Genomic DNA, 133,526 nt, shown 5'->3' with positions numbered 1-133,526 from the left:
TATGAGGTCTTATCCAGCATGTACACCAATAGGCAGTCGATCAAAGGTTTGCCTACTTGATTGAGTCCAAGATCTCACAAATACATCTGTGCTAGATTTATGCCTGTAACATCTAGAAAGACTTTGAAGACAGTTTTGGCCATGCAGGCTCATCTGCTTCCTCAATGGTAGCAGGTGGATGCAAACCATGCAGAACCCGCCACGAGTTAGCTATTTTCTCCCGCTAGCCAGCCATATTTGGAAAATAGAGCTAACTTAGCAGCTTGAGACCAAAACCAAGCTTGCCAAGGAGAAGTGCCCAACTAAAGGCAAACCTCTCAACAGTCAAAAACCAATAAACACTCATATGTAAATTTAGTAGCCTAAGAGCTCAAACCGCAAAACAATAAAGCACCGCCTTACGATTCATTGTGGCTCAAACTTCCGACTATAACTAGACTAAAAATATGGGTTAGGTGAGTGTTGTTTAATTTGACATGCATAACACTTTAAGTTATGCTGGTATGATGTGTCAATATTAGGTCACACTTACTATCATCGACTGAGTCTCGGACCATTACAATGAAACTTGGTTGATTGTTAACTTTAAGTAATAAGTATAACACAATGTTTCATATTATTGAAGAGAGAAAACATACTGAAGTGGAGATGGTCTTTTTGCCATCGGTAGCCCGAACAAGGCATCTAAATTCAATGGATTCACCAGCGGTTGCCATTTTATCTCTCTTCAACTTAGACTTCATAGATGCTACAAGACAGAAAATACGTGCACGCCCAATATCAACATCAATAACTATAACAGTCAACGATAAATAGCCAAGAAAATAAAGTGATGAAGTGATTACATCTTTTAAAGGTGACCCAAACTGAGCCTTTCTCCGTGCTGCGCTCATACATGCTCGTGAGCTCATTGAGAAACGGGTCGGGTTGTAGAAGAACCTGATAAATTACAAAAAAAAGTTTTACGCCCAAATCATGATCCCCAAAAGAATATCTATCGCCATCAAATCATACATAATAGAAAGTTCCAATATTTTATTCATGCATCATCCACATTGCAATTATCCTTATTAAGAAGAATTTAAATTCAACTTAGGAGAAATTTAAACAAGATATTAGGTACATTAAACATTAAAACAAAGGATAATAAAAATCCAATACCCATGACAAACACCACTTTTTGTCCCAATTTATAGAAATCAAAGCCCTAAAAATGGATAATTTTATAATCTCCATCTATAGTCAAGAAAAACTAACATTAATCAAATAAAAAGGGTACCCAGATGAAATTTGGGTTTCTACATGTGTAAATTGAGTCACAATCATCCACCATTATCATCAAAACTACCCAGGAAGGGTTTTAGTATTAGCCATTCGTGAGAGATGAATCAATAACCAAAAACTTCAAAATAAATTCTGAAATCAAACAAAAAATTAGGTCTAAGATGTATAGAAATTGAATTACATTAAAACCCACTTGTGGGTTGATATTAAGATCTCGATTGTAGCCTGAAAAACGAAAATATACACAGAATTCCTCTGATCTAAAGAGAGAGAGAGATGGGATACCATGAGTGCTTTGGGTGCTAGGGCTTGAGGAAGAGATCTTTACCAAGTTTGACTGATGATATGCGATTCCCTTAACGTCGAACAAGGCTTTCCTCTCTCTCTCCTCTTCGTATATTTATGGGCAAAATTTGCCAATTACCCCCTAACTTATGACAAGTTGATTGTTAGACTCCTCGAGTTCAAATCGGGCTCGCCCATTGCCGAGCTGGCCTATGGTCATTACCAGGCCCAGGATGTGCGTTATCGGTTATGCCTAGCCTCGGCCCTCATGAAGCCGATTTGCCGTGGAGGCGCCTACGCCCATGAAAGCCGCTACAAGTAATTACGTAGGAGTGAGCAGTGGTCGGCAAAACTGACCAGATCGAGTTCCCATTTGAACCAGACCGATTAGTTTTTGGGCAGAAGTGAAGTTGTTCGGCTTGGCTTTGGTTCAAAAATTGATTCATCGAAACGTTTGGTATGGTTTTGATTTGGGATTTTCAGAGACGCTCAAGCCGACATATATATATACTAGGGTATAACCCGTGCCTTTTGGCACGGACATTTTTCAGTAAATATATTTCATATTTGAAAAAAAAATTAATCTAAAAAATAAAAACACTGTATAGCGGAAACAGTAAGTCAGTAATTATATATTAACCAATATAAACATAGCAACCCCTTCCCAAAAAGTACCAACTAAAACAATCAAATTTGTTTTAAGGTAGAAATTAATCTTCTTCTGTAATAATTTGTTGATATATTTACCCGCAATCCATTTCTATATGGGTTTTGATAGTAACCAAGTTATTTCTCATAACTCCATTATTGGCGTAAGAAAGAGTAGTTATGCAAGAAGAGTAGAACAAATTAATTGTCAACACTAACTTCGATAGAAACCCGATCAATCATCCGTAGAGAAACCCATCTTAAAATTTTCAAGTCAAATTTATGGACATTACAAAAAAAATTAATAAATAGGTTATCATTAGAAGACTTGTACTTAAAATCGTCAACAATCCTGAAAAAAATTATATAAAAACATTAGAAGGCCGCTTTGTACCATAACTCTGCATAGATATACAATGAAGAAAACAAAGAAAAATTTTAACAAACAACCTAAAATAATAAATAGTAAGAACTGTATAATAGTGAACACCAGAAGGAGCCAAATAAAATTTGTAATAAGCACAAGTTAAACACAAGCAAAGAAGGAATAACATGAAAATAAAATAAAAATTACCCAAAACATCGACTATTTGTATGAAACTCGCTAAAAATATGGCCAGCGCTTTGGGGAAAGCTAAATAGTTTCCGGGGTGAGGTGAGGTGAGGTGGAGAGAGAGTGAGGTGAGGTGGAGATAGAGTGAGGTGAGGTGAGGTGGAGAGAGAGTGAGGTGAGGTGGAGTGTTTTTTTTTATTTCCCCTTAAAATTTATTTTTCCGGACAATCTCTAAAATTCTACATATTCCCTTTAAAATTTCACACCCCGGAAACTATTTAGCTTTCCCCAAAGCGCTGGCCAATATAAAATGACATAAATTGTTAAAATAGTCTATTTAATTTGATTGGTTTAGGAGCTCCATACATCCTTTGATAATTTATATTCACATTATGCCGTTAGTTCAATAAATTCTAATGGAGGAAGAAGAAGGGCTTGTTACATATTTAGCAGACGAACTTATTGTATATTTTTTTAATTTGTTTGATGTCGGTGACATTTTAACAAAGACTATGGCCCTGTTTGATAGCCATTTTTCTAGAGAAAATGGAAACACTTTCTCTTAAATAGTACTTTTTTCCATGTTTGATAGGTAATTTGGAGAAAAGGAAAAATCTAGTCACGTGACTATTTTTTCCCCATTTTCTCCAAAAAGAGAGAAAACAATGACCCACCTTTTATTGAGTAAAAATTTTCTCCAAAAAAAAACGGGTCAAAATATCATAACAAATAGTTTTTTTGTAATGGTGATGTTGCTTGCCTTCCTCTCTCCCATCATTCATGAAGGCATAGTAAAAATTCTGAAATATTCTAATTAACCATCATCTCCATTCAATCCTTTCTCTCTCTCTCTCTCTCTCTCTATATATATATATATATATATATATATCTAAATCCTTTCTCTCTCTCTCTACCACTCTCTTATCTTCCATCTACTGCCTCTTTACTACATCAAAATCCCTATCCACAATACTTTCTCTCTCTCTACCACTCTCTTATCTTCCATCTACTGCCGCTTTACTACATCAAAATCCCTATCCACAGTCCGTTCTCTCTCCCTCTAAAATTTCATATTACAAGTTGACCTTTTCATACCATGTGGTAGTTCTCTTTCTTTCCTATACTGGAGCAAGTAATTTAGTAGTTATTAATAGTTCAATATAGGTTGTTATTCTCTTATGCTATTCTCTTATCAACTTCCTTCATCTCTCTCTCTCTCAACTATTCTTTTTTAAATTCAACCATTTCCCTATGAGCCAGTAGTAAATGTTCCACAGGTATTTGATAGAAGCCTGTCTCTTAGTGAAGCTTTACTCGAGCATGATATGTGGCTAGATGACAAGGGGATTAAGCATACAAATTTTGCTTTAGTGCCTTGGTCTAATTGGGATTGGAGGGTAGTGCTATAATCTGAATACTATGATATTTCTTAAAACAAAACTATTGCATGAAGTGATTTTATTGCACACTATATATATATATATATATATATATATATATATATATATATATATATATATATATATATATATATATATATATATTCAGTTTTATGATACTTTCTCTTTTTGTTATGGATAAAAAATCATGGATAATATAATTTTTTGGGCATTGAACATAATAACAACAAATGGTGCGGTAAGTTATGAAGATAAACATTTTTCTCACATGCTAACAAACAGTGGAAACTAGAGATACAGAAAAATAAGGAAAAAAATTCTTAGCGAACCAAACAAAGGAAAAATACATAAAATATTCTAGAGTAAATGTTTCTCAGGGTAAAAATTTCTCGGAGTAAAAATTTCTCTATTTTTTTTCTTTTCCCCAGCTTGCTATCAAACACAACCTATGTGGCCAATACATAACAAAGACTATTAAAACCCTAAACCAAGAGCAAGGGTCCAAAACTAATATTAGCTAAGATAGATTATCTTATAAACTAAATTTATATGGAAGTCAAATACAGAGGAATATCTTCCTTGAAACTTTTTTTTTTTTTTTTTGGAAGTCGACTACGATCTACGTATTTCGTTACATTTGGCACTTGATACATCATGGGGAGAGAAAACGTGGTATGATATTACAAGGAGAAATAGTGAAATAACAAACTAACCCTATTTGAATTGGTAAAGATCATACGAGGAAAGAAATCGATTGGGTACGGAAAGAAATTTAACTTAATTTTGACCGTGAACCGAAGATTAATTTTCCTACTATTTTAACTTAAAAAAAGACTATATTTTAAATTTTTGAGAAGGGCTTCTAGGGTATACCCCGTGCCACGAACAGTTGTATCAATTAAATTTGACGACTTTCAATATTTATTATTGCTATATAGTGGATACCATAATTTTTTGGTATTCTACTTATTATTTATTTTCTTTTATTTTATTTTTTCTTAAATTAGTTATTTTATGAGAGAGATTTCAATTTCTTTTTTTAACCCTTGCAATATCTTTTGTTTCTTTTTTTCTCAAATTAGATATTTTATTTCTAAGAAAGATTTTTTAAATAGGTAACTTTATTTCTACGAAGGACTATATTTTAAATTTTGAGAGGGACTCCTAGACAATATACATAATTAAATAAGGATGTTTGTCCCAGTCATCGTTTTCCCTTTTATTTTATATAATAGATATATATATATATATATATATATGGAGAAAGAGAGAGAGAGAGAGAGAGTTAGTACTCAATTTATTACCAAATTTGAAAGTATATTAACATTTCTTTCAAAGTCCAATTGCATATGATTTTTCTCATTACTGAGAAGTCGATATGCTTTCAACAAAAAAAAAAAAAAAGAGAAGTCGATATGCAAATCATTAAGTGTTAAATATCAAAACTCAATATCATAAAACATAAGAATAAATCTAGCTAAATATATGAACAAGAAAAGTTAAATCAAAAAGTCTGAAAGTTAAAATAAAATATAACATCTTTCTTTTTTAGATTTTCTCATATTTAGTATGGTTGATTGAGTTTTGTTGGACTGACTAGATACTTGACCCGAAATTATTGGAACATAGCTTGAGTGATGATGTAGCATGTGGGAGAGTAAACACTGGGCACATGACATCATTACTAGAGCCATTCGAGGACTTTTCTTTTGTTGCAACTTGCAACCATTCTTGGACTTAAACATCCCATCATGTGCAATGTTGTTACCTCTTTATTATGGAGAAAATATTGAATTAGTGGGAATTTGGAGAACACCTTATTTGACTTAGTGTTTCACACATGGGAACTCAGCCTTTACTAAAACACTAAGTCACATGTAAGAAAAGTAAAGATCATTTACGCAGGAATCCTCTTTCTCATACCCGTCTTCTTTGATCATTTACCGAGGAATCCTGAACACAAGGAATCCTCTTTCTCATTACCCCTCCTCTTTGATGTTGTTATCAACTTTTGTTAACATAGTTCAAATCTTTCAAAATTTGCACTACGTGTAGAATTGAATGAATTCGTGTTAGGAGTTCATTATCGAATTAGTTTTCTCCAACATTTCAAATTTTAAATTATAGAGTAAATGATATAATAACATATTTGAAAATAGCTTTTCTGTTTGAAAGAAAATATATTCTTATTTAGCATTGAACTATTTTTAAAACAATAAGGTTATTATAATATTATATTAATCTCACTTTTTTCATTTAGGAGCATAATATTGGTATGACAAACCAAAATAATGTGCTGGACCAACCATTTTAACCGACATTGGAGGATGTAACTTGTAAAGAACTTCTGCAGCGGCTGGGTTACTTTGAATCAAAACCAAACCCTTGATAAAGCCCAATCCCTAACTTATTTAGGCCCAACACAACCCAAAGGTTAAGTGATGGTGTGTTTGGATAAATAACCCATGAATCCACGTAATTCCTTCGAATTCACAAGTCCAAATGGTCTTTTTGATTTCTTTGGTAATTAATAATAATTTCAAAATTTATTATCCTTGGATTTTTTTTAAAACATTTATTTGTGATCAATGTCTTTCAAAAAAAAATATTTTTCGAAACTGTTTTCTAAACATTTGTTTTCAACCGATTTTTTCTAAAGCAGTTCTTTTCTAAAACTATTCTTAAATGTTTTTACCGAAAACTATTCTTTTTTTTTCGTTTTGCCCAAAAACCATTTTTTCAAATCGTCTTCGTCAAAACTTTTTTTTTTTTTCTAAACATCCATTTCGGAAATCAGTTTTTTGAAACGCATTTTTTTCAAACACTGTTTTCCGAAGATTTTTACGACAAAAACGGGGTTTTTAAACCAATTTTTTGGAGAAACACGGTATTCGAAAAAATTGGTTAAAGATAAGGTTTTTTGAAAAATACAGGTGCTTGAAAAAATAAAGACTTTTGAAAAAAAAAAAAGAAACTTTTGTAAACAGATAAATAGAAAGATCTAGTATTTTTATCAACTTCCCACTACCCAATGTTTTTTGTCTGTTGTTTCCAAAGAGCTTCTTTGAACCTCTCCAATTAGGCAAGCTTCCCTAATAAGTAGTTCTCAGTGTCCAAGTTCATCACCCAAGGTGACCGGTTTTGGGTTTTAAGAAGTTTATCTTCGGTCTCTTTTATTTGAGTAAATAATGGCATTAATCTATATTCATTCCGCAACACTAACTTCTTTGAACTGAAGAAGACGTCCGTCGACAAAAGATGCAATGCGAGTAATTTATCTGATAGGACAATTGATGAATATAGAGTGATGCGATCAAATTAGAAGATACTATATATGTCGGTATCTTCTTAGTCTCACCTGATGGCACTAGTGGGTCCAGGAAAGGGTAATTCTAGGCGCACCTTAGTTTGGGGAAGGTGCCCAGAACAGTAATCGAGAACGTCTGTAGAGCCACCAAGCACAGAAGAATTGGTCGACAAGAAGGAAGACTTTGAAAATCTGTGGAAACGGTGGCTAAGACTTGTTTGTCCATATTTAAAAAGGAAAGACTCATTTCAATCACTATCACTATATCATAGATATACGCCGTGGTTTATATGAAGTTCTTTTTCACCCGTTCACCCTGAAACTAGTCATTTTGTGGTTGTTGGTGGTTTATTTTATTTTTTTCGAGAAATCGACTACGATCTACGTTAGTCGTTACAAGGCATAGATACATCATGAAGGTGTAATGAGCACGATAATTGCCTAATTTAAACCACAATGAAGGAGGCTTAAAGTCCGACAACATGAAAGAGGCTTAAAGCCCGATAACATGAAAGAGACTTAAAGCCCGACAACATGAAAGAGGCCTAAAGTCCGACAAATTTATTATATTATTTACTTTATATATTTCCTAAATTACGTAGGATAAATCTTGATGACAAACTGCTTCCACCGGGACTCAATCCCACGACCTCATGGGTTTAAGAGGGTGTCCAACCGCTGCACCAAAGGGTGGTGGATGGTGGTTAATATTTTAATTCGCCTACGCCTCCACTGCTTACAAATGACACGTGCCCAGATCGTTTTAAAATAAAAAATACCTAAATCATTTCCAACTCATGAGAGAATTTGTAAGTTTTTTCCTCGAAAATCTCTTATAAACCTTTACCTTTCATTGTTTTCCATCTCATCTCATTTTTCAAATTTTTTAGAACCTATTTTCTAAAGTTTGATGGCCACAGAGGTATCCTTTTTTTTGAATTGTCAACGTACTTTAAACCCTTGACTTCTCGGGTAGAAAACTAAACCTCTTACCATTCCGATCAAGAGTTGTTGGCATGGCTATAGAGGTACTTTTTTCATTAAAGTTTTCAAATCAAATTCTCTTCTCACAACCTCTCTCTTTTTGAGGAGATGTATTTAGATATTGAAATAAAAAGTTATTCATGGAGAAAAGTAAATTAAGATATTATGTAAGAGTATTTTTTTCGAATAATTAAACTTTTGAAACTCGCCCTTAAAATAAACACGCAGTCGTATTCAAGGGAAAAAAAAATGAGCCTGGTAATATTTTTTTTCATATAAATACATCCAAAGCAAAATGATGGAGATACCACTTATATTGTGAGGGGAGAAGCCGAGAAGGTGTTTACAATTACTAAAGCTTATTTTATAAAAAACTTATGATCAACCTTTATTTTGTAAAGTTCTTAGGAATGTAGGTCCAGAAAACTAGATGAGTGCAATAGATTGTTAGCTCCCACATCCAAGGGCGGAGTCAGGATTTGAAATTACACAGGACTAGCCTAAATTTTTTATAACTAAAATTTTTCTTACGGTAAATATATAGTCGCCGAAAGTAACATGTGAATGCAATTTTTGATGTCAAAGTACAATTTTACAGCATTATTGACACAAACCATATATGAAAAGTAAGAGCATACCTATTAAGAATGCGAAGTTCGTTCTTTACAATTATATCCGTTATTTTGTCCAAAAGACTACCTATACAATACGATAGTTGGGAACCCATTACAACTAACATGTAGTGAGAGTATCTCAGCTGGCATCAACGTTATGCTCATTAAGGGTTTCCTGCAACTATCTCTTGTATGGGTAATAACAAAATCATGTTCTGATCAAATAAGCCACAGAGACATCATATTGAGGTGAAAGTAGTTGATGTTACTAACTGTATATGCCTCAACATAGATCCACTTTTTCTATACCATTTTGAGCAACTATACCGTGATTACGGAAACAGTAGTTTTATGTTTAACAACTTTTTGGTTTCTAACTAAGTTAACAAGCCCTAGATCCACTTACTAACAATCTAAACATGAAACACAATTATTTATAAACAAAAGAATCCTAGACACTTCTGTAGTATCGAATCTAGGTTCGGATAATTACTCCAGAGCATGAAAGATTGAATAATTGGGTGGTCTCAGTTCCTATATTACTGGTTATTTGAATTCCAAGAGAGGAGTCCTTGTAGCTACTGATGTTTATTGTGAGCAAAATGAACAAATTGACAAGTATAAGAACAAACAAACAAGTATAAGAACAAATTGTACACAATTATTAGGGCAAAATGAACAAATTGTACACAGGGCAAAATGAAAATTATAGACATAATAATGTTAGAAGAAAGATTACTTACTTTAGTTACCTAGACAGTAGATAACCAAGCATAAATCCCTTGATTACTAGTTTTTGTTTATTAAGAACCCTAGATTTTACTTTGAAGTTTGAATCTTCCATTTATATATGCATTAGAGAGAGATGATGATGGTAGGGAAGATGAGAAGGAGAAACTGATTAAGAGCTCTGATCAATTCATGGTCTGATCTCTCTCCCTCTCTCGCGGATTCCTCTCGGTTGAAGACTTGAAGTCCAAAACGCTCTTTTACTAAATTAACCCTACCAAGTGTAATATTGACAGAAGTATCCCTTGCTGCAACCAGGGATAGTCTGCCCTTGCCCACATCACAAGGCTACCTATGAGTGCAATATCATTTTCACACAATCACCTTTTTAATCAAACTTTCTTTCTCTGTCGGAATTTCCTTCTCATTATCTCTCCTCGACCTTTATCAATATAGTTCAAATCTACCAAAACTTGCAGCACTTGTAGAAGTGAGTGAACTCATGTTAGGAGTTCATTATCGAATTAGTTTTCTCCAACATCTCAAATTTTAAATTAAAGATAGAACAAAAAAAAGATATAATGATGTAGCCACATATTTGAGAATATGTTCTTATTTAGCATCAAACTATTTTTAAAACAATACGATTATTATAATATAATATTGTTTCAGTCTCACAACATTCACTTTTTTCATGTAGGAGCATAGGATAAGTATGAAAAACCAAAATAATGTGTTGGACCAACCATTTTAACCGACATCAGCAGAGGGTGTAACTTGTAAGGGAACTTCTACAGCGGGCTGGGTTACTTGCAATCAAGACCACACCGTAGATAAAGCCCAATTCTTAGCTTATGTAGGCCCAACACAACACAAATGTCAATTAATGGTGTGTTTAGACTTTAGATAAATAACTCGTGAATGGATTTTAGTAAATCTTACGAACGTAAATATATACGAGTGATTAGTAATCATATCCATTTTAAATTAAACAAGAAAAAAAAGCTATATTTGGAGATTAGAGCTCAGGTTACAAATTACATTGTCAATTCGTGAACTACAAGTTTGAAGGGTAGAAAGACGCATGTGCTCATGAAGAACTTGAAATTGGGAGCAGATGTACAGAATCCAAGAGAACTAATGTGTGCACTCCAAGTATTAAGAAGAGCAAACAATACAATGTAGCAAAATAAAGCCCTTTGAAGGGGACGTGAAGCTTAACTGCTAAACTATGTGTTACTTGATGGCATGGAGAAATGATAAAGTTACTTAGAATTTCTTACTTAGAGGATGACATGTTTCCTCATCTGGATAAAAAAACGGTCCTCGTAGTAGTTAAACTTTGAAAAAACTTTCTTTTTTAGTGAAAAATGAGTCATTATGTTATCCTCTAAGTAATTGTACCATCACCCATGTTAATAACATGCGATATATTCTTTTTTTTTGCAGCCATGAGGGGAAATTCAATCAAGTGAACTTTTGGGTTAAAAAACAAACATGTCTCCTAAATCATTCTTAATTGACTAATTCTTTATACTGTAAGATTTTTACTTATGTCCAAAAGATTTCACCTGACAATTACTGTTTCGACAATGCACACATGATATCACTGCCGTCGAAATTTGTTGTGTTTACCGGCCGACAATATGTTTATTCAGAACCATGCAAAATAGATGGTTTCGAATACTTGAAACAAATTTGCACTTCTAAAAGAACTTTGGGTTAAGCGGTGAGGGTTGGAGACCACTCTCATGTTGGCTGGTGAACGGAGCAAATGTTGACAGGGTGAAACAGCGAGTATAGGATAGTCGATAACTCTGGTGTTCCACTTTTGTTATTCGACAAAAAAAAAAAAAAAAAAAAACTTTGAAAAGAGAAGTATTAACAATTAGGTAACATAATTCTAATCATCTTTCTCTTCCTCCTTTCCATGTTATTAGAATTGTAACTGACAGGTTGTGAAACTTCCTTGTGTAGTTTGATATTTAAGGGTAACATAACCCCATTTTTCCTCAAGTCTGGTTTTGAGTGTTAAATACACATATAACCCCATCTTAGGTTTTGTACTGAAACAAGTCAATATTGCATAAGGTAACAATGAAAAGAAAAATAGAATGAAAAGAAAACCAAAATCTTAATATAATAGAGTTCTCTATTTTTTACATTTGAATTTCAAGAAATATAAACTCTTTTGGAGCAATTTTCAATTGTTTTTTTCTCCCTATTAGTATTCTCAAAACTAATCTTCATCCGAAAGACCGAAACCATTCAGAAATTTCGCTTCTTAAAGTTTTTTCCATAGATAAAACGCTCTTCTGATGATTCGATCTGCAGACGATCCTTCGGCATAAGCACTGATGGCGTTCAGGAGACTCGTAAATTTCTCACCTTCATCCTATAATTTTAAGAGCATAAATGATCATTTTGTGCTGATCTAGAGAATCGAAAATTTAGAATTTTACAGAGGAAGGTGTACGAACCTCTGGTTTCCTTAAAACAAGATCGGTTGTCGTAAATGGAACCATGTAGAAGGGAAGATCCGATCGCAAAGTCACCTGCGGATTTTGCAGTATATATATTGTGAGGACATTGTGAAAAGAGAAAATAATTATTATGGAAGATAAATGAGATGAGAACAAGTTTACCAAGTTCTTGCTTAAGATAGCTTGATCGGCATTTGATATCAAGGTCTGAAAAATAGTAAACGTGAGAAAGAGAATGTATATTATAATTGTTAACGATGTTGCAAAATGAAAAATTTAATCGTTAGTCTGTTACCTTTCTTATGCGCTCCTCCTCTACTTGATCGACACACTCCAGCAAGTTCTCCAAAGTACCTACCAATTTATGTAAATGATTCAATAATGTAATGATGATCGTTACGGAAGCACCACCATCTTTCTCGTATATCTATATATATATATACCAAATTACTTATCGAGATTTCGAATCAGAAGACGAAAGCATACCAAATCTAGTGATCAACTTTAGAGCATGTACATCCCCAATACCGTCGACTCCTGCATATTCGATACCATTTAGCTGGTCTTTATGATCATCAATATTTGATCCATTAGTTTATTACCTAAATTTAAGCCCAGAAAGGAACTGAACCTGGAATGTTATCACTTTTGTCACCGGTGAGTGAGGCCATGTCGATAAACTGGGAAGGCTTCAGAGCTCCATATCTTTTTGCAAAGTCCTCCAGTCCAAATGACACCATCCTAGGTAGCAGCAATCATATCTCATAAGCCCCAACTCCGAAGGCGAAAACAAATTTCTTTAAATAGTCAAATACTATGTTTGCTTGGACGAACAGAAACTCCTTCGTCAGAGTCTTGCCCAATCTCAAGGAAATTTAGGTCCAAAAGTCAATTGAATAGCTTGGACTAATTTGAAATAAAATATGCAAGGATGTATGATCAAAAACTGAATTGAAATATAAGAAATCGTAATAATTTACTTCGCTCGTGTTTGAATGATCTCTTTTGAACAATGAAGAGATTAGACCCAATAACAATATACTAAGTTATCAAGACACTAACTCTGATCCACGTGAAGCAATTCGAAGAAGCCGTAATGATGGTGATATAATCTGAAAGAAATCTTTGTCAGGGGAGACAACTCGTACCTGTGATGAACAATGTCAGCATCAGTACATTACATATATATTACCTATATATGTATATATATATATATATATATATATATATATATATATATATATATATATATATATATGCAACCTACATGTGGCCCATTTATTGCATACAATCTCCCAAAAAGCATAGTGCTCCATTAAACTAAATTTCCCTTGAGCTTCTTACCGTATCTAGGTTTAGTTAAAAATTACCAAAATTTCGAAGAGAATCACAAAACCAATGCATTTATATGCACTTAAAATGCCCAAAGTTTCTCCGAGAATCAAGATGACAAAATCATCGAAGAAAACTACCTTAAAACCAGCAGAAACACTATTTACAGCCAAAGTTCCGATTACATCATCAGCTTCAACACCTGGCACCTGGTTTTAAGTTCACTTGTCAGTTTCAAGAACAGTTTGTTTTAAATGGTTATTATAGCTCAACTATAAGTCTATAAGACCAAGGAATGAAATTTCGGTTTCGGTGGAAATTTCGGTCGGTCCAAAAGTGGAAACGTTTCGTAGAAATGTTTCGGTCAGTGTGGAAATCTTACAAATCTACAGAAATGATAGAAATATGATGCAATTATGTATAACAAGATTATTAAACCATAATGAAGCATAAAAATGATGTTTAACATTATCTATTAGTTTGAGGGAGTATTAACAATTACACAGTTACTTCCGGGGATAAATTGAATAATTTTTTGGCTATAACACCCAAAAGATAACATTCTTACTAATAATAATTAACAAACTATGTTAGTTTGAGAAGGTATCATTAATTACACAGTTATATTAGAGGTGTTACTAAGATAAAACCAATTTAGGCAGTTAAGTCAAGTCGTAAATCATTCAAATAGATTTAAAAACCATGGAAAACATAACATAAAAATCAAAAAAGATCTAAGAGAAATGAAGATGAAAAGGACGAAGAAATGGATATTTTTCTAGTATTAGTTTCTCTGATTTTTTTGCTAGACTTCTACTATGTCGGTCGAAATTTCCATCATGTCGGTGAAATTTTCGATATTTCCCACAACTTCGGTGGAAATTTCGATCATGTCGGTGGAAACTATGCAGGAAATAGTTGTAAGTGTTATTTCGTGCACCTAATCTCATTGTAGGAAACGTTTCGCGAAATTTCGGTGAAATTTCGAGAAGTTTCATTCCTTGTATAAGACTATAAGTTCCAATTACCTCAATTACTTGGATAGCCATAGCCTTGATTGAAGCTTTCAAATACTGAAGTCCCTGAACTACCGTATCAGGTGTAGGATCACGGTGACCCTTGTAAGCTGGATACAAGGTGTGACGAAAGTTCAAGCCTTCAAAAAGTGCAAACAGAACAGTTAGCCACAAAATCAAGTTATCCTCCTTAAATAGATTGTTCAGTCTTTCAAAAAGAAAAAATACACTATGTCCAAAAGTCATATAACAAAAAAGTAGGTTTGAGACGAAAGCAAGAGGAACCTTTTTCTATTTCTTGAAGAAAGAAAAAGAAAGAAATCATCGGATACACTCATTTTAAGGATTATTCCGATCCATTCGTGCTCTGTTCGGATATAGCTAACACAAATCTGCAAATTATTTTTGTTCTTTCTTTTCCCAGCAATCGGAATAACATTTAATATGTCTATACCCGACTACCCAACCACACTGACAATTCCAAAAACCTCTGGTACTACCTTAGAGTTATCCAAACGCCAATAGGAAAAAAAATACAACAAATCAAAATCGTACCTTTTGCTTTATAATTTTCTGTGTACGGAACAGAACTACGACCAAAAGGAACTCCTGAAAAGAAAAGTTTTTCTGCTCAAATTTTACTTGAAATACATCTCCAGACACCGAAAACCCAAATCTCTCCAAATAATTCTCTCCGACTCCAAAGAATTGACCCGCCCACACTAATCACAGACTCACAGTTCACTCCATATGATTATCTAGATCACCTAGATATAAGATCAAATGGGCGAAAAAAAATCATAAAGCGCATGTCCTTGAGTCCTTCTACAAGAATATACTCTCAAATAGTCAAATTACTTCTTAGAGAAGTATAATATGTTTGATGAACTCAATGAGTAAAGGCTACTAAAGCGAAAGACAAATGCACGCAAAAACGCAAAATGACAGAAGCGAAATTAGAAGAGCCAAGACTAAAACTAGTCGACCAGTGCAAAACACCTAAAGCCCATGTATTGAGAGCATCTGAGAATGTAATAATTTCTATAACGTACAATAAATCTCTGACAACTCTGGGAGTGGGGAAAAGATTTCATATCGAAAGCGAACGTGTAATCACGATCCTAAACCCTGGGAAGATTAATTAGTTTAAAAGCCACTACTGCACTGAATTTCTCCTAATTACGTTTCTTTCCTTCTTTTTCTTTTCCCCTTATTTGAGGGTTAATTTCTTTTAACAGGGGCAGTTGAAACAAATTCCATGATCTAATGAAACCATAAAAACTACATCCTCAATTTCGAACAGAAATCCGAAGTGTTGAAAATTTAAAAATCCTACTCAAGGCATGTACCAAAGCTCGAGCATGTCTTTTTCCAAGCTCAGCCAAATTGGATTTCATTGAGCAAGAATGACCAAATAGAAATTACAGTTCAAAATTTGAACATAGAAGAATCAATTAGACAGGAGACCCACAATTGTAGCAAAGTAGGTGACATCCTCGGTTATGATCCTATTAGGTGGAAAACTCTAATCATGAACACTAAGGAAAAGGAGAAAAAAGTAAATAAAATAATAAAACAGAAAGGAGATAACCGGACAAATATTGTTACCGACATAGATATCTCACCATCATGGTCGAACACCACCTGCATCGAGAAAATGGTTATCAGACACCAACTTAGAACTACTGAGTGAATGTTATTAAGGCAAGATTAGCATACAAACACCAATAAAATTGAAGGTCAAGAGATTTAAGTAAGGGCAAAACTTCTTTTAGGATGACAACAGCTACCAAGTATCAACTACCAAGTACATCTCATACTAAGTTATGGTGAACATAAATTGGTTGAAGAAGAAATTTAAAGTACATTACATTAGGTTATGATGATCTTAAACTGGCCGGCATACATTTTTTAAACTTAAAAACTGGTTGAAATACTTCAAGTCTAAAATAGAATAATAGGGTTTAAATTTCAAGTATTATCTCTTTCTCTTGTTCAGAGCAATAGTATATTATAACCTATCTAAGCCAGAGTATAATTAACTTATCGCTCACGGCAATATAATTGACTAACCAAAAGACATGATGAAACTTGCTTCAAGTCTCACCATGAAGCAAATTCATTAAAACCAAACATGAGAAGGAACTAATTCAAGTAAAACAAATTCATTTTAAGGTAAAAAAGGCAAATGACATTTCGATAATAAGAAAATAAAGAAATGGTAATACTTGATAAATGCACCAGATTAATTTGCAATTGAGATAAGAGGAAAGGCTTACCGCAACATGAGAAGGAACTAATTCAAGTACATCAATAATCTGGAAAAATATAATGGATGTCAGTAGTGGCAAAAATAGTAATGTTCACAACTTAATTGAAGCAATGACTTCAGCGAATATATTTACATGAACTCATCTAATTTGAAAGTTGAGCTAACTAGATATTGGTCTCTCTGGAACTCGGGGAAGGAAACTTCGAAATTATCGTCCAGACAATGACATTGTCCAAAAGCATGAACTAAAGCCTCAGTTTACGATTCAAGCTATAGGAGTAGCGGATTACTTACAAGGGATAAAGCTGTGAATATTGTCAAGACCCAGTCCCCATTCCCATCAGCATTTGCATAATGCCCATGGTGCAACTTGGCTAATCATGGTCACAGAACACAAAATCCAATTGTAACTTGTAAGTATTGAAAAAAATTAGGGAAAAAATGAAAGAAAAATACAGAAGCAAACTAGATACACTAACTTCAAATCCTGCTTCTACACAAAAAAAGGTAAACGGCACTATTCACTAGAAATATTATATATCCACTATTGGAAGTGTAGTAGTATTATGAGATAACCACAAAGATATCCTGTTGCATACTGATAAGCCTTAACTCAAACCTTGTTCGCTACAGATGTACCAATTACCTTGTAATTGTTTATCAAGTAGGTCCAAATATCTATATATGATGAGAACTTTCATGAGACTCTTAGTTAAGAGTTATAGTGAACCCAAAACCACAAATCAAATGTTCCATCAAAATACCATTTAAAACGTTCTAAGGAAGGTACTATTATACATTAAATGCAGTAACAAAAGATACCTAGCATCTTGTAGTAAGCTCTATACATGATCGATGTACCATCAATGAGCATAACTCGCCCATTAGAAGTATCAAGATTGACGTCTCTTTCACTAGACTTGGCTAAATCAGTAGTCGTTACTTGGAGTAATGTTTGTTCGACTGTTGAAGACGCGTTGAGATCACCATGAGTAGTCGTTGCATGAGTAACTCCTGATAAATCTGATTCCAACCCAATAGATAAGGCGGAGTAAGGCTGAAAATAAGCATAGAGAAAACATTATCTCATGAATCAGAGAACGTCGTCCTAGTGTCCAACAGTCCATAAAACAGTAACAAGACATCAAATATAAGAAATGGATAAAAAGGGAAGGTGCGTAAGCCGAAAATACCTTTCTAGACACTGTGAATGTACATGGAAGGAACCAACTCTTCTGCTTATTACACAAGCTGTATTCAACCCTATGAGGTATGGACAAGCTCCTACCCAAGTGATAACAACTCCTCCACAAAGAGTGAATGTGATAATTCGGTAACCGAAAGCATGCCATATTCATATCATTTTGCTTTATCACCGAGCTCTTTTCGTGTCGATAATCATAGTATAAACCTACAAATTATGCTAAACAATTTAACAAAATAATGGGTATCAAGCTTAAAAATAGATTGAGATAAAAACCGAGATTTATATGAATAATATCCAAATAGGAACTAAGAACACAAAATTTATAGAAATTTATTGATACCCACAAGATTAAATGGCTGATAATATGATATGAAGAGAAGTTGAACTTATTCAAACTATGACTGAACTATTTACTACAACACTCTGAGTTCTGTCTCAAAATCCTTTCTTGTTTCAAAGAAATTGCAACAAATAGAAATAGGGTTTTATCATTACCTGAAATTGATAGAGATTACAAGTTTTTCCGTTTGAATGAACGGAAAAATTACCGCCGGCGAAAACAATGGAAGCAGAATCCCCTTCTCTATCCGCTTGTTTCTTTTTTTTTTTTTTTTTTTTTGTTGAAATATCCGCTTGTTTCTTGTTAGATAAGAAGCTCCCTCTTAGAAACATTTCACAATATGTATTTCTGCCGCCACTTTATTTTCTTACACCTTGCTTACACAGTGATGGTGTAACTTCAAGTGGTCTAAGATTGGGGCGGGATAAGGCCCATTGGCCCAAGCCCACCCCCGCAGGCACCCGTGAGGCCGTGACAGAATGAGGTAGATGGCACCCGGTTACGGGTCGAGCCTGTCTGGCCTACTGAAATTAGTGGGTTGGGCACGGGTATGAGGTCCTTGTCGAGGCTCATGGCTATGGTTGCATGTCTATCTGTCCACCCTAATACATCATATCTGCCTCGCGATATATACCACTTGTTATAACTTGGGAAAGATCTTATAATCTAAACGGGTGAGTGACATCGTGACGACATCCACTCGATCTAGGCCAGCCAGAGTGAAGAGGTATGGCGCGGCGCCTCTTACCCCTTCTGACTTTCTAACCTATAACTATCCACATTATTAGCTATAAACATTCGCAACAACCTCCATCGAGGTCTGATCCACGCCTCAATTAGTATGTCTAAAGTAGACATTGAGACAGTTGCAACAACAAGCTTCTCGGCCCCGTTAGCAAATGCCATTTGCCAATCGTAAGCCTAGCCGAACCTATTGATGTTCATAGAATGTGACAGACACTCTCTAAGTTGTGCTTACAGCATCATGTAGAACGAGTCCCTCCTCATTGCCTATAATGGCTCAAAGCCTGCAATGGTGGCATCAAACGCCCGGAGCCTCCACACTTTTATTTTGTCTGAAGATCGAAAATCATCTAACTCAAACTTTTTAACTTAGAAATCTCTTTAATGAATGCTACTCGCATACATTGTTGGGGCCAAAATGACATTATAGTTTAATATTGGGGGCAAATTTTATTCCTAAAAGCCACAAAAGCCTTTGAGCCCCACAAAACATTATCTGAAGGCAGGGGAGATACCTAATGAAAGTACGTTGATGAGCATTGATGTGGCGTGAAAATGCCACATTTAGGTCACTTAACTTTGATGAGTTAGTTCTTTTCGAGTTTTATTTCTAATTATTTATGTGTTTTCATTGCTAGGTAGTTTATTTGGGGTTTGGCGCGTAATTCGGAATAAAGAGAGCGAATTATCACATTTTCATCTTATGCGGCAAAATGGAAGAAAAGAGGACCAGGGGTATTTTGGTCTTTTTGGTCAATATCAGAAGTCAAACAACAAGTGAGGTCAATGACGAGTCCGACGGTGAAAACGGAAGTCGATTCGGAGTTCGGACGGAAAAGTTGTGAATGAAAGAAGCCGAGGTTCGGTCTTGAAACGAGGATTCTATGAAAACACTCCCTTGCTTTAGAAAGAAGCCCAACCCAAGAGCCCAAAGAGGAAGAGAACAATAGAGATTCTATGGGCACCCTTTTTGGTCCAAGTCAAGAGTCTTTAATGATGGACAAAGTCAAGGGTTTGAAGTAGTCTAAAGACTTAGTCAACTTGACTAAGTCTAGGGTTTTTATTCAAGTTGGACACTATTCATCATCTTCTTGACCAAGGAACACTACACAAGTCTTGAGAGAGAGAAAAGCTAGGGTTTTAAAGTTCTTGGTGTTCTTGGAAGTTTGAATCTTGGTTGAAGAGAGGGAAAGAGAGAGAAGGAGTCGGCCAAGCTAGGCCGGCCATCACCAAGGCCGGCCAAAGCTTGGCCGACCAAGTCGCCGGTATGAGAAGCCGTCGGGCAGCAGCTAAGGACGTGAGGGCAGCAGCTCCGGCAGCAGCTCGATCTCTCCTAGGCACGGTATTCTTCACGAATCTAGCACGGGACGAGCATGGCAGGAGCACGGGCAGCATCATTTTGGCCGGAACTTTCACTTCCATGGCCGGATCTTACCTCCTTCTTTGCCGAGATTTTCTAGTTTTTCCCGCCATCATTTAGGCCGGAAAACTTAGGGCTTTTGCTTCCAACATCTTTGTCTTGCTTTCCTTAGTGTTTGATTTGGTTTTGGTGGTAAAATCTTAGAGAGAGAAAGCTTGGTGAAGCTTTAATGGTGGATGTTGTCTAAAGGAAGAAGATGATATTGTTGCTAAAGGGACCCTGGTTTTTTACTAAGGGAACACCTAATTTACACTGTTAAGGGGAAATAAGAGCTTTGCTAAGGGGAGATCGGCTGCACCTATATACCAACATTTTCCGACGATCCTAGCCTCGAGCCATATTGAAAAAGGGGGATTTCTCATCATCTTCTTTTCATTTATTACTTATTCACCATGTTAGCTAAATCAAGTGTGTCGATTATGAGATGAAATGCGATGAATTTGAGATTGTGTTTGTGATAATTTAATGTGTTTGATAATAAATTGATGTTCTCTTATTTCGATTACTTGTTTCAATCGTTTTTCATGTGTCTTATCAAGTACTTCGCATAGTTAATCAATTAGGCAATGTGATCGATGATTCGGCTTTACTCGTTTAGGAAGTTTATTTGACTAAGTATTATCTCCGGACATACGTAGTGCTTATGAACATCCACCTTAGGAATCGAGACTAGGTTTGTATCAATCCATTCGATTAGACCGTACATAGTTGTAGGTTCACCACATCGGATTCCCGGACCTCGACACTTCTCTCACTTGTTGTTCCCGACTCTTGTTCCTCCGAATTCTTCTCTCAAATCTCTCTCGCCCTCTTATATTGATATCTTAGTTTGTTTTACTTACCTTATTTTCTTATTGCTTATTCGATTATAAACCCCCTCGTTTACCTTGTTTCTTTCTAATTCTTGTCTAAGTAAGTCTTTAATCTCTAAATCGACGGATAAAATCCTTCGATATCTAAACTACCTTCCTATCCTTGGATCGACTCCGGCTTTGCCGGTTACTACTTGATACCTCCGCTTGGGTGTGTAACCTTTTCGGGTGCATCAAGTTTTTGGCGCCGCTGCCGGGGATAGGTCTAGTAGTTTGGAGATCGTTTGTCGTTTTTGTTCATTAGTTTAGTGTTACTTATTTACTTAGACGTTTTCTTTGTTCATTTTTCCTAGTTTATTTTTATTCTTTTTGTTTTCTCGAAGGTACTCATCCAAGGAGCTTTAAAGGACGAAAGCAAACAAGATTGGGGATAAAAATAAAGAGACAAGAATAGGGAAGAGGATCAAATTGTGGTAACAAACGCCACCTCTAGTATCGTTCCCTAACCTTTGCCTATTTGAGCGGCTTAAGTGCATTTGCATCTTGTCTATTATTGATAGTACTAGTTGAATTGAACACTTGTGATTGCTTGCATTTTGCTTTAATTGTGCTTCAATGGATGTTTATGGGAATGATAGTTGGAATGATGGGTATGAGGTTCATCGACCACTCAAAAGTCTTAGAGACTACCTTGAACCTAATATGGCTAGCATACCTTCATGCATCATATTCATGAAAGTACGTTGATGAGCATCATCACCAAATCTCTCTCCACAAATGTCTCCCTATCTTTCTCAATCATAACATTTATGTCCCCAATCCACTTCTCTGTCCTTTGAATAGACAATTCAATTAAAGAATAAATCTTGATTACTGGCATCACCCCGAGATCCCTAGATCTCATGCGAGTAGTCGGAGATAACGGACCCCTGGCCTTTTCGCAGGGATTGTGATTCATCACATCTAGATCTTCAGCCTTGATCTCTTCTTTCTTCTTCCTTTCCTCTCTCTTCTTATTTTCTTTTCTTTGTTCCTACTCTTTGCTACCCTCCCACTAATCTCTACTCTTATTCGTTTTTCTTTTCCTTCATCTTTCTTTTATAATCAAATTTTAATTTTAACTCACCTTTAGTTTTTCTTTGCTTTGTATGCTTCTTCTGTTTTAAATCTTCTGCAGGTGGATTGCCGGTCATCGTTGCTGGTTAATGGTGTGATAGAGAAGAAGGGGGTTTCAATTAGGATCATCAATACGTCATTTCTTTTGCTTGCGGACACACGTGGCATTCATACTCCAATATGGAAATCTCTACATGCAAAAGTCGATTTTTGGGAATACACCACAACCTCATCCCAAGAAGGAAAGGAAACTTCACAATTTCCATTACAGTGCAAGGAATACCAGGGGTCTTCAAAAGTGGATTCATGGGAAACAGGGAAGGAATTCAGATATTCCTCAGCCGTCAACGCACCATTATCTATGTCGAACACGTCGCGCATAATGTTTGGGCTGCATGCACTATAATCATCAATGTGAGCTCAACTTCAAACCCACACGCTAACCTGGATATGGATAACCCAGCTTCATCATCATCTCATCCTCCCTCCTCAACCACATTTCCACCCCAAAACTCTGAAACTTCCATCCAAAATCAAAACATCACACCTTTGGTAGAAACACAGCTTGTTCATCAAATGGAAAAACAACTGAATATTCCCAACAGAGAAGAACCCGAAGTCTTTCTTCCTAAAAAGCTCACCCAAATAGAGAATACACTAAATATAGAAAGAAAGCTTATAGGCAGAATTTGCAGTCATCACTTCATTCCTCTCTACAAAGTGCAAAATCAATTAAAAAGGAAATGGGAAGTTTCTTTCCCTTTCAAGGTGGAACCCATTCCAAACAGGTTAAATTGTTTTATTTTTACCTTTCAAGTTGAAAAAGATAAAATCAGAGTCTTACAAAACAAACCTTACATCATCCTGGACTTCTTCTTGGTTCTCCATAGCATGCATGAGGATACTAACCCTGCTACAGCTCCTCTTAACTGTGACATCTTCTCGGTAGTTTTATCTCATATCCCCCCTTGCCTACAATTCGAGTCAGACCTTAGAGTCATAGCCAGTCCTTTAGGACATGTCCTTCGTTTTAACCCTCCACAATGGACGACTCTTACAGATAACAAAATAAAGGTGGATATCGTTTGGGACGTCTCTAAAGCTTGTCCCACTGGTACAACTGTTCGGCTTGAAGGTGATTCAGTGAGAATCCCTTACAGATTCTACCCATTTCCCAAATCTACATGCTTGTATTGTAGAATTATTGATCATTCTCCCCATCCTTGTCAGCTTCTTGATGAAATCCCAGAAAATGCACAGACAGTGACTGTAGGCACTCCACTCCCAGTTACCTTAGCTTCACTCCTAGCAAGTATAACCCCACCCCAAAAGTCTCAAACTGTTACTAACCTTCCCAAGACTAGACCCGGTAAAATTATCTCTGAAGGCACCACAGTCATAACCCCAAAACCACTCCCAGTTACCAACCCGAAGCATCTTCCAGATACTAACCAGAAAATATCCCCAGCAGTCACTCGTTCTTCAAAAAATCCCACCAAAAATCCACCCTCCAAAATCTCCCCATCATGGACGAAACAGTTTCTTAAACAGAGTTCAAATCCAAACCAGGTAAAGGCCAACACCGGAATCCACATCCAAGAACCTGTAGATGATCATAAACCCCACAACCCACCCATGCAAAATATCAAGGACAAAGGGAAAGCAAAAGTCATAAATGATACCACTCAAAATGGTTCAAGGGAAAAGAGGAAACAAGCAGTAGATGAATCAACTGTGAGAGCTACATATTTTGAAGACTCAGACTCCTTTTTGGAAGGTTTAGATTCCTTTTGGAAAAAATTCAGACAGGATAAGAACTTTGATGCTATTAACCACATCAGGGTTAATGATTATGGTCTTCACCCCTTTTCTGCAGATGAGAGAACAAATATAGACATTACTCTATCAGAAAAGGATCCTCTTCCGGATATCCCAAGCAGATTTCCAGATGATATTGATTTCGATCATGTTTTCGATTTTACCAAAAATACACTTGATCAACAAAAGGAACAGAGGAAAATCAAAAAATACAAAGTTCATCTATCCCATCAGCCTCAGCAACAAATTATTCAATCAGGAATTCATGTTTCCTCCTCAGACTCTGCTGTTACTAACATTGAAGGGAACCAAGTGAAGCAGATCCAAGATTTGAAACTACCCTCTTCGTCCACATCACATCCAGCAGCAGATGACATATCTGGCAATCCACCAGCCTCAAATCATCAGGTAATTCAAAATTTGATCACTCTTTCTCTTAACTTATCTTGTTTGTTTATTTTTAGTTCTCTCTTTAAACTGTACTATTTTCTCAATATGAATACTGCTTATCCTCTCTCAGCCCTTAGTTGGAACTGTCAAGGACTAGGACCAAAAATCACTAGGCATCATCTCAGACAATTAGTTCAGAAGCATAAACCTGATTTACTCTTTCTTTCTGAAACTAAGCAAAGTAATAGTTTTGTGACCTCTATTCTAAATCAAAATGGTTACAACAATGTCATACTTCAATCCCCTGTAGGACTAAGTGGAGGCCTAGTTTTAGCCTTTACTGACTCTTTACAAATTCACATTGTTCATCAAAATCAATCCTGGATTCACATAACTGTTAAAACTATGTTTTCTCCTAATATGCTATCCATGATTTTTGTTTATGGAGATCCTAATAGCAATAGTAAAAGAGCCTTCTGGCAAGATTTTAAAAATGTCTGTGGTAAAAATTTAGATTTTAATCTCCCATATTTAATCATAGGAGATCTTAATCTGGTCTTTCATCCTCATGAGAAACAAGGAGGAAATCAACTTTCTATATCCCAAATCCACCAATTGACCTCTCATTTGTTGGACTTGAACTTTATGGAAGTCCCTTATCTAGGCTCTAAATTCACCTGGACAAACAATAAGAACCCTCCTGGTCTAGTTCAGCAACTTCTAGATAGGGCCTTAGCATCTCCCTCTTGGTTTGATTATTTCCCTGAATCCTTAGTTACAAACCTTCCAAGATTGGGCTCTGATCATAACCCCATCTTGCTGACTACTATTGCTTCTCAGGAAAAGAAAACCAAGTGTTTCAGATACAATCCAGACTGGAATAAGGACCTTGAATGCACTTCCATCATTCAGGACTTATGGAACAAACTTTTTGATATATCTCCTGCTCTGTTGGTCCATGATAAACTTATGCTTCTTCAGCCCCTACTTAGTAAATGGAACACCTATCACTACAATAATCTGGTACATCAAATAGCAAGCTCAACCAACAAACTGGAACAATGTCAGAATAGAGATCAAGCTATTATTTTTCAAAAAGAACTAAATACTCTACTAGCTGAGCAAGAATCTCACTGGAAAAGAAAATCTAGAGATAACATCATCACCCTAGGAGATAGAAACACCAAATATTTTCATGCTCTGGCTTCATCCAGGAGAAGAAATAATCAAATAAAAGGTCTCAAAGATACTAATGGAAATTGGTTGATAGAAAACTCAGATATGCAAGATTGCTTAGCAGAACACTTCACTCAACTCATGTCCACTACAAATCCACCCACAGATGTCAGCATTACCTCTCTATTTCAACCTATAATAAACACCCAATCAAATGATAACCTAATTGCAGTTCCCACAACTGAAGAAATATCTCTAGTAGTTCATCACCTTAAGGCAGATAAATCCCCTGGTCCTGATGGATTCTCTGCATCCTTTTTTCATCAACACTGGGATACCATAAAAGAGGATGTTATATCCATGGTACAGGACATTTTTCAAAGTAAAAGGATCCCTCCAGCCATCAACCACAACCACATTGCTCTCATTCCTAAAACAAAAACACCCCAATCCCCTTATGATTTTAGGCCCATCAGTCTCTGCAACACAACATACAAGATTGTCTCAAAATTACTGGCAAATAGGCTAAAGATTCATTTAGATCCAATCATTAGCCCACATCAAAGTGCCTTTGTCCCTGGCAGACAAGGTACAGACAATATTATTATAGCTTCAGAAATTGTCCACTCTATGAAAACCATGAAGGGTAACCAGAAATACATGGGTCTGAAACTTGACATGTCCAAGGCATTTGATAGAATTGAATGGAGTTTCCTCTTAGATATCTTGTCAAACTTGGGATTTTCAGACTCCTTCTGCTCCTTAATACATCAATGTATCTCCACAAATACTTCTTCTGTTCTGCTAAATGGAACTCCAGGTCCAAATTTCAAACCTTCTAGAGGACTTAGACAGGGAGACCCTCTTTCCCCTTATCTCTTCATTATCTGCATGGAAGCACTCAGTAGAATGTTAAATTCTAGTCAATCTCAACATCATATACAAGGCTTCAAAGCTTCAAACTCTTCTCCCATCATTACACACCTCTTCTTTGCAGATGATTGTCTCCTGTTTCTCAAAATGGACATTCCTTCTGTCCATAATCTTTTAAAACTCCTAAACCAATTTGGGTCTGCATCAGGTCAGATGATAAATTTTCAAAAAAGTGGAATCTTCTTTAGTGCAAATGCCCATCACAAGCATTGCAAACTTGTTGCTAGGACTCTAAGAGTAAGAAAAATAAACAAAAATGATCCTTACTTAGGGACTAATATCTTCATAGGCAGAAACAAATCCAAAGCTTTCCTTCCTATCATTGACAAACTACAACAGAAGCTTAGTAAATGGAAGAGCAATCTTCTCTCTCAGGCAGGTAAAGGTGAACTAATCAAATCATCCCTTGCTGCTGTCCCCAGATACCAGATGGCCATTTTTGACATCCCTCAAAATGTTAAGAAGGTCATGACATCTCTTCAGAGAGACTTCTGGTGGGGAAAATCTCCTATGCAGAACAAGATATATTTTAAAAACTGGAATGCAATTTGCAAACCAAAATCCTTGGGAGGATTAGGTTTTAGAAATATTACACTGGATAATATAGCTCTGAGAAGCAAACTTAATTGGACTGCCAGAACCAACCCTCAATCCCCCTGGGTCAATTTCATGAATACCAAATATCCTTCTCATAGAAATTCCAGCAATCAATCCTGGATTAAGAGAACCATTCAAAAAAATCAACCTCTGATTGATGAGCACATTATCTGGGACATTGGAGATGGAACAAATGTCAATATCTGGTCTGATCACTGGATACCAGGAATTACTTCACTAAACATTCCTTCAAACTGTTCTAACTATAATCAGGTCTCTCAGCTAATTAATGGCAATGGGGATTGGGATCAAAACTCTTTAGATGCCCTCTTCCCAGATCACATCCAACAGAGAATTTTATCTCTTCCTCTCAGAGCTTCTGAAGATACTCAAAAGTGGGAACTATCTGTTTCAGGCAAGTTTAGTGTTTCCTCCTATTACAAACATCTCATACATAATCAAAGGAACAGCCAGCCCTCATCTTCTTCAGACTGTTGGAAACCAATTTGGAGAACTAGAGCTCATCCCAGAGTTAAACTTTTTATCTGGAAATTAGCCCAGGACATCCTTCCTGTCAATCTCAAACTATCTAAAATGATGAACATCTCACCAATCTGCCCTCTTTGTGGTATAGCTGAAGAAACTACAATACACTTCTTTCAAGATTGTACTGTCACTAAATGCTTTCTACATCAAGTGCTACCCCTTTCACCACCATGCAGTAACCACCAAAATTTTATCTCATGGTTCAACTATCTTCTCTCTCTTCCCACAGGCACAAACACTTCAAGTACTCTCACACCTTTAGAAACTATTTCCACTGCTCTCTGGCACTTATGGAAGAGAAGATGTGACATCATTTTCAAAGGACATGTAGTGAACTTACCTTCTCTTGTCCAAGAAACTCAAATCTTCATTCATATTCAACAAATTAATCTCAATGATTACCCTCTAACTCTTAACATTCCTCCCTGCTGGCAATCTCCCCCTCCAGGAACAATTAAAATCAATTATGATGCTGCCTATAACTCTAAGACTCACGCATCTGCCCTGGCTTTTGTGGTTCACGATTCTGCAGGTACCCAAATCGCAGGAGAATCAAAAATCTCCTGCAGCAGATCAGTAGATGAGAGTGAGAGTGGAGCTGATTTGATGGGGATCTTTTGGGCAAGAAATCATGGAGTTCGAAAGCTAATTCTGGAAGGCGATTCTCTTAGTCTCAACAATTACTTGACAGGAAACAAGGATCACCTTCATTGGACAGCCACTTATCTTGCTAAAGACATTAAATCTCAAGCTTTACATTTTGAATCTTTAACTTTTGTTCATGTATATAGAAAGTTAAATAGCAAAGCCCATGATGCTGCTATTAACTGTAGGAACTCGGGCATTTCTGTGAAAACTTGCCTTCCTAACTGTCTTTCTCTCCATCATAGCACTTTTGTAACTAACTCTTAATCAATGCTATTTTGTTTCCAAAAAAAAAAAAAAAAAATATCCAAACTTTTTATTGGTCCAATTTTGTTTAATTTGGCCCGCGTTGTTTATTCAAACAATGCCTACAAACTATATGTACAAACAAAGTTTAAATTGTTGGATTAGAAATTCAAGTTTGACTTGATAGAGAACTATGATTTGATAACACTTTCCTTAATAAAACTACCTACTCCTTTCATCTTTTCATGATTCATTTGTCTATTATTTTTTATATTTTGAGTTGTGATAAATACGGCTAACAATGGAACAACATTAGGTCTTCACTTTTGTGTGAAAATCGGCAATTTTAAAAGTGAAAGATGATTATTACTATAATAAATAGATTCAGAAACAATAACAAAATTTTATTAATATAAAATTGATATATCACGAAAAAATACCATTAATAACATTTATTACACCGATTATTATGACTTTTCCACAAAAAAAAAACAAGAATTAATGTGAATATAGTACCATCTGACCACAACTGTAATTATCAACAATCATATACAGGCATATATATGCTCCCAATCCACTTGTTTGTCGTTTGAAGGGAAATTCAACATAGAAAAAATTATATTAATATCAACTCTGCTAGTTTATGTTATCTATTCAAATCATACATAAGAAAATCATAGATATAGTTGGATTAAAGATTCAACTTTGACTTGATAGACAACCATTGTTTTAATGATTTTTTTCACTAGAACTACCTACTCTATTCACATTTTCTTGATTCTTTAAGATCATCTGTCCCTTAGTACTTTGTATTTTCAAGACTGTGAGGAACGTCTAGAATTGTAAAACTACATTTCTATTTTTTTCCAAAACAATATTCAACATAAAGAAACCATTACAACAGGAAAAATCACCATTAATGACATTCATAACGCCAATTACTGTGAGTTTTTCAGTAACAAACAAAGCAATACCATTTCTGAGAAACTAATAAAGCATAACTTGAGCCTTTCGAGCGCAAACAATATCGCCCATCACGAAGAAATGCACTAGGTTGTGAAGTAATATTATGCAGTTGTTTATTTAAGAATAATCTCACGTGGAAAAATATAATTTGGTAACAATAATATAATGTGTAAGTTTTCTCGACTCATTGCTGGTAGATTTTGAATTTGATGACGACAAACTTAACATGATATTTGAGTTAATTAGCTCCGCGAAGAAAAAATGTGATCTACTAATATAGTGTATAAACCATCTTTACTCATTATCAATTGCTTTTGAGTTACATTCCCCTAAATTTAACCGTTTTTACTCTTATATAGCCCAAATATATTAAAATTTTATATGCCTTTGCTCTAACTCTAATTTGATTTATATTATGAACACATCCCACTTTCAGCACACCGTGCAATTTGTGACTGGATTATTTCGACGGCATGAATGCCGCCAAGGAAAGCATTGTTTTTGCACAATTCTTGCGTTCTGTCGAAAATAGTATGCAGTAGCGATATCTTCTCTCCTGCACCGTAGAGATAACATTGATGACGCAACAGGGGGAATCTCACATCCCATGATAGATGCATCATGCATGGAACAATAGTGACCTCTCCTGTATATGCACACACGCGCATACCCTAAGTTCTCCACTTTTTTTTTTTTTGATGAGGGCCTAAGTTCTCCACTTGATAAAAGAATAAGAAAAACAACTAATGAGAAACATTTTTAATATGATTACATGGGTAAGTGGGCAACCATTTCGTTTCTTTTTAATTATATTCCATAGCCACAACTCTTGAGGTTGAACCAACAATATATGATTTAAACCTAATGGTCCTTTTTGTAGGAGCCAAGTAAACTCAAGCACTTAACGGAATCTACCTTTCAACAAAAAAAAAAGTAAACTCGAGCACGGCGTTCCTAATCAAGAATTAGTTGTTTAACCTAAGTATTTGTTTAATAATGCTAAATTGCTATCTTTCTCAGCCACCTTAATGAATATCTCTACCTTTTATAATTCCCCCCACATCTTTTGGTGCTGGTGGAGGTTGGGTGGATTAAGTAATTTGTTAGCTTTCTATTCAAAAAGTTAAGTTGATAGTTGACACTACCCACTCCACACAAAAACAAAACACAAAATCTAAACAAATACAACAAAAATGATCTCAAGTTCAAACCCCTCGTTTTTTGCCTAAGGGGGGTAGTGTAGGGGTGGGAAAAAGATCCGGAAGACCGCTATCCGACCCGTTCGACCGAGATAAAAAGTGTCCATGGACACCCGATGGTCATAACGGTCAGTGTCCGACCGCCCCGAAAGATTTGACGGACGGTCACGGTCGAAATTCTATGTCGAAGGACCGACCGCTAACCGACCGGTACGAGTGGCCGAATAGGTTGACCGACTAAACTGTCCTCATTTTTAGAAGTTGATCGTTGAATGTTATAGACATATGAATATATGATGATCGTTGGCTATAGTCATATAGTCCTCTGGAAGACCAAACATTAGCGCATGGCTTAATTATATCTTGTCAAATGATGATCAACTGTGTTTTTTCTTTTTTATATTTACTTTTGATTTCTTGGCTAAACATCTTCATTTGTAAGTAATTTTGTTTGTGGTAATAAAAATAAAGTTCTGAATTAAGTAAATTTATTGGAAAGTCCGGACCGAGACCGTCCAGTGTCCGACTGGACCGGTAAAATAAACGGTCTTGGACGGTCAATGGACAAAGAATTCTTGAGAGTGACCGTCCGAGTCCGCCCGAGTAAATAGGTGGTCACCAACAGTTTATGTCCGAGTCGACCGGTTCGATGAAGTTAGAGTCCGGTACCGACCGGTCCGGACCGATTCCCACCCCTAAGGTAGTGGAGCGGGACTTTCACAGACTTTTATAGACAAAATGTCCCGTAGACATTTCAAGACATTTCGGATGAGTTATTATAGACAACATGTGTTTATAGACATTTTCAAGACATTGAGAGTTTGTAGACAAAATGTCTTTATAGACATTTTAAGACATTTGATCCATAGACAAAATGTCCTGGGGACATTTTAAGATCTTGAGTCCATTGACAAAATGTGTAATGCATATTATATTTGTGCTAATCAAAAATATATTTTTCGACTTTTGTAGACATCTGTGAATATTTGTGGACATTGATGGACATTTGGTAGACATTTATTATTTTAATATTATTATTATTATTTAATCACATGAAATAATATATTAATACTAACATTTCAAAAATATATTTTTCGACTTTCGTAAACATCTGTGAATATTTGTGGACATTGATGGACATTTATTATTTTAATATTATTATTATTGTTTAATCACATTTGGTAGACATTTATTATTTTAATATTATTATTGTTTTTTGATCACATGATGGACTTCAAATGTCTCTTGTTTTTTGAAAGACATTTTGGCTTCCAAATTTGTCCCAAATCCTTCACAAATTCATCAAACTATGAAGTCCACCAAAGTCTGGGACATATTTTGTCTACAATCGAATGCCTCGGACTTTCATAGACTCTCAAATGTCTGGATTTGAATGCCTCAGACTTTCGTGGACTCTCAAATGTCTGGATTTGAATGCCTCAGACTTTCGTGGACTCTCAAATGTCTGGATTTGAATGCCTCAGACTTTCGCGGACTCTCAAGAGTCCGCGAAAGTCTTGCTCCACTACCCCCCCCCCCTAAGAAGTTATCAACTTTTCCAAATTTCTTTTTCTTTTTATAATGAGTAGATTTTTTTGTGATGAAACACATTTCTTCATAGCGCCACATGTTTACCAACCATATAACCCCTTCCACTCGCTAGTTTGATATGGAATGGTCGCAAAAATCTACGTAAATTAAAACAACTTTTTACGGACTTTTAAATCGGGGCATATGACTAACAAATTCATATTTGTAGGTTCATATTTCTACCCTATGATTATAGGTGCTATTTTCGACTTTATTATACATCATAACATCTCTATTATTATAATACAATGTCTCCTTAAAATAGGGATTTTTCAGTCAGGGGTCCAAAAAGGAGGGGGTTAAATGGAAAAAAATCCTAAGTTGCCTAAAAATGAGGTGCAGGTCCTAATGTCAGGGAAAATATTTGTTTACCTTTTTTTTTTTTTTTCTTCCTTTATTGCCCCTCGACTTGACCCAGCCCTTCTCTCTCCCACGTTTTTTGAGGGATCATTAAATACCCGTCCCTATCTCACAGGATATCACATCCTTCCTCCCTCCTTTCGCGCCAACAGCTTCTCCCTTCTTTCCTTTTCTTTCTCTCTCTAAATTATCAAGCCATTAATCCTGAGTTTCCCCCCCATTTTGCCAAATTTTTGGGCGAAATTTTTGGGATCCCGCTCTTTCTCTATTGATCAGTTTCAAAATCTTTGAAAAGTTTTCAAATTTCATCTTCCAACCTATTTATACCACCCACTGTCTTAATATCTTCCAACCAGAATCTGCTCTTATCTTCCAACCTTTTCAGGTAATTCCTCTTAAATGAGCAAATCCTATTTGTCTTCAATGATAGACTTTAAGGAAGCTGAATATTCCATTTGTTCTTTTAAGGAAGATGATAATGCCTTTTAAGGAAGAGGATAATGCCTTTTGTAAATGAAACTTTGACATTCCAAAATGACAGACAAAGTGAAAGGAATATTTTTCTATTCTGTACATTATATTTTCATACCTTAAAAGGCATTATCATCTTCATTTTTCATACCTTCTTCATTCTTCAAACCTTCTTCATTTTTCTTTTCCCTCCAGTATACAATGGATATTGAAGGAATGCTTTCTGGGGACATTGTTGCACGACGTCCTCTCTGGTGAAACAAACTTCAACTTAGTTGTAACAGTATACAATGGATATTAAATTTTGTTTTTTCTTTTCTTTAAATTATCGTTTCATACCTTCTTTATTTTCTCTCTCTATCCAGGTTGGATCGTGATTTTTTCGGCTATGCTTCATCTACTTCTGCTGCAACATCATCAGAATTGATGAACCACAATCAAGCATCTAATTAGTAAGTTTGGAACTAACTTGAACTTTACTGTTTCGTTATTGTTTTACTTAAAATAATAAATTGGTGAGTACACATTTTAATTTACTGAAATCCAAACTCTGCTCAGTACATATTTTTATTTACCAGAAACAAAACTGTTTCCTTACCTAATAATAATTTACCCGTGCCATTTATATGAACCAGTAACAAATGTCTAATAAGTATGTGTGGAAGTCATTACATATTGTTGATTGTTGTGTACTTATAACCAGCTCTTACTTTACGGTAAATCCAATAGTTTTATGGTTCAGTATACATGAATACTTCAAATTTTAGTTAGTACATATTTATGTTTACCGTGAACAAGAATATGTTCAGTAAATATTTATGTTTACCGAAAACAAAGCTGTTTCCTTACCTAAATTAAATTCAGATGTCAATGATATGTTTGTTTTGTGCAGTCTCCCACTGGATTTTTCAAGAAATTCCTCTCTCTTGGTTGAGGATGCATGTACTGCCATTGTCAGGGCTGAACCTCTAAGGTCTGCTAGCTGGCCTGAGGTGTTTACACATTTGGGGCAGGAATTCCCTGGAGGCGCCAACGCCTTTCGAAATGCACTTGGACGATATTCAATAAAGCACGGGTACAATTTTAATTATTTGAAGAATGATCTTGATCGTATTACTTGCGTATGCAAATCCCCAAAATGTTCTTGGACCATTCACGCTGTGGCTCCTCTGAAGTCAAGGTCAATGTTTGTTCTAAAAGCTTACAACCCTGTGCACACATGCCAAGATTTTATAATGTCAGATAATAAGCCAAGATTATCAACCGAAAGTGTTAGCTTATTAATAGTCGATGACATTAGGGAGAATCCGACCAAAAGTACTAAAGACATTGTCAGATCTTTCAAGAAAGACTATGGAATTCAACTCAGCTACTACTATTCATATAAGGCTCGAAACAGGAGTATTTCTTTGGCCTATGGGGAGGAAGCTGATTCTTATGCCAAACTCAATTGGTATGTTGATGCCCTATCACGTTCTAACCCTAATAGTTTAATTGATCTTGAAGTTGATAAAGATTCCCACCGTTTTGTTCGAATATTTATTGCTCTTGGAGCATGCATCCAAGGTTTCAAGCACTGTCGCCCATTGATATTTGTTGATGGTACTTTTGCGAAAACGAAATACAATGGGTGCATTCTTGCAGCTGTAGCGAAGAATGGCAATGATGGTAAGTATTTTACCAATATTTTCCGTCCGGTACACAATTTTATTTACTGGCTTTTTTTTTATTTCCTGTTCTAACTACTGCCATATGTACTTTGCAGGTTTTTTTGTTATCGCCTATGCTGTCGTTGACGTAGAAAATGATCTAAACTGGACCTGGTTTTTTTGTAACTTGGCGAAAATGGTTGATAATAGTGAGTCTTTGACTTTTATGTCGGACAGGCACAATGGTATTATAAATGCAGTTTCGAACATTTTCCCAACCGCGCACCATTCATTCTGCGTTTGGCATCTAAGAAACAATTTGAATGTACGTGTAAAGAATGGTGCGAAGAAGTCGGACTATTTCCAATCCCTCATGTTTAAGGCGGCTAGAGCCCTTACTATATCGGATTTTCAGAAGTACACTTCTGAACTTGTAGTCATGGGTGGCAATGCTGTGGATGCATTTCTTCACTCTGTAAATCCGGAACATTGGGCTGATGTTTTCTTCCCAGGAAAAAGATACGGTTTAATATGTTCTTCGCTCTCGGAATCCTTCAATTCGTGGATAAGGGATGAGAGAGTTCTTCCAATAACCGTAATGTTAGATATGTTGAGGATCAAAATTATGAACATGATGAATGCCAGAAGAACTGAGTCGGCAACTTGGGACTCTTTCTTGTGCCCTAAGGTCAACGAAAAAATGCAGTCTAGATTCAACGTTGCCTGTAGCTGGAAGGTAATACAATCAGGTAAATTTGTGTATGAAGTAATGTCCATGCCGAGTCACTCTGTGGACCTTGGGGCTCTTACATGCACATGTCGTAAGTGGCAAGTCCAAGGTATCCCTTGTGAGCATGCCATATTGTGTATTAAAGTGCATGGAGGTGATTCATCATCCTTTTTTGATCCCGCTGTTACAACGGATGCATACTGTAAGACTTATAGTCATTCCATAAATCCTGTCCCATCTTTCGATCAACCAACAACGTTTGAGGAAGCCAGCAAGATACTTCCTCCTTTAACCAAGAAACGTCCGGGCAGACCACGTTCTGTAAGAATTGAAAGTTCTGGGAACTTTAGAAAGAGGCAGCGGATATGCGGTAGGTGTAAGAAGCTCTCTTATCACAACCGTGCTTCGTGCAACGAAGCGATTTAGTGATTGAAATGGTTTTTATATCAGCAGCAAAAACTAGGGGCACTCTACAACTTTGAAAAGCATTTACAGTGTTGGGAGCTTTTCAAATTTTTGAAGAGAGTCACATTTTAGCCTTGTGCTGCTTTGATTTTTTTTGTATATTTTGTCGAACTTAATGTATTTGTGTTTAAAGTCAATGTATTATCTTATATTTTGTTAGTGTGTATTGTGCCTGAACATAATGCATGATATGAAACTTTTAGTTTTATCCAGTACATTTTTCTATTTACCAGAAAGTTTAAGTTTTGTCCAGTAAATTTTTTTATTTACCGGAAAGTTTAAGTTTTCCCAGTGTTCAGAATGTATTTTTTCTAAGTCAAGTCGAGTACATATTTTTATTTACCGGAAATTTTTTTATGTTTTGAGAATATATTTTCTCGAAGGGATTTTTTCTAAGTTTTGTCTAGAACATTTTTTTATTTACCGGAAATTATTTTTTTTCCCGGGTTTTTTTGGGACAAAACTTCTAAGTTTTGTCCAGTACATGTGGATTTTCCGTAAAATTTCTAAGCTTTTTTGGGAGAAATTTCTAAGTTGTTGTGTCTAGTACAATAATAGAGTTTTGTCCAGAACATGTGGATTTTACTCAAAAATATATTCAGTACAATTTGTTCGAAGTTGTGTTTAGTAAATTTTTTTATTTACCAGAAATAATTTGATTTCCCGGGATTTTTTCCGAAAAATTTCTAAGTTTGATCGAGTACATATTTTTATTTACCGGGAAGTTAAATTTTTCCCAGATTTTTGGATATTTTTTCCTAAGTTATGTCAAGTACATAATTTTGTTTACCGGAAATTTTTTGTTTTCCCGGCATATTTTATGGAAAATTATCAAGTTTTTCCGAGTGAAAACATATTTTTTTCCAATACAAAACTTACAAATTTTCACAATAACAAAACCTTCCAAGTTTTTTCCAGTACTTAGTAACAGTTAACAAACACAAACATAATTTTCACATAAACTATTTATGACCCTTCATTTATCACCCTTCTCCATACCTCCTTTGATTCCTCCAAAATTTTGAAAGTTACTTCTACCCTCTTTCTTCTTGCTTTGTCTGCATAAGTTTCCACCTGCGTGCAGGACCTCGGGAAATTGGACTGGTTGCTTATGTTGAAGATATCCTCCAACTGGAGCATTACGTAGAGTCCACAGTCTGGACTATTTGATTCAAAAATAAAATGTGAGTTTAAAGAAACTCAATAACTACTAAAGTAAGGAAGCAAAATTTAGACTCACCTATCCCCTTGCTGAGGGCAGTCAACCTCCTTTACATAGGATATCTTTTTCGTCATCCTTTCTTTAGCGTATTGCCCACTTCGTTTGCGCGTGCACTTCATCTTTATCAATGTCTCTGCCAGCTGCGATGCAAATTTCTTTGCATTATTGTTGCATTGCTTAGCCAGGTTAGTGTCACGCTGCAAAGAGTTGTAGTGCTTCCATTCATTTTCTTCAAATTCATAGACCAGCAGAGTCCAATGATGACCCTCGAATGAGTCATCAGTGTACGGCGTATTCAGTGGCGCACACAACGTTGTAGTATGATCTTTGATGTATTGCGCTTCCAGCCGTTGATTTAAATTGGCCTCAATACTTGCCTGACTCCGCTCTTGTTTTATCAAGGTCTGCAAACCATTTAAATTCAGTGACTACTATTTACTCAACACTCCGCTGATTTAAATTCAGTATTGGCCTCAATACTGCGCTGATTTAAATTCAGTGACTACTATTTACTCAACACCATTTAAAAATGAATTATATGTTTGACAAGGAAACTTACAAAAAGCAATGAAGATAGGAAAATAACTTCTTTGTTCACGTCTCGGGCGTCCTGTGCAAGGTGGTCCTCAAACCAGTCTATGATTTGCGAGTCACATCCCCGAACCATCATAAGTTCATCCAAATCTTTTGCTTTCAGGCAATGTTCTTTATCCTTGTTCCAGACTTCGAGGCTGTACATAGAATCCAATCCAGCCACACAATTATTTTCCAGAAAGATATACATTTACTATACAAATTGTTTACCATACATTTTTTTTTTTACCAGACATTTATTTATTTACCAGTTACTGAGTTATTTACCTTGTCCACCCGTATGTCATGAATTCTAGCATTAGTGATTTTTCTTTCTCCTGGACGTAGGGCCATAACCCTCCCTGTCTCCAGTTACTTATTGGTTCTTTCACTTGTTTCTTCATTGTGATCGACTCTATATCAATCAGAGGGAATTTAATGGCAGCTGCTGCTCTGGATGTTTGTTTTCGTGTTCTGGGATTATCCTTGACTCTTTTGATAAGAGATGTTGGTTTAGCAATTGACCCTTTCTGTGTCTTCGATACTACTCGTTTTGGGGGGCTCACGTGTGGTGATTTAATTTTTCTACTTGTTCCAACATGATCCAATTTTTTGGATACTTCTTCCACCGATGCTCTCCCCATTTCTGCAATATCGGCGAAATTCTCTTCAGCTGTTTGACAAACATCATCTCCCTGCTGTGGTGGTGGAGTCCACACAATAATTTGCGTCCCCAAGTTAAGATCAAAACTTGGGAAATCATTGCTGTCATCCTTCATAATATCTGTCAAATAATATGTATTCAGAAAAATAATGTTTTTAACAAACTAGGAAACTTTAATTATTTCACCACATAATTTGGCAACATTACCTCTCTTGGGAGGCATCTCTTTTTCATAAGTATCATCCACCCACCCTGCATGCTCACTAGACAAATTGATATGAACCTCATCTTCATCATCCATCTCATCATTTCCTTCTTCATCCAGCTTGGCTTTCTTTTTTTCCTCTCCCTCATTGCCTTCATCATTTAGCATGCTTATTATACTTTCTCAGAAAAAGAATAAAACTGAAAAAGAATAATATTTACTGAGAATATAAAATAAAATAGAAACTATTTCATTACCATCTTCACTGCCATCGCTATCATCTTCGTCACTGTCTTTAAGTTGATACTTATTACTCCGATCATTTTTCTTGTCCTTCCTTTCATCTTTCTCCTCTTTCTCATCTTTGTCACTTCCATCCTCGCTTCCATCTTTCTCCTTTTCATCTTCGTCACTGTCATCATCTTGTTCCTCATTATCATCTTTCTCATCATCTTCCTCATTATCATCTTTATCATCATCTTCCTCATTATCATCTTTCTCATCATCTTCCTCATCCTCTTTTTCTCTACCCTCATCCTCACTTTCTTCTCCTTCATCATCTTCTTCTCCCTCTTCATCATCTATTTCTACACCCTTTCCCCCCTCATCTTTCTTGTCTTTCTCTTTCTCCTCTGTCTTCCCTTTCTCCTGTTTCTTCTGTTTCTCTTCTTTCTCTTTCTCTCCATCTTTTGGATCTTCCATCTTACTTTTTCCCTTACAATAACGTGCGCGTAGGTCCTCCACACTATCCGTAACCTGGATTAGGCCATCTTCTCCTCTAACCTGTTCTTCTACAGGAACTAAAAAGGTTTGAAGGAGTGCCTCATATGCTTTGTAAGAATCATCCCTATCCTCGCACGCTTCTCGCAGTTTTTCTTTAAGTTCAGCATTTTCCTTTTGTAGCTGTTCAATCCTTAGAAGCAATTCATCTACCAGTTCTGTGTTCTTTGGGGCTGACAGCAACTCTTTTTCTTGATCAGTTGGGGGGTACACAAATGATTCACTGACCTGGTTTAATGTACAATAAACCAAATTATTTACCAGGAACTAAACATTTACTAGGAAATAATTTTATTTACCAAGAACAAAACAATTTAATGGTTCCTTTTCTATTTACCAGAACAAAACAGTTTCACATTAACACTGATCAAATGTATACCTGTTCTGCAGTAAGATTTGCAAGCTTCTGGTCAAATGTATCATCTATATTGGTCAAAGACCACCTCACGATCCTAGGCACCTCATCCCTAAACCTCTCTTGTCGATCAAAACATGTAGTATGCTCGCAAAACCACACCTATAAAAAACATAGAGTATGAGACACATGAAGTTAAGTTTGAATTTAAATGATAAAAAACATACTCACAGGAAGTAATACAAGGCACCCTGAAGCTTTCAGTGGGTCGTTGGGGTACTTATTGATGTGATCAATTAGGAATGAGTGCACCGCTGTTGGCCAACACAAAGTTTTAATTGATTCCATTGTATGCAAGTTGAAGAGAATACGCATTGGAACCTTGTAACCTGATAGGGGAGCAAATAAAACACTCGCACAAATATACATGATGATCAGCCTGATGACATCCAAGTCATCTACCTCTCCGTTGACAGCATCTCTCAGTGCCTTGGATATTTGTATGCATGATATCATTCCAGGGATTTTACCAAAGTACTTCATACAAAAATCTACTTCAGGCTGCTTTACTGATCGATTTTTAGGGAAGACTTCTCTCGCCTCTCTTGACAATGGCATACCTAGAATTAGGGCCACATCTTCAGGTTTCAGTTCCATTTCTTTCCCCGCCAACGTAAACCTTTCTGTCGAACTAGAATAGAGGCAGAGAATTTCAAAGATAGCCTTGTTGGGTTTGTTTATGTTATCCCAATCTATTTTGTCCTCAACAAAAGCCATCACCAGATTTTTAAATGGAGTCTCGGCTAACAACTCTTTCTGTGTAGTCGACATCTTTGGATATGTGTTCTTCATTTGTCTCCACGTATTTCGAAGGGCATACTTGTAAGCCTTCGGCACCAGTGCTGCCAGGTTGGGTGGTCTATTTTTCCGTTCACCCGTTGAGTTTCCACCTTCTGTTTTTGTTTTCTTTCCTTTCTTTTTTTGGCTGCTTTCTTCTCTCTCTGGTGCAGCTTTTCTCTTGCCTTTCCTTTCTTTCTCTGCATTGTCTTCTCTCTCTGGTGCAGCTTTTCTCTTGCCTTTCCTTTCTCTCTCGGCATTGTCTTCTCTCTCTGGTGCAGCTTTTTTCTTGCCTTTCCTTTCTCTCTCTGCATTGTCTTTTACTTCAATGCTCTCAGTACTTTCTACCTGTAAAAAATGTAACCAGGAAAGAATGTTGTGTCACACATTACAACAAACACTTGAAATGCATGGTCATCTTTACAATAAAACAATTTACTGAACATATTACTGAACATATTTTTATTCTCATGAAGAAATCCATATCACTTGGAACAACATAATTCCAGTACAATCAAATATTTTCAAGGAACAAAACATTTTACAGTAAACAAAATTATTTACCAGGAATAAAACAACTTACGGTGCAAAATATTATTCCCATGAACACTAGACAAATCTAAATCACAGTAAAACAAAATATTTTCAAGAAAAAAAAAATTTACCAGAATAAAAAACATTTACCAGAAACATTTTCAAGCACAAATGATTTTTTGTTCAGTTTCATACCTTCTTCTTTCTAGGACTAGTTCTTCTAGCCAGAATTTCTGCTATCGGTCTTTCCTTTACTGATATCTCTCTATTGGAAGTTGGTTCTATGATAGTCACACCCTTTGATTTCTTGTTCGTATCTTTACTTTTCACCATATCTGCGTCAAAGAAATGTAAGATTATACACAAATTTTATGGTTTCTAAAAACTTCTAGGGTTTCTAAAATCTTCTAGGGTTTCAAACAAACCATAAGAGATCATTTGTATAAACTTTAAAGGTTTCTAAAATATTGCGTCCCTTCTGTGTCAGAAAGTAAAGTTTTTCACAAATTTTAGGGTTTTAAAAATCTTTTATGAAAGAAACTTTTATTAAACAAGTTTAGGTGGATGAGATAGAAGTAAAACCTACTTGAATCCCTTCACAAACTTGTAGATTATTTCTCCAAACAGACTTGAATCCCTTCCTTTTCTTCAAAATAACTTCAATCACTTTAGAAGTAAAAGTTGAAAGAGGAAGATGCAGGAGGAAGATGCAGGAGGAAGATGACGAATGAAGAAAAATTTGGAGAGAGAGTTTTCTTGAGAAGGAGCAAAGTTACCTGGGAAGAGGGACTCGGCGTGGGCAGAAGTTAATGTGGAAGTGACCGTTTGCAGAAACGTCACTTCCGTCCCTCGAAGAAGTCAGAAATCGCGCCAAAAAATTGGCCAAATCCCGGTTGATTTTCAATGGCACGGGGCGTAAATTCGACGAACTTTAGGGTTGTTTCCGTCATTTTAAGTCCAGGCCTGACATTTTGGACCTCTCGTTTATTTATGGGCAACCGTGGACGCCCAGCCCATTTTGGGCCTCCTTTTGGACGTCCAGCCCAATCCTCCAAATATAAAGTAGTATCCATAATTTATTTCTTGAATCATTCCTTACCAGTACCATAGACTTTTTATTCTTGTGTATTTATTATTTGTTTTTCTAGTTTTTTGAATTTAGTTCATTTACTATATCTTTATTACAACAAGCCCTTTATTAAACATTTTTTTATAATAAAATATTAATTCCATATTTCTAAATTATTACAGTTCTTGTACAATACAAAAAAAAGACTATGTTCAAGCACAATAATTGATGTAAGACCTTAGGACATGCATTATTTAATTCCTTATCCTTAATCAAAATATTAGGGGGTGGTAGTGGTTCAGAACATTGGAGGACACTCAGAGACAAAATGTTCCAGAGACATTTCAAGACATTTCGGGACATTTGTCCGTAGACAAAATGTCTTTATGGACATTTCAAGACATTTGATTCATAGACAAAATGTCTTAGAGACATTTCAAGACATTTGGTTCATGGACAAAATGTCCTGGGGACATTTCAACATATTGAATCCATGGACAAAATGTGTATTGGATATTATTATTATTACTATTATTATTATTATTATTATTATTATTATTATTGAAGGGTAATTGGTAGACATTTATTATTTTAATATTATCATTAGTGTCAGAAATAATATATTTGTACTCATATTTCAATAATATATTTTTCGACTTTTGTGGATATCTGAGGATATTGATGGCAATTGGTAGACATTTATTATTTTAATGGTATCATTATTGTTTAATCATATGAAATAATATATTTGCACTACCACTTTGAAAATAAATTTTTCGACTTTCGTAGACATCCGTGAATATCTGTGGACATTGATGGCAGTTGGTAGACATTTATTATTTTAATGTCATCATTATTACCTAATCATATAAAATAAAATATTTGCACTACTACTTTGAAAATATATTTTTCGACTTTCGTAGACATCCGTGAATATCTGTGGACATTGATAGATATTTAGTTGATATTTATTATTTTAATATTATTACTGTCTTACCATATGAAATAAAAAAAATTAATTAATATTTTCAAAAATATATTTTTCGACTTTTGTAGACATCCGTAGATATCTGTAGACATTGATGGACAATTGGTAAATATTTATTATTTAATATAGTTAATATAATATTAATATAATATTAATAATATAATAGTATAATATAATAATAATAATATAATAGTATAATATAATAGTGATATAATATAATAATATAATATAATATAATATAATATAATATAATATAATATAATAATATTATAATAATATAATTTGATAATAATAATTATTTTTATCATCTTACTCAAATAAAATATAATAATATAATATAATAATAATAATAATAATAATAATAATAATAATAATAATAATAATACAACAGTAATAATAATAATAATAATAATATAGTAATATAATAATAAGATAATATTATTATAATATTATTATAATAATAATTATTTTTATTATCTTCCTTACTCAAATGTCTCCAAGTGTCTACAAGTGTCTTCCATATTTTGAGAGACATTTTCTCTCCAAAAGCTCTCCAAATTTACACTAAAATGTCTCCAAATGTCCCCAAAACCAATTTGTCTTGAAATGTCCCTAATTTCGTGTCCCAAACGAATAACACAGACATTTGGGGACATTTCAAATGTCCCCAACCAATAACACGGACATTTGGGGACATTTAAAATGTCTTCAACCAATAACACGGACATTTGGGGACATTTCAAATGTCCCCAACCAATAACACGGACATTGGGGGACATGAAAATGTCCCCCAATGTCCCCAACCACTACCACCCCCTTAATACTTTCTCTCTCTAATTTATATTATTAAAGGGAATATAATTTTTGTGTAAACACACAGCAATCTTCCCTCATCCCCTACTTATCCTCCCAAGTCCCACCCAAGACCCAACTAGTCGTTGCTATTTCCACCTCTTTGTCCCTCTATCAAAGCCCTCATCTTATCTATATATAAAATGATCCATATACTAATGATGGTCTATATTACTAAAATGACACTCTCATAAAGAGTATTGTCCCACCATTTGTGCAAGTACCATGGAAACTTCACATGTTCACAATGAGGATCAAAATCTTTATATTGGCATTCCATTTACCACATACTAATAATATTTCATGCATTGACAAATTAACTTTTTTTTTTTTTTTGTACATGATCAACTATCTACTCATTATTAATCGTTTAAAAATAGGAATATACTGGTACCATATGATAAATTTTCATACAATCAATTTTGTTTAAGTGCATATATTTGATGTATTGTAACATATAAAAGTAATTCGTTATTGACGTTTAATTGTGATATTCAAATAAAGATTAGAAAATTACACCTATTAGTAATAGTAGAATGACCGATGTCTCGAGATCTGTGGGTACACTATCATGAGGTTTATTGAAGGGTTTCAAATTCGCAAACTAGTGAGGTTTTATGTAATCTAAAATATGCTAGGTGATTTTGGGTGGTTCGGATTGTCCAGTGGAAGTGTTAAGTGTACTTGTTCGATATGATACTCCAAACACTTGACATCTTTGTGGTAATGTTGTTTAATCCGCCCAATAGTGTTTTTATTAGCTCTAAACACTATTAACAATGTTCAAATGTAATTGTAGGTCATGTGTGAGTCCAACATAAAGACATAATTGATTCTAACGGAGTGTATTAATCTTTATAGTTGACAAAAAGACTATGAAGGATATTAATTCAAATCGTTCAAAAAAAAAAGGACTATGATGTAGACGCAGCGGAATTAAAATAAGAACAATAAAATAAACGAAGAACTGTAAAGAAAACGATAAATAAACTAAAACTTGATTAACTTCAATGGTTTTTCTCTTCAATATGTATAATAAAATAGACTAGACCTCCTTTTATAGGATAACAAACTTTCCTAGATAGACTCAAACTAGGATTCCTAAATAATAAAATACTCAAAAAATAGAAACTTCAAAATAAAGAAATACCAATTTAAAGTAACTTCCTAATCCTATACTAATTAGGACCACTATTATGGCCGACTGGGACGTGGGCACGCGTGGACGTGGGCCCACGTGTTATGCGCCTGCATCAGCACCCCTTTTCCCAGAAGGTTCGTCCCGAGCCGATTCGATGAAGAAAACAAGTTGATGCACCCGCATCCGTTGAACGTTGTCATGGCGATCCGTAATTCCCACTTCGAACGAATTTTGCAAAGAATGTGAAGGATACTAATTTGCAAGAAATCGCCAACTTTGTTCCCAATCTCATATGCCACTGATTCTCGCAAAATTAACATTAGAAAGTAAAAAAGAGTCATCTCGCCATCTTCCCAAAATTCGTCATTAAGATCCAAAATATAAAAGTAACCAACTTCAATTATGATTTCGAGGTGGGAACGTGTAGTATTGATATTAAACCCAAAATCTACCTTCCCACGTTCATCTTCATGAAGTTTATAGAATATAATTCTATCATAATATGTCAACTTATTAAATCTCCGAGTGAATACATCATACTGTCGACGAACCAAAGTTGACAAATCCGTGTATGGAAGTTTAGGGTCGATTTTGTGTTCACGAAAGATTCCTACCGCATAGTTTTTCATAAGCCCTTGCCAAGTGTCGTTTCCGAAATAAATCTCCTTCATTGTATCATCAAATCCATCGGCTTCCGTTACCTGATAACTATCCATCTGGGTGTAATCATAAACAACTATACTGCGTTTTATATCAGTCATAGGTGGGGAAATTTGAAATTGAATCACAACTATTTTCACGTTTTCGACACGAATTAATCCACCAGAAGAATGACTAATTTGCATATCAAAAACCAAACCTTTAACAAGTTCAGTATCATCAACTGTACCACCAAGCGTTTTCACAATCTTAACATCACGAAGATCGATAAGTTTTGGTTTAGTTGGATCAAGAACTGAAAGGACAACATCAACAGCAAGTGGAGTTAAGAGAGTGGAATATTGACTTACAACTTTGTTGTTAAGAGAAGTACTAGCAGATTTGATGCGAGGTTCATGATCAGAAAGCTTAACAGGAACAGCCATGTCGGTCAATATATCAAGTGATCTCCTTTTGAATCTATTTGCAGGTCGAAATCGATGATTAGTAGTCCCTTCAATGATTGGCCTAGGTAAGCATTGTGTGTTGACATAGCAATGTGGATTAAACATTGGACCTTGACCATTATTGAGTGGAGGGTTAAATTCTTGAATGATCGCCCTTGGTGATTGAATGTCAAGATACCCAACAATTTTGATTTTGTCATCACAAGCACAATCAGTACTATTTGCTATTGTTAGGTGTTTGGTGGAAAACGAAAATTCTTCTTCTTCTTTGTTCTTCTTGTTCTTCTTGTTCTCTTGAGATGGTGGAAAACGATTGCCATCCGCTAAAAGACACAATTCGGGTGGAGGTCCCACCATATTATCTTCGCAACTCTCAATGGAGAACGACGACGATTCGGGAGTAAACGGTTTTGGAACAGCAGATTGTATTACTTCTTTCTTCTCAAGATCATTATTCTTCATCCAAATTTCCTTGGTGATAACTGGTATAGACTTCACGATGTCGGTTCGAACGGCTTCAATTGCTGTAGCGACTACAAACATGCTTGGATTCATCAAGTACACTTTAACTTTATCGGCTTTCGGGAATGAATAATCAGTAATCAACCCTTTAACATGCGTCAAATTATCAATCTCTTCATTAGAAATTTTACCAAGATCATATTCAATTACTTGTTTCTTATAGAAATTCCCTTCGATTACTTCAATCCTGAGAATTGTCAAAACCCCATCAGTAGTGAGATGAAGAAGAACAATCTCAGGCTCATCAATATTAATCAAATTCTTAATCACATCAAGAAACAGATGATAATTTCTCCAGTTCTCTTTAGTAGTTAGATTATAAGAAACCTCTTCAAGATCATTACTTTTGCTTGTATTCTTCTTCTTCCAATTGAGGTAGTTCAATTGCCGACATGGTTTGGGAGGGGTTCGATTTTTTAAGGAAAACGAAGGTTTGGGTTTCAAAGAAGGGTCTAGGGTTATATCGTTTTGTTGATCTGGATGTAGGTTAAAGTACCTAAGTGGAGTAATAGTAGGGGTGGTTTGTGTTGATAATGGTAATGAAGAAGAAGAGGGTATAGGTTGTGGTTCAAAGAGGGTGGTAACTGGGTTTGAAATTGGTGATGATGGTGTCGGATAATAAACAGATGGAGGTGATGTGGGACATAATTGATTCGAAAAAAATTTATGATTCGAAACAACTAAATCTTCTCCCGGGATTATATACGAAACAAATAAATCGTCGGAACTTGTGTTATCCAATTGGATCTCTTCTTCTTTATCCGTCTCATCGAAATTTTCTTCCTCCATTATTGAAAAACTATGAATTTTTTTATCAAGAACCTCTCCTTCAATATTATCAATCTTAGTGATTGAAGTAACTTCGGAGAACTGTCTTCCAGATTCAATCTTTGTTTCCGTATATGAAAAATATTCATCGAGAGGAAGAAAATCATACCTGAAAATACTTTTCAATGTATCCCAATCATCAATGATCGATTTTCTTTGATCAATAAGTCTCCATTGCAGGGCATTATATTGTTCATAGATTCTTTCGGACATATGTTGCTCAACCAAAAAAGCCTTATCTTCGTCGGGAACGTCTTGATTTCTGAACCAATCTTCCATGTGTTGAATCCAGAAATTTATATGAAATTGACCTTCGAAGAGTGGAATTTTAGAAATTTGATGAATTTTTCTTTCATCTTCTCGATCAATATAAAATTGAGTTGTATCTCGAATAGGATCCCAAGATAAACGTGGAAAAAATTTCCAACATTCAAGAGGAGATGTATCCATAGATACTTTTTTTTATATTATTTTTTTTGTAAAAAAAAAATCCAGAATTTTGATGGCTCTGAATACCACTTGATGTAGACGCAGCGGAATTAAAATAAGAACAATAAAATAAACGAAGAACTGTAAGGAAAACGATAAATAAACTAAAACTTGATTAACTTCAATGGTTTTTCTCTTCAATATGTATAATAAAATAGACTAGACCTCCTTTTATAGGATAACAAACTTTCCTAGATAGACTCAAACTAGGATTCCTAAATAATAAAATACTCAAAACATAGAAACTTCAAAATAAAGAAATATCAATTTAAAGTAACTTCCTAATCCTATACTAATTAGGACCACTATTATGGCCGACTGGGACGTGGGCACGCGTGGACGTGGGCCCACGTGTTATGCGCCTGCATCAGACTATAAAGAAGTTCATTTTCGTTGGAAGAGACTATGAAGAAGTTGTTGTGAAAATTCATATCTGAGTGATTAAACAAACTATATAAATATTTTTCTATAAATCAGTTAGTGTTGTAGAGATTCAATAGCAACAAAAGAGTTGGATTAATACTTTTGTAGTTTATAAAAGGACTATGAAGGAATTGTATCTTATATGTTATCATCTATTCTCGTAACTTAATTAAGTTTATTTATGCATATCTACATCACTTCTTAAATATCAAAACATTTTTTTTTGTTTCACCACATTTTTACCTTGTAATGTGTTGAAAAAACCCACCAAAGACAAACTCCTCACATCCTCATTGGCTAATTGTTTGGTTGTCCAAATTAATATTACGAAAATAGATAGATTTTTGAAAATCAATTATTCCGAAGACAAACTTTTCAGTACTCTTTTGTTTTGTTAATGTTAATACAAGAGTTTATTTCAAGAACATCACACTCGAAATACAAATATATTAAATTGTTTTTATAATCTTAAATCTCAATATAAATTAAATTCAAATTTAAAATTTAATCTTTTTCTTTTTTTGAGAAATCGACTACGATTTACGATAGTCGTTACAAGACATTGATATATCACGAAGATGCGACAAACACAATAACTGCCTAAGTTTAACATTAACGAAAGAGACCTAAAATCCGACAACACGAAAGAATCCTATAATGGGACAAAATTTAATCTCTTCAGCAACTTATTTCATCTAAAATTAGCGTTAGGTAAAGGGTAAAATTGGAACAAATATTTGTGATGCAAATATAATGGTGAAATCGATAATCTTAACAATTGTTGGGGGCATTTTCGCACATAAAATGTGAAAGAACGGACATTATCCATTTGGATTAGAAGCCTAATCCATGATTAGTCACAAAACAAAGCCACTCCTGTCCTCATCATTTCCTTCATCTTTTACATAAATACCCTCAAACATAACCTATCAATTCCCATTTTTTCAGTAAATTCCATTAAATCCAGGGGTATTTATCAAAGTACAGGATAGTTTATTAGTCTTATCCGAAGAGTTAATATAGTAAGTAACAATGGGTATTTTAGTCTAATAAAATATTTTAGTGGGGTTTTCCGTAAATTTCTCCCTTTGACATGCAAAGTTGTAGTTGTTGTTCTCCACTTCTTTTTAAGCACTCCTTCAACCTTTCTCTTCCCCTGAAACCAAAATAAAAAAAAATCTAGAGAGAGAAAGTAGAGAGAGAGAGAGAAAAATGGTGGATGATTTCATGGTGTGTGTAGATAGGATCATCGCTTCAGCTTGTCTTCAATCTGTAAACGAAGGGTTAGAAGCAAGAGAGAGGGATGATGATGAAGTTGGGGTAGAAAATAATAATTTCTCTGTTACTTTGATTAAAAACAACGGTGAGGGTTGTTCTAAAAAGGGAGAGAAGATTGAGTGTAGGATATGTCAAGAAGAAGATGAAGAACATGAAATGGAAGCTCCTTGTGCTTGTAATGGAACTTTAAAGGTCTTTATTTTTCTGGGTTTCTCTTAGATTTCTAAAATTTTGTGTTTTTTTGGGGAAATTTGTTTTCTTAAAGAGCTCTGTTTGGTTTGTATTTATAATTGATCATGTTTCTAGGGTTTTTGGTTTCTGAATTTTGTGGGTTTATCAGAGCATATGCTTTCTTATTTTTACTTTTCCGGATATGGGTTGTTGGGAAATGATCAAAAGTTTCTTCCTTTTCATGGAAAATTAGTCATTTTATCAGTTCATTTCCCAATTTTATTTTAACCCATAGGTTCTGATTTGACATTTTGGGGTAGTTATATCTCTGTTCCCTACTTATGTTCTTAAGGATTTTGATTTTAGGGGTTTTAGGATTATGTAATTTTCCCCCAAATTCATCTTGTTTCTTAACTGATTAGTTGTTGCATGTGTATGATTATCTGGTTTTAGGGTTCCAATAGGTATCTTTTGTGGCTGAAATGTCCTCTGACCTTTGTTTCTTACAGTCATCTTCTACAATATATTGGTGTGATGAGATTTCATAGGTTTAAACTTTGGGGGGTTTGAAAGTAGCACTAATGTCTCCAAAACTAATTTTGTGGTCGATCTAGTTTGTTTATGAGAGTGTAAGATTTTCTTCTGTCTGACTATAGTCTGGTTATATGGATTAGCTTGAAGTTATTGAGGAAAGTGACCCATTGATGGAGTAAACTAGTCATTGAGGAAAGTGACTCTAGGAAAATGGTCAAAACGAAAAATGAATCCAAGTCTCTTGACCATAATCAACTGATAACCCATCTTCTCCATGAATTCAATCTTTTACTGCATTTCATTTTTTTAAGCAATGTTAGTATTTTGCTTCATGATTTTGGGCTTGCATTATATGCTACAGCCATTTGTGTTCTTCGTCTTTTAATTTTACTATCGTTTTGGTTTTGATTATTAAGTTTCATAATGTGTGATGATATGACCTAATACATTTTTATCTGTTATGCTTTATTGGTTAATTATCTGAAATCTTTCGACTAATTTTTTTTACTGTATATAGTTTGCTCATAGGAAGTGCATTCAGAGGTGGTGCAATAAGAAAGGCGACATCACTTGCGAAATCTGCAATCAGGTTAGTATTTGTGTTCCCATACACTTCTTTATTATTCTTCTAAAATGTAATTTCATATTATCCCAATTTGGGAACTTACGTTTTTTCTTTTATGGGTTTCTTTTGTTAGGTCTATGCACCAAATTACTCTCTTCCACCTCCTATAAGAAGTCCAGATGGTATGGCAATTGACATAAGGTAATAGCTAAATCTGCCATTGTTTTTTCTCTTTTCACTTTGGTTTTCTTGTAAAGTTTTATTTCCTCGCTGAGATATGTTGTGGGTGAATAAAACAAAATTAGTTGCAACTAGAAATCAAAGTTATTCCCCATCATGCATTGATTCTTTTTTACGACTATGAGCGAAATACTAGAACATTGTTTAAAACAATTGAACTTTACTTAGGACCGAAGCACCACAATAGTTACCTTGAGGTGTATCCGGAGAACCCAAAACTATAAATGATTTGGTGTTAGGCCGAAGTATGCTTGTCAATAATTAAAGTGAAATGGTCTCTCAGATTAGTCAGTGTTGTGATATTTTTTTCTATAAGTTTATAGGCTTCATAAAATAACACAATGTGTTAGAAATGCGGCATTGGTCGTAAAAAATAGATTTGCCTGTCACAAGCTATAAAGAAACATTAACCATTTGACTGGACCAACTTGGGGCACAAGACTGGTGATTCCTCATATAAAGCATTTCGTGCATACTTCAATTATATTTTTCTAGGTATTCAGTCTCTAGGTTCACCAAATGTGCTCGTTCTGACTATTCTATTTCATCAGGCAAGCATGGGGCCAGCGTTTTGATCTTCGTGATTCTCATTTCCTGGCTCTAGCTGCTGCAGAGCATCAACTACTGCAATCTGAATATGATGATTATGCGATGGCACACACTAGTGGAGTGGTCTGTTTTCGCTCAGTTGCACTTGTTGTAAGCATCTTGTTTGCTTCCGCGTCGTGTATTACAGTATTAGCGTTCTCTTTCTCACAAAATTCAATGATTTTAAAGCTGAATTTGGGGTTCTTACCTATATCTGCAGCTAATGCTAGTTCTACTTGTGCGGCATGCTCTCCTAGTTGCAAAAGATTCTGGAATGATGCAGGAGTCATCAACTTTCTTCAATGTAAGCCTAGCTTTTGTGCTTTCGTTATTTTTTCTGTTACTCATTAAGCAACAAACTTGTTCAGAACTCCTTACCTCCGGGAATGAACCTGGCAAAAGAAGTCTAGCCCGCCAATCCCTCCCCTTGGTGGACCAGTTAAAGTTGATTTTGTACTGAACCTTTTAATTACCGGAGCAGCATTTGTCAAATATTGTCAATCTGTTTGATAGCGGGGTTTCCCACCTAAACTGCAAGTTAACATGTCCAACCCGCGCAGTTAACCTGCCAACCTGTTTATAGTGTGGTTCATGTTTTCCTTAAGAAATGCACAGAAAGAATTGAACTTGTGACCTGACATTTTGGTGGATGTACGTGCTTAATAAATACATACGAAGCCTTTATCGCCATCGTCAGTGTATCACAAACAACATTGTTCCTATAGCCATCACCATTTCCATAGCCGAACAACCCCTCCAGCACTGACTCATCACTTGTGTCGTCATCCATTCCAGCGAAACTGAAATCATCATTCCAGAACTCTTCCTTTCCAAACCCCAATTTCATATGCATGTGTGTGCGCGTGCGTATGTGTGTGCCCACGTATGTGTTCATGTCTATGTCTGCTTATGGGCATAACTCCTCTTTGTTTTAATCCCTGTACATGTACCCATTTGGAATACCCCGATGTGGCGATGTGAATATTAATGTTGCTTTTACAATATATATGCTACTTGTTTTTAGGTCAAGTAGAATTTAATTAACTCAATGAATTTCGTTTTTTTAGGTATCCCTACTTCAGTTTGCTGGTTTTCTTCTACCGTGTTACGTAATGGCACGATCCTGGTACATTATGCAGTGCCGGAGGAGGAGACATGTAAGTCTCTTCACATCACAATTTTGACACCCAAAAGCTCTATATCTTTTTTCATCGTCAATTCGCTTGTTCTTTTGGGATCCTAGACATCATGCATATAGAAAAGGAAAACTTGATATTTTTATCCTGAGTTTGTTACGAAAGACAAAATCATATATCGGTGGCCCTTGGGCAAGGAAGTGAGTAATTTTTTTCCTAGTTCAAGAATATCTGTATCGAAAATCCATGTAGTCCGAGCTCATGTTGAGTCCTAAATACTCCAAAAGTGAAAGAACCCTACCTTCAAGAACTTCTTTAAATATTTTCAAATTTGTAATCTTTCCGCAGATCTCTTATCTCTTATTAGTTTGTTCTTATCAAATGACATGATTATAATTTGCAGGGTTAAAGTAGACATCAAGGACTAATCACCGGCAGAAAAGCTGCGCTTGTTGTTTAATATTTCTTAGCAGGCAAGCTTTTTTACCTGTATATCTCATTCTCTAAAGTTGTATTTAAATCAAATTTCAGCCAAAAGATTGGCCTGAAAACTTAAATACTCCAACTGTAACTGGCTTTTTTTCACTTAAAGCCACCCCGACAATCGGAAAAGAATGTGAGTTCTAATACAATTCACCCCTTACTTTGCATCTGCTGTTGTTGTATTACTATTACATTTAATAAGGCGTGGATACATAATGATGAATAAGCTCTATAACTACCATCATTTAAGACATCTTGGGCCCCCGTGTTGGGCACGAAAACTCTTAACACAATTCAATGAATAATGAATTCTCCACTGTGAATCGAACCTATGACCTCTGGGTTTCAGAGTAGACGCTAGCAGCCTTTGGTTGGTCTGGAAAGACGAAACAAGCTTTCTCTGAAGTTATATGATTTTGCTACATAGCGGAATATCATGATGCGACACCTTGTCTGAGCTGGTGCGATTGGCCGACCCATCCGAGTAACTGGGGACTTGGCTCCGGGTAGCCCGAGGCAATCTAACTCGGGAGTCCCTTCTTTTGTTTGACACTATTAGTTGATGTTTAATTTGAAATACTAGATTTGATTTTGTGGCTTATGTGTTGAAGTACATATGGTAGTTTTCACTTGTTCCGAGTTACTCGGTCGGGCGATCAGATCTTGAGGTCATCCTGCTCGAACTGTGGCTGATTCTTTGCTAAACACGGTAAATTGATGATCGGATCGAGTAGCTCGGACAAGTGAAACCCTGATTGAGTCCATCTCTGCCCCAAGTCTCGAATCACTGCCAACCGCTTAGCTGAACATGGTGATTAGTTCCTGGCAGGCCTTGAAAACACAAAAATATGGATAGTTTATAAACGGTAAAAATTGTTGGAAAAACTACTTGACAAAGATAGACGTAGACTATCTCAATTGAATCTATGTTCACGATAGAATCTATGATTTTTTAATATGTAACACCAATAAATAAGTAATAGATTGTCCTTTTCTTTTATCTTTTCGAATAACTAAAGAGGATTTGGTTCCTTGATGAAAATAAGCTCGTCTGAAAATGAATCCAATAATAGATTGTTTTGGTTTTTACCCCATAATATTCATCTCCTACTTCCTACTACCACAATTACCTCCGTCTACCACTGTCTTGGACCATCACTGCCATCTCTTTTCTCTCTTTATCTCCTTGTGTAGTTTTTCCCTCCTTTCATCCGCTCTTGTCTCTCTCTCATTGTTTCGGCAAATTCCTTCACCGGAATAGAGAGAGAGAGGGAAGTGGTTGACGGTCAGAATTATGGTAGTGGAAGGGAGGTGAAGATGAAATTAAGAAGTAAAATAAAGATGTGACATAAATTAATTTCGATTGACTGAGTTTTTATTTGTCATGGACTTTTTTGGATAATCTAACCAGAACCTCAATTTTTATTCCCAAAGACACTCCAAGGGAAGTATCTTTCTCTTTTCCTTTACTTCTAGATGTCAATGATATACTAGATAACATTTGACCCCACAAAGAAGATACTCACAATCTTAACCATGTTTTTTTTTATTTTATTTTCAAGAATTCCTTATTCTTATTCTAAATATTGAAAAAAAATTAATGTAAGAAACCCCTTTTCATGGCATAAATTCCGGTAGCACTATGTCACTGCAAGATTTCAAAATTCCGAGTCACAAAGTCGGGTTAAAATAAAATGGCCTATGGCAATTAAGAAGAGCTAAAAGCTTATGAGGAAAACAATCACGATTCTTTTGATCTTTTAATGTCAAAGTTTTCAGTCTATACGATGTAAACTAGCGGGCGAATTAGCATGTCAATGTGGACTAATCTGCTGCCTCAGTTTCGAACCAAATCTCCTACTTCCATTTTAATTTAATTTTTTTTTAGGTTGCACAAGATAATTGGAAGAGAAGAGTAAAGGAATAATTATCTAAACCAAGAGATGCTGTTTCTGTGTAATTATTTTTATGATATTAGAGTTAGGATGTAGTTTTCTTTTTTAATGTGTAAAGGTTGGTTGGCTCGTAATCTTCCGTTTTGATGATCTTTTTTGGTCAAACATATATCAAAATGTACCCAAGTGTTTGGGGTTTTAGTATTTATAAGTACTACCACTTACTGAGTGCCCATCACTTAGTAACTGCAGTCACTTTTAAGTGCGATAACTTTTGTTTGTGTCACTTTTAAGAGCGACGATAGTTGATTTTATATTACTTCTAAATTCTAAGTGTTACTGAAAATGAGCAATTGCCCATTTGATCTCACGTTAAATATCGTTAACCCGTTGACAATTCAAAAAAAAAAAAATAATGTAATAACACGTTTATTCAGGTAATTCCTAATTGGTGGATAAATTGAGTCTCATAGAAAAGGTTTATAAGAACCGTGTGGGTCCATTAGAAAAGCCATATCCTTTTCAACTTGGACTTTAATAGGGTATCACCATGCACGGTTTCAAGGGTCATATGGGTCCAACAGAGCCCCTATTAATATCCTAAATGAGTCAGAGAAATAAAAGTGATTTGAGAGAGAGAAAGAGAACCAGAAATGGTGGGGAGAGAAGTGATGGAGATTTGGCGCCAAATGAAAATAAAAACCAAACAAATAAGAAGAAAAGGACAAGCTTTGGGTTTTATCTGAAGCCACCTGACGCAGCATTTAACCGTATCCCTCATTTTCTCTCTCATCTTTTTTGGCTCTTGACCACCCACTCACTTTGGCTAATCACTCTTTTAGCTCAGGACAAACTCTCTATTTCACAAAATGGTCCTTCGTTCTTTCTTATTTAGTGGTCGGATCCCCCATTAAGGGTGAAAATATGGCGAGACTCTCCAACCTATGGGCACATAAGACACTCGTCTTAGCTTCCCTCCTAAGCACAAGTCTAAGCCTTTCCCTTATATGTCTGGTGTAACTTTGACTACCTAGGCTATTCCAAAACCAAGTATGCTCCAAGAGAGTTAAAGAGCATCTCCAATGCAACACTCAATTTTAGAAATTCTGAGTGTCACCTAAGATTTTTAGAGTTTTTTTCTTAAAACTCCTCTACAATGCAACACTCTATTTGGATCTGTAAGATGACGTGTCGAGGGTGGAATAGAGATATCTCAAGATGACACTCTATTTCTAGAGTGTCCTCATGAGATATCTCTAATTGTCCAACTCGTCAATATTTGATTTTCAACCAATAGAAATCGAGTCTTCTATATTTTCTAAAATAACTATTATTTATTGAAAAAATTAACTCTGCCACATAAGTAAATAAGATAAGTTTAGAGTTTTGCATTGGAGACAAAAAAAAATTGAGGATCTCTATTAAAGCCACCTAAGAGTGAGAATCTCAATTGGAACTTGACACATAGGATAAATAGAGATTTTTATGAGTTTTGCATTGGAGATGCTCTAAGAGCATCTCCAATGCAACACTCAATCTTAGAAACTCCGAGTGCCACTTAGGATTTTTAGAGTTTTTTCTTAAACACCATCTCCAATGCAACACTCTATATGGATCTCTAAGATGACGTGTCGAGGGTGGAATAGAGATATCTCAAGAGGATACTCTATTTCTAGAGTGTCCTCTTGAGATATCTCTAATTGTCCACCTCATCAATATTTGATTTTCAACCAATAGAAATCGAGTCTTCCATATTTTCTAAAATAACTAATTATTTATTTACAAAAATAACTATGACACATAAGTAAATAAGATAAGTTTCGAGTTTTGCACTGGAGACACAAAAAATTTGAAGATCTCTATTGACGCCACATAGGAGTGAGAATCTTAATTGGAACTTGACACATAGGATGAATAGATATTTTTTTGAGTTTTGCATTGGAGATGCTCTAAGCTCCAAAAATACTCAAGACTATTACAAAGAACTTAAGCCTAATTTATCACTTATGAACTCAAAAATTACAAGTATGTCCACAATTCCCAAGTTACTCCACTATATAGCTTGCGTGAATCCTCACTTAGATCATTACAAATGAAGGGGCGAACCTCTATTTATATTAGTTAGCTTACAAAATCGACAGACACGATCGAACCATGATAATGGGTGGGAAGTGTGTGGATCCTTCCACTGAGATCTTTAGAGTCGCTAGAGTACTCTTGATACCCTCCAAAATATCTCCAAATATTGCCAGAATGTTCCATAAAGCCTAGCCCATATGAAGCTCAAAAGTATGTACAAGGCAACCCGACTCACAAACGTTATGTCCCAACTATGTTTGTTGTTTTGGACGGATGTTTCGCTTGTAATATGTTGACGGGTCGAGCCATCTAAGCTATTGTTTAGTGCTCCCAAGTGTGAGTTGTGACAGAAGACCCCATAAAAGCCCACATAAAAAGGCATTGGCACTTATCAAATTTGAACATAGACTTATAATTCAGATTCGGGATATTTTCGCAAACAATGCGAGACTATCATAGTCATTATCACTCTTTGATTCAAAGGGAGGAGTGGCATGATGAGTACCTTTGCTCAAGCTAGGGGTGGAAATTTAATATTTAATATTCATTTACATTAGGCATATTGATATTAAAAAAAAGACTTAGTCAAGATGATCTCCCACATATGACATATCTTGCCCATGTTTTGGAATACCTTTTAATTTTATGACTTTTTTTTTGTGAATACAAGCCAAGTGAAGCCAAGCCAAGGCAAGTCTGTAGGATGAAAAGAAAAAGAAGAAGAGATGATGTGACCTGAGAGTCTGATTAACCTAACCTTCCTCTGTTTGTAATTTTGTATGGTTGGAGATGAGCTGTCTTTGCCTTTTTTTTTTTCTTTTCATTTCACTCAAATGCTTTTTATAAATAAAATCTTCTCTAAAACCCCACTCCCTCTCTCTCTCTCTCTCTCTAAACCCTCTTTCTTCCTCGTATTAGTTCTCAACAATCTCTCCCCAACAACTCTCAATTCCTCTGTTTTCATATCCTTTCTCCTCAATTTTTCCCTTCCCCACTTCTCAACTTTGCAATTCTTTATCAATTTCCACTCAGTTTAACCAATTTTACATTCAAATTTCTGGGTATTCTTTCAACAGGACAATCTTAGCTACCCAATTAAGAAGAGTTCTTATTTTGACAATCAATTTGAAGATGATTACATGATCAAATTTCAGTAAACTATTTGATTACTACCCATAATCTTTCTCTCTCTCTCTCTCTTTCTAGCATGCAAAGGTGAAGTTCTGAACTAAATAAGGGTGAGTCTTTCTTCCTGGTTTTTTCTCTTCATACCTTCCATTATTGGTTACCTGATTTAGTAAGATAACTAGTAAGTATATGAATGAAGTGTTGTTTTTAATGTTTCTATTATCTCAGCCGTTGGATGAACTGACATTTTTGTACCCTATCTTTGACCATGGATTTTACATTTTGCATGTTGGACTATTGAAAACAACTAGTATTTTGATTTTCTTATCAATTTATTGACTTTGAAAAGTACATTTTTTTAATCATGATATATATCATGTAGAATAAAAAATTTCTTAGAAAGATAATTTGGTTTACTAATAAGTTTTAAATTTCTTATAATTATCCCACATGAAATGTGGGGATGAGCAAAAATGGGATTAAAAGGGTCTAATCAAACCAAATAGAATAAAATGATTGATTTTTTGGCAAAACCGAAAAGAGCCAAGTTGATGTAATTTGACTTCGTCTTGAGCATTTTAGAATTGGCCAAACTGAAAAGACCAGTTCTACGTTATGTTATCATAAAAGTACTGTAGTATGTTTACGCGTCATATAATATAAAATCCAATGTAATCTGGAGACCTATAAACATGATCCAATAGCGTATGTCATGAAAGACATCATTCTCCCTTCATACAAAAAAAACTTTCTAAAGCTTGTACACACTATCAACTGTTTTATACATAATAAACAAGTTAAATATTCATTCATAAACTCAATAAGTTATTTTACGATTTTTATAATTATGTTATTTTTGTGATAATCTCTTTTGAGATGCTTGAAGTAGCTAATTTGGTGATATTAATATGTAGCTCATTTTAAAATAGCTATTAGCCTATTACATTTTCATCGGTTGGGCTGATCAACTGAACTGATCGAGGTGGATCAACCCTAATTTAGTGTACAAGCATTAAGGAATAAACTTGTGTAAATTCTTAATGCATGTAAAATTGATTTTTGTGATCTTAACTGTAAATTTTCTTAGATTGATTTGATGTTAACACTATAAAATCACTACTTTTGAGTCACATTTGTTTAGATTATCAATTTGATAAATTATTCCACTAATTAAGTTGATTTTTTGTCTCTTAATGACCTAACCAGTGCAATTATTCATATTGTTGTTATTATTTTTATGGCCTACATTTTTCAACTTTTTCCATGATATGATATTGCCTAACAAAAAACTATCCAAAATAGTACTTGCTTTCCATTTTCTTTACTCTTTCAATGTCAATCAATTTTCATAAACTACTCTAACCTACATTTAAAGAAAAAGTCTTTTAATTTTTTTCGATCCTATATACTTTATCTGAATGACTTTTTCTGCCCCACTAATATCTATTATGGTTCGGAACTTAATTGTCCGGACATCTAATGGAGTTTTATCATAAAATGTCTCAGTGCATTTAGATGTGTATCGCCTCTCATGACTTTCTCGTGCATTTAACAAAATTTGCTCTCTTATGAATAGGAAGAGCAACAAAGAGTCAAATGACAGAACACAAAAGAAGACCAACAAAACTTGACCAAGAAAACCTCATTTGTAGTCCAACAAAACGGCGTAAATCTGACGTTTCTTTCTCTGCCAAGGTATAATCCTCTCATGATAATTATGCATACTGAAACGGTTGGCTTAGCTTAAAATCTGACTTTCAACTTCATAACTAGCAGGAGAGGAAAGATAGGGTAGGTGAGAGGATTGTGGCTCTGCAACAACTTGTCTCGCCTTTCGGGAAGGTATTTTTCTTTAATTTACTCTAAACACACTTTTATTTTGAATATTACACTTCATTACACCAAATCAGCGAGGCTTCATTTTTTTACCACAACGGTAGATTGTTCTTGTGGTATTCTACTAGTATATATATATTCTTAAAACCTATTTTTGTTGTTTATTAGTTGATGGGCAATAAGATGTGAAGGGACAATAGGTAATATATGAAGTGGCCGATTGTATTGAGACATAGACGATATGGACTAGACATTGGCTAATACAAAGCTCTTATTAGAAAAACAAACTAAAACAAGAAAGGAAAACCACTCTTATTTTCTGTGTAAAACAGAACCCAGATCATTTTCTAAAGAGACATTACTCTTGAGGGAGGCTCCAGATATCAGATGTATCTTATTTCACACGTGTCGATCTTGTCAAATATCGGATCTTGGCATCCATATGAGTCCAACAATCAATGTGTAAATTAGGAGAACCGAAGAAATGTGCTATTTGATTTTCCAACTCAAGATAGAACTTAAATGAGCAATTTCAGTCTTATAATTGAACCAGGTTAACTATCTCGTGTTCTTGTTATTGTGCATTTAATCGTATTTCTAATCTCAGTTCATTAACCGAATGCAGACAGATACAGCCTCTGTCCTTACCGAGGCAATGGATTATATCAAATTCCTCCAAGATCAAGTTAAGGTTAGATACTTCTCCAACGTCTTCCGCTTTGCATATTCAAGAACAATTAGGGAAAAGGGAACTTGGAAATTAGAATCCTATATTGGTACTGGTTACAAATTTCGCGACCACAAAATGCTATATATAAATTTATCTCCAAACCAACATCTGAATTGATTTCATGATTTAGATAGATTAGATATGGTGGTAAAATGGTATTGTATACCGTTATCTAGACCCATATGGGATAAGCCCAATTATCATGCTTCTTCCACGCCGTCGAACAAATAGACACATGTTAGACCAAAATATGTCATACATAAGGGGGTGTGTGAGAATATCCCTTATAGAGATAGGAAATTAGTCTCATGGCCAAGAATAATCGCGAGCATCTTCACTCACTGCCAATTGGTTTTGAGTTGGAAGTCCGCAAACTTGGTACTTTTTAGCTTCAGTTTCGCTATCAGCCGACTTCATTGGTTTCTCTTGCTTGTCAATTATTCAGGTTTTGAGTGCTCCATATCTCCAGAGTACGACTGGAAAATTTCAGGTGACTTAAAAGAGCTTCTTGATTTCATATCTATGAAAAATAAACTCATATAAGATAAACATAACCGAACCAAACCAATTGGTGAGTGTTTTTCTTAGGAACAGGAGCAGTACAGCTTACGGAATCGAGGACTCTGTCTTATGCCAATATCCTGCACCCTGAGAGTGGCTCGGAGTAACGGTGCAGATCTATGGGCTCCCATCAAGGGTAGCTCACCAAAGTTTTAACTTTTCTTTGGTGGTCTTGGGCCCCTCTCACCTTGGAAGCTAGCTTGAGAAGTAAAGCTTTCCTTCACACTTATAACCTACACTTTCCAGGACCGATGTGGAATTATCCCAACATAATCCGTACTAGCTCTAAAAGTCAATCAAAAGTTCTGGCCGGCCAACATAATAAGAGAATATCGGCAATGCTGTCACCATGATGGTAATTTACCATTAGAGGAAGCTCAAAGTTTTTCGGCTTTAGATGAGTGACCTTGTATGGATTTTTTTCTATCTGATAAGGTCACTGTTATATATTTGCATGTATAATTCATATAATATATAGGTTAAAAGAATGTATATTTGAAGATCCATCTTGTTCTAAGGGTTCTTCTTATGATCTTATAGCAGCTATAAGTTCAATTTCGTACGTAAATGACCACTTAGTTTGGTTCCTACTATTTAAAATTGCACAAGGAACTTCATTCCAAGACTGTCCTTTTTTCACATTCTTTCACAGGATCAAGATTATGCTAGAAGAGATCAAAAGTCAAAGCCCACTCCAGAGTTAAACAAAATTATCCGTCTCCATTTTCAAGTCAACTCTATTGCTCTCTTGATGGACTTTTACACTCACGATAGACGATTAATTCCTGTTTTAAGTCGACGTTTGTAACCTCTTCTATCATTTTTCAATGGAAAACAACACACGATACCACTTGAACAAATAGGGTGTCTCACAATATTCAATTGTAAATTATTTCAGAAGATGATGTTTATTAGGAAAAAAGCAGGGTCAAATGAACCCAAATAGTTTGCATCATAAGTGAAAAAAAAGAGTGAAAACTTGATTGAAATAAAAAAACATAAAACTCACTCTAAGTTCCTCTCCTAGATTGCCATGAAAACCCCAAACAAAAAGAAAATCAAACTAGAAAAAAAAAGAGAAAGGTAAATGATTAAGCTCCATTAACAAGCTTGAGTACTTCTTCTTCATTAGGAAGGGCAGGAATTGCTCCCTTCTTGGTTGTTGTTATTGCTCCACATGCATTTGCAAATCTCAATACTTTCTTCAACTTTGATTCATCCTGATCAAAATTAAAACCCAAAAGTGAAATTAGAATCATTAGCTAAATTCAAGAATTATAATTCTTTTGGTTTGAATTTGAAACTTACTTCAAGAATGGATTCATCTTCAACAATTTTGCAGAGTAAAGCACCAACAAAGGCATCACCAGCACCTGTTGTATCTACTGTCTTCACTGTGAATGCTTCCACTGTTCCTCTAAAATGCTGCATTTTTTAATGAAAGATTAGAACATAGAATTCATCTTCAACACTTTTACTAATTCATCTTTTGTTTTTGTAGATTGGGTTAGATTTAATCGGCTTGGTTTCAGACATCAAAATGTAACCTCGAACTAGTTAGTCATAGATATTTCTATGATATGATATTTTAGATTTCGTGCCCGTACGAATACATTTTTTTTTTTGGGACTATATCGTATTATGTGTTAGATCTACACAATTACCCAAACATTTTCAATTTCAGCGCAACTTAAAATGAAATATAATAAGGTCAACTATTTGAACTAATGAGTATTCCAATGTTCATGAAACCATTGGAAATGTTGTCTTGCAAACTTTAAAGAACACAATCTATTTGGGTAACCTTCTGAAATCTATGGCCATTCGCATAAAATACTTTAATATGAGAGAGTTGTGTGTACAAATAAACAACTCGTTCATTTTAAACCACTAAGTTGCGGGAGTACTAAAAAGAAATAACAGGGAAGTACAAACACAAAAAATTATGTATTTGCAGAGAGTGACTCGTCTATAAATACAAACCTCTCACAGGAGAAAATTGTATATTTAGGTGGATATAGTATTATTGGTGGAACATAAAATCCACTAAAATGATGACAAGCCTAAATGGGTCTCTTGAGGCCCATGAATGCTAAAAATCCACTAAAAGGATGACAAGCCTAAATGGGTCTCTTGAGGCCCATGGATGCTAAAAATCCACTTGTCTTTCCAAGATTAATTACAATTTAGAAAGTGTATTATGCCTAATCTAGAAAAGCTGCTTAATTCATGCCTCAAGGCTCAAGTCAGTCAAATGTATTTCATGAGTCAGAAATTGTACAAATTCTGGAATCCCCCTAATGACCTCAGAATACCTAAGCAAGATTTCAGATCTGAAATTAAAAATTAAGATAAATAAATAATAAAAAAAACACTCACCTTGGTATAGTATCTGCATCCTTTCTCCCCAAGGGTAACCAAGAACAACTTCAATGAAGGATGCATCAATGATATTGCTGTTTCGTCATCGACGACATCTTTTCCGGTCAAGAACTCAAACTCGACATCGCTGACCTTGATCAGATCGGCCTTGTCCCAGATGCTCAGGATCTGTTCTCGGGCCTCATCGGCTGATGACCATAACGGTAATCGGAGATTAGGATCATAAGACAATATTGCCCCTGCATCCTTAGCAACCTCCATTGCTTTTAAGTGAGCTGATCTACATGGCTCAGTAATCAAACTTATTGATCCATAATGAAATACTTTAGCCTGTAATCACACACATTAATCACAAAAATTAGAACAAATAAACTTTTTATTTTAAATTAATTAGAGTTATATTTTTTTAATTCATTAGAGGTTAAGTAATTGATAATAATTGGTTAAACTGAAATATAAATCTAATTAATGTTAGAACAAAAAAGAGATATTTATCTATTATTTCCACATAAAAAAGAAAGGAATCTAATTGAAATACCCATATCAACTTCAAATAAAAAGGAATTAATTTAAATCACTTTTTTTTTCAGAAAAAATAAAAGGAAGATAATTTTTTGCAAGAATTTTGATAGCCAAAAAAAAAATCTAGTATGGGTCAAAAATAGCAACATCAATTAAATCAAAACAAAAATAAAAATCAACTTGGTTATTAATGTAAATAATATTATGTATAAACAAAAAAAGATCTATATATCATAACTAGTAAAGTCAGACAAACAGATCCTTAAAAGATACTACACTAATATTTGGATTAAAAATAAAAAGAATTACCATTATAATTTGAAAAGTGTTAACAACAAGAAAAACCACATTCGTACAGGATTCTGATCTACTAAACAGATCACGATTCTAATCTAATAAACAACGAATCACGACAAGACATGTACGAAATCTGCTAAGCAAAACACAATTCTGATCTACTAAACAGTGAATCACGACAAAACAGGTACGAAATCTGTCTAGTTTTTATGGTTTGTAGCAGTATTCTTATAATTTATAACTAAGAAATTTACATATATGTTTCAAATTAAAATAAAGTTTTAATAAAGAAAAAAAATGTTACCTTTCTAATGAGTTCAAGATTAAGTTCATCTTCTCTCAAGAGCATATCAGCACTAGGGTTTCTATAAAACATGAATTCACGTTCACCATCGGATCGTAACGTAACGAAAGCAAGAGCGGTACGAGCACCTTGATCAAATAAAATACCGTCACTAATAACACCGTTGCTTTTCAAAATACCGGCTAACATATGACCAAATTCATCATCACCAAGTTTACCAACAAAAGCCGATTTACCACCAAGTCTAGTAATAGCAATAGCAACATTAGCTGGTGCCCCTCCTGGTGCTTTCAAGAATCCTGGTGCTTCTGATAGTGATACTCCTGATACTGTTGGTACAAAATCTATTAACATCTCTCCAAAACTTAGTATGATCTCCCCTTTATTTTCATGGTTATTTGATGCCATGGGTAGTGATCTAATTAAGGTTTAGTTGATTCTAGAGTGAGAAAGAAGAGAGAGAAAGTGATTTAGAGAGATGGGTATGTGTGAGATTGAAGAAAGAGAGAGAGAGGTTTGAAAGGTTTTGAAGTGGATTTTATAGAGATGGGCAGGAGGGGGTGTTTTATTTTTGGTTGTTGGATCTCCTAGTTGTAGTGAGAGAAGGAATTGTGATTTTTGTGGAATTCCTAGAGAGAGAGAGAGAGAGAGAGAGAGAGAGAGAGAGAGAGAGAGAGAGAGAGAGAGAGAGAGAGAAGGAGTCGTATTTGGATGGCTACTTGGCTTTGGGTAATTTAATAATTACAGGATATTACAGAGTCATATTTGATTTAGGTTTTTGATAAGTGTTTCTTGATTTGACAAGAATTTCTATTTTTATGTCAAAATTAATTTAGCAATTTAATTTAAAGATGATTATTTTCTTTGCTTGTCTCAAAAGTTTTAATCATTTTCTCATATTAGGTAGATTTTTGTAATTACAGAAAAGATTGTAAAGAATTTCTACTATAAATTACCCACTTCTATAACTTAATTTAACTCATACGTTGGTAAGAATTTAAGTCATTTCCATCCAAATCCAAAATCTTGTTTTGATTGCGTGAATTGATTGAGTCGTTCACTCAATAAAATTCTAGGCAATTCTGTAGACAGCTAAATAATCTACAACTAATGTTAATAATCTAGTTTCTTTTTCGTTGAAACCTGTCCATAATCTACTTAACCTCCTCAAATTTTGTAACACTAGTGTTGAATTGTGGTACATTCTAATCTATAAATTAGGACATTTAACTTCAACTTCTTCAATAAAATAGAGGATCGATTTTTTAATAATTGACGTCTGTAGAACTGACTCCTTAGTTTATAAAGAATTGAAGTTTTACCGCGAGGATTTCGAATTTTTAAATTATGTCAACAAACGCCCACGTCTTAACAAAATATATGAACGTAAGGTTTTCATTTTTTGTTTAAACACGGAAAATAGTAGGTCAACACAACATTGGCATTAACGCGACAGGAAATTACATTATAACAATCTTTCATTGAAATGGGATAATGGGGAAAAGGAAGACTCCAAACTACACAAAAATAACAAATTTGATCGTCAATTTATAACATTTATAATACAAACATAACAAAATAATTGTCTTTTAAACACTAATGCCAATAAATAAAAAATCCAATTACTCCAATACTACACTAGAGTACTAGACATCTCTACAACCTTTGAAGCAGATAAATAAAAGAGTTAATTCCTATATGTCCCCCTATTTTGTGACCAGCTCCCTTTATAGTCCCATTTTTTTCGTAAATTCAAATATGGCTCTCTATTTTCAACTAAATGTCATTACTACCCTTCTTAATTCTAAATTTAAAACATTAAAAAAAGTTATTTCCACCTCACCTTTCTCTCCACCTCATCTCTCTCTACAACTCACCCCTCTCTCTCTCTCTCTCTCTCTCCAACTCAACTCTCTCTTCTCCGGCAAGGTCGTCGGCCGGAAAATTTTCCGGCCGACGACCTTGCCGGAGAAGAGAGAGGTGAGTTGGAGAGAGAGGTGAGTTGGAGAGAGAGGTGAGTTGGAGAGAGAGGTGAGTTGGAGAGAGAGGTGAGTTGGAGAGAGAGAGAGAGGGGTGAGTTGTAGAGAGAGATGAGGTGGAGAGAGAGAGGGGTGAGTTGTAGAGAGAGATGAGGTGGAGAGAGAGAGGGGTGAGTTGTAGAGAGATGAGGTAGAAAGAAAGAGGGTGAGTTGTAGAGAGAGATGAGGTGGAGAGAGAGAGAGGGGTGAGGTGGAAATAGTTTTTTTTAAATGTTTTAAATTTAGAATTAAGAAGGGTAGTAATGACATTTACTTGAAAATAGGGGGCCATATTTGAATTTACTAAAAAAAGGAACCATAAAAGAAGCTGGTCAAAGTAGGGGGCCATATAGGAATTAACTCTAATAAAATGAATAAATGAGAACCTAAGTTCTAATTAGTGTTGCCACAAAAAAAATCCCAATTAGTGGTATCTAATCTTTGTCTAAAAAAATATTAGAATAAAGATGGGAAAGAATTATTAAATACAAGTTGATAATTGAGCCATTATAAAATATAGGGTTTTTTGGGGTTACCCCCTCGTCACTGATTGGTAATTGAGTTTACTCCCCTTAATAATGATAATTGAGCTTACCCCCTTGGACTTACTATTAGTGACAAAAATACGAGGACTATGTTTGGCGTACGTGAAATAATTGCCACTACTAAGAACAACTATTGTTCAGATTCATATTAGGATTCTACCTCATTTTATTGCTTGATTTGGTCAGGAACATGATTAGTAAAGATTGATTTTGTTTATATATTATTTACTTTCTGATTTTATTATCACATACCAAACATATCCTTAGTAGTTTTGACAAAAAAATCTAAATTGAAGGGGGTAAGCTCAATTACCAATTACTAAAGGGGGTAAATTCAATTACCAATTAATCTTGAGGGGGTAAGCTCAAAAAACCCTAAAATATATTTAACTCAGACTTAACCCTTGATTGTGGTAGTCAATGGGTTAAGATTAGTTTATGCCAAAATTTAGGTGTGGTTAATTGATTTAATCACTAAACAATATCCAAGTATGCAGTGCCACAGTACTATACTGTTCAACATGCTATATATTTACACTTCGAAAGAAAGTGTTTTATACTGATCAAGATGATATTGAGTTAGGGTTTATATATGCAGATTATGTGATAAAGATACAAAACAAACGAAAAGAAAAAACAATCAAAATTAACTTTTTCTACGTACTAAAATGTTTAAGATAAAAATTTAGTTATCCGAAACTTAGATTGAAGTTACTGTTTGAATATCATCTGGATCGCGGGACTAGCAAAATCTCATTTAAAAAAAGTATCGTTCTTATACATATCGATTGGATCCAGACTTGGATCTCGAGTTCAATAGTACAACTGAGTTCCCCAGACTCTTCTAATATTAGAAGAATATTTTTATATATATTTTTTTGTTTAGAGAATATTTTTATATAGTGACAAGAAAATTGAAATTTAAAAATGGGGGATTTGGTGAACAATGGGCCCATGGTTTTATGATACAACTGCCTGTGGTCCTCTTTTCTAATTATTAATTTGGGAAAAAAATAGTGGAGTACCAAATAGTTATAAACAACACAAAGCACGAGGGATTATAATTAAATCATATCTCATTTGCATTTATAAGATTTTCAATGGTTGATGATCTAACCCAGACCCACAACGTTTTTGTTTCTACACCCCCACAATGAGTTTTTAATACAAAATGGGAGTCAACAAATTTCACTTTATCCAAAACCACAAGGTCCCATTGAAAATCATACGTGGTTTTCATATTTGTTTTAGTTTTTTAAGATTTTATTTTCTATTTTATTTTGGGGTAAAATTCGGACAAGGTTTCGAATAATTTCTATATTAGTACTCTTGGTTATGTCTTTTCAGCTAAAAATAAGTCTAGATTTTAATGAACAGGTAAAACAGTAAAAGCATATTTCTAACTTAACATTAAATTTGTTAAAGTTGTAAAGATAAATTATATTTTATTTAGTTAAAAGTCTAACAATTATTTTGTTTGGCCATAAATCCAAACATTTGTATTTTATTTGATTGAAATTAAATATTTTTCGTAATCCTTTTACAAGTAGATGTAACTGTTTTGTAAGCATTCACAACCCTTTTGCAAACAGTTGTTATTATTTTACACGCAGGTGCAATCATTTTGCAAATATTTGCAACTCTAACTCTTGCAGACAATTGTAATTTTCTTCCCATCAGTTGTAAACTGCGAAAAATCTTGAGACGAAGATATTTACAAAGCCCACACGGATAACTTAGTGAGTTAATGGGTTGATTTCGTGTGATTCCCGATTTGTAATTAACTTGTCATAATCTTGTCTGAACTTCCTTCTTGGCTGCTAATTACATTTGATATTTCGTTTTGGTTTCTAATTTTCGTTGAACTTACCACTGTTGTCTCAGTGGCATTGTGTAAATATATTTTTTTGTTTCTTTTTTAAATTTTGTCTCTCTTAATCCCTCTCGTCCTCCACAAAAAATATATTTTGTCTTAATATCCAAACGTTTCTCAAGTTTGTACGCTCTTCTTCGGTGGTCGAGCGACTTCATTCCTCATTTGCCACACGTTTGAATGTTCAACTCACTTTGTACGTAAATTCGAAAATATTTGAAACCTTGGCTCTTTATACTGTTAACTTTAGAACTTCACCTTGGCATGACAAAAATATCTAAAATACAATTTCGTATAAATGACTAAATGAGAGATCATTCTTCAAACTTCGTCAAATTACAAAGTTAATTCTCCGAGAAAAATTACTACATGTTGCTTTAAAGGCCTAAGACGTAAGGAGAAACCTCACACAACCCTTAGTTTTTGTGTTTATCTGTTAAGAAAAGTTGATCTTTACTAATAGAAAATCGAACAATTTACAGAGATAAAGAAGCAATAAACCAAATAATAAGCGATAGATTTAAGTAACAGAAAAACTGATAATTAATAGTAACTAAACTCTTTCAACAAAAAAGAAAAAACTGAACGGTACAAATAGACCTAAATATTCACAGAAGCTAGGGGTAAAAAAAAGAAGCTTGTCATGGAGTTCGTCTCCTTAGATTACGATTTTTTTGTCAAAATTACTCGGGTTGTGTCTGGCATGTAAACATAGAATTGCAACTAAATAATCTACCGATAAGATAAATCTTTTTAATCTTACTTTAGACTAAATCAGATAACAATTCACGAAATAAATATTATGCATAGTTACATTAAAGGATCATTGTTTTCCATAATCACATTTCTTTCCCGCACTGTCAAAGGTGACAGGAGCACTTTAAACATATGTAGCAAATTCTATGAGAGATGAACTCAAGTATCACTTTTTGAGAGGGATATAATATATTCAATGACCAAATAGTATTGAGAGGCTCTCAAAAAAAAAAAAATAGTATTGAGAGGGATACAAAATTTAAGAGTTTCTAATTTAATTGAATAGATTCTCCAATATTTTGTCAAAATCTTCCTTTATCAATTTTAAACACATGGAGATGGGGAAGTAATTCTCCTTTTTCCTAATTTGATGGAGGATGGAGAGATATAGGAGTGATGGATTTCCCTGCTCATCACTTAAGTTTTACCTCACAAGAAACTTCTATAGGCGCCCAACATTGGTGGTATAAGCGCCCTTTCTCAGCCAAATTTTGAAAGGGCTTCTTGTGTAGATGAGGGCACTTACAATCATTATTTCGGTGCTTTTAGAACGTCCCTCTTTTAATGGGAGCTGCACCTCCCAATCGAGTCCTTGGGGAGAAGCAAATTTTTACCTTGATCCCCTAAGTAATCAAAATAACTATAAAACTCTGTAACTAACGGTGGTAGAAGTTGTTCTTGATAAAACTATTTATTACGTCTTAAAAAGTGAATTTGATTGATTTTGAATGAATGAAATTAATCAAAAGACAAACTTTATATTTTTCTTTTTAGAAATTGACTACAAGAGTTATTACAAAGGTATTGATACATTAATAAGATATATCAATTGTCCACACTTGATTGTCCAAGTGGTTGAAAGTGTTGACATAACCTCCAAAATCATGGAGGTCTCAGATTCGATTCCCAGAGGAGATGAAATCCATGGTTATTGAACTTGGGTTATTAAAAGGTATTTGGCGGTTATCGTGCTTATCGCATCTTGATAATGTATCAATGCAATGTATGACTAATGTAGAACAATGTCTATTTCCTAGAACAAAGTTCATTTCATTTCCAAGAAAAAAAGATAAACATCAATAAGATGTGATAAGCACGATAACCGCCAAACTTAAACTTTTAGAAAAACTCGAGAATTCTAGAATTTTAGCTTACATGCACTACCAACTGAGCTATCCGTTGTTGCCAATAAACTTTATGTTATTTTCTAATGTGCATCTATGATCTATTCCATTGTGAAAAGTTGAAGTAGATTAGAGAGAAATCCCAAAACAATTTGTTAAGAAAGATTGGGGTTGAGGGGTCATTTATCAAGTAATTAGAGTTGATGATTTCAAGACTTACAAGGGTTGCTTAAATTACAAAGAAACGAAAATGAGAACTTAAGAAGTGGGTGAATTAGGGCAAACAAGTGGGTGAATTAGGGCAAACAAGTGGGTGGGGTAGGGAGTAGTTTTGGTATTAAAGTAATCCTTCACAACCAATAGGGTTGGTTGGTGTGACTTGTTTTAAAATTTAAAATCAAAAGAACATGTTTGGTGGGGGTGATCATGATACCCTCCATTCTTTTGAGTTTTTAATTAAGAACATAAATTGCTTTTACATCTAGTGCTCTAAATTAAGAAAAAACAAATTGATTTTTATATATTGTTTTTTTTGTTTCTTGACTAATTTTATATTGATAATAATAGCACCAATACTATTGGCCTATCAAGACAGAGCACATTCCAAAAAAAAAAAAAAAAGAAGACATTGAGCAAGAAATCTCCGACGTATCATAGAATAAGAAAAAAAAGTCGAGATAAATTTCTTAATAATTACTTTCTATAAGTGTAATATATTCAAACCCTAATGTAAATTATATATATATATACAATAGTACAAACACACCTTTTCAATCTCACCTTTTTTTTTTTGAAATAGGTAGAATTCCCACAATAATGTTCTAGTTTGGTAATATTTCACTAAATTCTACCTTTTTATGAGAGAATTTGTGACTTATTAGACACTCTTTTTTGTAGATAGAAAAGCCCATGCTATCCATCCAGCATGGGAGATAATTGTAGGTGGATATGGTGTAGAGTGTAGACTGGTAAAGAGTCAGTCATATGGAGTAATAATAATAATAAAGACATAGATAGCAGCATGAAGAACACGTGCATAACATGTACGGCCCTGATACTCCCAGGTTCCTTCAGTAGATAAGATTGAGTCAGTTAATACAGAAGTAGAAGAAGAAGAAGATCAATTTATGACCTAGAAAACAAAGTAAGCCCTTCCTTGCCTAGCTCCATTGAAAATGGGGGAGATCTTGTCTTGGGAATGAATTCTAAGTCAGTTTCAAAACCCAACCCTATTAAAAAGGTTGTCAGATGGTACTTCTAATTTACATCCTTATGTGAAATGCCATTTGAGATAACTACTTGGGTCAAAAGATGGGTCTCTATATAGGCCCCCCAAATTTTGCCACAGTCTCCCCTTTCTTCTAGCATTCTCTCTTGGCTTTGGACTGAGCAGTCTAAGGCCTACGGCTAAGGCAGTTCCAAGACACTCGAATTGATCCGAGCCTAGGCTGTTCAAACTCAAAACAGATTAGTTCAGTTCTAGTGCCCTCAGACGACCATGTTCGAGCGGGGCAAATACAAAAAACGGGACTATGATAAGTTTTGGGGTGCTACAGACCTTCCATGGGTTAAATAGACTATATTTAAGGTAAGATTAGATAAAAAAAAATGACAAATAAGCGAAGTCCCACCCACCTAAGTTAGGTAGAAGATGGCCAAATCGGTCAACAACCCTTGGTTGGTGGTAAGAAGTATAGTCTTCCATCCTAAAAATCAAGAGTTTGAGACACGCTGAACAATTCAAAAAAAAAAAAGGATGGCCAAATCGATCAGAGAGATTCTTAAACCACTTTGGGACGCCTATAGCCAAATAAGGGTGCCCATAGAATTGACTTTTGAGCATTGTTTGCCTTGTCCCACTTGCTAACATAAATCTTTAGTCTTATACCTAGTGACTAGAGATTCATCACATCCTCTAAAGACCTAAGTATGGGTCATGTTCTTTTCTCCAAGACTTAGATTTATTTCTTTGTCCATTGTATAAATTTATCTCTACCACTTATTTAGCTATTTCTCTATTAGCTGTGTGTTTCAATTAGAAATGTGTTCGTCAATAATTTGTTTCTATGTCCACCGCCCTTTTGATGTAGTGGTAAGACATCTCTCTTAAGCCCATGAAGTATTGAGATCGAGTCTAAGTGGATACAGTTTATCACCAAGATTTATCCCATGTAATTTAGACACTAAATAAAGTAAATGTTGTCGGCTTTACACTCTTTGTTGTTGGGCTTTAGGCCTCTTTAATTATTGGTTTAACTTAGGCGGTTATCGTGCTTATTACATCTCATTGATGTATCAATATGCCTTGTAACGACTACCGTAGATCGTAGTAGATTTTTCAAAAAAAAAAGAACTGTTTTTATAATTTGTTTGCCTTTTTCGTTATAAGATTGTCTAGCGGAACCATTGAGATAACAAAAAGAAAATGGAGATGAACCAAAAAGTTCGAAAGAAAAAGATTATTTCAAAATAAATAGCAAGATGAATGCATTTTTCGAAGGATTCCACCAAATTAGCGGTGAACCTAAGTGAGGGGTTCTCGTATCGGGGCAACCTGGCTGGGCTTGGGTTTATACATAGATGTGTAAGATCGGAACAAACTAAACAATTGAAACGTGAGAACGCTTCTTTGTCTTTGTTTTCCTTTTTTTTCTTTGTTATAAGCACTATCCCATTTAACTAAAACTTCTCTCCAATCAGAGTGTCCACGATACAAGAAAGAGGTTCGGCTTCAAGCCACAAGCTTGTTACGTTTTGTAGTAAAGAAAAATTATCTATCTTATGATCCCACTTTATTACAAAACCTTCTAGAAAAGATAATAAGATAAACCAACTTCACCCGTTAAGACAACAACATAAAAAGTAATGTGTCCATAACGCCACATTATAGCAACCTCTCAGTGGTTAGGATAATAAACTAAAACTCACGCATCCCCTTCCATAATGTATTACGCTGGTCCCTTAGACAACGCTAGTTCCATAAAAAGGAAGAAGAGTTCTTGAGCTTCAACCTTCACTTGTTTATTATCACACTTATTTGTTCACCAAACTTTCAACAAAAATGATATTATGTCCGGCCAATATTTGGGTCGCATTTTGATCGGACTACTTGATTGGTTCAGATCTAGTGAAAGAGACTAGTGATTGGAATTTTAAATTATCTTGGCACATCTCTAGTGAGTAATTTGACTAGTGGATTCCTTTGATGGGTATATTATCACGTGGAGATTATTAGTCTTTCTGTTGTCCCAGCTCTTTACTGCTTGCTACTTTCTATTACCTCACAAACATTTTCTTCCATTTTCTTTCTAGTTTTCCTCTCCCTTGTCTCTTCTCATTCTCACACTACTTTACCCTCTTTTGGAAGAACCCCACAAACCCTAACACTCGAGTATCCTAATTACCACTTCTTAATTGAAGACTTTTGTGCTCTTCCACCTCAATCAATCAACACAAGAGCAGATCTGCCATGAATGGGTAAGTTCCTTTCGTTGTTTTTTGAGTTCTTGATCTATATTATATGAACTTAACTTATGGGTTGTTGACCTCAACCATTGTTTTCATCAACTTTGGCCAACTTGATTAGATTAGAGTATACACATATGGGATTACATTTATGAAATTGGGAGACAAGTTTGACCCTTTGCATTCCTTTAACCCTTAAGTGATTAGTGTCAGTTGGCTCATGGTTCAGGCCAAGAACCCTTAAGTGCCATGGTTACCAAGTTGGTTTCCATCCTTTAAGTCTCTGGTTAGAGACACCCATTCATAGCTCTTAAAGTACAATGAACTTCAAAATTAGTATAAAACTTATGGTTTTGTTGGGACATGTGGTTAGGAATTTTGTAATTTTTATTTGAAGTGGAACATTAGGTTAGATTAAGGGTAAGAGGAGTCAACACTGCTCAAGTGGTTGAAAGTGTTGACATAAACTCCAAAAACCTAGAGGTCTCAGGATAGATTTCCACAGGAGGCGCAATCCGTGGTTGTTGTACTTAGGTTATTAAAGGTGTAAAAAAAGTTGTTAGGGTTTAGGCCTCTTTATTATGTTCTCGGGCTTTAGGCCTCTTCCATTTGTAGTTTAACTTCGGCGGTTATCGTGCTTATCACATTTTGATGATGTATCAATGTCATGTAATGACTAACGTAAAACGTAGTCCATATTAAAAAAAAAAGGGTAAGAGGATGATCAGATGGCCCGATACCAGGCCCGTCCGCCCCAAGTATGAGGCAACCTATGGGCAAGTAAAGACTGAAACGTGTCTAAACCCTAAACCCAATGCGGACTGATAATTGTTCATTATTAGAACTAAACTGAGTCTTACTAGACCAATTCTTTTTTTCTTATTTACACCAAATGGTGTAACGATGTTGTTTGAAAGTTCGCCAATAAATAATGCAGCAATTGTTTACGTGCACTTAGAAGTGAGCATCGGACAGTTTCGCATGGAACACGTCTCAAAACAGCCTGTGTCAACCGTTTTTGAGATTTTAGGTTCCCAAGCACGTATTACCCGACTCATTAGGCACTTGTTGCACAACATGAGCAGTGTACTGGCACTCTCCTGTGAAACTGCCAATGGCAGTGAGAAATGAACTCACTACCATGGCTGTACTTAGCTGACTACCATGAGCACATTGGTAAAATACTTCAAATAAATATTTGAGATTTCAAAAATCAGTTCTTACCCGTTCTATCTTCTCTCATAAACTTCAAATTCTCTTATATGAATCAATTGGATACTTTCTACACTCTACAAAGCATAGCATTTATATAATGTCTCTGCAACTTTTGTAGAAGGTAAAAGTTATCCGATTAATTCAAATGTTTGTCTAGCGATTAATTCAAAAGTTATCCGATTAATTCAAATCACTACAAAGAGGTATACACAATATATTGTACTTCATACATTATATAAAACTAGCAGAAACATTAAGTGCTCGTAATATCGTCCTCACGAGAAGAAAAAATGACAAACATGAAAGAAGAAAAAGGACGAGCCACTCCCCAACTAGGCACAACATGGGGTACGACCATGCCTTTCCAGTCGGTCTTGTAGATTGGGCATGACACATGAACTAAACGTGTCGTGTCGTTGGCCACCACTACTTGCACCTATAATAGCTTGTTAGTTACTCACGGCAATGACACTTCTATACATAAATTTCACATTCTTTTCGCGCTACTATGATCTGTCATCTTTACGCTTTTTGCATATTATGCATGCAAGATAATGCTTTCAATACCTCAAGATTTTAAGGTAAATTAGATCTTGATAAAGAAACTACATATCTCTAAAGAGAGTTTATTACTTTTTTGTTTTTCAGATCTACATCTTACCCGACAGAGTACGCAGGCGAAAGAGAAACCAGGACCTCGAATTGGTCACCAGCTTCAACAACAAGTGTTCATGTTACAGCATTAGATGGTTTAGTTAACGTAAATTCGCTCTTTACGATTGCTGTCTTTGTCGGTTTATCATTAACCACACCAGGCCAACATAGTTTAGAAAACAAAGATGTGTGTGATGCTGGGATCGACGTTGCTCGAAGACTCTTAGTCTTCGAAGTTGTCTCCTTCAGTTTCTTTTTGTTTTCTAGCCTAATTGCTCAAGGATTGAAGCTCGCTATCAATATTCTCAACAGTAAAGAGGTCAACGAAGTTTTACGAGCTCACATTAATCTCAAAGTCTTAAGATTCGGAATGTTGGGATCTGCAGTGGGATCAGTTATGGGATGTATTTTCTTAATGTTATCGATGGTTTGTGTTATCGAGATTAGGCTTGGGTTGTTGTCATGCGGTAGTAAATCTGCTATCCGAGCTGTTGCGTCATTGATTATATTGGTTTCTACTGCACTTCTGATTTATATCTCAACTGCTTTCTATGCTTTCACTTACTAGATTATGTAAGTTGTCATTGTAGAGTTATCAAAACTTAAATCCTTTTAAATATGATTTTCAGTATGGTGGATTGATTGATTGATTTTCATTCTATCGAAGTTGGGAGTTCTCTGTATTTATATCGGTTGAATTGAAGGATTGTTTGATAAGCTCCTGAGAGCTTATTCGTAGAAGGGAGACAATCGAGAGGAGAATTATTCCATGCTTCATTGGTCCCTTCAGTCACACCTGACATTTGAGTCTCAATTACAACTTCGGCAGCACCCACCATTTCGTCAAAGATGGCCCTCCATGGTACATCTTGACCCACGAACTCACCCCAATCGAAGTTCGGACAGACTTCTTATCTGTAACCTCTCTGATTTCCAACTTTTCGTGCTTACCAATAGTTAGGAGATTGATTGTGAACTACTGTTGATATGATTAGAGGGGTTTAAAGTTTCCCAAATCTTAGAAGTGAAAGGGAATTTCGGAAAAGGTGATTAGATGATTCAGAATTACACTTCGACTAATGATCTTATCCATGGTCGGCACAGCTTCATGGGCCCGGAGAAGAAAGGAGACTTTCTGATATCACCGTGGTTCGCACCACATTTACGCATCTAACTATCAACAATGCATTCACACGTAACACTTCCCCTTTTAAATTCACCCATCACACTTCTTTCGACACCCCAATCCTCCATTACAACATCTAAATCAATAAAAACAGGACTCTGTACACTCTTCTTTTCTTTCTTTGCTCTCGTCGAACCATCCTTTTTCATGCCCATTTTGTTTCATCCATTATGCCGTTCCTACCTCACGACTCTTCACCGTATAATATCACAAGGATGTACTCCGTTTGCATGATTATCAGATAAAACACAAATAAAATCGGATGGAAACAAAATGATTATAATTTTATATAAAGATCGGTCGGGCTTCAAAAACCAATGAAGCTAAGACCAACAAAATGAGCCTCAAGACCATCTCTATATATGCATAAAATTCAAAGCACATTAGCCACCAAACACTGAAAGACTGAGTTTCCAACTTGATATCAGAATTGGAGCTACCATTATCAACGATCAAAAGCATTACAACAACTAAAATTTCCATCCCATTAAAACTCATAACTTATGTTCTGTTTGAAGCAGTAAAACTAAGACGATTGTAGCACCATCGCTGACAGACCACCGAAATCTACGAAAAAATAGAATGTACCTTTGATTCCAGACATGAAAAGAAAAACAGTGAACTAGTGTCTTTTGCTCGAGGATACACTGTCATGGTACTGAGATGCTTAGTGTCGATCATACCGCCTATATCAAAATAATATTGGATGATAATGAGGAAACTGAAAGACTAAACTCACCAATTAGTGACGTTTGGGTATTTTATTAGATGACTAAGACAAAGATACCTGTTGCGACCGTGATCCCTTGAAGAACGATCTCTAGACCGAGAGCGTGACCTCCTACGACTTCTGGAATCATGGTTACGACCACGGTCCGTATCCCTCTCTCGTTCTTTGTTGCGATCGCGTTCCCGATCTCTGTTTTTACGATCATAATCTCTTTCTCGGTCTCGGGTATCGCCCCTATCATCCCTATTTCGAGCATGATCCCTGTTTGATGCTCTGTCACGATCTACACTTCTCTCCTTCGATCTGAATGTAGAAAGAAGTAATTATAGATAGAAATAATACAAGGAAAGATAATAGAATCCCAAACGGATTTATAAATATTGAATTCAGGGGAAGATTACCGTCTATCTTCTTCAGTTCGATCTACCTTTCGACTCTTATTCCTCTCTTCCTGCACAAAATTTAAAGCGTCATTAAGTATATTGGTCAAATTCACAATCAGGGTTGAGGTTAATGCTAGTTGTATTTAAATTAGACGTGAATGAAAAAGTAAATCTGACCTGAAGATCTGTTAATTTCTCGCGGATTAGCATATAACCCAAATGAAGCTTTCCACCGAAATGATCAGCCAAACGGCGGTCACTAAAAATTAACATTCAAGATCAAGATAGCTATTCATGACAGACAGTGCAAGAGCCTTTAGCAATTATCGCATTGTTAAATCGAAAGTAGCTTCAAATAGCCTATTTTTTTTGTTTTCAACAACCGATAGAACTATAAGCAGATAATGAAAAAAAAATACACGCACATTCTTATGCTGCAAAAGTATCCTCGTAAAAGTAGGGCCCAAGAGCCTGGTGAGAAGAAGGTATAATATGCCTGGTCAAAAGCTGAAGTACTTGAATTCCGATACTAGTCTTTTCTTGTCCTAAAGAAGCTCAGAAACTTGAACTGTCATTACAGGAGCTACGTAAAAAAAAAATATTTACCTGTCATACACACTTAGAAATGCTCCACAAATGTCACATACTCGAAGCTTCTGATCGGTCTGTAAAACATTAAACATATCAGATGGTACAATGAAGGAACTGCACCGATTCAAGTTAATCTTTCTTAGAAGATATAAATGCTCATAAGTCTATATCTCACAGTTCCAAAAAGCATCCTAGGAACAATGGCTGTTGTTTTCCTATACCCGAATATTTGTGGTGAATTTCTAGGTTTACATTTAAAATTACAAATTATACAATCTCAATACAAGTTTGGACTTCGGCAAACAAGTGAGCTCATAAAAAGATAAATTAAAAGAACACATTTGACTTTGAGGACAAGCTTAGTAAGAAATCGTGGCGTAATAAAAGTACAAATTTAACTCACAATGCGAACATCAGCAGCACTATATTTTGACGTGTCCGCTGCTGGCTCCGGCCTTGTACTTAACTGATGTGGAAAAAGATAATGTGCAAAATATTTAAACTTAGTTTCAATGAAAGCTTGGAAAAGGGAAATATTATAGAGAATGTAATCTTCTAATGAATAAGGATGAAATTAGAAAATATGAAATGTGGAAGATAATAAACCTTCTTCAGAGCTTCAGCCTCCTCGAGTGCTTTTTGTGCCTCATCCACCATGCCAAGCTCACCTACATAAAAAAGAAATTAATAAAAGTTAGAAAGTCATTATCCATACACACATTTATAGGAACCACATCAAGATTTTGACATTTGTAAATTACTTACAATGTACATTTATCAACATTAGTAATCCATCAAACAGATACCAAATGATCCTGCAGAAACGAGCCGGAAGGAGCCTAATGGGTGAAATGAAAAAGAGTAAAATATAGGGGACTCATGTTCAGGCCGTGACTCGTAATATCTAAATTGTACGCTATATAAGATTTTTTTGTAGAGTAGAAGTCTTAAAGGTCCTTGGTAAAATGTTTTATAACCAACATCTTTAAGGAACAGTATAATAGGAGAAAAATATAAAATCTTACAACCCATCTAACTTCTTGAGAACATTGAACTTAGAAGAACCATCCGAAGTGCTCATCTCTCATGTTACTTCTGTAGCAAAATAGCTTTCTATCAGAAAGGGTGAAGATAGATCATATTGTAATTGTTAGTTGTGATGCTAAATGGTACATAAATCCAGACTACACTGGCCAACACGAAGTGGAAGACTTAATAAATTGCAGTTGGTTTCTGCAATGACTACTGCATGTTCTAAGTGCTGCTTGAGAACATGATTCTCAGGTTCCATAGCGTTTCTACATTTCTCTGTTAGTTTTCCAAGTATTTTTACACCGATAAAAAGATTTAACTTAGTGTTAACTATTAGGTAATTCATATGTGCCCCTTTTGTACATGGCCAGTACTTCATAAACTAAGACCGAAGAGTCGGCATTCAAGTTCTGCACCCATAAATGCTAACAGCAACTAGAAAATAACAAACATGTAAAAAATTTAGATAACCTACACAAGTGGCTCAGGCAAACACTAAAACTGCACTTTGACGATTTCATAAAGAGCAAAGACTTATAAGCTAGACATAAACAACTAAAGAAAACCCAGACATTCTAAAATTCCTAATAGTTGACATACCAAGAACCTCTGCCTTCTTCAGCTTCTCGTTGATCATTTCTTGTGTGTGAATATCTGGAGGAGCCATTACAGGCAAAGCGGCCAAAGGTGGAGGTGCTGGAAGTGCTTGCTGTAGCGAAGCTCTGTCCTTATTGAAGGCATCGAGAAGAAGAATCGACTGTCATGAAGAAGAGCAATAGATAACTCATTTGCGTGAGCAAAATTCTGTAACTTCACCTAGAATAATGAATCAAGAAGCAGAATATAACTCTCAAACTAACCTGTTTGTCTGCTCTTTTTGCTCTAAGTTCCTCCAGAACTTCCATAGCTCGAATCTTACTATCACTCATACCTTCAAGATCTGTAGACCAGCAAATCAATATGCAACTTTGAATAAATTTCAATATGTTATGAAGTAGAGTTTGACACTTCGTAAACACCCCAAAAAGAAAAACAGTATTTGAGGTTCCTGGGATGGAAGTAGACGTTCAAGATTCTTTAATGAGAAAAAAAAACAAGGCCGACGAACATGTTTTACCATATGAACAGTAAGCAAGTTAAACTTCTCATTACATTAAACAAAGATCAAAGCTAAAAAATGGTTGAACCACCGAGTCTTATTTATACCAAATTACGAGCAAGATCGGAATCTTCGGATTGTACCTGATCATTGTGTAAAGGTTTGTGACTTCTGATACTGTCCAGGAAAAAGGTGCTACTATCAACATGAACACATCATCTAATGCAGAAAATGGAAAATTTTGAATCTAACTAAAGCATAATACTGGATTCCTGCTTAGAGTTGACGACTTTGTATCTCGAAATTCTCAAGAACAACATCCAACTCACATATATGTCAGGCATCAAACCCTTTCATGACATGAACGTGAGTATTTATTAAAAGGTAGGAACTACTTTTTGGCGATGTAAGAGAGGCACCAAGAAGAAAAAGAAATACAATAATAATAGAGACAATACGCACAAATCAGCGTCTTATTCACTTAAAGTATACTAAATGTGCATGCCTTAACCAAATGTCCAACATAAGATTATGCATCTTGAAAAGAAATATTACCAAGCTGATCAACTTCTTTTAATTTTTCCTTGATTTGCTTTGACAACTCCAGCACCTCGGGTGACTGTAAGCGTAAAAGAAAACATAAACTGTATCAGATTATTATTGAATGAACTGGAAGTCAGAAGATGGTGAGTATAAGCGACCCGGACCTGTGTAACCTCAGTCACAGAAATAGCAATAGCAGCTTTAGCATCATCTTCTTCCAAACGTTTAAGAGCCCTCGTAATCTTCCTATCGCATTCTACAATAAGCCTATCTATGACATCCTCCAATTCTCTCTCATAGCTATGACTACCTTTCGCTTTTGCTTCTTCATACCTTTGAAGAACATTAAGGAAACCAAGAGCAAACGAGCAGACATACACTATTACAGCATTAGGATACCCAACAACCGCTTAAACAAAATAGTATGAGAATCTATAACCGGAATGCAGACAATCAGAGGAGGGTCTGGTCAAATATTCAAGTATTAACCACAATTTGAAGTTTTGACATTTACGGGCAAACTAATACAAAAGAATTGTCCGTAAAAGAGGAGCATAAGGTACACAAAACTAGACCTTCCTATACCACCTAAAAACGGAAAACTGTCAAATAACACATGCAAATGCAAAAGTAGCACCAAGGATTCAATTTAACAAGCTATGAAGTACAAACCTTTTCTTCCTCGTAAAATTTCAAAAACAAAACTCCAAACAGAACACTGATAACCCATTTTCGTTCTTATGTTAACCTTCAAACAGAATGTTCAAAACGTACTATTACGCCGAAAAACATTGATAAACCTTGTTAAAAACTAGCTCTTTCCACAATAAGCTACTCCAAGCAAATAAAAACAAAAAAATAAAAATGTTTATAAAATATGTTGATAAAGGATACTCTTTCCTCAACTGCAAGGAATGCACCTTCGGACAGGGACCCATATCCATTTTCTGGTACAAGAACAAAAGGATGAAGATCAGTATCACTCCATGAATGATCAAAATACAGCAACCAGTGAATAGCAACAATACCCTAGAATATATGAAACTATGACCATTTATTCAAGATATCTAATTTGCCCTCCTAGATATCTAATTTTTGCACATAATTTCTTTAAATTAAAACATCAATTGAGGATAAATATACCAACATTACCCGCATTAATTGGAAATTAGGGTTTTTTTTTTTACAAACACAAAGGAATAGGCTGTCGATACTAGAATTAGATGAGATTCAACTCCTAAAAACACCCTTGTAATAAAAAAGGTTCAAGCTTTGACACAAATTCATAACTAAATATTAGGGATATCAACTATGTTTCTAGAGAGAGAGAGAGTACCGTTAATTGGAAGAGCTCGTGAGGGCACAAACCAACCAAGAAGAGACGACAGACGTCACGATCGAAGTACTTACGATTCACCTCTGTGACATCTCCGTTCCTGTTAGCTCCCATCAACACATCCAACTGTTTCCTAAAAGCATCCATTTCTAGGGTTTTCCGATGCTGCTTCAGAAGGAGTACTGTTTGCTTACCAAGAGAAGGAAAAGAAAGTGTCTTTTACAGAGAAAGAAAACCTGCTCTCAAAGCAGGTACCGTGTTAGATTTCAGAAAGGGGGGAATTCTAAAGGCGGATCCAGAAAGTAACATTGGCGCCCCCACGCCTCATTTCACTGCTAAATCTAGTTTGATTACATTTGGTTAGAGGCGCCCCCCTAAATGGGTGAACTGGAACGGAATTTTGTCATAAAATTTAGCTCAGTGCTCACCAAATTCACTTCCAATGTTATGAGTTGAAATCGGTGGCAAAATTTTATTACAAAACTCCTCTAGATCCATCAAATTCAACTCTAATGTTTTGCAATCAATGGATTTAAGGCAAAATTTGTCACAAAATTATGTATGAGTCCAAAGATTTGAATGGTATTCACTAGAGGTGGTAAGAACCACAAAATCCGTTGACATGCCTCATATGGAATCGGTGCACTTGAATCGATGTTGTAACCAAATCGGTTCGAATCTGCTGATTTTAGGTTTGAAAAAACAGAGAGCAGTTTTAACAATTTTTATAGAAATAAGGGGCAACGGAGGGAAAAACACTATCCAGAGGCGCCTCTAAAACTTTCCTTCAAGAATTTAAGGCAAGCCCTCAAAAACACATAATTCACGGAGTTTTGGAACGGCCTTAAGCCGTTATAAATAATGAAAAATCGTCACAAGACTATCTGAAAGATAAGAGAAAGAAAGAAGATAAGAGGACAAAGAGGAAGAAAAATTGAAGCATCAATTGTTTAGTTTTGTTATTTATGTTTGACTTCATATTAGACTTACGATATAACAACGATGGGTTATCCAGAATTACAGTGGAGCCAACTAACCTACTAAATAGATTACTAGAACTTTTTATTTTGTTGAAAATCCAGTACTTAGAACTTTTTTTTTGTTGAAACAGTACTTAGAACTTAAGAGCCGACAAAATTATATAATTGGGCCTCGAAACATTACAGCCGAGTCAAGCCTTTATTGCTCCATAAAACAGAAAAAAAAAAAAAAAAAAAATTGAAAGTTGCACTCGCAACCTTTGTAGTACAAGGCAAGTAACGAGGGTGCTGATCATCAAAATTGAATTTACGTCTTAAATCTTATAGCTTTTTTTTTGTTGAGGTCTTATAGTGGCTTTCTGGTTATAAACATATACTTTCTTTGTTCGAAATTTTGTGTAAAGGGGGGTCGGGGAGGGAGGTGTGGCGCGATCCCCTGCGGGCATCCCCTCACCTCCCCTCCCCCTGCCGCTACAAGTGATACCTTAGTCCCCAATAAAAGTAATATGGTAAGAAGTGAGAAATATCATAAACAAAAAGAACCAAAGAATTATAGAGAAGGCAATTACAAGCAATCACTAATGAATTATTGAAATGATATAGATGTGACAAACAAGTAAACTCTAAATATTAAACAAATCATGCACAAAATACAAACATTACTGCTATCACCCATGTCGAGAAGTAGAACACCGCGAAAGAACCATCAATGCTGAAACCGATAAAGAGGACTTAAACTGCAAAACCCTAGTTTTTAATCGTCTTAAAGACACCTTATGTCGAATTTCATTCATAACAACAATTTGAATATCTTTCATTGATCTCTTAAGCTTCTCCTTGAAACCATCTTCTTTGGATGAAAAATGGTAACTATTTAGAAAAGCTTGTCTTACATGAAAATCATGGCGACTTCCATTTCTATGATAAATGTCAATAGTACTTGGAGTTTCTTGATAATGATGATTAGTAGTTGTACTTATGGGTACAAAGGATGAGTCAAGTACCGTCGTTTCGGACCAATTGTCGGCTAAGATCATCGGACAGATTCTATTTGTTCCCCCCATTAAGAACGAAAAAAATGAACATAATAGAATGGTAGATATATAAGAATATATGGTTTTTAATTTTGATTTATATCTAATTGGGGGTTGTAAATTTTGATTAAGAAAAGGAGTAGTAGTTGAACTAACATAGAGAAATATGGGTTAATTATTGGTGACTTTTTGTTACACCTAAGGTTTATCCACTTTAGGTAGTGATTTTGACTCATGGAAAGTGAAAGTTATTTGTATTATTTAGGGTCGGCCCTCTTTTCATAATTAAATAATTATGTTGTGTGACATAGCCAAGACGTCTTTACTAAGTCCCTCAAATAAGGTCACAAATTTGGGTTATTATCGGTTGAGCTTTTAGCTTATTTTAACTGGAATCAAACACGGGGCCTTACTACAAAGAACACGTGTGCCTTGGGGTTCTCATAATGCACACCTTGATTGTATTCGAATTAATGATGATCGACTAGGTAATCTGATATGGGTCAATATACAAAATTTCTAACTTCATAAGAATTTGTATAGCTAAAATTGTATTTTATGAACTTTTATGGGTAATATGGTTTTGAGTTCGAATAGAAATGATAGAATGCTAAAAACAAGGTCTAACTGAAACACACCTCACTCTCAACCACTTCTATATATCACAAAACCTGCATGTCTTTGACCTTATAAGGCATCAAACTTCCTCTAATAACCTAAAACTTTGGAACTCCTGAGTAAAATTCTCTCTATCTCTGTCTCTCTCTCCCTCTCAATCTCAATCTCATATTTCTCTCATGGAGAAGAAAAACCCATTGAGAGATGAAACAATTTGTCAACACCCTGTTCTCCTTTTTCTCACCCTAATTTTGGGCTTCATTTTCATGGATCCTTTCCATTTAGGCCCATTAGGTAATCATGATTATAGGCCCGTTAAGCACGACGTCGCACCATATAAACAAGTCATAGAAAACTGGCCCTCAGATAACCGGAGTCGGTTAGGGTCGGGTAAGTTAGAATTTGTGAATGAAGTTTACGGACCAGAGTCATTGGAGTTTGATCATTCGGGGCGAGGACCTTATACAGGATTAGCAGATGGACGGATAGTCAGATGGATGGGTGAAAGTATCGGGTGGGAGACCTTCGCCGTTGTTACACCGAATTGGTGAGTCGTGGATTATGGGTTTTATTGGGTCAAAGTTTCCTTAATCGAACAAATACTTTTTCTTAAAGCTTTAACTCGAAGAGTAATAAACCCGACCCTAAAACTCTAACTGTCGATCATTTTTTGTAACTTGACAGGACGGAGAAACTTTGCGCTAACGGAATTGACTCAACAATGGCGAAGCAATCAAAGCTTGAGCATGTATGTGGCCGCCCCCTAGGATTAAGGTTCGATAAGAAGAGTGGAGATTTGTACATAGCCGACGCTTATTATGGGCTTTTAGTTGTTGGGCCTAAAGGTGGGCTTGCAACTCCTTTGGTAACCCATATAGAAGGAAACCCAATATTGTTTGCCAATGACCTTGATATCCATTCAAATGGGTCCATTTTCTTCACAGATACAAGCAAGAGATACAACAGATTGTAAGTTAATGTCATATAATTCAGACTTTAGACATTCAATACCAAAATTTCAGTTAAGTCTTTAGATGGCATTGTCATAATCTGGGTGGTGTATGTATAGGAATCACTTCTTCATCTTATTGGAAGGAGAAGCCACAGGGAGACTTTTAAGATATGACCCTCCTACTAAAACAACTCATATAGTCATGGATGGTTTGGCTTTCCCTAATGGAGTTCAATTGTCTAAAGATGAATCATTTCTACTCTTCACAGAGACAACCAATTGTAGGTATAAGATCTCACTCTCTCTCCCTCTTCTTAAGTTTGTAGTAGTTCAACTAACTGACCATGAGTCGAGATTACCTAGACATCGTATTCTTGGTTGCTATATTAGTCTTCTCTCATATGGGACTACTCTCACATCTCTCTCTGTATATACATAATTCTTTTTGTTTAGTGGTTTTTGAGAACAAATTTTTGTTTTATCAAATTTGTATAGGGTAATGAAGTATTGGCTAAAGGGTCCAAAGACGGGAAACGCCGATGTATTAGCTAACTTACCAGGATTCCCTGACAATGTACGAGTAAATGAAAAAGGTCAATTCTGGGTGGCGATCGATTGTTGCAGAACTCCCGCTCAAGAAGTTTTATCGAATAACCCTTGGATAAAGAGCATATATTTTCGATTGCCATTAAGAATGAATTTTTTGGCACGGTTGATGGGGATGGAAATGTACACAGTTATTTCCTTATTCAATGAAAAGGGAGAAATCTTAGAAGTACTTGAAGATAAGAAAGGTGAAGTTATGAAATTGGTTAGTGAAGTCAAAGAAGTAAATGGAAAATTATGGATTGGTACTGTTGTACATAATCATATTGCAACTCTACCTTATCCCTAGAGAGCTAGGGAAATTTGTACTCTTTCTTCCTCTACATGTAGAACATTTCTTCTTCTTAAGTTTTAAGTAATTTTAAGTAGTTCTCATTATTCTCGCTAAGCATTTTAATTCGACATGGCTTAAGAAGTAATTTTTTATAATTTTGTTTTCTATTTCTCGACTAAAAAGTCCAGAACGAACCTCGAATAAGTCTTACGTTCTTGAACCATTATGCGAACATTCTTATTTATCCCAAAAATTCGTTCAATGGGAATTTGATCAAAAATTCTTATAAATTTTTTGCTTTGGAGAAAAAAGATCACTTAATTCTTTTTAGTCTTCAGTTCCCTAGGTATTTTTGTTGTTTGCAACAACTTGAAAATGTTTGCGACAACTTGCAAAATATTCGCAACGACTTCTAAAATGTTTGCAACAACTTTGCAACTTGCAAAATGTTTGCATCAATTTTGTAAGAAGCACTTTGCGACAAACTTGGCGAAAAATTTACAAAAGATATTATGTTTTAACTAGGGGTGAGCAAAAACCGAACCAAACCAAGTCGAACCGCACCGACCGATTTTTGGGCCGAACCGATCACCGTTCGACTCGGTTCGGCCGAAAAACCGAACAATCCAAATTCGGCTTGGTTTGGCCTCGACTTGAGTTTCTAGAAACCGCCCAAACCGAACCGACCGAACCCTAAGGAAAAATGAAATAATAATTTTGTAAAGTTAGAAAGTGCGAAACTAAAAAGTAAAAAAATTAGAAAACCCTAATCGAATCTTCCATACTACTATCCGTCCTCCTCCCTAGTTGTTGTTGTCGGCTTCATCAACCACCTATTCAACTTGATCGAAAGGTTTTAAAGGTAAGTCTTCACTGATTTTCTATTTACCACAACCTATTCTTAGTTAATAACTTAAAATTATAGATTTGTATTCGTACTTCTATTTATTTATTTATTTATTTTTGTAATCGTGGAAAAGTACGATGAATTTTTAATTTTTATTTTTAGCATATGTAATGGTGGAAAAGTATGATGAGTTCTTAAATTTTATTTTCGATGTATGCAATGAAATGAATGACATTAGTTTACAATTTTCTCTAAATTGTGATCGGTTAAACCGATCAATCGAACTCAACCGAGCCGAACCAAACCGAGTCGAACCATGTCGGCCGGCCGAATGATCGGCTCGACTTCGGCCGACGATTTAGTCAAACCGTGACTTATTGGTTCGGCTTCGGCTCGAGCCAAAACCGAAAAAAACCGACCGTTGCTCACCCCTAGTTTTAACTAACAAAATACAAAATTTAGATTTTTAACCAAAAAACAAAATACATATTTTGGATCTTTGACCAAACAAAATATAACTTATCTTTGTAACTTGCAAAACTTTAAAATTGGTTGTTCAATAACCTTATTGGGAGTAAATTTCGCTGCCCTATTGGGAATTTTCTTCTCCGTGCCTAAAGCTTACCGTTAATTAAATCGAATAAAAAGTGAGTTTCAATGAATCTTAATAAGATTCCTCATTAAGTACCAAGCTAAACAACAATGTCAAATAAAGTGAATTTCAATGAATCTTAACCAAGAACAAGCTGAAACTAATTTAAGGAATAAAAGAATACTCTCTAACCCAACAAGGGTTTCATTGTTAATTCATTACCTATATATATATATATTAATAACAAAAAAGAATGTATGTCATTCTGACACAGAATGAAGAAAATCCCAAGTTCCCCATCTTTGTTTTCTAGTAACAAAAAAAGATAATTTTCGATCACCTTTTCACCTAATTTTCTCTCATTCTTAGTCCATCGATGAGGTATTGTTATTGTTGACGCCTCCTGCAAATGCGCCACCACCTTCGTTCTGCCCTAAGGAGTTGCTTCCACCTCCACCTTCCATTTTCAAATCTCCCCCACCACTTTGTTGCTGTTGTTGGAGTTGTTGCAGTTGTTGTTGGAGATGTTGCTGTTGAAGCTGAATCTGATGTGGTTGCTGTTGCTGAGATTGAATTTGTAGTTGTTGAAATTGGTGAGCAGCTAAAAGAGTGTGAATTGAGTGATTGTTGTTATAAAATTGGTGGTTGTTGCTGCCTCTAAAGGACGACGATCCTGGGAAGTTCATCATTGGCCCTCCTCCATTAGGGATTGCTTGCCCCGTTATCATCTTCAGACGCTGTACTTCATCTCTGAGTCTGTCATTCAAAACTATGACAACACGAAAGAAAACAACAATACAAGGGTAAGAAATTATTTACTGCACGAATCGAATTCCATCACCGTTTAATTCATTCTTCGATTCTAAAGTTTCAGGGTCTTGTTCCCAACAAACCATAAATTACATATTATTCATTTAGAGATGGTTATCTATTTCTGAAACTTCTACAGTTATACAGTATTAGACAGAAACAACAACTAAACATCTGAATTTGTATGTGTTTTTACTAGTTTATTTTTCCTCTTTTTAAACTTGTCTTTATCTTTTTATGCATTAATTAATGTATACTAAAACATATACAATTAAAATTACTGCTAATGAAGAAAACTAAGAAGTTAGCACTTTAGAAGTTAGACAGGATTATTAATCTTTTGCATAAAACAGTAAAAAGATTTGTGATGTGTTCGTGTCAAAAATGAATATTTATTTAAGAAGTCAATCATTAGCTTTAGTTCTTCAGAGAAAAAGATGCTTTTCAATGGCTTAGTGAGTTCAATATGAACTTGAATAACTGATAATAGAAGGCTTAGTAAGATCATTCTTCTAACAAAACCTTAGGCGTTCGAACTACTAATTTAGACTTTAAATTGACAAGGAATGTCAATACTTAATGTATCACTTCAAATTACAATAACTAAGGCTACAAACTGTCACATCCTACTGGTATGCCGTCATGGTGTTCATTTGAGAAGCTATTTTGACAAATTTTTAGTTAGCACAAATGAGCAGGGGCAAATAAGGAGGCAATATTTGCAACTACGTAGAAACTAGAAAGTTTCACTATATTTTGTCACAATCATGTGGGCTAACTAGAAAGTCTTCCATGTTATAGAAATCATCAAGCACAAACAGAATATTGCAGAATTTCCTAGATATCAAGGAAAGCCTAAATGACAATAAACACTGGGAATAATTTGAAATAAAGGTACACTTGGTATGCAGTAAATATTAGCATTGCGTGTAAAAAAATCTCTTAATTCAACAAAAAAACCCAGCAGTGAGATTTCCCATTCCCCGATGTTTCGGTCTTTGATGCAGAGCTGATAGGTAATAGAATATCGATGCAAAGTACGTTAGTCCTCATTCAGTTGGTTATCGAAGTATCCATAAACATAACCACTTATAATGGAACAGGGTTTCGGTCGCATTTATCTAAATATGAGGAGTTAAAAGCGGACTATTTTGGTTTTTGGTTCGATCCACTTCCTGCTTCAAATTGAATCTAATGCACATATAGCTTAAAATGTTGAAGTGTAACAAGATGAATCTTACCATCTTGCAGGTGACCCTGTTGCTCCATTGTCTGCAAACGCAACTTTAGCTCACTATTTTCAGTACTTAGTCCACTTGCATCTCTCTGTCCACAAGCAACAGGGGAAAACAAACATTAGTAAAAGTTGCTCTCGTTCAAGACCTATAGATAACTCCGACGTTAAATAAACAAGTCGAGCAACTACTAAAGCATCTTTAAAAGTTGAAAAATGATTTCAGAGTTTATGTGCCAGATTGATAAGCAGTAGGCAATATACCTGCAACATTGTCAATTGAGCAGACAATGACGTTGCTTCTGTTTGAAGGGTCTGCACCTTCCGTTCAAGCTCAGATATGTAGCGCATCTTCCTCTCCTTCGATCTAGCAGCTGATTGTCTGTTTGCCCAAATCCTAAAACAAGAAATAGAAGAACATAAAGATACGACCTTTTGAGAGGCACAACCAAGAACAAGAAGATATACATTTCAAACAATAATAATAATAGAATTACACAAAGTTTGTATCCACATAATGCATAATAAGCTCCAAATTATTCATCTAGCGATCTTTCAAATCCTATATATGGGTTCGCTACTGAGTTTTGAAGAGAAATTAACACATCAAACCATAAACAATTTCAACCCAATTGATTTACTAATCGAACAAAATTACCTCTTTGCGCGCTTTGGATCCTCACGAGCAAGCTCAGCAAGTTTAGCAGCAGAAATAGCTTTTTTCTCTGCCAAAGTAGTACCACCTTCAGAACCAGACATTAGCATCTCTGGTTTAATTGAAGTTGACCCATCCATGGAAAGGCTATGTTGATGCCTAACCCTTGTTGGTTTCTCACTAGACCCAATTCCAAAATTCTCATTTGAAGGAGTAATTGTTGTTTGAGCCACCAATTTATGATCAGATGGCTCACTTGATGATGAAGCATAAGAGTTCTCAAATTTCTCCATATCAATGAACTTGAAGAAAAGATCTTCTTCAGTATCATCTGATAAAGATGGACCATCGCCATAACCCACAAACCCTAAATCACTATCAAAACTAATATCATCAGGGAGACCAATAATTTCTGAATGAGCTCTTCTATGCCCTAAATTTTTTCTTGGGATTTCTGACATTCCACTAATATCATGACTAAAATTACCTAATTCATGTGGAGTTGAAGAAGCAGGTAGTAATGAAGACGAAGATGAAGAAATTGAAGAGAACCTATTTGATGATGATGATGGAGGAGGTTTACCTCCTCCATGATGATGTTGATTTAGGGGTTGATCTTTCTCCATTGAAAAAGGCAAATACTTTCTTACTTTAAACACTAGATAGTAGGTCACAAATACGAAACCCTAGATAATTGAATAGATCAAAGCTCATGGGAAATGGGCACAGCTTAAAATAAACAGCAAATTTAAACCCTAGAATCAATTCGATTTCTCTCTCTCTCTCTCTCTCTCTTTCTCTATCAGACTTTCTCTCTGTGGAAAGAAAGAAGAAGCTTCCCTGAGAATTTTGTCACTGGTGGCGTTTAGATGACGTCTCCCATCACACCTCGATATCAACAAAATAAATTTCGAGATTGCATTTTTAATGGTATAGATCTTCTTTAAATCCTTTCCCATTTTAACAAGAGGGTTAGGGATGGGGTGGGAATTGGGCAGGTGTGGGCGTCTATGGGCACTTGAAGCATCAGGTCGGACACCAAACTTTAATGACTATTAGGGTAAGCAGGTTAATCAGCGCGGACAATTTTTAAATTCGCTTCGCCCATTACCTGCGTGGGTAAGCTCATGACTTGAAAAAGTCACTTCTTCCTCTCTTTTTATAAAGTCTCCAAGAACTAATTTTAGAGAGACAAAGTGGGATTAAAACTAGACGTTTTTTGTGTTGTTCTTTTTAGGAATTTAATCTCACATTAAAAATCAATGAAGAATTCTCATGAGATATAATATAAACTTATCTCACTCTTTGCTCCCTCAAAGCCAAACACTACTTCAGTAACCTACTAAGAATTTTCATGGGCCATTGCGAAGCATGCATTGCATTCGTGTGATCCTTAAACGTATTGTTTACCATCTCAACTAAGCCTAGCAACATGGACTGTTGGACTTCATCAACCCAAAAAGGTTGATGTAATTTGGTTGGATATCATTAGGTGACGTTAAGTGGGCGCGTTTGGAGGTTTTAACCCATGCCCGCCAACCCAAACTTGACGGGTTGGGCGGGTTATGGCAGAGACGAGCGCGGACGTCCATGGTCCTCGTTGGGCTCGGGTACCTGTGGGCGGATTCGGGCTCATAGGCAAAATTCTCACCCCGTACTCAATCCCGACTTTGATTGACATTCAAAATTTACAAATCAGGTGGTATTGAGTCCCGGCTATTTTAAAGTCTGTGAATGTTAGGGGTATTCAACCACGAATACTTTTAAGTTTGTCAATGCCCGGGGCACTCAATCGTGTATTTTAAAGTCTTGCAAAAGTCTGAGACATTCACAAATTCATGATTTTAGCAGATTTAGACTTTCATAAAAATTTCAATGAATTCAAGTGTAAAAGAGAATCACATTTGTCGACCATAAAATGAATGACTTTCATGGCATTTTGGCGGTTTCTAGTTTTACAACAAAAACAATGATGATGATATTTAATACCAACAACCACAATGATAAAAGAAATTCTACCAAAAATGTGACTAAATCGAAAATTAAAAACCTATTTGTGAAAAACCCACAAAATGGGACCAAATAGAAAATTAGGCCCACTAAATAATGATATTGTAAAAGAAATTCATTTTTAACACTTTTTAAAATGTTGATTGTTAACAGTCTTATTTTTTTCATAATCCCCTTTTTACCCTTCTATGTTGACAACATATATAAATATGTTGTTATAAACTGTTGACGACATGTGTAGTAACGTTGTGACTTATTATAAAATGTTGACGACATGTATAATTGTCTTCATTTATTACAAAATGTTGATAACGTATATAATTATGTTGTTAACAACATACATAGTGCATTAACAAAAATATTATTTGTCTGTTAATGAGTTCGTTAAATAGAAAAGATAATATGTATAACATTTTAATTTTACTAAAAGACAAACTAAAAAATGCATTAGTCTAATGTTTATGTCAGAAGCAAAACAAAAAATGTGGAAACCATTTATTTCTTCACAAGATAAATCGACAAATTCTTTAGTGAAAATGTTAACGTCAAATGCAAAACATTTTTGCAAACTAATTTTTGAGCAAAAACAAATTTGTTCAGAAATGTACAAAATTGCTGAGAGAAAATTAAGATTTGTTTAGAAATTTTCATAAATGTTTTTCACGTTGTTTTTAAATAAAGATGTACTTTTACAAAATGATTTTTTTTTTCGAATATTATTTCAAATTGAGTTCGGTTTCTATTATTTCTAAATTTTAGGCTTTAGAATTACGGACCCTAAAAAGAAATTAACCAAAAGGTGATAATAATATCATGATAGTGTGTAATATCTTGGTCCGACCCAACCCATCTAGGGTCTGTTTGAACTTTATAAGCGTTAGCCAACCCATGATTTGGATGCAATTATACTTTTGTGGAATATATGAAGGATTTTGAGAGAAATAGTTATTTTCTTTTTGACCCCCTACTTTGTGACTAACTTTCGTTATGGCTCTCTATTTTTGTAAATTCAAATTGGGCCCCCTTTTCTTAATTCCGTCAGTTAACTTTTAATGTTTGACATTTTTTTTATCAAATTACCATTCTTATAAATAATCATATAAATTCAAAATTGGTTCCCTTTTAGCGGGCTCATTCCCAATTCAAATAACATATTGTTAGTTTTATTTCAAAAATACACGATGAGGAAGCTAACCCATCTTGTTTATACAGTCGGAACCTAGTCGACTCAAATTACACCATTACAGTAACAATAATATGTGTCATAATAAATTATTGAATAGTATAAAAGTAACACTTTCATTGACATAAAATACATGAAAATCCATATAACGTCAATGGAAATTGTCAATACGAGAGTTCATGAAAGTTTATACAATGTTAATAGAAATGTCATTGAAATGATAATGAGAATCCATTACATTTCATGGACTCTCCATTGTCAATGAAAATGTACATGAACATAAAACCTATGAATGTCTACCAAAGTCTGGATTGTCTACACCCCCTAAATTTCTACCACCTTTAGTTCTCTTCACACCTATGAGGGTTCTTGGCAGGTTGTCATTATCGGCGTCCTTCAGGGAAAAAGAGACCTTTTTTTCTTCTATTCCGCCACTAGCCCCCAACCACAACCACCACTTTCTTCTCTCTCTCTCCATTTTGTATCTCTTTCTCTCTGTTCCCCCTGTATCTCTTTCTCTCCCCCTCCCTATCTCTTTCTCTCCCTCCTCTCTCTATTCCCCTGAAGAGAAATTCTTTCCCCAACGCAATTTTCATCTAAAAGATCGAGACGAAGGAGAAAGATTTCAAGTAAATCCTTTCATGAAGGTTACACTTGAAATTCTAAAATTCTTAGTAAAATCTTCGGTCAAGAGTTTTGTAATCAATCAACGACGAGAACTCCCACAAACATCTTGTTGCAGCCGAGGCACGAGATGTTTCGTAATGGACCAAACATCCATATGGGTACAAGGAGAATAAGAAAGTGGATACAAGAGGTAAAAGCATGTGAATACTAGAGTTGTCTTTCTAAATCAAATTTTATACGTAAAAAATATTTGAAACTTCTTTCCTTCTCTAACTTCTTAGTTTCCATCACATTGGTCATAAGCTCAACTTAGCATACTTATTTCATTATTTGTTATCCATGGAAAGATATGCACGGGATCTACCCTAGTTTTAAAATAAAACACCTTGGTCTTCGCCTTGTTCCAACGGGATGTCATTCTCCTAAACAATGAAACTTGAATTGGCAACTATACCAATTCCCATGCAACTTATAGGCTACAATATCATTCAAAATGTGGAGAGATTGCTTATCTATTACTATTTGGCAACTCAAATCTTATGTTCACAATATGAACTAATAATGTTTTTAAGTGTGGTTGGAAATTTGATCTCATGCTCTTGAAAAAGAATTTCAAGAAGCTAAACGAGATAAAACATTTCCATCGGTTTATTTACTCATCACTTTACATTAATTTTGCAGGCTGAAAATATTACCATTGAAAGAGATCTTACAACAGTAAGTTTGATCAAGACACGCTCACAGATTCAGGACGATGAGTAGTCGAGACTAATTCAGTTCCTTTTGTGATAGTTTGATCAAAACTTTGATGTAAATCGAGTTTAGATTGGGTAGTAATAGCAACCTAAAAAAATGGTAAATGTTTACACCTTCCGCATTACTAAATAAATCTAGATCTCCACCCTCTTTGACCCCATACTTCACTCCCTATATGCAAATTTTGAAATCTTCAAAGTTGAGGTGGTAACCCATCTTATTACACTCATAAAACAATGATAAATGAAGAACGAGCTTGTAAAATTAAAGTGTTGCTTCTTTTCTGAATTTGAAATCTGAAATAAATAATGTGCAATTCACTTGTCCAGTATGCTTACTGCATTTGTTTGCTCCTCCAATCTACTCACGCCTTAAAGCAAACAGATCTTCTCAAGTTCAGACTTGTTTTAAAAGCTTAAAACAATTGGAAATAAAAAGCATGAAATACTGCTAAACTGCACAGACACAATCGTCTCAGATTTCAAATTCAAATCTACAGAAAAACAAATCTACAGAAAAACAGACAACACCTTCAGTCAAGTAGACTGTCAAAGTGAAAGTAGACTGGATTCGTTCTGTACGATTTTTTTTTTCTTTTGTTAAAAACGATTATATGTGTAATCAATGGCATGAAGGGTTCGTTCTCACCGTGCAATCTCTCACAAATCATATCGGAATGGTAAAAGAAGAAAAAGAAGAGAGCAAAATAAAGTCTCCAAGTTTAATTCTATTACAAAACCTCATAATAATCCATTAGAAATTCAAAAACAAAACAAAATGAGCTAAATGTCAGATGTCCAAGTATAAGGTTGGGGATAAGAAGAAGAAACCTGTTTTTTTTTTTTTTATCTATATAGATTACCCATTGAAAAGAAAGCTTGTACTTTCCAGCGGGGCTTATAGCTACCACTTCACCAAACAAAAAGCCCACAAGGCATTCAGGAATATGCATCTTCTCTGGAGCAGATTGATTTGGAATTTTTGATCAACCTATCCTACAATTACGTAGTCAATATTGAGTTAGAGAGTATTATTATATCCCAAGGGAAATAATCATAAAATATTAGCAAACATTTAATCAGATAATGTTGATTTCAATTTTGATTCGGATTAATAGAAGAACGATCACAGTACAGATTAGTTCTTATTTTCAAATACAGTATAACACAGTGTGTTCGGCTGAAAAAACAAAAAAAAAAAAAAAGTGTGTTTTGGAAATCTAAGGAATTTCTAAATCCTAAATAATCACGTTTCGCTTCTTTCGTATATCATACTCTACCCTTCGTATCCAAGTTTGATAAGGCCCGTGGAGCCCGATCACCCCTCGAGTTGGGTATAAGAATGGACAAGTCCAACAAATCCAAAATAAACCAAGCATAAAGCCAACCATAAACTCGCGCATACATCTAGCTGGTTCTCGGTTTATTTCTCCGTCTATTTGCACAAATATGCACAGTTACACTTCATATCATTGTCAATTGGTGGTGAACATTTATATTTCATTTGAAAGAAGGAACGGAAGTGTAATATTCTAATCAACATTATATTTCACTCGCACTACACTTAGTTTTCCCTCATTTATCTTTGATTTTCATCTTGACTTATCTTGTTTAAAGTCATTTCACTTCTTTGATTTTTGCATTGACAACATTGACTTTCATTTTTGTACTTCACCCTGCTTAAACTTCCTGTGGACTTCCACTATTACCTTGTACTTCACTGTTTATTTGACTCTGGACCGCCTTCACTTTTGATGCTCCCACATACTAGGACTTACTAGGCAAGTCCGATGGCATTCAGAATGGACCTAATCTGTGCTGGAATTGAACAATACAAACTAAGCCCAATATGAATACCATCGTACTACTTAGTTAGAGGTTCAGATGATGCCAAAAATGAAGGCAGGCCTAAGCAACTAGGCGGGGAGACTGTAAATGCTCTATTTAGACTTTCACTTTTACGCGCACGGACTAATGTCTGAAGCTCACGGAATGCTAAGAACGAAAGCGGGCCTCAGCAAATAGGCAGGGAGGGCGGTAGCGGCTATACATGCCCTAAGGTCTAGTTTTGTATATGTGATACTGGTTAATGACCAGACGCTTACTATCTCCGCCCATCTGCGCTCTATAAGAAAGAACAAAAAAAAAGCTATAATGCAGCTTCCAATCCTTTCGAGCAAATAAATAGCTCAGATTTAGTCATGACTGGAAAATATTGATGTTTAGGCGGAGACACCCTCAGGCAAACATCAATAACAAGCCTAAAATACCAGGCTATATCAGCGTTCGTATCATATTTGAATTGTAGAAAGAAAAAAAAGTTCTCGATTTTTTATAGGAGTTGCAACAGATATGTTTTACGAGCGTTGGAAGTTCAAAATACCAAAAAAAAAGGCGATATTTCACTGGCAATGTTTGTCGCAGTTCCAGTAGGATTACACCTTCAAATTCACTCCAAGACGCCGAATTCACTCACTCGACCATATTATTCTAGTGTATATATGCTATTCAATCCGAAAACTAGTATGATCTTAATTCAAGTATATAATGACATTGGCTTAGTAACATAATAGAAGAACAGAAAATCTAAACATTTTTTGAATCATCTCCCAACAAACAATACACAAAAGAAAAGTTCAATGACAGTGCTAACTATTATTAACACAGGTTTATGAAGAACATGGAAGAAAAGAATATACACTCCCCGACAAACAACATCATGATATCAAGTAAAAAAAAGATTCAAGCTAGTAACACACAATTCAGACAAAGTACAAGTTACTTGTGGCAAAAGTAGTATTCATACACAATCAAAACTACCTTGAGTGTTGGATTGGACTGAGTAGTTCAAATTTCTCAGAGTCTGAAGGTGCCCTAAGTAATGACCGTGAGGTCAGTGACCGAAACTTCTCACGAGAACCTTCCTCCTTGAGGATGCTTCCTAGATGCCTCGACTATCGGCCTATAAATTAGTGTACGCTAGTATACCTGTCTCTGGGTAGGTTTGTGTTCATCTATTCTGCCGCAGTATAGGGATCCTAGGGCTCTGGCTGGCTTTTAAATCAGTCAGAACAAGCAATTCAAATTTCTAGAAGAATGCTTGAAATATGTTAGTAGCCGGTATTATTCAGAATTTCAATTACTATTTACCAGACTCGAGAGAGAATGAATTTAATCTGAAACAATCTCACCTATAAACTTTATATCAACTAAACTTAGTTTACTAATATTACGTCACAAACCTATAAACAACGGTATTAGTCACGTTATTTGGGTAACTTACCGCGAAGACACCTAGTTAATTAGCGAATTTTCGACATGTAACTATGTTATTTTAGCAAAATTTACCACGAAGTTACTAACAGCAGGAAGAGATTAGATATGCTCCATAAACATGAAGGAAGGAAAATTTCATGCTTAAAGGAACTTACCCGATGTCACGAATTCTTCTCATTGAGTATTTCCGGCGCCTTGCCCAGCTTGAGCCTTTCCCTGTTGTTGTTGCTGCTGCTGTTGAATCTGTTGTAGTAAGGTAGCAGCAAATTGCAGAGTAGACTGGTACCTCTGATTCTTCTCTGCATCTCCATCTGTTGAGCCCTGTCCGGCACTTGCGAGAGAAGATTGTGGTTGCACCTGAAAGGGAATGCATTTTTGTCTGTGAGCGACTGAAGGCACAAATTGGAGCTCTGAGTCTGAACTTTGTGACTCAAATCATTGTGAATGGCATTAATGCATGATACCTGAATTGACGATGCAACAGAAGACATGGGTTGCCCAAAAACTGGTGATTGAAATAAACCTGCAGCATCTGTTCCTTGTGAACCAGCATAGCTCTTCTGAGGATTCTGAGATGCATCATATTGAAAATGTTGATTGACCTGCTGTGAGACATACTGTGCACCCTGAGAAGGATTAACGAAGTTACTAGTTGTTCTTGAAGAGCCTGCATCCTGCTGCGGAGAATTGAATGTCAGATCTTGGGTAAAACGAACACCTTGTGTGAGATTCTCAGATCCAGGCCCAGGTCCAGCCCCACTCGCAACATTCTGGAACGCCGCATGCTGTGACATAAATGGTTGTTGATTTCCATATTGATGGTCTAATGGGGGCGCTTGGTAAACTGGATTCTCGTTTTTCGGTTGATGTTGAAACCCGTTGACACCACTTTGACGGTCCTGTCCCCACCCCTGAGGTGATAATGTATTGCCAACAGTTGCAGTTCCAGGAAATAAAGCTGGCCCTTGAGAAGATGAAGCCACTGGTACTTGGGCACTGGTTACAACTGAAGCCTGTGTGCTGGCAGGTATTATAGAAGCTAAGGTGGCAATAAGCTCAGGAGTTAGGGTTATTCCAGGGCGAGCCGTTGACAGAGTATTACTAGCATAGTCTTGAGAAGCAGGTCGATTAGACGAGTTCTGCTGATGTGCGCCCTGGTTTGGAGGATGATGAGTCAGGTCCTCGCTATATGGTCTATTATTATCCATCTGGAGAACTTGATCCCCCGTTCGGGGAAGCAAGTTCTGATAATTCTGGGATGGAACTAGTTGTTGCCTATCAACAGCTTGGGAGGGATGAATGTGCTGTTGTGATTGTTGCGGCAATTTAAGAACAACCCCGTATATGCGTTCAGGACCAGATACATTCAGAACCTTTGTTACGAAGTCCGACGGGGATACCAAGAATAGCAGAGTATCATCGTCAAATCTCGCCACGCCTGCCCGGTCATTTTCCCCGAAATAGTTAAGAAAAGCAGTGAAGGAAGCAAAGTCATCATTGCTGGCTGGGGCGAAGCAGATAATGTCATAATCTGTTGCATCTTCTAAGTATTTTGCGACCGTATCCAGTCCTGTTCTTGCTGAGCAGTTTACAATTTCAGGGCTAGAAAAAAGAAAACAAGAAGCCAAATCAAACTCGAACTACTTCATGATCCAGTTAAAACTTAAAACAGTAATCAATTAATTAAGGAACAAAGAATAATAGTTTGATCAAATCTTACTTACAGCTGGAATTCTATTCCCTTCCCTGCGGGAAAACATCGAGCATGACATACAAAAGCTCCACCTTTAGCAAGGACACCTCGCCAGCAGTCATCTCTCTCAGGAGATTCTTGTCCATGATAGGCCCCACTAGTGCCCCATGCATCTGGACTCTGGCGACTTTGATTTTGAGTATTTCCAAATGGGCCTAAAACACCAGGACCATGCCTTGGCCCGAACGGGTGTGGCGTTACTCCATCAATTCTTTGATTACCAACTCTTCTTCCAAGAAAGGACGGATAGTCAACAGGTGAATGACCACGAATCCTTGACTTCATGGACTCCCGTTGAGAGATATCCATGTCTGGCCCATCCCACATGCCAGACATGTGTGTTATGGCAGGCCGAATTCCTGTTACAGGAGATGGAAGAATACCCGGTCCAGAAGGTCTCCAATTCAAACCTGTCGGGTAATTAACATTAGCATCTGAGAAACTGTTAAGATACCCCACTAATTCATTGACCAACTTGGGGTCTGCTGAAAGAAGTTGATCTAAACCACGTTGCGAGCCCAAAGCGTTCATCAATACATTAGGTGCAGGCATACCCTTAGAAACTAGAGGTCCAACGAAATTATTCGGAGCCACTGGGCGAATTTGACCATAGAAATCCATGGATCCAGGTCCAAAGAAAGGTTCGTTAGAGAACATATCCGGTCTAGGCCCTTTAATTCCAGGTAACATATCAGGGTTATCTTTACCAGATGCAAGCTCGCTACTTGAAAATGATACAATGATCCTGGGATCATTAAAAAGACGACCCTGCAATCCTTCTTTTGCACGACGAGCTTCATCAACACTTCTGAACTCTACAAATGAATAATTCCTAGATGGGAAACATTTGATTTTTTCAATTTCTCCAAAAAGAATCATCGAATTATGAAGGATTCTTTCGTTCATCTCCACAGAAGAAGGATATTGTATGTGCAAAACATTTGTTGGTACTTGCCCCCTCCTCCCACCTAACTGTTGAGTTGACTGCAGCACAGAAGACAGAGTTTAGCACTGTTATGAAGGAAAAAATAGCAAGGGAACAAATTTTGCCTCCAAATGACAACAGGATTAACAGAAAATGACTCGTCGACTGAACCATCAATAGACCGAATAAGATATTAAGATTACCCTTAGATTATTAAATTGTCCATTTCTCAAATCACGGGAGTCAGACCCACCTTCCTGTGAAAATAAGCAGACACATTTCATTATTATGAACATCAGAAGTTCAATTAATGTAGCTATCTTTACAGTCCACAATGCATTGTTAAACACAGAGAACACGAAAGGGTGAAAAAAGTAAACAAATAGTTAAGAGGTTGAACAGAAACACCAATAGTAGATCAACCCAGGTAAGTAGCAAACATTTAATTTCCGTTTTGACCCGAGGATGTCAGGAAAAGAACAAATAAAAAGAACCATTGAAGTAATTTTCACACAAATGTCATGAAATTGAAACGAATAGAAGAAAATATTAAGTGCCAACTCACTCTTCTATTAGGGCGTGACCTCAAAAAGTCCACACGTATGTGCTCACCGCCCAGGCGCTTCCCATTCATGGTTTCCAAAGCTGCAGCAGCATCTTCTAGTTTAGAATAATCAACAAGAGCGGAGTTTCGGTCCCTGAGAAACTTGAGTTCCTCGATTTTTCCAAATTTTAAGAACTCCTCTTCTAGTTGGTCCTTTGAAACAGATAAACTAATTCCACCTACCCATAGCTGTTTACCTGGTTTAGCCTGCAAATTTTAATGCATAGAGTTTATTAAGCTCTGTGGGAGAATAAGGGATTAAATTGCAAACCAAGAAGCAATGAGAGATTATTTTGTAAAGTATCACTTTCCCCTAATAGAAGAAATAGATACATTCACTTCTAGAGGTTTCCAGCTGCTCATTTCCAGAGAACCTATTACAAGGATTCTTGAAGAAGATATATTTCAAAAAACATTCTCCATCATGGAGTTGATGAATCAGCTAGAGTTCGCTCGACTACACGAGTAACAAGTCATGGAATGTATTCATGCACTTGAATTATCAAGGGGAATGATGAATGCCTTTTTAGTGATAACCATATTACGTGGCATGGGAAAGACTCTGCAATTATTCTAAACTCTTAGATTATCAACTAGAAAACCATTATAGAATGCACAAGAAGTGGTAAAAAATATATGTAATGAAATAACTTTAGCTACTTGGTTTTGATTGACTCAAAGGAAAACAAAGTACTACACCTTCTCAATCGCCCTAAAAGGCCAATCTGAAATTAGTAATAGATAGTCTTTATTGTAGTTGAACTCCTAATCCGTCTCTAACAATAAGATAACCCTAACAAGATAAATATCATGTCATAGTTGAAGAGTGTAATTCACACTATCATGCATCCATGAACAGAATCATATTGAACTTCAAAATTTTCCTATGCAAACAACATTATCAACCTTCAAAATATGTGAAAGTACTAACATCATCTTAACTTTAGGGGTTCTACTTCAATTTTCTAACATCTCTTGTGTAGGAAGATCTCACAGACTTATCCAATATTCTGTTATAGATATATTATGTGACCTTCATACTAGTTAATACTTCCAATTCTTTTAGCAAGGTATTGCATCCCAATTTCTATTTGATTTTTGTCTAGTTGAATTTTCAGTTAGTACGAAAATAATTCCACATAAAAAATATCTTATATACAACTTTTGTGATGATGATCTACAAAGGGAGAAAATCGTACTCCTAAAGAGTCATGTTTCTGATCAATCATTGTGCTTTTCTTTCGCAAACATCAAGGGTTTTATTGCGTATTGGGAGGGCAAACATGGGGTTTAGTTGCGGTATGTGAACGAATCACACGAGCTGTTTTGCTATCTAGACTTTATTACAGTAATGTACCACTCATCAAGAAAAGAGCTAGTGGCGTATTACCATTGTGGAGTCCATGTCGAAAAATTTGCTCCTAACACGTATAGAAAACACGATTCATTCATACACTAATTTGATGTCACGTTTTCTCTCTATATAACAAAGTTTGCCTGTTCACTCTTGCTGTTTTCCCTTGAACTTTGATTTGCAACAGCCACTAATATCCAAAAGTAAACCTTTTATACTCCTTTCCAAATATTAGTTGTTCATTACAAATATATATTTTGTTTCAGACGAAGACACGGTACTATATGATATTCGTGATTTTAGGGCAGATATAACCGAGTTACATGGAGTATTCGATAAAACTTCCCGTTCAAAGGAATCAGAGTGTAGACAACTCTGTTATATAGAGTTAGGTGTATTTTTCAATTGCTTCCCACTGGCACTAACTCTTAAAACTTGGATAGGCACTATAACCACCAATTAAGACACGTAATGAGTGTCACTATAATGTAATGACTTAGTCTCAGTCAACAAAGAAAAAAAGATAATAAATTAGGTATTTCTTAATTCTTTTTTCATGTAAATATCGAGCATTCTCAATTCTTTCTGATTTTCATTGATACTGTAAGGCGTCGCTAGCGAAGGCGTTTCGAATAAGTTACATAAAATAAATTTTACGGCTGTAAATAAAATAACTAGTGTGCCCAGGCAAAGCCAATCCACTTCGCCTAATACCAATTATTTCAATAAACTTCCTGCAAAATTCACATTATACAAATTTCACACACATTCATATTTGGTTTTGAGTGTGACTGGATATGTTTTTATTTTGTTATTTTAAGGGGGGGTATTGGATTGAGACTTTCGCGGACATTTGAGAGTCCGCGAAAGTCCGAGGCATTCAAATCCAGACATTTGAGAGTCCACGAAAGTCCGAGGCATTCAAATCCAGACATTTGAGAGTCCACGAAAGTCTGAGGCATTCAAATCCAGACATTTGAGAGTCCACGAAAGTCTTAGGCATTCAAATCCAGACATTTGAGAGTCTATGAAAGTCCGAGGCATTCGATTGTCTTCCAAAATGTCCCAGACTTTGGTGGACTTCATAGTTTGATGGATTTTGTGAAGGATTTGGGACAATTTTGGAAGCCAAAATGTCTTTCAAAAAACAAGAGACATTTGAAGTCCATCACGTGATCAAACAACAAAAATAATATTAAAATAATAAATGTCTACCAAATGTCCACCAATATCCACAAATATTCACCGATGTTTACGAAAGTCGAAAAATATATATTTGAATGTTAGTATAAATATATTATTTCATGTGATCAAACAACAATAATAATATTAAAATAATAAATGTCTACCAAATGTCTACCAAATGTCCACAAATATTCACAGATGTTTACGAAAGTCAAAAAATATATATTTGAAATGTTAGTATAAATATATTATTTCATGTGATTAAACAATAATAATAATATTAAAATAATAAATGTCTATCCCCATGACATTTTGTCTATGGATCAAATGTCTTGAAATGTCTATAAAGACATTTTGTCTACAAACTCAATGTCTTGAAAATGTCTATGAAGACATGTTGTCTATAAAAAGTCATCCGAAATGTTTTGAAATGTCTACGGAACATTTTGTCTATGAAAGTCTCTGAAAGTACCAATCCACTACCCCCATAAGATGCATACAATTTTAGCCCTAAAGTTCATTTCTATATAATTACATTGAACCTTCAGAAAATCAATCGACTCTTTGATTTAAATTTTTCCAAAACTTAAATTTTTCCAAAACGCCTCGATTCTAACCTAGCCTATAAACTGTCACAGAGGCAGAAGTTGCATAATTTTGTGTTTTTGATTAAAAATATAGAGATTTATATCCCAATTATGTAATTGGGTTTAGGGTTTCCATGTAAAAGATTTCCACGCCAATCGGTTAATGACTTAAAATATTAGGGTTTCCGTCTAAAAGATAAATTGGTATCCCAAATTTTCTGTATGAATTATCATCAAGTATGATAGATGAACACTGAAAAGCCCATCTCCCTCTCTACTCGAATCGCATGGAGAATTTTTTTTTTAAAAAAAGATAAAATGGGTACACAAAGATGTACTCGCAAACCCTAATTCTATAACCGGCGGGAAGAACAAAGCTGAAAAGTTTTCATCTTTGTTATGAATTCAAAAGCAGAATGACGAAAAACTTGAACTTGATCATCATCATCATCATCAAAACGATTATGCTGCAAATTAAGGATTACAAAACCCCAGAAAATACAATTAAAAACGTCTAAAATAATATACAGAAGAAAAGAACTAGAACAAACCGGTCGAGTAAACTCGATCTTCATCGGATTTCCAAGCAAGGAAGTTCCTTGAAGAGCTTCTTTCGCAGCACGAGCATCTTCAGATCTTTTGAAATAAATAAACCCAAAATTCTTTGATGCATAAATTGTAGAATCAATCGCACCATATTTCTTAAACATATTCATAAGATCTGATTCTGATGTATCGTTTGATAAATTTCCAACCCAAAGATTATGCGAAGGTGGGATTTCATCTGTATCGGTGGATTTGTCTCCGGTAATCGTTTGTTTAGGGTTTTTCTGTGCAGAAGATTTCGATTTGATCGGAGGACGCATTGTTGAAGATGAAATAGATTGATTTGAAAGTTAAAAGAAAAAACGATGATTAGTACAGACAAGAAGGTGAAATTTTATGGAATTGAATTGGGGAAATTCACATAATTAAACCAAAATTCCAATGAAGCAGATGTGGTTTGAAGACGGAGAAAACCCTAGAAAACTGTAGCAGCGATGGAGAAGTCTATTCGACGAAATCAAGAACAGAAGAGACTCGGGTTTATATTAGGGTTTCGAGTAGGGTAAAAACCGCCTGAATCTTTTTAGTGGTATTATTCCCGCCCACGTATTTGCTTGAACCGGCGGCCCCTTCACCAAACAGCTTTTTGGTCCATCTTTTTAATGGCCAAGGTTATCAAATTTACTTTTTAATGGTTAGAGATTAAATCTTCTAAATTTATCTTCAAGTTTAAAGATTGAGATTATATCTCCTAAACTTATCTTTAGTAGTCTAACGATTGAGATTATAGAACTGGAAGTATCCATAGAACATGGGTTACATCCTCGCTTAACCTTTTTTTGTTGAATTTACCCTAGCTTAACTTGGAAGAGGAAATTATCAATCTTGAAGGGGATTTTTAAACCCAAAGTATGTGTGGTTGCTTCTTTTCAAACTCTAGCCGCTCCACTAAGTTGCACAAGACTATTATATCAGGAGATGAGTCGTTAGTAGCTCTAATATCACTTGTGACGCTGCAATCTTAGTAGTTATCTATTTGCCTCTATTTTTGACACTCAGGTTTCAAATCCAGGAGTTACGGAGTTTTGTTCGTAGCAAGAGTTCCACAATCCCATTCAAAAGTTCGTGGCATACACCAACAAAATAAATTTGTATCATTTTTAACGAAGTTACAGAGCTTTATGATTTCTTTTCCCTTGGAGTAGTCAACTAAACCGTATACAGACTAAATAAATCCGTATGATTTTTAACAAACCAAACAATAAAACAAGACTTGCAACTACCCACAATCAAGGATTGCTATTTGTGATTATCACATTCATTTCTCCCACACCAGATATTCAGTGCAAACTAGGCATAAGCTCGATCCTTTCACAAGCATAGACAATATCACCAATGTCCTTTGCCATCAGCATAGGGAGGTCTTCTCAACAATTCCAAAACACAATATGGTATTATAAGGTGTTTCTCCAACTAGAAATGTGCAGCTTTCGGTGGATAAGAAATTATTGCGCATTTGCGCTTGCCACGACAATAGTCCGCATCCATTTGTGTCCATACCGTTGGGCCTGCCTGCGATTTTGCTGCTAAATGCTGATGCACCTTAGGGCCTACAACAGTTATGGGAGGGTGGCATGTAAACCTAGTATTTGAAAGCATTCATGCTAAAGCAGGACATACTCCAAATTAGGGTAGGGTAAAGGATTCGGATATACTGTAAATAAAAGATAGACAACAATTCTAGGTCCAAAATTCAGTTCCCATATGTGACAGGAAATGATAATGCTAAATCACAAGTACATCTACAACTTGGCTGCATAAGAATAGTGTTCCATTACAACAACAGTTTGGTTTGCACAACAACAACAATGGCAAATACATTTACTTTTCCTTCAACAGAAAATGATGCAGATTAAGAACGATAGATTTTCGATCAAATGTTATTTCTTTATTTGTCCATGATAATATGGCAACTGATTAGAGTTCATCCTGCAAGAAGTGAAACAAATGATCAGTTAAAAGATGTTTCTTTCAGTATATAGTAAACAGGGAAGAAAGCTAAAGTGCAGAATAAGTACAAAAGTTGAATACATCCTTACATGGTAATCATCGTAATCATGGCGATCACGCTACAAAACAAAGCATTTCAAGTTAGCTTTTGAAATACGCCAATTGTTAACCATAAATAGTCTTGCTTACACAGATGATTTTGACTGGCGGTATTAAAATGTACGAAGTTTGTACAAGAAACCAATCTAATGAAATGAAGTAATAACATGTGACTTTTTTTAGTCTATCACGTGTCTTTTTGTTGGGCTACATGGTAGTAGAAGAGGAATGACTATTTCGACTTATGCCCACGTTTCTTATTGATTCCAGGGGCTAGGCCTTCTGTTCTTGAAGTCTATCTGAAGCGAAGACGCACTTGTGAAGGAATGGAGTTCGGGGATCCCCTTCAAGGTCACAAAGAGGAAGGTTGGTCGTTGATCAGGACAAAGATAGAATCAGTGAATGCCCGGTAAAGCAGACAGTAGGGACTAGGTTCAATGAACTATTGATTTGAAAACGAAAAACTCCAACTACAACTAGTAATCTACGACTACCCTCCCTCCTTAGCTCCGATAACCATGTCAACCTTGTGGATATCTAACTCAAAAACCAATTCGTAATACATGGGGGGGGGGGGGGGGGGGGGTAGATATTATTTCGATGGCCATGAAACTTTCCTGAGCATGTGGGACTATTCTAACATAGATCTAACTCACTCACTAAAGTTTCGTATTGTTAGCCAGTATTTAAATTTTCCATATCAGAGATTAATTAGATGAAATGATAAACCACAACCTTAACGAATGATAAAGAATATAATTGACGCGCGGTAAACATACCCTTCGGTATTTATCTTTGTAGCGATCTCTGCCTCGATAACTTCTGTCATGACCCCTCTCTCTTCTCCTTCTTTCACCCTCCTCTCTTGCTCGTTGAGCTTCCTGCACATATAAGATCACCATAAAACTAAAAACAAAATATGCAGCATAATAACTGACGAATCACATAAGAGCACTATAGTGGAACTACATGACAAACTAAATAACTATGTTAGAAAATACAAAGAGGTAAGCTTCTTCGTCAATCACCTCTTCTTCCCGAGCACGTCTTACTTTCTCTGCTTCCTCGAAAGCTTCTTTTTCAGCCTGAAAGACAAAAATAAAATCACTAAAATACACAATTTAGAGTTTCATGTTTAATATAGTCTTGTACTAGACTAAATAGCTGACCTCTTTATTCTTGTCGAATATTTCTTGTACAACTTGTTTTGCATAAGCTGGGTCATCACAAACTAAAATGTTGTCGTAAACTGATCCAGCTTTCACCTGCATTGCACTTGACAATCAGATTCAACATGATTCTAAGTATAGCTATAAATAGGATCTATAAGAAAAGCTATACTGTTCAACGTTCAAAATGTTCAACTATGATAAAAGAGGATTAAGACATTTTATGGTCTCTCGCTCCTATAAATAGGAATTCTCGAGTCTCGACCAATCTTCTTGCCAGATAAGGAGCATTTCAGCTACGGGAGGTCGTCTTGTTTCGTATTAATCCTCCTACATGCATTAGGCAGAAGGCTTATGACATTTTATGGTCTCTCACGCTATCAATAGGTGAGATTCTTAGCCAATCTTATTGCCAGATGAGGGAGTATTTTGAGCTTAGGGAAGTCTTCTTGTTTCCCTCTTAATCCTCTAATATTTAGATAAAGAAGAAGAAAATCTAATAATGCGCATGTCGTTGTTACATAGATATGCTTTTATGCATCTGAGCAATCATGACAATACCTGCCAAACTTCAATTCCTACATACTTGATTGGCTTCAGCACATAAAGATCAGGATCATCTTCAAACTCTGTAGAAAAATAGACAAGCTTTCGCTGTTTGAAGTGCTTTTTAACAGACGTTCAAAATTTTGTGCTATACAGATCGGAAAGCTCTTCACTACTTATCATTTGAAACTACGTTAGGTTTATAAACGTACCTGGGTTATCGATCCACGGTATTTTCCACTTCCCTTTGTAGTTAGGGTTCTTGATTTTCTATCGTAACAAGCATGTCAGTAATGAGATATTTGTAACTGCAATAAGTAAAAGTTCATGTTAAGTTGTTCAAAATACATAGCTATCATACCTTTCGTTTCCATGGTCCTTTGTAGGCTGGATTTGGAATCTTTGGTGCTCTCCATATTCCATCTTCATCTTCATCCCAGCTATCAGGCTGATCAAGTCCAGTAACAGTCATGAAATGAGAAACATTTTCTTCTTTCAGGAAAGAACTAAAGGAAAATCATTGTCCTTATAATAAAACTTTTTTTTTGTCTGTAACAGGAAATGAAGAAAATGAGAAGCAAAAATCTGGAGATATTCCAAGAGACCAAGACGTGTTGGATGGAGCAACGAGCAAAGTTGCATGATATGTAACACAGAGCTCCTTCATAAGTCTCGACGAAGGAAAAAAATCTTTAATGGGTCAGAAATGTCTGCTTATAGTTTTCAACCACAAAATGTGGCCTTCTCTTATGGAGGCTTTTTCGTCCCCAAATACAGATAATAATGAGTAGTCAGCTACCTCTTTAGCTTTTGGATCAGGAATTTCAGCTGGAATTGAATCATATCCCTGCATTGTTGAAGACAAGGTTATACAACTAGTTAACTATGTCAAATATGAATTATAATTTCACAATAACTAAACACTCATTAAATTGAATACACAATATGATACCTCCGGTTTAACATCATTAGGATCTTCTATATACTCCTTGTCATCCCAGTCCGCTGGCTGAGAGAAAATTAGTTGAGAATTTGAGATGATAAATCACAACAACAGAAGTTGATAACAATCTAAAAGAGGAAAAAAAATCCAATTTGAACCCCCATTTTGGGGACAGTTAGATGCAAGCCATGCGAGGGTAAAGGATCCGGCTGTTACAATATACCAGCAAGTTCACGTGGTACAACCTTCTTGCACCCTTTGCTTGTTCAATTTACGAACAATCCCCAAAAGGTCCAATTTCCATTATTTTCTTTTGTCATTTGTATATACGTATATTCTTAAAGCATAACTCCTCAATTCAAAAATGCAACCCATTTCAAAACAAACCTTTTTTGCGTTTTGTTGTTTAATCTTGCGAGGAGGAAGAATATCCCAGTCTGTATACATGCTTCCAGATTCTTTCTCACGGTTATCAACCAAAACACTATAACTTGCATCAGGCCTAAGAATGAATGTATAAAAATGAGTTAACTTGTCGTTTTCACACTGGAGCTCCTTCTTAATTGGATAATTCTGTCCCTGGTAGGAAAGTATTACATGAAGCTTTTTTGTTTGAGTGCCACATAAATCTGGTCCAAACATTAAACTGCAAGAACGAAAAGTTGCAAGTAAGGGGAAGTAACTTGTAGTCACAACTGGTAAGATCAACGATAAATAGTAAGTACAAAATTAAAACAATTCAAACTAGTAAGAATTTCGAGCAACGTCTCATTCAGGTGCAGGTAACTTAAGTAAAGTTTCCCAGCAACCGGGTGTTATAAAGTTCATTATGTTAATATGTTACAGAATATGGAGTATAAACAGACCTGTAAGGAGTATCGCCACCAAATTTCTTTTGATTGACATAACCAGAAAGAAGCTTAATGTATCCACCACCACACTCAATGTCTTGTTCCAACTTTATAGAATACTGAAGCACCAGAGTTTTGTTTTTGTTGCTAAATTCTGGAATCTTTGCAGATATGGCGAAATGCCTGGCATCAGTATTGGTCTGAATGCCTGTACAATTAGTTTCCATTAAAAAACTAATATCAGACCATTTGTAATGGACTAATTGGTCTAGAGGATAGTGGTTTTCGTACGAGTAGATAAGCTACCACTACCATAAAATTCAGAAATTCAAAATCGAACGTAAAATTGTAACGGGCATTCAACTAATTTATTATATCACTAGGTGGAGTATCTTTAGGAAATTCACTTTGCTAAGTGTTGCATATTGAGTACTCAATGTCAAGCGAACTATCAAAGCTGTAGCCGGTTAGGCATGTTAACAGTATCTAGGTTTCTATTAAGGTGAATCATATGAAGACAGACCTTTGTCCTCAGGATCCCCAGACCATTTTCCTGCTGTATGCTTGAAAGAACCTGCTTTTCCTTCACTTCTTTTCCAATCAGATTTGACCCAACGGCTCGCCCATCCATCTTTTCACCATGCATATAAAAATCCGAGAAAATACAAATTTAATTGAAGCGGATAAATTTAATTAGGAAGTGCTACAATCATTTACAGTTTGATTCAAAGTCTTACTTTATTTTTTGTTAAAGGATTCAAAGTCTTACTTAATGCACCGTAACACAATTCTGAAATCTTGATTTTACATCATTGAGATTTTGAGAAAACAAATGAGAAAAGTTTGTCGTTACTTATTAACCTAAAAAGGGTAATGCTACCGAACAAGAAAAACTAGGCAGACTGTGGGCAGAAATAGTATGTGCCTTGTCATGATTCGTTGTTAAGTGGATTAGAAAAAGTGTTAGAATAGACAATTTTTCCAAACCATGTGAGCTCATCATGTGATGAGGCAGCTAGGTGGAGCTAAAACAAACAACGATCTATGACATGTACAAGCCAAATCAGCAGACACGTCATATGGTTTGCTAATTTGGTAAAAAAAAAAGTGTTTTTTTTACTTTTTAGCTCAAACACTATTTTACTCCAATATGAACTTCAACCAGTCAAAATACTTAGAATAGCTAAAACTGAACTGATTCTATACTAAACAAAGCTCTAACTAGAAGGGGGAAATTGTTCGTAGTTAAATAAAATTTTGCATCTAAGTAATTGGTCGCAGTGAGTGTGACTAGAGAGAGAAAAATAAGTGTGTATACCTTCAAATCGCTCTTCAAATATAATTTCTGAAACTGCAAAATGGATCAGAGAGGATGAAATGAGAAATAGTAGAAGAAGTTTATTAGGATCTAGGGCAAACTCCGCCATTTCCGGCAAACTGATAAATGAAAGTAGACAAGGAAGGGACCTATTATAGAATATTTCAGAAAAAAAGAGCCATGAAAATTCGCCAAATTACAATGATGACACTGTATGAAGACTTCATTTTAGCTAGGGTCCGTTTGTTTGGTTGTGTGAAAATATTTGGATGTGAGGGATGTTTTTAACCAAAAGACTTTTATAGACTCATAAGAACTGTCTCATATCTTGTTTTCTAGTTCTGTTATATTAGAGTCTAAAATCAAGTTTATTTTGAATCATTTTCTAGTGATCTTTTCGAACTTTTTTGTCAAACTCTCGGTACGTCTTAATGCTCGACAAAAGTCTAAAGTTGATGAAATGAAGTTTTGCGGGCTATTTTGATAGTCAAACAAATCACATATCTAGGGTTATTTGACGAAGTTAGTTGATATCTGTTTTCACGCTTTAGGAGTGGCTTAGTTTTACTTCGGGGAGGCTTAAGACTTAAAGAGAGTCAATTCCATGCCCCACCCAAGCATCACTAATTTGGAGTCAACACAAGTCAAGTGGAAAGGGCAATCTAGCAATTATATAAATTATTGGGGGTATTTGTTTGACAAGACTCCCATTAGGGGTCTTCTCTACTAATTATAGTTTCGTTTACTGTTTGAATTTTCAAAGTCGTTTGGAAGTCAAGTCTTGGCCGTTCTCAACACTCAATTCTCGACCAATCCCCGTCGTTCTCAAATTCCTCTTCTTTTTACACCACCATTGATTTACAAAAACCGAAAATGATAATTGACCGAAAATCTTGTCTTGGAACATTGCCCCAGTGGTCATGTGCTATGCAGAGAGTAGAAAATGAGCATATGCCACATCAACACTCAGGTCACGTTCGGGCAAAATTTTAGGCCATGTTCGGACAAGATTTTTGGACAATGTTAGAGCAAGTTTCCAGGGCCATGCATCACGATGCGAAAAAAAAACTGTTTAGGTCTTGAATCTAATCTGAATGTAAGTGTAAAATTTTTTTACCCTCTTCTCCCATCTCTCATCAAATTCATCTTTAAATACTCAGATGAATAAAATTCTAACCAATTCATATACACCTCAAACTCAATGGATTTTATATACAGAGAGTGTGAAAACCCATATCTTCAACTATTTCCATGCCAAGTTGGCTTGTTTAAATGAATTCCACCTTGCTATTTTCTTCATGCAGGCACATCGTGTAGAGCCGAGTTTCAAACCTATCAAATCAAATATGTCTAATGGCAAAATGTGATTGATTCCCTTAACTCCACAAGGTTGCAGTAAAATCTGACTCAAGAAAATTACATTTCGTTGTCTCATTTCTTTGTTTTTGTATCTGGTGTTCGGCTCGATGGTGTGGTTGCTGCTTGTGCTCCACCACCACCACCAAGTGCAACAGCTGCAGATTCGACATGAGTAAGGAGATATTCATAGATCTTCTTCCGTAACCTATCCACAGTGTCTGCCGAGATTCTTGGTCCTTCAAAACCTTCCTTACCCAACCCGATTTCTTCTAACCAATCATTTACGCTCTTGAGCTGAGTTAACATTCCTGCTATTTGACCATTATCCGACAATGACGAAGCATCCACTTCAGCATTCAAGAATCTCTCAACGAATCCTAAGAACCACTCTTGAGACTCAACCTGCAACATTTGAGCCAAATCAACAGCCTCATCAAATCCGTTCCCTCTGATCCATTCTGGCGGAGGTGGAGCCACTGGCTTCTGACGGATAGATAGACCGTCGACAGATCTACGGGGTGTTCCTGGTCCACTTAACTTGGACCCGTTCGACAAACGAGTACTTTTGGTTTGTGCTTTTGTTGCCACATTCTTCGTGGGACTCTCGAGTACTAGTATCTGTTGGGCTCCAGAGGAGGTCCGGTGGCTTTGAGTGACGCCCGAAGCTGGTGAAGATGTGGAATTGGACGGTTTATTAAATACTGTGAAGGATGATAGATCTGTGGCTAATGCAGCTTGAACCCACAAAGCTGCCTGTTTACGCCTCTCCTGAGAGAGTTTCTGTACTTCCTTTGACATATCATTTCCAGAATCTGGTGATGACCCTGTTGGAATCATTTTCGACAGAGAATCGGCAGTTAGACGAACTCTGTTCAGATCAGTATGAAGGCTCAAGAATTGCTCCACAGCAGGCTGTGGATCATCCTCCTTGGCTGAGGAACTTAGCTCCGTATATATACTGCAAAAAAAGGGGTCCATTAGAATGGTCGAAGGAAGGTATTGGTAGAAAATGATTATATTGAAAAACCGAACACGATAGAAGAAACCTTCATACATAATCGCATGAGGGAAATGGGCTAAGATTTGTGTGTTTATTAAAGAATTTGAGCATATTAGTGATACACAAACTTTATGATGGCATTACAAATGAATGCTCTAATCCCTGAGCTAAACGAGCACACATAACAAAAAACTGGATCTTAGACAAAGTACTTGGGCTGATTCCTAGCTTGGCTGGGGAAGAGCCCGATCCAATAACTCGGAGAGAGACTCGGGCATCCATGTATAAACTCTTTTACCTTTTTATACATCTAAGCGTCTTCTTGTCCCTCCACCCCTCTATCTCTCTTTGAGAACCTTAATCATAGGAAGTAGATAAATAAAGGGATGAGCTTGAGCATGAGTTCAGGTTCACCTAACTCTGCTTAGACTCAAAGAACTGGCTAGTTCGAGTTACACAGGAGTCTGACTACCTGGGTTAGGCTTAGGAATTCTGTAAATTATTTGGCTTGGATAGCTATTGGTAATAAATATGAATTTCCTCAAAAGTATAACAAATATGAAAGAAAAATTTAATAAGAGTTCAACCCGTAATTAATATAAGGTGATGAGAAATCGCAAACTATTTTTCATGGAGTTGAAAATTCCTGTGAAGGATGAAGCACATTTGCTTCCATCCAGGCATTCTTGTGAGTTGGACTCACCCACATAGAACTCACCACCATTCGCTTAACGGATAAGGCAGAGTCAAAATATCATGGACTTCGAAATACATAATTTCAAGACATTACTAAGACCCAATGACCCATTCAAGTCAAACTTGTCTTTATGTAATCGTTTGGAGGTTACCTCAAGCACCGAATCAAACTCTCTGCAGCAGAAGCTTCTTGCATAGCTTCAATAGCAGCATTTTCTGCAGCATCTCTCTGCCTCAAAACTTCCTGTTATCATAATAAGGGTAATCAGAGAACTCCAAGGTATGTCCTCACATGTTTAGATACACTCATATATGTAGCAAATAGTCAAGAAAGCAAAACATTTTTCTACTCGTATGTTGGGAAACTAAATATCGTCTTAAACACAGGACTCATCATATGTCACAACATGCATACCATGCCCTTATTATTGGGTCCGACCAGCACTCACAAATTTTTAGTTTGGGTACAAAAAGAATTAAGAAAAACAGATTCCCTGAGTTAGGAAGATATACACTTGCACCAAAACAACTAACAAAAAGATGTCGGTGTATTAAGTTACAGGGGTGGTCATACACATAATAATAATACTCCACATAATGTATGTGTTCAACTGCGATACGGGCTCTATCCTATACCCAAATTTTAGTATCCGAGACGCAATATGATACAAGCGCCGTAAACTATGTTTACGAGTACAAAACTCATGATCATTTCTTCGATTGACTTTTATACGAGTTAAAGCTTAGATATTCCAACCACAACATTAAAATTTAGACTACCAGAACGATATTTACATCCAGTCGCCATGTTTTGGTGTTATCTTATAGATACATAATATGTAACTGTTCATAATTTGGTACCTTCCCAAGCTTTGCAAGTGATGACGGTAAGGAAGCCCATGAAACAGTTCCATCAGTCAATCTTCTACTACTGCTAGGAACAACCTTGACCAAGTTTCCAGGAAAACCATTATTAGCAACTTCTGATGTTCTCTTGCCAACAGAGGCCCGTTGTTTCACCTTATCAGGACCATCCATTGATCCATTTCCGACAACTTTCTTGACTGGAGTCTGAGTTTTATCCTCTTTAGGTGACGGTTTATCACTTGATGGTTTTCTCTTAAGGATCTGCAAATTCCATGATTGTTAGACAAACGGTCAAGGATAAGGTGAATTGAAGTAGAATCAGATTTTATATAATTGATAGCAATGTGAAAAGAGTAGCAGGACTAGATTTTGAACAACAATGGATGAATCAATATGAAGGACCTAAGAGTTCATATACATAAGAGGAAGAAATAATCAGTAACTTAGTAAGCATATCCGGAATCCGATAATCTAGTGACTAGTAAGAAAAAGGAACAATTCTTCAATCAACTATCAAGCACATAAATAGAAGGAAAATTCGTCAAAATCATTTAAATCGAAGGGCACTCGAAAATGACCAATCAAACAGTTTATTTGTGAAAGGACGATAAAATTACATTGCAGATATAGATAAGTTGGAGGAAGTTAGACTTAGACGCCAACCAACAGAAAATTCCGAGCGTATCAAATACGTATGAACTCAAGAAAAGGAAAATAAGGTAAAAATAAAGATCGGACAAAAATCTTACAGGACTGCTCCGAGCTTCAGCTTTCGTGTCATTTCTCATCACCCTTGAGTTAGAATTCTCCCGACCCTTAACCTCGACACCACCTTCCCAGCTCCTTCTCAAAGCCTTAGGACCCAATTCAAACCCAGTAATGAAATCCCCGATATGGTTTCCCGAAGACAACTTTTTCCTTGGTGTAGTCGCCTTAAGAACACTAGCTGCTTTCTCGACTAACCCGGCACCCGTTGGTTTCTCCGACCCTTTCTTCTTTGAATGCTGCTTGATCCCATTCGCGAACTTCTCAAAGGAAGTAGGTAATGAATAACAACTTGTTGGAGATGAAGGAAACTTTGAGTTTGATGATTTTGGTCTCCCTGACGATTCCTTCTTACCTATCAAATTTAAAGAATGCTTCGAGAAAGACCTTGATCTATCAAGGGATTCTTTCTTCTTATCAGACTCTTCAGGAGTAGATACTCTATTCAGTTTAATTGGCTTGATTTTCTCTCTCTCCCCGTGGGTAATATTGTTCGAAGACCTTGATGGTGTCTTCGTTTTTTCTACCGGGTTTGATCCGGAAGAACTGAAGCACAGAGAATGTGTGGCAACCAAATCCTCTGGCGTGCCTATACAGGGGTGACGACCCGGTATAGGTTTTACCCCTTGAACAATCGGAACAGGAGAGGCAGCTTCAAATCTTTCAACATGAATAAACTGACCTAATTGAAGCTTATCACTAAGAATTAGGTCATCTTGTTCATCGGGTAGGGTTACATAAGTTGAATGAGAAGAATCTGATACCTTTAGATAAAACCCTTGGTTGGTGAATAGGTCAGCTCCGGCAAGTGCTGGGACAATACCAACAACCTGAAGCAACGAAGAACGATGCTCACCTGCAACCTTTATATCAGTATTCATATGCTGTAAAAGTTTCAGAAGTACACCGGGAACTAAAGTCGCCATTAATTCGACCTCTAAAACGCGTTCCTCTTCAAACCCAAATGAAGAAAAACCAACCTAAGCAACAAACTGCAGATGATAGAAGATATCAGATAGGGAAAAAAAACAAATATCTTCTCAAATTCAACTGATAAATTTCAACATCTATCAGGATTATGATTGAAAATACAAAGATTTTGAAATTTAATTTCAGATCTAATAGGTCTGTTATTTGAATTGATAGAAATAAATTGCCAATACTCTGAAACAAAATGACCAAAAATTCCAACTTTTTTTGGGTCTATCTGATGGATCACCAATCTCATTAAATGTATAAATATAACTGATGATAAAAACCCAAATCACTGAAACCCATTACAAAAACTTACTTGATTTGGGTCTTACGATCAGTTATAGCTAAATAAAATGCTTCATTCACCAAACCCAAATAAGAAAAATACCACATTGATTAAACCCCAAAATGAAAACAACAAAACATCTCTCTGATTCAAACAACCCATATGACAGAACTTAAAACAGAAACCTAAAATCTATATATCCCAATAAATGTAAACCTTAATAGTTTATAGCTAAACAATGGGCATTAATCTTTAATCATACAAATTAAAGGTGAAACTCTATATGAATAAGACTTAACTTTCAAGAGAAACAATAAGTTTGGGGGGTTCTTTAATGGAGTATAAAGAAAGTAAAGGAACACAAAGAATAGAATAGAAAACTGCATTAATAAGTAAAACCCAGACATGAAAATAGAAGTAAAACAAGTTTGGGGATCTATAGGATAAGAACCTGGTGATAAAGATGTCTTGCTGATGAGTTCCCAAGAAGAGAGAGAAAAGCAAAGGAAGAACTCTTATTGCATGATTGAGACAAAGTAGAGTTGTCAACAGAATCTGACACAAACCCACACTGTAAACCTAATCTGACACTCTTTTTTATCAATTAAAAAACATGGGTATTGATTAGAGATACAAATAAGAACTTGGGTTTTAAGAGAAAATGAGATTCAAACCCTCAGAAGAGAAATGGGTAGAACTAGTTTTACTGTATTAGGGAAAGAGAGAAAGTTGGAGAAGAGAAGCTCTTTACAGAGAATAATTTCTGGTTTTGGAGTTTTAATTTTGTTAATATTTGCGCTTTTTATATTTTTTATTAAATTGATTTATTTAATATGCATGTGAATTTGGGGGCATGTGAACAGTTAGCGGTTGTCGGTTACCTAAACGTCTGTCAGATTCCGGCGAGAAAGTATACAGATGGAATTAGATTCCGGTGAGGGTGGTGCTTACCTTTAGTTAACTAGTCGTTGCTCTAACACCTGAACATTTGACCCTTTTCAAGTTTGAGTAATTCTAACACGACACAACTTCATTGGTTTTCAATTATATTTTCGTTCTATCAATTACTATATTTCATTGTCCATTATATAAAACTAGGTTGGAACTTAGGAATTGTTGGTTTGTTTTCTGTCAGATAATTGAATTGATTCAAACCAGTTTTTTTTTTTTTTTGCTGCAAACTTTTTTACTTAATTTCCGCGTGTTAGTCTGAAACTGAGATAAACTAACTTTAAAAATCGACACGAAGTATATACGTTAATTTTTGTTTTATAATTTTATGACCCAAAATATAAAATGTCTTAGTTTGTATTGGAGAAATACAATCATTAGACAACAAGGTTGTTAATAAGGGTGTTTGCTCAACTTGATGTACATCTAATCAGAAAGTCAGAACTCACATATTTGATTCAGGGTACGGATAATGAAATCTAACATTTATTAATTTGTGTTAGAGTGTATGACCCGAGATATTTTTGACTACGATAGTAGATATTGAGTTTATTTAATTCATATTTTGAGAAACCGAAAAACAACTCTAATGAAAATAAGGTGCATTCTTGCAGAATTTTCTCACAAATGCAAGCAACCTTGTTAATTGGCATCTTATATGGCTTTTCCCATGCAACAAATTGATAAAAAAAGAAAGAAAGAGGTGAACCAAGAACTAAAGCAAAATCTATACAATTCTATATAATTTATTAATGTGATAATTACACAAGAGGGCCCCTCGATAATAAAACGAAATTGCTAATAGTTCATTGATGCTTCTTCTATGATGGGACATCTTAACCTTCTTTGTGGATCCCTTCAAATATTAATTTGCACCAAATTTTGTGACAAAATGTGGTTTCGTTTGACTGTTCGAGAAAAGAAACTCAACTTTTATGATCTATATTTAGATTGTGGATACAATTACATCTACCTCCGTCTCCGTCGTGTCTCTCTTTTCTTTCGTGCTCCGAGCATAAATTCCAAACGTATGGACTTCAATCTCCCTAGCCTCAAAAAAGAGTACATGATTTTAATTTTGTACTAACTACATTTTACATTTGGCATAAGCTTAAAATGTATGTCATTAGCCTTTCTTTTCTTTTTTGGTTGCAAGGGCATTAGCTTGAGATATATGGTGCTTAGCCATTTACATCTTATAAAGGATATGGAGAAAATAACTAGTACTAGTTGTGAATGATTAGTGAATTAATGATACAAACCGTATGAACATCTAGTGGTTGCATTAAATTATAATTGCTCTCTATGTTATGGGATGGCCTACTCACAAATTTGTTAAGGAGTTTCCCTAACTTCTGTCCTAAAAGAATACAATGAGATGTAAATTCTTGCGATCATTTACTTGAAAATATCGAAATAAATACCGTGAATGAAGAAAACAAAAATCTACTCCGTAGTTGAAAAAATTCATAACTTAACTTGTCCAAATAATCAATTAAGTTATCGGTAACAAAGAAACTGCTAAGCACCAACCAATAATAATTGATGCTTTAAGAGATATCAATATCATGCTTAGCGAAAACACTGTACTAATAGAACTTCCCATTTGTTTTCTACTCAAACTGTTTCCATACACATTTTTTTATATTAGGGTGATTATTTTAACTAGTGGTTATCTTATACAAAATAATTCTCTGTCGAACACTCTAGTCGGTAGAATCTAGACCAACTTTTTGTAGATGGGCAAATGAATCACACTTTCTCTCTCTAAATCATGCACATCCACTTACGCGGTCGAAATTCCTCTGACTTAACTCTTAAGTATCAGGTAGAGAATCATAGTCGGATCTTATATGGGTTGGTGATGTGATTTCGAAATTTAAGCGACTAAACGTAAAGTTCATTATTTTCGGAAGATTTGAACAAATGACCCAAATAAATTCATTATAATCAAACTAATTTCTCAGCTAGCTTGTAAGATGATTGTTATTTTTTCTGAAAACAGTAAGATTTGAAAGAGTATTTTTTCTTAGACAAAGATATAAATAAGCAAATTGAATACAAACAATGGTCATATAAGTCATCCATCTACCTAAGCAAAAAAAAAAAAGAAAAAAGGAAAGGTCTATCTGGAATGCATGATGGAGAAGTATGAGGAGAGAACAGGCAGCCTGTGTTCACAACCATGGGGATAGGATACCCCACCACATTTCCTATTATTGTGCACTACTTTGTTCTTATTATAAATGACCAAATCTTTTCTCAACATTTGGAAAAATGTTTTCCCCTATTGTGATCTTGTAGTTTTTCTTTCACAGGATTCTTTTACAAGTACACACACAATTCCCACAAGTCAACCATTTCGGCTCTCTTGGAATTAACTCTATTCTAAGTTTTTTACTTTTCCTATTATAACAGTAATAATGGTTAGCTGTGACTAGGACTAGGAAAACGGTCCGAAACCCGGCCCTAACCGCCCGATCCGAGGCGACCCCGAGACGAAAAACACCGTTATTTCGAGCGGACGTGGGTGGTATTCGGGTAAGGCCTCCTACGCGAGTTCCGGCCCATTCCGCCATCCCGTTAGACAACCGCAACCCACGTGCCCGAAAATAGACGCGACCCGTCTGCCCGTCTATAGACGCAACCCACCCGCCCGTCTATACAAGCGACCCGTCCGCCCATCTATACACGCGATCCGTCCGCAAAGAAGAGTCCGAGCACGACTGATTCCCACCCCTAGCTGTGACATAACCATTAAGCATTTAAAACATTCGTCTTCACTTATTTCTGTGGAATTAGGTTAGGTAAATATTTTGCTCTTTTAGTCTCCACATTGAATTATTTCTATGAATTTGTAACTTAATTTTCTTTAAATACATGATGAGATGTATAAGATGAAAGTTGTGCATAAAGTTATTTGTTTCATCTAGGAAAAATCTTATATGTTTCATCTAGAGAGTGGCATGGTAGTTTAGGTAGCATTGCTCTCATCAAAAAAAAAAAAAAGGTAGAATTGTCTTCGCAAACGTACCTTTCCAAGTGATAGAAAATAAAAGTTTGAAAATTGTCATATAGGAATACTAAGCTTTTTGAGAAGAAACATTCTCCCACTTCAAACTTTTCAAGTTGGTTTAGACCAAGAAAAGCAGGATAAGATAGGGAGACAAGACTCGCCAAACATAAGATAGGGAGACAAGACTCGCCAAACAATTATTGTACCGAGTCCTATGTCCCCACTTCAACTAAACACTACATGGCTAACAATCAAGCAATAAATTCGAACACAAGTACTCACTTAACCTATATATGTTAGGGTTATGGGTCTAAAGAAAAAAAGAAATGTAGATGCGTCTAAGAAATCATTTCTAACCAAAATTCGGGCAATATCTTTGTAAACAAGAATTCAGTGAGATGAAACTTGGTTCCTGACTAACACAAAAGATTACTGCAAAGGAATTAAAAGTAGTTCAACTCGACCCCGAATATCTCCTCTCCTATTTCTTACTGCTTCATTGTTCACAGGTCCTGCACAGTCAAACCTGCAAAAGTGTAAACCGCACGAAGTCATGAAGAGCGATACGAGAAAAAAAACATTCAATGCAAGAAAATTTTGATGTGGTAAGACAATTACATTACATGGTTTTAGTGTGGAGAGGTCCCTTAGGTGATTATGCAGAAGCAAGACAAACTTGGGGAAATGTTTTGGCGATTATGCAAGTATCATATCGTATGCGTACATGGGATTGCAAACCGTTGTAAATCTTGCATGGGAGTTGAATCCTACCAATAATTTATGGATAATTTTTCACCCAAAAAATTGGGCAAGGGAGTTTTGGTCAATTCCCCCTTTTTATGATACAGTTTATGCAACATTGAGACCGCTAAATTCTTCATTTAGGAAACTATGTCATTGCTTTTTCTAATAATATGGTAACATTTTCTCAGAAATGGGGTACTCCTATGGTTTGACACGACACCTCACTTTTTTGGAGAAAACCACTTTGAGATGGAAAACCTTCTTTTCAAAACATCGAAAACAATGAAGCACGTAATAATTTACTAGGGTTTTGAACCCAGGACATCACTAGGTTTCGACTTCTGAGATTTGACGATTTTAACTAGGAGGGGTTTGATTAGTCATAAGCGCATTGATGTAGCACAATTGAGAAATTATCCCACTACAACTAAGACAACTGAATTGCTATAAAAGGAGAAAAGGATGTATTCATCACTAACCTGGGGGAAGAGATTGCTTCAACTTATCAGCCTTCTCAGTGTCGAAAACGCAGAGAGTGTACAAGTACTTGGAGCAACGAACCTTGAACTTAACAACATCCTTACTCCTCTTAATTCTCACAGATCGTGCATCTTTCCTTCTTGCTGTCAGAAGAAAATCCTTAATCTCGTGAATTTGCTTCGGCTGCAACCACAAAACAGTACAAAATATTGTTACTACACTTGCCATATGCACATATCGAAGAAACACACAATTCTTGCTACATAATTTATGAAGGATCAGCAGGCAATATCAAGTTAGTTCAACCGACGTCAAAGGAAAAACTGGCGATTCAGTAAGCAAAAGTATAGTACAACAAAAGTTTAGCTGTTAATCGTTCTGGTGCTAAATAATTCAGTAAGCATAATACTCGCAGAAAATAATTATCGACATCAGATTATCTTATTTTTATTTGAACTAATTTGTGAGTTGAAGGTAAAATTACACAATAACCCCAAAGCAATTAGTAAATTCTCTTTTCTACATAGAAATTCAAGATAGCCATAATTTTGTTTCAAGAATATGTATAATTTACATATTAAACAATAACTAAATGATGGTTTGATAGCTAAAGAAACCCTAGAAATTTCAACAGTAAAAACAGTAATTTCGATCATTCAATCTCTGAAGTCTCAACCACCTCGATCACCAGAAAAATCTAACAACTGTGTAGCAACAAAATCATGAAAAAACAGGCTGATTTATTCGTGAGTTAACAATCACAGTTTATGAGAAAAAACTATAAGCGTTAATCAGAAGAACTACAAAATTACTAATAGAAACGACGAATCTGAAAGTAGAATGAAACCCAAATACATATGATGGACTAACGTTTGGAGAAAACGGTCATTACGATCAAAGAAAAGAAGAAGAAGATGCAAAAGTATACCATTTTCTTCTCCTGTTAGGGTTTCCAAGAGGAGCTGCGGCTGAAATGAAGTTCTCGGAATATTTCGACGTAAACCCTAGTCTTGTTTATTTCTCAGCTAACTTTAAAGAGGTTTGTCTTACCCGCACCCCAACTTTTCTTTGACACACCCCAGTTTGTATCCAAATTTACAACAAGATGTACGTGTTAAGGGGTGTCCACCACCCTTTGCCTTTGGTGCAACGGTTGGACAGTAGACACCCCCTCTTAGGTCCATGAGATCATGTAATCGAGTCACACGGTACAAGCAGTTTGTCGTCAAGATTTATCCCATGTAATTTAAGCAATATATAAAGTAAATATTATAATAAATTTATCAGGTTTTAGGCCTTTTTCATTATGGTTTAAATTATGCGGTTATCGTGTTCATCACATTTTCATGATATAGATCATAGTCGATTTCTCAAAAAAATGTTAACAGGGTATTGTGCAAAGGATTTGAGCGACTATAAAATCTAGAAATTTGCCGAGTCACAATAGACCTAAAAAGATTATATGTAAGAGTTCCATTTGTTTCGGTGGATAAACCGGCAACCATTAGTTTTATAGCTCATGATCGTAAAGTTAACTTTATTCTAGCCAAACCAGATGTTACCAAATGTCGAACCACCTAAGGAGAGTATCAAGCACTCATGCTAGCCCTCAAATGGACCTTGCTTTGTGTTTTTTATCAGACTCTTCTAATGTAGTCATTGCATTGTCGATTTAGAATAACACATGTAGTTAGATCTCCAAAGTCACCCGAGAAAAGATCCACGAGCTGGAAAATCAAATTCAACGAATTTCTCTTGTTTATGTAGCTGGAGAATTTAATATGTTGGATGATGTTATAGCTCGAACAACTCGAGCTTCCTCTTTGTCTTATACGTGAGAGTTTATCTCACTATTTTTGTCAAAATATAAGAAGAACAATGTCTATGTAGATATTAGGGCGCGCTTTAAACGTGAGAATAATCCTACAAATGAGAAGGGGTAACTAGCAACCAAGAATATAATGTATAGGTCCTTTCCACTCATTGTCAATTGGTTTTGAGTTGGATGACCACAAACTTAACATGGTATTCTAGCTAGACCCACAGGTGATAGGCTTAAAAACTCCACGTTTCCACGTCACGTGAAAAAAGAAAATATGTGTTAGGTTAAGTGGTTAACCACGCAACACGTGAGGGAGCGTGTGAGAATAGTCTAACATGGTAAAAAGGGTAAGCAGAGGTTTGAAGTGCCTGCCCTGCCAACCCGCTAGACCCTACCCTACTTGAGAAGTAATTTTTCTTGCAGGTAAAGATACCTCAAAATTACAAATAAATACTTATTGATTTCTTGTAACCAGTTTTTCCCGGCAAAAATATTTACTAACCGCCGGCGGTGAAGGAAAAAAAAGAATGATGAACGGTGGTCGGTTGCTGCTTCCGATGATGATGTTAGGTAGTTCAGTAACAGGAGCTGCCGTTTCTCAGTTCGTCTTGAAAGATGTATTCAACGACGGAAATTCTCTCTCTGAACAAGTAATAATCCCCTCTAAAACCCTAATATCTTTCTCTTTTATCTGATGATTTTTTGTTTTGGTTTATGAATGAGGCTTCTTTAATATTGTAGTTTGATCAGAAACTTGGTGACCTAGAAGCAAAGATTGCAAAAACAGAATCCATTCAGCAGGTAATCTAACAATTTAGTTTGAATTTTTGAAATCAGAAGGCCAATGTGCAAAATTCTTTCATGATCTTAGATGAAGAAAAGTCTAGGGCATGAATAATTGAGTACAATTTTGAAATAATTTTCTTGGTAATGCCAAAAAATTTCCTGTTTTTCATACTTAATGTTTATTTAATCATAAATTTCCTATATTTTATATAACAATTTTCTCTTTTGGTAAAATTTCTGTTTGATGAACTTTTGTAATGATTTTGGTGTTGTAGGGGACACAAAAACATGATATCCAAGAAGCAAGAATCTCTAAGCTCGAAAAGTCATTAATGCAGGTCTCGACATTTTCTTACAATCTTGTAAACTAATAATTGGAGCAAAAATGTCATGATCTAGGTTTGGGTTGTTTCTGTTACTAGTTTTGGGTGATTTTTAATGAATTGGGTGGAGTACTTGAGCAAAGGGATTAGAAAGTTTCATGGAACATTGTCAAGAGAGAAGAGATATTCTCTCTTTATTATTTTCTTTAACAATCTCCTCTTTTCCTCGCATATGCTATATAATACACTTCCATTTATCATTCTTTTCGTTTTGTAGACAAGTTATGCCTTTGAGGTTTTTAAAGAAAAAGTTGAATCCCTCAGATATCAGAAAGCAGAATCAGCTAAGGTAATTTTAATATTGTGTATTGCAATTTCAAACCTAGAAGTATTTTTGTTTAGGTTTAGGTCATCTTATGGGACAATTTTTAGTTAATTTAGGTTTAAGTAAGAGGGTAAGAGAATAAGAGATACATGAGTTGATTGGTAGAAATTGAACATTATCTTGTACACATAAATGTTTCAAATCCTAGGTTAAAAGAATAGCGCAGCAAACTATTAATAAAACATTATTGTTGTCGTAAAAAAAATTAAAAGAGAAAAATATGAGATAGAAGAAGGAAGAAGGTGAGCTTGGTTCTGTTGGGGAAGCCAACATTTGGGTTCCCAAATTCTAAGCTCATTTTAAGTTGGCAAGAAAACTTCCAAACATGTTCAACATCCTATTTTCCTTAGTTGCCAAATTCTTCCAGAATTTTACGTGACAAACAACTCTAACTAATACCCACATAAAACAAGTTTCCACCATGGACCCTTAAGCTCACTTTAACCAATTTCAACCTTACCTTTAACCACATGACTAGCACAAGACCTTAGATTTTTATGATTATTTTAGTGTGTAACTTACTTCGATATATCAAGCTTGAATGTAGCTGAATCAAACTTGGTTTTTCTCTAGGGTGATAAATTCTTTTGATATAAAATGATCACATTGACGATTATTTCCCTTTGTCATATGGTATGATATCTGATAGCAATTGTGTAGCGCTGTTGTAGGACCACAAATACCCTAAATCTAATCCCAAGTATAATTGCACTCTATGGACTTAAAGTTGCCTGTCATAATGTTGTGTGTATATATATTTGTGTGTGTGTGTGTGTGTGTGTATGTGTGTATATGTGTATGTGTTTATGAAATTGCATACAATTGCATGCTCTGAACGTTTTTGCACTCCTACATCAATGATCAAGTCAGAATAAATCTAGAATGGAGATATCGTACTACCGTAGTCCCTTATTGTTATTGTCATTTTAATCGTTTGCGGATTCCCTATTGTAGGTAAAGAATAAATTTGATGACTTGGAATCACGAATAAAGGTGCTCGAGTCACTTAAGAATCAGATAAGAGATACGACTCAGGTAAATTACTGTTGTTTCTTTTCCTTCTTTTTTCAATCAGTAAGACCTGTTCATTTGAACTCTTTTTAGGATTTCTTTTCTAGGTTTGATTATTTCCATGATTTTGGTATGATAGGTGAATTATAAAATTGATTCCTTGGGATCAAGATTGTCGGCGCTTGAATCACTTAAATCCCAGTTTAGAGACTCAATTCAGGTAACTTCAACATCTTTTTCAATTTAGGTAACTTTTTAACATTTTTTATTGCAATTTCAAAACTTGAAGTATTTTTGTTTAATTATAGGTCATCTTATGGGACAATTTAGTTAATCTAGGTTAAGTATGACGGTAAGAGAATAAGAGATACATGGGTTGATTGGTAGAACTTGAACCTTACCTTGTAGACATAAATCTTTCAAATTTTGGGTTAAAAATATAGCGGAGTAAAATGTTGATACAACATTGTTGTAGTCGTAAATTATTGAAGAGAAAAATAGGAGATAGGAGAAGGAAGAAGGTGAGCTTGGTTTTGTTACAGAAACCAACATTTAGGTTAACTTGTTTTAAGCTGGCAAACATGTTCAACATCTTACTTTTATTACTTCCCAAATTCTTCCAGAACTTTACGTGACAAACAACTCTAACTGGTACGCCTTTGCCCACTCACTTAAGATTGTCACAATCGTGACCGATAGCGATCACGGACGGTCCCGCATTTCCATTTAGCTGAAAGGAGAAGCCTATGACGATGGCCAAGAGTGCCTATCCGCCGTGTAGGTACAATGGGATTGAGCTAGCTAAGCGCATTTGTCGAAGCGGTTGCACTTGCATCTTTTATATATGATGCCCCCATGAACACTTAAACTCACTTTAACTAATTTCAACCTTCTTCCAAAAAAAAAAAAACTAATTTCAACCTAATCTTTTAACCACATGACTCACACAAGGCTTTAGATTCTTATGATTTTTATGATCATTTGCACTTTATGGACTTATAATTGCACATATATATTTATCAGATTGCACGGTGTGAAAAGTTTTGCACTCCCACACCAATGATGAAGTCGAGATAAATCTAGAATGGAGATATCATAGTTCCTTATTGTGATTGTCATTTGAATCGTTTATGGTTTCCCTATTGTAGGTAAAGAATAAATTTGATAACTTAGAATCACGAATGTCGGTGCTCGAGTCACTTAAGGCCCAAATAAGAGATACGGCTCAGGTAAATCAACGTCGTTTCTTTTCCATTTCTTTTTCAATCTTTAACATTTAAATTCCTTTTAGGATTTCGTTTCTAGGTTTTCATTACTTTTATTATTTTGGTATGATAGGTGAATAACAAAGTTGATTCCTTAGGATCAAGAATGTCGGCGCTTGAATCACTTAAATCCCAGTTTAAAGACTCAATTCAGGTAATTTCAAAGAAAATCTGTTGGGTGATACATAAGACATGCCCCTTTGAGTTCCTTTTAGGAGTTCATTTTGTAGGGTTTGATTGTTTTACGCTTTGGGGGCAACCATAAAGTTGGTTCCGTGGGTTCCTGACTAGATCTTATTGTTGTTTACTTAAACTACTTTTCGCTTCGAATAAATGGTCCAGTGAGGCAGAATAATGCAGGGTCATAGATTCATCTTGTAGATAGTATATTCAACTTCTTACTATTTGGCAACATGTGGTCATCAATTATAAGATAATTGTGCAGTTGTTTCAAGAAAAAGAGAAGAAACATGAATGTGTAGTTGACATATGCTAATTATCATAGATCACTCGTTCAATAAAGAACAACTCATCGATTTTGGTAATGAAAGAACTGTATATCTAGAATAACAACTCTTGAGGTCTTGTTTCTTTCTTTTGAGTTCTTTTGTCATACTTAAGTTCTTTCACCTTTACAGTTTGCGAGGATAGCCGAAGCCTTAGAACGAAGAATGTTAAACATTGAATCGGTAATGTCTCAGAAATCAGGATCAACTCAGGTAATTTAACATACTTTTTGTCAGGTTAAAAACTGTACATTCTTTCGTCTTTGAAGTTTAAGGGGATAATCATAAACCACACTTGTTGATCTGAGTTTCTCCATTTTTATGCTTTTGGTATCTTTAGGTGAATCGTAAATTTGATGGCTTAGAATCAAGGATATCAAAGCTTGAATCGATGGGACATCAGAGAGTAGAACTGACTCAGGTAATATTACATTGATTTTTTTTCTTTTTAAGCTTAACATTAAATTGATTTTAGTTATTTAAAGTTATAGAAGTTTTTCCAAAATTTTAGATTGACATTGGCCTGGAAATCAGTGCTACGTTACAATTATTTTGATTGAGTTCGCATGATTTGGGCTCACAAAGTTCTGTTCAATTTCGCTTTCAACAAAAAAAGTTTTGTTCAATTTCTAGTGTAGAAGTTTCTACCATTTATTGAGAAATTCAACACTTTAGGGAACTTACTTCAGAAAACCATAGGATGCCCTAGATCTTTTACGTGGTATACTTCGCATTTCGCAATATCTAGAGTCTAGACTCTAGACGTATAATGGCCCGTCTTAACGTGTGTATGGCGTGACAATTTTTTAATTATTATTATTTCTTGAATCATTTTTAATTTCTCTGTCGTAGGTAAGTAATAAATTTGATTCTTTGGAATCAAGAATCTCGAGGCTCGAATCACTTAGAACCCAGATAAGAGATTCAACTCAGGTAATTGACATTGTTTCTTTTCCTTTTGTCGGAATCTGAAGAACCAGTTAATTTGAATTTTATTTAGGGTTCCGTCTCCAGGGTCTGATTGTTTTTATGATTTCGTAATCACAGGTGAATCAAAAAGTTGATTCCCTTGGAACAAGAATATCAGTTCTTGAATCACTTAAGCCCCAATTTAAAGATTCAAATCAGGTAACATTACATTTTCTTTTGGTGATCTTTAATTCTTTCGCCTCCACAGTTATTTCTTGATCGTGAGTTCTTTTTCGTACTTCAATTCTTTCGCCTCTGCAGTTCAAGAGGATATGTGAAGCCTTAGAATCTCGAGTCTCGAATGTTGAATCAATTATATATCAGAAATCAAATTCAAGTCAGGTAATTTAACGTGCCTTTACATTGAATTAAATTATTCATCTTATGTGATGATTTTCATAATTCTCCCCTTGTATAACCTATAAAACCTGTTGAGGTAATTTACCTCCTTTTTCATGATTTTGGTATCTTTAGGCGGATCGTAAATTCGATGCTCTAGAATCAAGGATATCGAAGCTTGAATCAATGAGATATCAGAGAGCAGAACCAACTCAGGTAATGTAACACTGGTTTTTCGATTTTAAATTAGTGACTTATCTTTCTGCTTTATCAACTACATGAGTAGTTTCACAATTCTATAGATTGAATTGCTTGAATTAAGCTCACTGATTTTCATTCTCCATGTAGTCTGACAAGAAAGAGAAGTTTCAACCATTTAGTGGTAAGGCTAACACTTTAGGAGGCAACTAGCATTTATCTATCACTTCATTCACTTTCCAGGTT

General features: G+C 35.5%; 16 protein-coding genes and 2 long non-coding RNA genes across 40 annotated transcripts in view; 7 read left to right on the top strand and 11 right to left on the bottom strand.

Annotated features, from left to right (window-relative positions):
- LOC147559774 (signal recognition particle 14 kDa protein-like) overlaps window positions 1–1,723 on the bottom strand; it is a 2,779-nt gene extending 1,056 nt beyond the window's left edge. Inside the window, exons 1-3 of the mRNA XM_086661728.1 lie at window positions 1,570–1,723; window positions 846–939; window positions 639–748 (exon numbers count right to left, since the gene is read on the bottom strand). Of these exons, the coding sequence (XP_086517854.1) occupies window positions 639–748; window positions 846–939; window positions 1,570–1,572 (207 nt within the window). The 5' untranslated portion in view covers window positions 1,573–1,723. The remainder of the gene's footprint in view (window positions 1–638; window positions 749–845; window positions 940–1,569) is intronic.
- Window positions 1,724–11,919: 10,196 nt separating this feature from the next.
- On the bottom strand, window positions 11,920–18,838 carry LOC147559773 (5'-3' exonuclease family protein). 4 transcript variants are annotated; one of them, XM_086661705.1, is made up of 16 exons: window positions 18,610–18,838; window positions 18,101–18,318; window positions 17,730–17,964; window positions 17,202–17,281; window positions 16,915–16,953; window positions 16,261–16,279; window positions 15,191–15,244; window positions 14,648–14,775; window positions 13,760–13,828; window positions 13,350–13,435; window positions 12,919–13,028; window positions 12,774–12,824; window positions 12,583–12,641; window positions 12,450–12,494; window positions 12,285–12,359; window positions 11,920–12,199 (listed from the first exon to the last, which is right to left on the bottom strand). In XM_086661705.1, the coding sequence occupies exons 2-16, from the start codon at window positions 18,263–18,265 to the stop codon at window positions 12,089–12,091; spliced, it is 1,326 nt and encodes a 441-aa protein (XP_086517831.1). In that variant the 5' UTR covers window positions 18,266–18,318; window positions 18,610–18,838; the 3' UTR covers window positions 11,920–12,088. The 4 variants fall into 4 exon arrangements, with proteins under 4 accessions (XP_086517831.1, XP_086517832.1, XP_086517834.1 ...); XM_086661706.1 differs by having other exon boundaries at window positions 18,101–18,330; window positions 18,610–18,784; XM_086661708.1 differs by lacking the exon at window positions 15,191–15,244.
- Window positions 18,839–23,437: 4,599 nt separating this feature from the next.
- On the top strand, window positions 23,438–28,918 carry LOC147559772 (uncharacterized). Its single transcript, XM_086659215.1, has one exon. The coding sequence runs from the start codon at window positions 23,438–23,440 to the stop codon at window positions 28,916–28,918; it is 5,481 nt and encodes a 1,826-aa protein (XP_086515341.1).
- A 4,766-nt stretch (window positions 28,919–33,684) lies between these two features.
- Window positions 33,685–36,539, top strand: LOC147559771 (protein FAR-RED IMPAIRED RESPONSE 1-like). Its single transcript, XM_086659214.1, has 4 exons — window positions 33,685–33,737; window positions 33,849–33,935; window positions 34,376–35,151; window positions 35,249–36,539. The coding sequence occupies exons 1-4, from the start codon at window positions 33,685–33,687 to the stop codon at window positions 36,286–36,288; spliced, it is 1,956 nt and encodes a 651-aa protein (XP_086515340.1). The 3' UTR covers window positions 36,289–36,539.
- An 877-nt stretch (window positions 36,540–37,416) lies between these two features.
- Window positions 37,417–38,197, bottom strand: LOC147559770 (uncharacterized). Its single transcript, XR_015233649.1, has 3 exons — window positions 38,109–38,197; window positions 37,568–37,953; window positions 37,417–37,489 (listed from the first exon to the last, which is right to left on the bottom strand). It is a non-coding gene; the product is annotated as an uncharacterized LOC147559770 (long non-coding RNA).
- A 3,061-nt stretch (window positions 38,198–41,258) lies between these two features.
- Window positions 41,259–42,142, bottom strand: LOC147559769 (uncharacterized). Its single transcript, XR_015233826.1, has 3 exons — window positions 42,084–42,142; window positions 41,693–41,832; window positions 41,259–41,311 (listed from the first exon to the last, which is right to left on the bottom strand). It is a non-coding gene; the product is annotated as an uncharacterized LOC147559769 (long non-coding RNA).
- A 7,870-nt stretch (window positions 42,143–50,012) lies between these two features.
- Window positions 50,013–54,077, top strand: LOC147559768 (uncharacterized). The gene is made up of 7 exons (XM_086661704.1): window positions 50,013–50,385; window positions 51,416–51,487; window positions 51,597–51,664; window positions 52,255–52,402; window positions 52,512–52,595; window positions 53,359–53,448; window positions 53,831–54,077. The coding sequence occupies exons 1-7, from the start codon at window positions 50,128–50,130 to the stop codon at window positions 53,834–53,836; spliced, it is 726 nt and encodes a 241-aa protein (XP_086517830.1). The 5' UTR covers window positions 50,013–50,127; the 3' UTR covers window positions 53,837–54,077.
- A 4,474-nt stretch (window positions 54,078–58,551) lies between these two features.
- On the top strand, window positions 58,552–62,731 carry LOC147559767 (basic helix-loop-helix (bHLH) DNA-binding superfamily protein). The gene is made up of 6 exons (XM_086661723.1): window positions 58,552–59,122; window positions 60,589–60,707; window positions 60,789–60,854; window positions 61,474–61,539; window positions 62,024–62,068; window positions 62,167–62,731. The coding sequence occupies exons 2-6, from the start codon at window positions 60,609–60,611 to the stop codon at window positions 62,293–62,295; spliced, it is 405 nt and encodes a 134-aa protein (XP_086517849.1). The 5' UTR covers window positions 58,552–59,122; window positions 60,589–60,608; the 3' UTR covers window positions 62,296–62,731.
- A 300-nt stretch (window positions 62,732–63,031) lies between these two features.
- On the bottom strand, window positions 63,032–66,310 carry LOC147559766 (putative fructokinase-4). Its single transcript, XM_086661722.1, has 4 exons — window positions 65,645–66,310; window positions 64,519–64,851; window positions 63,448–63,564; window positions 63,032–63,359 (listed from the first exon to the last, which is right to left on the bottom strand). Exons 1-4 carry the CDS (start codon window positions 66,050–66,052, stop codon window positions 63,231–63,233), a joined length of 987 nt encoding a protein of 328 aa, XP_086517848.1. The 5' UTR covers window positions 66,053–66,310; the 3' UTR covers window positions 63,032–63,230.
- An 8,987-nt stretch (window positions 66,311–75,297) lies between these two features.
- Window positions 75,298–77,957, top strand: LOC147559765 (maternal effect embryo arrest protein). Its single transcript, XM_086661703.1, has 2 exons — window positions 75,298–75,437; window positions 77,289–77,957. Exons 1-2 carry the CDS (start codon window positions 75,430–75,432, stop codon window positions 77,860–77,862), a joined length of 582 nt encoding a protein of 193 aa, XP_086517829.1. The 5' UTR covers window positions 75,298–75,429; the 3' UTR covers window positions 77,863–77,957.
- A 929-nt stretch (window positions 77,958–78,886) lies between these two features.
- LOC147559764 (U1 snRNP-associated protein usp106-like) lies at window positions 78,887–84,643 on the bottom strand. The gene is made up of 13 exons (XM_086661702.1): window positions 84,195–84,643; window positions 83,753–83,805; window positions 83,023–83,191; window positions 82,871–82,934; window positions 82,077–82,156; window positions 81,817–81,973; window positions 80,791–80,852; window positions 80,588–80,650; window positions 80,200–80,258; window positions 79,771–79,852; window positions 79,612–79,661; window positions 79,268–79,513; window positions 78,887–79,166 (listed from the first exon to the last, which is right to left on the bottom strand). The coding sequence occupies exons 1-13, from the start codon at window positions 84,339–84,341 to the stop codon at window positions 79,148–79,150; spliced, it is 1,251 nt and encodes a 416-aa protein (XP_086517828.1). The 5' UTR covers window positions 84,342–84,643; the 3' UTR covers window positions 78,887–79,147.
- Window positions 84,644–86,746: 2,103 nt separating this feature from the next.
- Window positions 86,747–88,762, top strand: LAP3 (Calcium-dependent phosphotriesterase superfamily protein). Its single transcript, XM_086657872.1, has 4 exons — window positions 86,747–87,373; window positions 87,511–87,795; window positions 87,896–88,063; window positions 88,274–88,762. Exons 1-4 carry the CDS (start codon window positions 87,006–87,008, stop codon window positions 88,671–88,673), a joined length of 1,221 nt encoding a protein of 406 aa, XP_086513998.1. The 5' UTR covers window positions 86,747–87,005; the 3' UTR covers window positions 88,674–88,762.
- Window positions 88,763–90,157: 1,395 nt separating this feature from the next.
- Window positions 90,158–93,730, bottom strand: LOC147559762 (putative transcription factor PosF21). Its single transcript, XM_086661701.1, has 4 exons — window positions 92,800–93,730; window positions 92,406–92,538; window positions 92,149–92,233; window positions 90,158–90,866 (listed from the first exon to the last, which is right to left on the bottom strand). Exons 1-4 carry the CDS (start codon window positions 93,420–93,422, stop codon window positions 90,463–90,465), a joined length of 1,245 nt encoding a protein of 414 aa, XP_086517827.1. The 5' UTR covers window positions 93,423–93,730; the 3' UTR covers window positions 90,158–90,462.
- Window positions 93,731–98,079: 4,349 nt separating this feature from the next.
- LOC147559761 (flowering time control protein FPA-like) lies at window positions 98,080–108,571 on the bottom strand. 15 transcript variants are annotated; one of them, XR_015234659.1, is made up of 8 exons: window positions 107,607–108,314; window positions 103,891–104,136; window positions 103,529–103,582; window positions 102,372–103,384; window positions 101,366–102,249; window positions 101,112–101,273; window positions 100,803–101,004; window positions 98,080–98,367 (listed from the first exon to the last, which is right to left on the bottom strand). XR_015234659.1 is itself a non-coding variant. In XM_086661717.1 (8 exons), the coding sequence occupies exons 1-7, from the start codon at window positions 107,919–107,921 to the stop codon at window positions 100,822–100,824; spliced, it is 2,652 nt and encodes an 883-aa protein (XP_086517843.1). In that variant the 5' UTR covers window positions 107,922–108,264; the 3' UTR covers window positions 98,080–98,367; window positions 100,803–100,821. The 15 variants fall into 15 exon arrangements, 10 of the variants coding, with proteins under 10 accessions (XP_086517843.1, XP_086517844.1, XP_086517846.1 ...); XR_015234660.1 differs by having other exon boundaries at window positions 98,080–98,362; window positions 107,607–108,239; XM_086661717.1 differs by having other exon boundaries at window positions 101,112–102,249; window positions 102,372–102,810; window positions 103,108–103,384; window positions 107,607–108,264.
- Window positions 108,572–109,342: 771 nt separating this feature from the next.
- On the bottom strand, window positions 109,343–114,890 carry CRT3 (calreticulin 3). The gene is made up of 14 exons (XM_086661710.1): window positions 114,538–114,890; window positions 113,743–113,850; window positions 113,235–113,427; window positions 112,756–113,014; window positions 112,378–112,434; window positions 112,225–112,272; window positions 111,787–111,873; window positions 111,638–111,695; window positions 111,441–111,508; window positions 110,880–110,975; window positions 110,739–110,795; window positions 110,490–110,591; window positions 109,701–109,730; window positions 109,343–109,590 (listed from the first exon to the last, which is right to left on the bottom strand). The coding sequence occupies exons 1-14, from the start codon at window positions 114,644–114,646 to the stop codon at window positions 109,579–109,581; spliced, it is 1,284 nt and encodes a 427-aa protein (XP_086517836.1). The 5' UTR covers window positions 114,647–114,890; the 3' UTR covers window positions 109,343–109,578.
- Window positions 114,891–115,592: 702 nt separating this feature from the next.
- LOC147559759 (protein CORTICAL MICROTUBULE DISORDERING 2-like) lies at window positions 115,593–121,642 on the bottom strand. Of its 6 annotated transcripts, none has more exons than XM_086661696.1 (5): window positions 120,937–121,642; window positions 119,209–120,204; window positions 118,454–118,720; window positions 117,745–117,836; window positions 115,593–116,854 (listed from the first exon to the last, which is right to left on the bottom strand). In XM_086661696.1, exons 2-5 carry the CDS (start codon window positions 120,148–120,150, stop codon window positions 115,969–115,971), a joined length of 2,187 nt encoding a protein of 728 aa, XP_086517822.1. In that variant the 5' UTR covers window positions 120,151–120,204; window positions 120,937–121,642; the 3' UTR covers window positions 115,593–115,968. The 6 variants fall into 6 exon arrangements, with proteins under 6 accessions (XP_086517822.1, XP_086517826.1, XP_086517821.1 ...); XM_086661700.1 differs by having other exon boundaries at window positions 121,437–121,547; XM_086661695.1 differs by having other exon boundaries at window positions 119,209–120,216; window positions 120,937–121,471.
- Window positions 121,643–124,785: 3,143 nt separating this feature from the next.
- Window positions 124,786–126,775, bottom strand: LOC147559758 (large ribosomal subunit protein eL38z/eL38y-like). Its single transcript, XM_086661694.1, has 3 exons — window positions 126,605–126,775; window positions 125,676–125,859; window positions 124,786–124,978 (listed from the first exon to the last, which is right to left on the bottom strand). Exons 1-3 carry the CDS (start codon window positions 126,605–126,607, stop codon window positions 124,956–124,958), a joined length of 210 nt encoding a protein of 69 aa, XP_086517820.1. The 5' UTR covers window positions 126,608–126,775; the 3' UTR covers window positions 124,786–124,955.
- A 1,040-nt stretch (window positions 126,776–127,815) lies between these two features.
- Window positions 127,816–133,526, top strand: part of LOC147559757 (uncharacterized) — a 5,937-nt gene continuing 226 nt past the window's right edge. The window contains exons 1-15 of the mRNA XM_086661690.1: window positions 127,816–128,148; window positions 128,240–128,299; window positions 128,560–128,622; window positions 128,885–128,956; window positions 129,947–130,027; window positions 130,143–130,223; window positions 131,152–131,232; window positions 131,342–131,422; window positions 131,907–131,987; window positions 132,115–132,195; window positions 132,627–132,707; window positions 132,822–132,902; window positions 133,005–133,085; window positions 133,218–133,298; window positions 133,431–133,526. The exon at window positions 133,431–133,526 is cut by the window's right edge and continues 226 nt beyond it. Coding sequence (XP_086517816.1) covers window positions 128,026–128,148; window positions 128,240–128,299; window positions 128,560–128,622; window positions 128,885–128,956; window positions 129,947–130,027; window positions 130,143–130,223; window positions 131,152–131,232; window positions 131,342–131,422; window positions 131,907–131,987; window positions 132,115–132,195; window positions 132,627–132,707; window positions 132,822–132,902; window positions 133,005–133,085; window positions 133,218–133,298; window positions 133,431–133,493 — 1,191 coding nt within the window. The 5' untranslated portion in view covers window positions 127,816–128,025 and the 3' untranslated portion in view covers window positions 133,494–133,526. The remainder of the gene's footprint in view (window positions 128,149–128,239; window positions 128,300–128,559; window positions 128,623–128,884; window positions 128,957–129,946; window positions 130,028–130,142; window positions 130,224–131,151; window positions 131,233–131,341; window positions 131,423–131,906; window positions 131,988–132,114; window positions 132,196–132,626; window positions 132,708–132,821; window positions 132,903–133,004; window positions 133,086–133,217; window positions 133,299–133,430) is intronic.

The sequence above is a fragment of the Eschscholzia californica genome, unplaced genomic scaffold (genome assembly GCF_041429995.1).
Source record: "Eschscholzia californica isolate CP2 unplaced genomic scaffold, dmEscCali1.0.p SCAF_2, whole genome shotgun sequence".
Lineage (NCBI taxonomy): Eukaryota > Viridiplantae > Streptophyta > Magnoliopsida > Ranunculales > Papaveraceae > Eschscholzia > Eschscholzia californica.
The sequence above is the reverse complement of the archived record's forward strand: the minus strand, read 5'-3'. Positions and strand labels throughout refer to the sequence as shown.

What these genes read in the sequence shown, in the direction of transcription:
- LOC147559766 (XM_086661722.1), bottom strand. Translation starts at nt 66,052, where the DNA reads ATGGCATCAAATAACCATGAAAATAAAGGGGAGATCATACTAAGTTTT. An exon ending in ATCTTGAACTCATTAGAAAG is followed by an intron (nt 64,852 to 65,644) that starts GTAACATTTTTT and finishes GTGTGATTACAG; the next exon opens with GCTAAAGTATTTCATTATGG. An exon ending in GATGCAGATACTATACCAAG is followed by an intron (nt 63,565 to 64,518) that starts GTGAGTGTTTTT and finishes TAAAAAATGCAG; the next exon opens with CATTTTAGAGGAACAGTGGA.
- LOC147559768 (XM_086661704.1), top strand. Translation starts at nt 50,128, where the DNA reads ATGGTGGATGATTTCATGGTGTGTGTAGATAGGATCATCGCTTCAGCT. An exon ending in CTTGCGAAATCTGCAATCAG is followed by an intron (nt 51,488 to 51,596) that starts GTTAGTATTTGT and finishes TTCTTTTGTTAG; the next exon opens with GTCTATGCACCAAATTACTC. An exon ending in AGTCATCAACTTTCTTCAAT is followed by an intron (nt 52,596 to 53,358) that starts GTAAGCCTAGCT and finishes TCGTTTTTTTAG; the next exon opens with GTATCCCTACTTCAGTTTGC.
- LAP3 (XM_086657872.1), top strand. Translation starts at nt 87,006, where the DNA reads ATGGAGAAGAAAAACCCATTGAGAGATGAAACAATTTGTCAACACCCT. An exon ending in GCCGTTGTTACACCGAATTG is followed by an intron (nt 87,374 to 87,510) that starts GTGAGTCGTGGA and finishes GTAACTTGACAG; the next exon opens with GACGGAGAAACTTTGCGCTA. An exon ending in ACAGAGACAACCAATTGTAG is followed by an intron (nt 88,064 to 88,273) that starts GTATAAGATCTC and finishes AAATTTGTATAG; the next exon opens with GGTAATGAAGTATTGGCTAA.
- LOC147559762 (XM_086661701.1), bottom strand. Translation starts at nt 93,422, where the DNA reads ATGGAGAAAGATCAACCCCTAAATCAACATCATCATGGAGGAGGTAAA. An exon ending in GATCCAAAGCGCGCAAAGAG is followed by an intron (nt 92,539 to 92,799) that starts GTAATTTTGTTC and finishes TTCTTGTTTTAG; the next exon opens with GATTTGGGCAAACAGACAAT. An exon ending in CTCAATTGACAATGTTGCAG is followed by an intron (nt 92,234 to 92,405) that starts GTATATTGCCTA and finishes GCTTGTGGACAG; the next exon opens with AGAGATGCAAGTGGACTAAG.
- LOC147559767 (XM_086661723.1), top strand. Translation starts at nt 60,609, where the DNA reads ATGACAGAACACAAAAGAAGACCAACAAAACTTGACCAAGAAAACCTC. An exon ending in TTGTCTCGCCTTTCGGGAAG is followed by an intron (nt 60,855 to 61,473) that starts GTATTTTTCTTT and finishes AACCGAATGCAG; the next exon opens with ACAGATACAGCCTCTGTCCT. An exon ending in GTACGACTGGAAAATTTCAG is followed by an intron (nt 62,069 to 62,166) that starts GTGACTTAAAAG and finishes TGTTTTTCTTAG; the next exon opens with GAACAGGAGCAGTACAGCTT.
- LOC147559773 (XM_086661705.1), bottom strand. Translation starts at nt 18,265, where the DNA reads ATGAATATGGCATGCTTTCGGTTACCGAATTATCACATTCACTCTTTG. An exon ending in AGAAAATTATAAAGCAAAAG is followed by an intron (nt 14,776 to 15,190) that starts GTACGATTTTGA and finishes CACTTTTTGAAG; the next exon opens with GCTTGAACTTTCGTCACACC. An exon ending in CAAAAGTGATAACATTCCAG is followed by an intron (nt 12,825 to 12,918) that starts GTTCAGTTCCTT and finishes TCGAATATGCAG; the next exon opens with GAGTCGACGGTATTGGGGAT.
- LOC147559758 (XM_086661694.1), bottom strand. An exon ending in GAAGCAATCTCTTCCCCCAG is followed by an intron (nt 124,979 to 125,675) that starts GTTAGTGATGAA and finishes ACACTTTTGCAG; the next exon opens with GTTTGACTGTGCAGGACCTG.
- LOC147559761 (XM_086661711.1), bottom strand. Translation starts at nt 107,921, where the DNA reads ATGCGTCCTCCGATCAAATCGAAATCTTCTGCACAGAAAAACCCTAAA. An exon ending in GGTCACGCCCTAATAGAAGA is followed by an intron (nt 103,583 to 103,890) that starts GTGAGTTGGCAC and finishes TTATTTTCACAG; the next exon opens with GAAGGTGGGTCTGACTCCCG. An exon ending in AAGGGAATAGAATTCCAGCT is followed by an intron (nt 102,250 to 102,371) that starts GTAAGTAAGATT and finishes TCTTTTTTCTAG; the next exon opens with CCCTGAAATTGTAAACTGCT.
- CRT3 (XM_086661710.1), bottom strand. Translation starts at nt 114,646, where the DNA reads ATGGCGGAGTTTGCCCTAGATCCTAATAAACTTCTTCTACTATTTCTC. An exon ending in CTGATCCAAAAGCTAAAGAG is followed by an intron (nt 111,874 to 112,224) that starts GTAGCTGACTAC and finishes GGACTTGATCAG; the next exon opens with CCTGATAGCTGGGATGAAGA. An exon ending in AAGGACCATGGAAACGAAAG is followed by an intron (nt 111,696 to 111,786) that starts GTATGATAGCTA and finishes TTGTTACGATAG; the next exon opens with AAAATCAAGAACCCTAACTA.
- LOC147559764 (XM_086661702.1), bottom strand. Translation starts at nt 84,341, where the DNA reads ATGGATGCTTTTAGGAAACAGTTGGATGTGTTGATGGGAGCTAACAGG. An exon ending in CTGTGACTGAGGTTACACAG is followed by an intron (nt 82,935 to 83,022) that starts GTCCGGGTCGCT and finishes TTACGCTTACAG; the next exon opens with TCACCCGAGGTGCTGGAGTT. An exon ending in GTGCTGCTGATGTTCGCATT is followed by an intron (nt 80,259 to 80,587) that starts GTGAGTTAAATT and finishes AATGTTTTACAG; the next exon opens with ACCGATCAGAAGCTTCGAGT.
- LOC147559771 (XM_086659214.1), top strand. Translation starts at nt 33,685, where the DNA reads ATGGATATTGAAGGAATGCTTTCTGGGGACATTGTTGCACGACGTCCT. An exon ending in GTTGCACGACGTCCTCTCTG is followed by an intron (nt 33,738 to 33,848) that starts GTGAAACAAACT and finishes CTCTCTATCCAG; the next exon opens with GTTGGATCGTGATTTTTTCG. An exon ending in CACAATCAAGCATCTAATTA is followed by an intron (nt 33,936 to 34,375) that starts GTAAGTTTGGAA and finishes TGTTTTGTGCAG; the next exon opens with TCTCCCACTGGATTTTTCAA.
- LOC147559772 (XM_086659215.1), top strand. Translation starts at nt 23,438, where the DNA reads ATGCATGAGGATACTAACCCTGCTACAGCTCCTCTTAACTGTGACATC.
- LOC147559759 (XM_086661696.1), bottom strand. Translation starts at nt 120,150, where the DNA reads ATGGCGACTTTAGTTCCCGGTGTACTTCTGAAACTTTTACAGCATATG. An exon ending in CTGAAGCTCGGAGCAGTCCT is followed by an intron (nt 118,721 to 119,208) that starts GTAAGATTTTTG and finishes TGGAATTTGCAG; the next exon opens with ATCCTTAAGAGAAAACCATC. An exon ending in AGTTTGATTCGGTGCTTGAG is followed by an intron (nt 116,855 to 117,744) that starts GTAACCTCCAAA and finishes CTTTTTTTGCAG; the next exon opens with TATATATACGGAGCTAAGTT.